We start from the raw sequence: 119,864 nt of genomic DNA on the forward strand, positions 1-119,864 counted from the left end.
CATGGCTTTATGTTATGATGTTGCGCCATAGTGCTCACTGTACTCCACTATTAACCCCTCCTCCCCCTCTCTCATTCCAGGAACTCCAATAAAACCTAAAACGTGTTCAAAGTGACACCTGGAAACAATTTCATTAGCCTTAACCGTGAATCTGAGAGTAGATACTGTAAATGGAAAGATCCACGGTGTAATGCTCCTCAAACTATACTGCGTCAGGCAAAAAGAGAGTGATCCATTTGTTTGCATAGGAAGTCCGGTCTGAGAGAACGAGAGCAGCAAAGGCTGCTAGGGCTCAGGTCAATAAAAAAAAAGAAACTGATATTTGTTAAGCTTTTAACTGGCTTTTAGTCTTTATCTTCCGATGCGCATCACTTATGGACTCATCAGTGACCCTTCCACTAGTTATGGAACTTTTTAACCCATGTTACTGCATCCTTACTCATCAAGACAGCTATATAAGTATGCCTCTCTCTCTCTCTCTCTCTCTCTCAATAAAGAGCTTTTTCAGTGTGAAAAACAAAAGCTTTTTTTTTGTTGCTTTTTCTTGTAAAATTGCTTGTTTGTCTGTCTGTTGACATGTTGTAAAAGTTAACGTATTCCCTATCTATTTTTGTAGCCTCGTATACAAAGTTCATGAGATGGAGTAAGTCCTACGCAGAGAAACTGGTCGAATCCGCCGATAACCAGAAGCATAAATTCACAAGCTGGGACCTCTGACATCATGATCATAATTGTGAGTCATGTAAAAATCCGATGTGATGACAACGTCATAAAACCCTTGAGAATAAAATAGAGGGGGCTTTGTTGTTGACCTTGAAGTAAAGGCATTATTACATCACCACAGAAATTGGAATTAAGCTTTGAGAATCATTCCACCACCTTTGGTTGAGTTACAGCTTACTGTGACAATTCAATTAATCTAAAGACAAATGTTAATAAGAAAGCAACCAATAAAAAAGTCACTAAATTACACTTAATATCCACTCATTTGGTTCTCACATATACTGTATCTGAATGTAGGCCGGTATTTGTTTTCACAAGTCTGTTGAGATCCCACGCGGCTTAAAGAGAGGAACCTGACCTGAACCCCAAGTAGGAAGTTCATTAATGAAGTCTGTAAAATATAATTTATAGCCATGAGTAGTGTAGAGTAGTGATAATCTTTGACCCAACGTGCAGGGAGATGCTAGAGCGTTAGATGTCGCCCAACTGTGACGTCAGTGTCATCCAATGCAGCCCTGAATTAGGCTACATTGTTTTTATACCATTAGCAGTGAGACATGAAACGTCAGTTTATTGTCGATATTCACTCAAGAGTCATATGTGACTACCCTGCCCTCACAAGGGCATATGCCTTACAAAATGCCCAAACAATTCCCTTCAAAAAAGGGAGATAAAACATTTATGCCTAATTCAGATTGAATGGAATTATAAAATAATTAAATACTGTAAATTCAGTGTCTGGATTTCCACGTAAAAAAATTGGATGCCTATTGAATTTGCGTGTTGAAGGCTATTCTTGTTCTACAACGGTTCGACCACAAAGTGGATGGTTTCATTGTGTATGAAAGTTGTGTATGGATGCAATCCGACAATAGATTAGTCAGTAAGTAAGCAAAAACTTCTCCACAAAAAACAGGCGCTGGGGAAAATAATAGACACGTTCAAACTTCACGAGCTTTACCTTGGACTTCGGAATTTTATTGCCCCAGCTTTATAACAAACGTTGAGATAATATTTAACAGAAATTATCTTGCGCAGAACTTTATTTTGCAGCATTTACACTTCAACAGTTTAGTGGGTAACGTGTTTACTGTCAATGTGATTTTGAATATAAACGGATTCACCACCTTCAAATCGGCAGGATGGTAAACTTAACTCAATGACAATCATTTGATTATAATACAACATAACATTTCGTTGATGAATAAGTGTCGCAAATCTAGATACCTCAAAAAAAACGATTTATTTCATAACTTTCTTCCCGTCATTCTATTCACCTTTGCCAGAATTCCATAGGTAAGGTGGTGTTGGGACTTTTGGGGCTTGCTGTCGTCATCATCTTGATAGCAGTGCCCACAGCAATATATCTGAACGGTGAGTGGTTCCACTTTCAGTTGCTTTCAGTGACCCATTAAATTGTAGCCTACCATAACTGTAAAAAAAAACTGTTCAGAATAAGTATTTTATTACTACAATAGAACATTGCATACACTGGATAATAATAGTGTATTATTGTAACAGAACACTGCATAAATTAAACACTTTTAAATAATCCACGTGCCATACAAACATGTAGACCTAGTGCTTTATTGCTTTAGAAATGCAGGACCTTGTTGCAATATCACATCTTCTATGCAGGTACCACATTTGTGTAGCCTACTAGCACATTTACCTCAGTTATAGCAGCTCTACAAACCCAGTCAAATGTATATTGATCTTACATTGTTATCTGTTACAATCTTATAGTCCTCCTCCCATGATGGGAGGAGGACTATAAGTGAAATAAGTGAATGCTAACTTTGAGCCCCATGTTTCAGAGGAAAAAGTGAAGGCTCAGAGGACATTCACTCTCAGTGATGTCTTCAATAGTTCCATCAGGGCCAGATCCTACAACATGCGCTGGATCTCAGGTAAAACACCCTGGAAGCCTAATCAATCAACTGTATGTAAATGTGTGGATGGCTGTTACGTTTAATCCAGTCAGTAATTGTGTGCCTGGAATGTATTACACAACACTCTTGTCACGGTCGTGATAATGGACGGACCAAGGCGCAGCGTGTGTTGAGTTCCACATCTTTATTTGCAGTGAAAACTTAAACAATAAACATACAACGAACGTGAACTACGTGGTGCTGAATGCACTCACACAAAACAATATCCCATAAAGCAGGTGGGAACAAATGACAACTTAAATATGATCCCCAATTAGAGACAACGATAAACAGCTGCCTCTAATTGGGAACAATACTAAAACACCAACATAGAAATATAACGACAAGAACACCCCCGAGTCACGCTCTGACCTATACACCATAGAGAACCCAGAGGGCTCTCTATGGTTAGGGCGTGACAACTCTCTCCCTGGTAGGATGCACGTTTAGATATAAGCCAACAACACAATGTTCCCATTACAAAATTATAAGAAACAATAAAAAGCAATACTAGGCCTATGTACTGCATCTATTTAAATGGCACACTTTGGCTTTATGTTAAATCATCAGTGCTAGGCAGAGACCTGAGTAGCAACAGTGCTGATATTTCAGCTTAAACGTCAGTTAGTTCATTATTATTAAACTCCTCTCTTCTTTCCCCTCCCCATAGACCATGAGTATCTGCATCAAAAAGACGGTTCAGTCTTCCTTCACAACCTGATTACAGGAAACAACTCAGAATTCCTGAGCAGCATCACATTTGTAAGATACCCCTCGTGTGTGTGTGTGTGTGTCTGTCTGTCTGTCTGTCTGTCTGTCTGTCTGTCTGTCTGTCTGTCTGTCTGTCTGTCTGTCTGTCTGTCTGTCTGTCTGTCTGTCTGTCTGTCTGTCTGTCTGTCTGTGCATATTTGGAAGTAAGTATGGTGAAGGAAGGAGTGTTTGTGTCATGTATAACACAGCTCCTTTTTTTGTTGAAAAACAGGATCAAGTGGCTGCCTCTGATTATGTAGTGTCTGCTGATAAAATATATGTTGCTTTCAAGAGCAATTGGACTAAGGTAATGTATTGTGATATTTAATGATTTGTTGCTGTTGTGCTATCCTGCTGTGAAGCAGCTATGTATGGTATGTCATTGTGGTGTGGTTGTTGTTGCAGAATCAGACTTATGTGCCCAAAGTAATTGCCCTGCAGGGATAAATAAAGTTTAAAATCGAATTGAATGTATATAAGTAATTGATCCGTGCTACTAATCAAATTCCTAATTATAATTTGCTTCATTTATTTCAACAGATATGGAGACACTCCTTCACAGCTTCATATTCTCTCTATGATTTGGCAGACTCGTAAGTCTCTTTCAACTGTTCTTATCTGCAAATGTGTACTATACACACATCTTCAATATCCCTTTGACTTTGAGAATTACATATGCAGTGTAGAGAACATATGGAGTTTCATTTTATTCATGGGGCTAGTGCAGGAAATGGTCACCAATACTCAACAAATAGAGGAACTGATGAGGGCCATAAAATGTATTGTTTCCTGCAAGTTATTTATAGGGACGCATTTACAGTGCATTCGGAAAGTATTCAGACCCTTTCCCTTTTTCCACATTTTGTTACGTTACAGCCTTATTTTAAAATGGATTAAATAAAAAATGTTCATCAATCTACACACAATAACCCATAATGACAAAATGAAAACCGGTTTAGAAATCTTTATTCCGAATAAAAAACAGAAATACCTTATTTACGTAAGTATTCAGAGCCTTTGCTGAGACTCGAAATTGAGCTCAGGCACATACTATTTAATACATTTTAGAATAAGGCTGTAACGTTAACAAAATGTAGAAAAAGTCAAGGGGTCTGAATACTTTCCGAATGAACTGTAAATGGTGTTTTGTCAAACTCAAAGACATTAATACGGTTCGTTTTTATTTATTCTCATTTTAGGACATTTCTCAGTACACCAGACATTCCTCACCAAGTCCATTTGTTTGCATGGGCGCCAACAGGGAACAAAATGGTAGGTTAAAAGCCATTGGACTTGTTTATATACTATGCTTTTCTGGTGGCTGACCCATTACACTCTTATGGGTCAGCCACCATATGCTGTCAATTCAACACGTCCTCCAAACACTCACCATCAATAGGACTGACCCAACAATTCAACATGCACTTTTGCTTGTCTTCAGTTCAAAGCTGGAATGCTCAAAGATCGCATTTTCATCACGCTCCAAATAAATAACTTATTGACAACATGTAATAGGTTACTGTTACTCTAAACATAATATTGCAGGTTACTAGGACAACCAAAAGACATTCCACACTAGTGTGCATATTACAGTGTTATACCATGTTTAAAGAGGAACTCGAGTCATTAAGACTTATCTCCGTATCTTTGTTCCTCTCACATGCAGGCCTTTGTGTGGGAAAACGATGTCTATGTGAAGACCAGCCCTACTGCTAAGGCCGTACAGGTGACCTCCAACGGAAAACACAACAACATTTTAAATGGCATCCCAGATTGGGTGTATGAGGGTAAGCATTACATACAATAAGGCAACTGTAAATCTTACATTCCTCTTACTATAACTAGTAGATATTAGTCAGCACTGTGATGTGAATTGTGTAAAATGTGATTATACAGTCCCTAGTGAACACGTTTCTCTTTTGACAACACAGAAGTCTGTGAACAGTTTGCCTGTGTGGCTTAAACACAACATACAAAATAGATGTGCCATCCTGATGTAGGCCTAACAGTGTTTTTTGATTGTTTCGTTAGAGGAAATGTTCTCTTCTTACGAGGCAATGTGGTGGTCACCTGGAGGGAAGTATCTGGCCTATGCTGAGTTTAACGACACTCTGGTCCAAAACATAGAGTATTCCTGGTATGGGAAGGAACAGTATCCTGACACTGTCATTTTCCCCTATCCTAAGGTAAGATAACACTTTATGTATGTTTGATGTGTATCTAAAAAGTGTGCTGGAGTAGGTCATTACTGGCATGAGGTTCTGAGGCAGTTGATAAGGGAACTGGACTCTGGACCATAAGGCCTCTGGGTTAAAAACATGTTGTTTTATCACAACTCAGGGTACGTTCAGGTCTAAGCTGTCCCATAAAATTATATTGGTCCGTGATTTCCCAATTCGGAAACCTCTCTTGTCGACTGTGTATTTAATTAGAGTCATATACTCTGTATTGTCACATATTCATGAATTGATACTGTGTCTATAGTCATTATAAAACAAGACATGAAAAAAAATACATTTTAAAGATGTGCTTGCTTGTAAGTAAGAAACCTGTAAGACCCATAGTTTGTTTTTATTTCATCGTAATTGTTTTGCATAAATGCATTTTTTTTCTCCATCTTCTAGCCTGGCACTCCCAATCCAGTGGTGAAACTGTTTGTGTATGATACTGCAAACATATCAAGCATCACAGAAGTTGTTGTGCCAGCTTCAGTTGGTGCAGGGTAATGAAACTCTGTAGTACACAATACATTATACAATGCTGTCATTTTTAAGAGTAGGAGAGAAACGAAATTGCATTGGAATTTTAAAATCTATTTTAGGTGTAAGCTGTGAGACAAGTGGTGTTGTTTCCGTTTGTTTTTTACAGTGATCACTATTTGGCCACCGTCACCTGGGTAACGGATGAACGCATCGCTGTCCAGTGGCAGAAGAGGAAACAGAACGAGCTCCGCTTTCAGATCTACGACTTCAGCATAGTCGGAAACACCTGGATGGAGAATGCGTTAGAGGTACGTCATAAACCCCCCCCCATCCCACGATTTCCCGCCGCCCTCCTCTCCCCTCCCCTCCGCTCTCCCCCTGTCCTCTCATCACCTTTACCTCAGAGAACTTTGGGGTCGTAATATGTCACACAGAGCCGATCGGACTGTACGAATGACAAACAATACATTTCCTATTAATTACAATAAACCATCAAATTATATACTTTTTTGTTGTGTTTTCAGAAACTTGACGTGACAAGCAAGACAGGTTGGATTGGACGGGTATGTACTTTATACGAACACAACAATAAAAACATGTTTACACTATCCCTGGGCCATAAAAACATAATTTACAAAGTAACAAGCATTGATTATTCCTGTAAATAAATACATTATGTTTTTTCATTAATACACTTTGTTTTTTCTAGTTCTCACCTTCTAATCCTACATTATCGGCGGACAAAAACAGTTTTTACATTGTGATGAGTGACAATAACGGCTATAAACATATTCATCAAGTAGCAGGTGTAAGTACTAAGTAGTACACTTCTCTTCATACACCTTCTCAGTAACCCAGACATGGTTATGATACACACTTGATTAAGTAATATTTGTATGTGATCCTTGCAGGGCACAGCAACAGCTGTCACCTCAGGGACTTGGGAGGTCATTGACATTTTAAAAGTGACGAGCAACAACATATACTATTCAAGCAACCAATATGGTGACAAGCCAGGAGGGAGAAACGTTTACAAGTAAGAATATCACTCTTTCATTTTCATGCCTTGGTTCTGTCATGCTCATGCAGTCATTTCCAACATGCATAACCTATGACTTACTATCACTCTATATTTGTAGCCAATAGAATCATGTCAGTGGTTTGTGTGTGTGTGTGTGTGTGTGTGTGTCAGGATCACTCTTGGAGCCACTCCCCCCGCCACCCAATGCCTGACCTGTACCCTGAATGAGGACAGGTGTCAATACAACTCAGCTTACTTCAGCCATGATGCCTCTTTCTTCCGCATGGACTGCTCAGGTCCGTCAGCCACACAACATACAAGCACACACACACACTACACAACCCACTATCCAAACAGTGTTTGTGCAGTCAAGTCATCACAATACTGTAGCTGTGACATCCCTAAACAAAATCCCAGCCAGTATATTTACTTTAAAATTATATTTTCTGTAGTAGTAGTGCTTCTAGATCATTTGTTTGGACATACACTATATTAAATATGTGTTTGTCTCCACAGGTCCTGGACTACCTCTGTATACTCTCAGGGACAACAGGGATGCTAGTTCAGGTAGGCCAGTTACATTTACTAGTGTGTGATGGAAATAAATGACATAAGCCAAGCAACGTCACAGTGCATCTTCTCATCGCCCTGTTTAGAGATGCAGGTTCTTGAGGACAACACGGCTTTGGAAGGCCTTCTGTCTGAGATCCACATGCCCACCATGCAACGCGGCTTTATCAAGCAAGGGGAATTCAGTAAGGCTTTCGACTATTAAAGACTTCAATTTAATCTTTCAACTGATATTAAAACCATGGGACATCCCTCGCTTGATATCCATTGATGGATGTTTCTGTTTTTCCCGACAGATCTTTGGTACCAGATGACCTTGCCTCCTGGATTTGATGAATCCAAGAAATACCCCTTACTTATTGATGTGTACGAATGTTAATGAATTAACCTCTGTGAATACTACTTTATCTGATGATGAATTCCTGTAGTAATAACGTGGGCTTGGAGTTAATCCTGACAACATGACTTGAGCAGGAAATACTTCTTGACCTAGTTCAATTCAGAAGTCTGCAGTGTTTTCTGGTGAGCTCAAGTGGTCAGGGAAAACTCTGGGCGCTAACAATAACGTTTGTCTTCCTCTTTTGTGTTCCAGGTATGCAGGGCCTTGCAGTCAGAAAGCAGACTACCGCTACAGGTTAGGCTGGGCCGCATACCTGGCGAGCACGGAGAAGGTCATCGTTGCCAGCTTCGATGGAAGGGGAAGTGGTTACCAAGGCGACAAGCTAATGCACTCCATCTACCGACGTCTGGGAACCTATGAAGTGGAAGATCAGATAACGGCCGCAAGGTAAGGTTGAACTGTGGTTGAACAGACTCAAACAGCTTGCTTTGTATTATACTGTGTCACACTGCAAAAGTGACATTTTGATAGCATGATTCAACACAATATATTTCTACATGGATATTTAGAGATTCCAAGGCTTTTATGGTTTGAGCTTTATGAGCAAATTAGCCTGGTGGACAGATCTTTATGTGCTTTATCCAGCTCCTCTTCATCTCCACTTTCATGCTAAATGTTTCCTGTCTGGCAGGACAACGGATGTGACAGAGGTGTTGGTTAAAGCACATACAGATCTGACCACCAGGCTAATGATGTGACTGATCAGACGTCACACGTGGTCAGCTGGAATGCAACATTACTTACCTCTCCCTTGTTTCCCGTCAGAGAGACGGTGATGACTCACTGACTGAGGACAGTAGAGATTAGAGTTAGACCATGGACCATCAGTGGGCATGATCCATTAGAACCCCTTTTAATTGACCATCACGTTTAAATGAATTTGTGTTTGTACTGGTGGTTCCCAGTCACAGCAAGTCACTTTTCTCTTTCAGAGAATTCACCAATATGGGCTTTGTCGACAAAGGCAGAATAGCAATTTGGGGTTGGGTAAGTTAAAGCATAAGGTTTAAATATACGATCAGTTGGAACCATCAAGTGCAACGTAATGAAATGCAGCATGTGTGCAATCATCTTGTGTGTGTGCCTTAAGTAATCTAATCGTATCTGAATTCATGGCCAAAATGATCAGCTGTCATTGTGTTTTATAGTCCTATGGAGGTTATGTCACGTCAATGGTTCTAGGAGCTGGGAGTGGAGTTTTCAAATGTGGAATGGCAGTTGCCCCAGTTTCCAAGTGGGAGTATTATGGTATGCCATTCTGTTATTGATATGTTATTAATATATTTACAATAATATACATGTTAGCTAAATATCTAATTGTAAATCATTGCAAATGATCCATAAAATGTCCCTACGTTCAATATTTCAGATACAATCTACACAGAACGTTACATGAATCAACCTTCAGAAAATCTTGAATTCTACAAAGTAAGTTTACCAAAGCCAACATTTTAAATGGCTATTTATACACATGATTTTATACTATGGCCTGTATTATCCAAACTGGTGTTACTCTCCACGGAAACAACTAAATGTAAATGTGTTTTACAGAACTCCACAGTGACAGCCAGAGCTAAGAACTTCAAATCAGTGCAATACCTTCTGGTCCATGGGACAGCAGATGGTGAAGCCTCCTCTAGTATTTCTGGAATGTTCTTTAAAAACACACCACCTGTGTAATTAAACAACCATGCAATGTTTAGAGTCTAGACTATTCATTTGACTTTGTAAACACATTCGTTTAGGAAGCTAAAAGTGTTAACTAATCAGTGTGCATACTTTTCCTGAGGCTTTACCATATCATATGAGAATAGGAAAACACTGCACATCGGATACTGTTAAATTGTTATTTATATCTCTCTATTTGTTTCAGACAATGTCCATTTTCAGCAAGCTGCTCAGATCTCTGAAGCTCTGGTTGAGGAACAAGTGGACTTTGAGGCTATGGTAAATATTTAGATTTTAGATAGATGAGTTATCGCCATCATCAGTGGTTGTACAGCGTTATACCTCCATGAACCTGCTCCATGAAAACACTTCTCCAATAAACACACGATCTGCGCTTATTCCTTCTTTCTATCACTTTACTACAGTGGTACACGGACAAGGACCATGGTCTTGATGGTTCAGCCAATCAGCATGTCTATACCCACATGAGTCACTTCCTCCAGAGGTGCTTCGCCTGATGCCATTCGAACGAATGATGCCCAACCTGCCCTGATGCTTGCCGAACGATAACCAAACTGCCCCAAATTCATTTGTAATAATTTGGACAGCAGGTAGCCTAGCGGTTAAGACTGTTTGGCCAGTTACCAAAAAGTTGCTGGTTTGAATCCCCGAGCCGGCTAGGTGAAAAATATGCCGATGTGCCCTTGAGCAAGGCACTTAACCCTAATTGCTCGTGTAAGTAGCTCTGCATAAGAACATCTACTAAATTATGTCAATCTAATTGAAAGTTGTCCTATTTTTTGATCAATTGAGCTGTTTGAGCCAGTACCCAAACATATACTCCAAAAGACTCTCCTCTATCTATACAGTTATAAAACAATGACATCAGCAGGATTGATCTATCATTGTTTGTTCTGAGCCTCACCGCAAGTTATGAGGTTACATTTGAAATGAAGGACGTGATTATATTGAAATACCAAAGAGCTTTGTGAGAACTGATCAGCCAGTGACTAAGCATGTCTGACTTGTATCCATTAAAGGGCCTTGATTGCACTGTTTTATTTATGAGGTATCAACATTAATGTCCATACATTATATTGCTTTGTATTTTACATTGTACAAACATACTGTATGTTTTTATAAAGGGAATATTGGAAGACCTTTGTACCTACATTGTCTGTGTATACTGTTTCAATAAAATTGTTTAAATCTAGATTGTGGATTCTTACTGTAGGGGATTGACAGTACATACAGTACATATTATTTTTTTTTTGACTATTTTCTACATTGTAGAATAATAGTGAAGACATCAAAACTATGAATTAACACCTTTGGAATCAGGTAGTAACCAAAACAGTGTTAAACAAATCAAAATATATTTTAGATTATTCAAAGTAGCCACCCTTTGCCTTGATGACAGCTTTGCACACTCTTGGCATTCTCTTAACCAGCTTCATGAGGAATGCTTTTCCAACAGTCTTAAAGGAGTTCCCACATATGCTGAGCACTTGTTGGCTGCTTTTCCTTCACTCTGTGGTACAACTCATCCTAAACCATCTCAATTGGGTTGAGGTTGGGTGATTGTGGAGGCCAGGTCATCTGATGCAGCACTCCATCACTCTCCTTCTTGATCAAATAGCCCTTACACAGCCTGGAGATGTGTTTTGGGTCATTGTCCTGTTGAAAAACAAATGATAGCCTACTAAGTGCAAACCAGATGGGATGGCATATCTCTGCAGAATGTTATGGTAGCCATGCTGGTTAAGTGTGCCTTGAATTCTAAATAAATCACAGACAGTGTCACCAGCAAAGCACCCCCACACCATCACACCTCCTCCATGCTTCACGGTGGGAACCACACATGCAGAGATCATCCGTTCACCTACTCTGCGTCTCACAAAGACACGGTGGTTGGAACAAACAATCTAAAATTTGGACTCATCAGACCAAAGGACAGATTTCCACCGGTCTAATGTCCATTGCTCATGTTTCTTGGCCCAAGCAAGTCTCTTCTTATTATTGGTATCCTTTAGTAGTGGTTTCTTTGCAGCAATTCGACCATGAAGGCCTGATTCACGCAGTCTCCTCTGAACAGTTGATGTTGAAATGTGTCTGTTATTTGAATTCTGTGAAGCATTTATTTCTGTGGCTGGTAACTCTAATGAACTTATCCTCTGCAGCAGAGGTAACTCTGTGTCTTCCTTTCCTGTGGCGGTCCTCATGAGAGCCAGTTTCATCATAGCGCTTGATGGTTTTTGTGACTGCACTTGAAGAAACGTTCAAAGTTCTTGACATTTTCCAGATTGACTGACCTTCATGTCTTAAAGTGATGGACTGTTGTTTAAATTTGCTTATTTGCGCTGTCCTTGCCATAATATGGACTTGGTCTTTTACCAAATAGGGTTATCTTCTGTCTACCACCCCTACCTTGTCACAACACAACTGATTGGCTCAAACACATTAAGAAGGAAAGAAATTCCACAAATTAACTTTTAACAAGGCAACCTGTTAATTGAAATGTATTCCAGGTGACTACCTCATCAAGCTGGTTGAGAGAATGCCAAGAGTGTGCAAAGCTGTCATCAAGGCAAAGGGTGGCTACTTTGAAGAATTTTAAATATTGTCACGTATGTCGTATGAAAGAGACCAAGGCGCAGCGTGCGTATCTTTCCACGTCTTTATTTCTGTGAAACTATGCAAGACAGACAATAAACTATAAACAAACACAACAAACCGTGACAAAGAGGTGCTACATGCATAAACTCAAAATAATCTCCCACAAACACTAGTGGGAAAAACAACAACTTAAATATGATCCCGAATTAGAGACAACGATGACCAGCTACCTCTAATTGGGAATCATACGAAAACCCCAACCTAGAAAAAAGAACCTAGAACACAACATAGAAAATGTAAACTAGACAAAAAACCCAACCTAGAAAAAAGAACCTAGAACACAACATAGAAAATGTAAACTAGACAAAAAAAACATAGAAAAAAGAAACTAGTACCAAACATAGAAATAAATAAACTAGACACAACCCCCCAGTCACGCCCTGACCTACTCTACCATAGAAAAATATGAGCTCTCTATGGTCAGGACGTGACAAATATAAAATATGTTTTGATTTGTTTAACACTTTTAGTTGGTTACTACATGATTCCACATGTGTTATTTCATAGTTTGGGTGTCTTCACTATTATTCTACAATGTAGAAAATTGTAAAAATAAAGAAAAACCCTTGAATGAGAAGGTGTGTCCAAACTTTTGACTGGTACTGTATAAACACCCAAAAAATATTTTCCACCTCTGATTCTATCATAGTTAATAAAATCCACAAACACTGACTCAGCTTCCCATTTACAGTAAACACACACACACACACACACACACACACACTACACACACACACACACACACACACACACACACACACACACACACACACACACACACACACACACACACACACACACACACACACACACACACACACACTATTTGACAGGATGTTATCTTGTTTGATTTCTACACCTAAGTGACAGCTGTTTTCTCGCATGGATAATGCCACATCTTCCATTTTAAACAGACCTTTCATTGCGAGTTAATCCAATGCAACCAAACGGGCCCTATGTGTAATGGATTGAGAGTAACAAATGGGTGTAACAGAGTGGGAGAGTGGGAGGATTGGGCCACCGGAGCAGACCTGGCCTCATGGCCATGCTATATAAGACCCCCACAGCTAGTCAGGTCACCAAGATACGACCACAAGGAACCAGGACTGAAGCAGAGGACTCCCTCTCAGACACACATTTCATCTCATCTACCCGCACATTAACAGGAACAGGTGAGTTTCTTACAGCCAGGACACGTCCTGATTGATTTAGGAAAATCTGTTTCAAAACTGGATGAGTTTTTCCATTGTGAACAAAACTTTTGATTTTGTCAATGGATGTATGATTGATATGGAGCCTTTGGCTTGTCAATGTAAAATGGACATGAATGTCTTCGGCTAAGTTACTCAATTGTGGTTCTGTCTGCAGGTCACAATGTTTGGCATCCACTCCCTGGCTGGTGTTCTCCTCCTGGTCATCGTACAGAGCAGTTGGCAAGTCCCTCTGCAAGAGGCTGAGGACAACTCAAGGTTCTGCTCAAAAATGTTATATTTTCCATGGGGGGTGATCCCAATTTTCCATGGGATATTTTAACATATAGTTTCAGAACATATCATAGAGAAAAGAAAGCACACAACGTACAGTATCAACGTAGAGCGCAGACGGAATGACTAGTGTTTCACACATAATGAACATGTATCCAACAGCAACTGTCAATCAAAATTAGACTATAATGAGGCATCTATCAGCATAATTTCAGCATTAAAGATTCTTCTTCTCCTGTAGCTTAGCGACTGCAGACTCACTATTGGAGGATTTGAGGGGCGTGTCTAACGTGAAGAGACATTCCGAGGGAACCTTCTCTAACCACTACAGTAAATACCAGGAAGAAAGGATGGCTCGGGACTTTGTTCAATGGCTTATGAACACCAGGAGGAGTGGGTGAGTGTTTCATCAGAGTAATATTATATATTTTTAGGCTCATGACTGATATTATACTGTGGGGTCGAGAAATAATAAAATATTTTTCTTAATGAGAACAAGAACAGTTCCATTTTTTTTTTTTTACTTTTACTGTGATGAATACTGTATATCTTGAGTAGAACAATCAAAGATTTGGACGGAGAAATTACAGATGTAAACTTCATCCAAAAAACGTCTGTCTAAAGGACCATGTATATTATGGCATTGTTTGTACATACAGAGAAAGGATAGTAATGTACTGAGCAACATATTCATATACACAGTTAACACTACTCATCACTTTAAAACTAATACCACCCATCCATTTTCATTATCAACGTATCCTCAACTTGTGTATCAATACATACACTTAAAATACATTATTTGAATGTTTTACTATCAAAGTTAGTGAAAAACAGTTATAAGAACTCCGAGGCCATTTTTAGCTGCGCCAAAATGATTTCACAGTACTATCATTGGTTGAGTGGAGTTTTGTATCCATCACACCATTTCCTTTCTACCTCCATCTAGTGCTCCATCCAAACGTCATGCAGATGGGACCTACACCAGCGACGTGAGCACCTATCTACAGGACCAGGCGGCCAAGGACTTTGTTTCCTGGCTCAAATCAGGACCGGCCAGACGAGAGTAGGCTTTCCTTCACCCTACAGTACCAACATCTTGTGTGTCATGTCTAACACCAGAAGAAGAGAGAGAGAAAAGATAATCAACTACTTAGCGAATTGATCCATTGCCACACCGTTGCTTTCTGCTTTCTTAAGGCCTGTTTCATGTGGTCGTGCCCAATAAATCCCATGAAACTATGCTCTGTATTTATTGATACATTTATTGATATTTGCCCCTCGGATGACTGTATTGACTGGGTTGGAAGAGAGCGTATTACACAGTTACTGTGTGCATAAACAGCTGTTCAGGGAACCAAGGTGTAATCTAATGCACAATGAATGACTACAGTTACAGATCACTACTTCAGAAATCACCCAATAGGCATAAGGCGCAACTAGAAAAGGGTACATTTCCTGAAGAAAATGTGTTCGGCCGACTAAAAGTTGAACCCAACCTGGTTGGTAATTATGTACAGAAGTATTGCGTGTGGAAGTATTTTGTGTGCAAGTACTGTGTGTGGTAGTATTGTGTGTGGAAGTATTGTGTGTGGAAGTATTGTGTGTGGAAGTATTGTGTTTGGAACCACTGACACGTGTGTGTTATCTTGTGTGCTGTACCTAGATCTGCAGAGGAGAGCATGAATGGTCCAATGAGCAGAAGACATGTAGATGGGAGCTTCACCAGCGACGTGAACAACGTCCTAGACAGCTTGGCTGCCAAAGAGTATTTACTCTGGGTCATGACCTCCAAACCCTCAGGGAAAAGGTAAACATCAAAACACAACCAGAAGCTGTATGAAATGGGACCCTATTGCCTATATAGTGCACTAAGGCTCTGATTAAAACGAGTGAATTTGGTGCCATTTTGATCAATAATTTATTGTTTTCACAATCTTTTTCTCTGTATCTCACTCTCACACACTAAACTGTGTTGATGTATGGTGTCACAGTTTGATCATTTTGTTTATTGTTTATTTCAGTAACAAACGTCAAGAAGATCATTGAAAGAAGACAAACGCTTCCTTGTTCAAGAGAAACTTGGATAATGTGCTACAAATGATAAGCCTTGACAAAAACTAAAAGCCATACTAAAAAGCCATACTGCTTAGCATTGTTGTAACGTTGATACAATGTTGGAAATACTTAGAATGTTTACTCTACATTATGTGATAAAAAAAACAGATAATGTATTCTTCCTTAACTTTGTGGTGCATTTATGCATCAGGTCAGTTGTCAAATTATACAAATATTTTTCTATAAATTAACATTATTTTCTATATTTGTAATGTTGAAAAAAAGGGAACATGGTAAAAACTCAGATATAATGTGCAAATTTATCTGGTAACATTTGTGTGAATTTGGTTTTTATCCCATATGTATCAAAACCTGCTCTGCAAAATTAAACTCTTTCATTGTGTTTGCTGTACTGTTTTTGACTAGCCATGCATCCATACCAATGGAATCCCAAACTATTTCAGTTCATGGTGCTGAAGAAAACTGTTGTGCCAATCAATGATCGCAGTTTATGTACAAGCCTAGAGTGGAGAAACTGGTTTTGCGTCTCAAAGAAGCTCTGTCCGTGGTTCTGAAACCAAAATGCATGGCATTCAAGTAACGTTTAGTTATATATATATACAAAAATTATAATAGCTACTTCTTTTTGAATTGGTGAACCAGTTTGTAGTGAAATCTGAATTCTAGAACGTTCACGGAAAAAACGACCGTTCAGATTCGCTCAACGGAAAAACATGATGCCCCTAAACTACAGCTAAAATGGGTTGGATAAAAGGAGATGGTGAGATAGAGGACTCGTACAAAATAAGCAAAATAGCTGCCCATGTACCCGACCTTGTTGTCTACAGCACCCTCACCAACGATATCCCCTACGCAGAGAACTTTCATGGAGTCCTTCTCTTCGCCGATGTATCAGGCAAGCCATGTCAAATCTCCTTAGCTACAGTAGCTAGCCACGTTAGCTACCTCGCTAGCCAACATGAGCTGGAATTCCCTGTCGATCTACGTGTAGAAGCTAGCTAGCTAACGTTTGCTAACCCACTAGCTGGAAGTCAACTAATCCATTTTGTATGTTTTGTTAGGCTTCACTAATCTGACCGAGAAATTCAGTTTGAGTAGCAAGAAAGGCTATGGAGCAGACGAGTTGACACGCACACTCAACAGCTACATTGGGGAAATAGTCAGTCGTAAGTTAGCTATGTTTTTTTATTAAAGCAATACAATATCAATCTAACGTGATGTACCGTTAGTTAACTTAACTTAGATTAAGTTAGTCAAAAAAAAAAATTACCAAGCAATGCTTTGTTGCCTGTATTTCAGATATCCTTGATGCCGGAGGAGATATTCTGAATTATGCAGGTAACAATAGGCTTCCCTCTCAGCTTTGAGACACAGATTCACCATGATCACAATTCCTAGCTACAGTGCTTTTCTACTCTTCATGGCCAAACAACTTTTAATCACAGGCGATGCCATTTTGGCTCTATGGACGGTGGAGAGAGTCCAGCTCAGTGAAGTAATCTCCCTGGTAGTCAAATGCAGCCTCAACATCCAGGACCAGTGTGGAGTCCGGGAGACTGAAGTGGGCTGCCAGCTGAAAGTTAAAATAGGTGCTTGTCTGAGTCTCATACAGGCCGAGAGACATGTTTGTGCTATAACACCGGGGCCTGTTTTCACAAAGAGTGCAGATCTAGGATCAGTTTTTCCTTTTAAATCATAAGGAACACAAGCATTTCGCTGCACCTGCAATAACATCTGCTAAATATAACATTTGATTTTGATTTGAATAAGGGGGACCTGATCCTAGATCAGTACTCTACTCTTTGTGAATTTGTGCCCTTATTATCCGGCTACACTTGACTTTATAGGCAACTAGAACCTCAAATATGATACCCTTTCTCCTCTGCTGTCCTAAGGTATATCTGCTGGGAAGCTCTCCAAGGTGATCGTAGGAGACGAGATCAGTCAGTACTTTGTGGTGATTGGCCGGGCGGTAGACGAGGTGCGGCTGGCAGAGGGTTTGGCGGTGGCCAGCACAATCATCTTGTCACCTAACGCCTGGGAACTATGTGAGAGGGACAACATCGCCATTGACCCCATAGAGAACGAGAGAGCCGTGAAGGTGTGTGTGTGTTTGTGGATGGATGGATGGATACAGTTATGATGAATGCAGTTTCAAGTAGGCAGGTGGTGCTAGATGATTATATGTAAATGGTTGTCATTCAATGCAGGTGCGATACATCAAGCGAGAGCCCAGTTTCTCTGTTGAGAAGTACCAGGATTCAATAGGAACGTCTGTAGAGCATGAAAAAGTAGCAAGAGGTGCAGTAAAGAGAGTAGCTAGATATCAGCCTGTGATATTTCTACTTGCATGGTTGTGTTGTAACATCCTAACCAGTCCTTTTTTTGGTCTACAGATTGTGTGAGGAGAGCATCTCGACTGATGCCAAACGCCGAGCTTGAGAAAACGTTACGCATGTACATCATGAAAACGGTTTTGCAGAAGGTAAGAACCTACCTACTACCGTCCTCTTTCTTTACAATAGCAAAAGTTGTCCCTTTTTTTCAAAATCAGAATCACTATTTGTGAATGTATAAATGTAGGCTCTGTTTTAATGTCCACACTACTACTTAGCTAGAATTAAGAAACGTATTGAGTAAACATTCTATTAAGTATGCTAGAACGGTCACTGGAACGTAGCCATGGTTTTGTATTCTGACCTCTCCTCCCTCATTAGATAGACGACGACCAGCCTCTGGAGTATCTTTCTGAGATGCGTCCGGCCACCATAGTGTTTGTCAACATGCAGTTCAAGGGAGGAGAGAGTGACCAGGAGCAGTGTATGACCATCCACCAGGCTGCCATTGGCATCGGTCAGCAGATAGTCAAGCACCACGGGAGGGTCAACAAAGTGTTCATGTTCGACAAGGTCCGTTAGTGGTTTGTTCAAGGTGGAATCCTGGGGGTTTATTCAGTAGGAACCAAATGAACGCAAACAGGCTGAAACGGGGAGGGACTAACCCTGAACTTGTCCAATAAGAAATGCAAAATGTTTTGGTACGGTGTGAACTAATGAATACACCCCAGCAGTTCTCTGTTCCCGGTGGCAATGAGAAAAACTCCAAACACAATTAAACAGAAACAACGGGTGCACTCACCAAGACTTTCTTCTTCAGTCAAACCCGCTGTATGTTTTTAAATAACAAGGAGTTTGTTGCAGGGCTGTACTTTCCTCTGTCTGTTTGGGCTCCCTGGGGACAAGCGGGAGGATGAGAGTGCCCACGCCTTACAGGCTGCCTATGGAGTACATGACCTTTGCCAGAAAGAGATCCGCAGCCTCAAGTAAGGCCCATTTGATCCTAGTATTCTAGGACCACATGCCTTTCATTTTTATCAAGCTACAGATGTAGGATTCTAATTTTATCACCCTGTTGCAGGATCATTTTCCTGCAATGCAGAACATTTTAAACTTGTAGTGTATTTGAGGTTTAAAAAGGCTTCTGAAGTTTGTAATTTCAACTTGATTTTCACTTACGAAAAATGTATAAACTCCTACAAAAATGACCATGAATTATAATCCACAGAATAATTCACATTTCCTTTTGCTACAGGACTATTTTCCTGCTCTAGAAAACTGACTCAAATTAAGATCCTACACCTGTATTACACTTGAGTGCAATATGTTGTATAGTTAGTTAACAAAAAGTCCAATGTTGTCCAACAGGACTGTCTCTGTTGGAGTAACCACAGGCCCAGTGTTCTGTGGTGTAGTAGGACATCCAGTGAGGCATGAATACACAGGTACCCTTGACATCCTCTTGAACTCTCAGGTGGAACTGTGCTTTGCCACTGCCACCTTACTATAACTTGTTGTAGACTCTTTTATATTATTTTAACTCGCATACTAATATGTTCAGAGTTTGACCTATGAACTTTGAACTCTATCTCTGTGTCCTTTGCCGTTAGTGATTGGTCGTAAGGTGAACCTGGCGGCACGGCTGATGATGCACTACCCCGGGGTGGTGTCATGTGACAGCGAGACTTGTTACTACTCAAAGCTGCCCCCGTTTTATTTTAACGAGCTGCCCAAGAAAGCCATGAAGGGAGTCAAGAACCCTGGAGTCCTATATCAGTTCATGGCCAATAAACAGCCGATGTACGACCATCTGATGTGACCAACATAATTTATAGTCCATTAACTCTTGACTGGTACTCACTTTCATATTGAGCACTGTACTATTGTCATATTAGATAATTAAGTGTATTGTGGCTTTCTTGTATTGAAAAGCTACATAATGAGACATATTGCAATTGTAATAAGGAATTATAAAGGTTCATACATGCTTATAAAACAAAATCTAATCTCCAGAACTGTTGGTAAAGCACCTATGTCTGTTGAGAGAGAGGAGGGATATCCTCTTTTGGGTGAGTTTTCTCAAGTATTGACGATTATGAATGACATGCATTCATCGTGGAAGATCACATTGATTTGAATGATCTGTTGCGCTCAAATGCTCCCTAGGCCGAGAGAAAGAAATCGAGGTGTACTCCAGCATGCTGAAGAGCTTCTTGGAGGCCAGGGCTGCCGGTCACAAGAACTACAACAATGTTTTGATCTACGAGGGACCTACCGGCTATGGCAAGAGCCGCCTGCTGGCTGAGGTGGTATACAGAACAGCCAAGGAGGGAGTCAGGTCAGTGCCAGCTGTTAGTTTAGCCTGGTCCCAGATCAGCCTGGTTAGTTAGCCTGGTCCCACTTCAGGTCTTAGCAACTACGATGGTCATTGTCATGCCAAATGCACAAACAGATCTGACACCAGGCTAGTTGATAATACGACAAATATGTGCTATATCCCAAGCTGTGGTCATTTAATTTCATTGTAAGTCAACCCCAGTAGTGACAAAGAAAAATAGACATCAACAATGGGGGATTGGAAAGCATTTCTTCTGTCTCCTTTCTTTCAGAGTGATCTCTTTTGAGCTGGCCAAGACGGACATCAAGCAGTCCAACTACGCTCTCCAGACCCTACTGGCCATCGTCATGTCAGTTCAGAACTGTAAGAGCTACGCCGAGCGAGAGAGAGTCCTCCTCTCCAAGATCCTAGACCCAAAGATGAGGCAGAACCTCTGCCTTCTCAATGATATCCTGTTAGTCAAGGTAGGTGTGGATCTCTGAACGTTGCTTTTCTAAAAGTTATTACTCTGTATCGTAGTAGCTAACGAGGGTAGATAGGTCTTTTCTGTAAGATCTGTTGTGTGCTTTTAGTTTCCTGTGTCTAAGGATGTGTCACTCATGGACAGCCAAACGAAGAACAAGAAGATGAGGAACTACTTTCTGGAGTTGTTTTGCAAGGTACTGTAGAAGAAAATAACGTGGATGGTGTAAAAACGTGACTTAGGTGGCAATTGATTGTTTGATGACTTAGAATTCAATTGATTCGTGATAGCTACGCGTGTGTGGTCTGTCCAGTTCGCCAAGGACGAGGCGTGCGTGTACGTGCTGGACCAGGCTCACTTTGTGGATCGAGCGTCATTGGCCTTCCTGCTCGAAGCATGTGAAAAATCCTCGGTTCTGGTGTGTATGGCCCTTCTCCCCCACACCAGTCAGAGCGGGCCCTTCCTGGAGCTTAGCCACATCATCAAGGATCCCCGGACCCTCTACATTAACCTGCCTGGGCTGGAGCCCCCCGTCATCGCCCAGCTAGCCTGCCAGATCCTGGGGGTGGTCCGCATCCCTAGCGAGGTGGAGCTGTACGTGTACACAAACACACACACTGTGTGAATATACGTACGTTACACATATCGACTCACCAAGGGTGTCTCAGGGGGAGTTGGGAGTTTCACACCTCACACACGTTCAGGTTACCCACTTGTACATGCGGTGAAACTGTGAAACAGGACAAATATAAGCACCCCAATTTGACCTTTGACTCCTCCAAGACAACTGAAGCATCGAATTCCAGAGGAAGTAAAAAAGTCATTTATTTGAATGTACACTTTTGAATTGGCTTGTCGACTGTATAGCTATTTTTTTAAGACTCATTCTAAGGCTGTCATTGTCTCAGTGCAGGAATATCTCACAGAAGAAGCTGGAGTTACCTTATGAAGACATGACATGTATCAATTAAAAGTGTAATCTGTTTTATAGGTTCCTGGTGGAGAGAAGCCATGGAGTTCCATACTACTGTGAGGAGCTCTTGAAGAGTCTGTATCTGGGAAATCTGATCGTGATCGAGGAGGTGGAGGGGGAGAATGAGGCTAAAGACGTAGACATCCTGTTCCCTGAGCCCACCCTGGTGGTACACAGCTCCAAACCCAGCCAGGTGTGGCAAGAGGAGGACGCCAGGGCCGGAGCGCTGGGTAGGAAGATGGATCTGTTGGCTGAAAATGTCTTGAGTGGGAGGTCTCCCGGCCTATTAACACCCTTGTCTGTGAAACGGACAGACCTATTGGCTGAGAATATATGAGTGGCAGGTTTCCAAGCCAATCAACACCCTTGTTTGTGAAACACTGTAATGTTGCAGGGCCACCCAAGGCATCCATGTTGAAATCCCGCAAGATCACAGACCTGGACCATTTTGTTGACCGGGCTTTGGTCTGTTTTGTCGGAGAAGCTGCCAAATTCCACGAAGTTCCCATCCCTCTGACATTGAAAGGTGTAGTACAGGGTTCCTGCATTCTGCCCCCAAACACAATGCAACCTCATCTCATTAGTCCTATTTGATAGAAATGACTCATAAATAAAACACTAAAATCATTGAAGATGTTTTCTGTTCAGGCATGTCTATAGGCCTAATAATAAATGCCATTTAGCGGATACTTTTATCCAAAGCGACTTAGTCATGCATGCATACATTTTACATATAGGTGGTCCCGGGAATCGAACCCGCTATTCTGGCATTGTAAGAGCCATTCTCTACCAACTGATCTACTAATAAAAGGGAATTCTATTCAGGCATGGCCCTGGCCCACCTAGACCACCTGCAGCCGGCCGACCAGATGGTGGTGAAGTGTGCTGCCATCATCGGCCAAACCATCACCACGCAGATGCTCATCAACATCCTGCCAGAGTCAGAAAACCCCGACAAGCTCAACCTGTCGCTCACCTCCCTGTTCAAGTCAGGCACGTTTGAGTGCGGCTCCAAGCCCAAGCAGTTCACCCAGCAGCTCACCAAGGAGTCAGAGTGCTGGGGTGCGCTCAACTGCTACTGTGTCCAGGACAGCCAAGAAGACATCCGTGAAGGTCAGTAGTGGAGCTGAGGCTAGCGCAGACAAGGACAAGTTTCACCTCTCTCTGTCTCCCCTCTGACTCTCTCTACCTTCTTCCCCCCAAATCTCTCTCCCACTCTCATGTATATTTCTCTCTCCCTTCCTCCTTCGCCCCCCCTCTCAGAAGTGTCAGGCAAGGCGTGTGTGGACGGCGTGTGGCGCTGCAGGGTGATGCGTTTCTGCACGGCCCTGGTCAAGGAGACGGCCTACGAGCTGTGGCTGAAGGAGCAGAAGAGAGAGATCCACCAGAAGTGTGCCAGTTACCTCCTTAAGCAGGCCCACCGCTGCAGGGACTGCGGCATCGCCGAGTTCATCTTCGGGCACAAGGCGGCTATAGGGAACAACCTCATCGAGATCCACCCGAGTTTGCTAAACATACAAGAGTCTGGGGAGGCCCTGTTCCTGGGCCAAAGTACACTGGGGCTCCCCAAGGGTGAGTGATGGACCCACTGACCTCTCCGCTAGAGAAGCACACGCAAGCTGAGAAACGCACACAAACACTCCCTGAGAGACAGACGCAAACACTCATGTTCGCCCAAACACACACACACACACACACACACACACACACACACACACACACACACACACACACACACAAACACTTCACACACACGCTCATTCAGATTGACAATAGTGACGCTGTAACCAACTGATCTAAGGAACCATAGAGGGTTGATTTGACGTGTGCTGTTGGTGTTGTTCTCCTCTCCACCTCTCAGAGACTATACAACTGAACCAGGTCAGCCCTTTGCATCCCAACAGGTAAGGTTTTATACTCTACCCCCGGTCCCAGATCAGATGGCCAGAAATACAAGTGGGCTGATTCCATAACAAATGTATTTGTGTGTTTGCGTGTGTCAGTAAGGAGGACGAGTTCCTGTTGAAACTAGATTCTATGGTGAATGAGTACAACACAGTGGACAGAACCAGGAAGTGTAGGTGTGCTCAGGTTACGGAGTGTGTGCTGTGCCCCATGGTGCGCCACTGCACGGGCGTGGGCGACGTACCCAAAACCTTTTATTACCTGCTAGAGGCCGCCGCAGCCTCGGCCTACCTCTCCAACAACCTCAAGGTGTGTGTGTGTGTGTGTGTGTGTGTGTGTCCTTTAAACTTTTTTTCTGATCTGTTCACGCGCATACAGAAATACTCTAACTCTCTCTCACAGGCCCTGTCCTATTTAAACGAAGCCAAGATCATACTGGATAATCTGAAAGCGGGCAAGCCAGCCTTTGAGACTGCTGACCCGAAAGTCAAAGTGAAAATCAACAACTTTGAGAGAGCCTGTATTTTCCGTCTCAGAGGGGAGGTAAGAGTTCACTGAAATGTTATTTATGCTCTCAAAGGATAATAATGATTTTCATTTATACACAAATAGTGCTTTTTTTCAAACTAAAGTGTACAGTTTGTTGTACATTTAGGTGTTGTACAACACAGGCCAAATCGAGGAGGCTGAGAGCATGTTTTCCAGCGCCCTACGGCTCCTGAACAGACGTCTCCCTACGAATCGCGTGGCCATGTCCCTGAAGTACGTCTGTGAGAAGATGAAGAGTCTGTGCTACAGATCCAAGAACGCTGACAACCCTGGGTGTGTTCTGTGTTCAACAAGGCCCTATAAAGATTAAACAAATTAATATATAGATATTTTATATACAGCAAGCACTATAATAACAACTATTTTCCATTTATTGACGACAAAATACTACAACATACCGCAACCTACAGTTTCATCATTTATCTGCATTCAACTCAAACAGTAAAAAGTTTTATAAAAATAAATTCTAGCACAGTGGTGATGTAGGCGCTCCACCATCAATTGAGGGGGTCTTACAATCGTGTGCACGCGCCACTTTTTAAAGGTTTTGTTGTTTAGATGTTATTGTTGTCTTGGTGTCCAAAGAGAGAAGAAGCTGGCGTTCCTCCACGAGCAGATCTGCTGTCTGTCGTACATGTGGCAGATCGGCTGCATGAGGAGAGCTCCCAAGAACATGCTCAATGCATCGCTGGCCATCACTATGGAGATGAACTCAGCCCAGAAGAGTGCAGAGGAGAACAAGGTGGTTTGTTTACTCTGCTTCTCTGTTTTTTACAGGAAAACGGGGGGAAATGGGTTTGTTCGGTCAGTGGGAATCTCAAACACAACACGGCTCAGTGTGTTGAGAGGGAGAGGGGGGAGAAAGAGAGACACTGTTCAGAGATTGATTCATCAGGAAATACAGATTATCTGTCATCATTCTCTAAGTCTTCCATCCTTAAGAGAGTATATAGCAGGGATCATCAACTAGATTCAGCCACGGGACAATTATTTTCTTGTAATTACTGATCATTTGTAGACTGCACATTGACCACAAGAATCCCAAACAGATACACTATAATGTTTGACTAAAACATAATCATTTCAAACCTTGCTTACATTTGTATACGATCACCTTTCTCTCTATAACGAGTGGGAATACTTGGGAACAGATTTCTTAAATTAAAATCACTTGCAGCTGATTTCCTGGTGTTTTTAGTCCGTCCAACAATAAAATGTTTTTTTGCTCAGAAAACTTGGGGGGGGGGGCAAATAAAACCACCCGCGGGCCGCCAGTTGTGGAACCCTGGTATACAGTCACCCCTACACTCTTCTTTTACTCGCAGACACACCTCCTCTGTCTCTAGATCATCTTCTCGTGCATCGACTACCTCCAGTACTGTCAGCTGAGTGGTCTGGACGAGCGGTGTCAGATCTATGAGAGGATGCTGTGTGGAACCTGTGTTGAGCTGCCTGACTGCATGGAGGGCCTGATCCTCACCAGCTACTTCATACGCTCCCTCTCCATCGTCAAGCTCTGCTCCGGAGCCCTGCACGACTCCATCCAGTATGGTGAGGAGAGGACTGGATGTGTGTGTTCGCTTTAAACAAATAAGTGTGTAAGCAAGCGAGACAGACAGACAGACACAGACAGAGAAGAAATAAATAGCAAAAAAGTTTCAGTATTGAAAGTAGTTCCACTTCTCAGGTCTCCGAGCAGAGCAGATCAGCAAGCTGACGAACCACCGGGGCCTGGACATGTTGGTGATCGCTGTCCTTCACACACCCCTCCTCCTCACACAGAGGTGAAGCACTACTTCTACTTGTCTCTTTTACTGGGATGTGTACCTTATTCACTAGCTTTAAGCACCAGCTGTCAGAGCAGCTCACAGATCACTGCACCTGTACATAGCCCATCTATAATTTAGCCCAAACAACTACCTCTTCCCCAACTGTATTTATTTATTTTGCTCCTTTGCACCCCATTATTTCTATTTCTACTTTGCACTTTCTTCCACTACAAATCTACCATTCCAGTGTTTTACTTGCTATATTGTATTTACTTCGCCACCATGGCCTTTTTTGCCTTTACCTCCCTTATCTCACCTCATTGGCTCACTTTGTATATAGACTTATTTTTCTACTGTATTATTGACTGTATGTTTGTTTTACTCCATGTGTAACTCTGTGTTGTTGTATGTGTCGAACTGCTTTGCTTTATCTTGGCCAGGTCGCAGTTGTAAATGAGAACTTGTTCTCAACTTGCCTACCTGGTTAAATAAAGGTGAAATAAAAAGAAATCAAGTCTGCTGTTGAATACTATGATACCCAGGTATGAGGAGTGTGTCCAGCTGATGCAGAGTCTGGAGTACCTGGGAAACAGGACCCGCATCAGCACGGCTAAAGGCTGGTTCTATGCAGGCTGCTTTGACTTCCTGCTCTACTCAGGCAAGTTGGATATTCCATCACTGTGGGACACCATCTCCACGTGACATATCTTAGTTAATGAACTAATGGATAATAATTATAAATGCCATTTAGTTTTTATCCGAAGTGACTTAGTCATGCGCGCATACATTTTACGTACGGTTGGTCCTGGGAATCGAACCGCCATTGCAAGCTCCATGCTCTACTAACTGAGCTACAGAGGACCACTAGCATAGGTTGGGTCTCATGGTGTGTGTTCCAGGCTTTGCCTTCCGTCCGTTTGAGGAGTGCTACACCTTTGTGGAGGAGTCCCAGTCAGACCCTAACCTGGTGGCTGACAAGAGTCTGATGATGAACCTCTACTCTGCTCTGGCTCTGTGGTGAGTGGACTGATAGAAGTGTTATAAATAGAGCGCACATGATTCTTTTCTCTACATGCCAGAGAGGCATTTCTGTTCTACATAACATATTTCTAGCTGAACGTTCTACAATGTTGTGCCTTTCGAAATGCAGCCCGAAGCTATACTCTAGTCCACCCGACTATCTTTGCTGTGTGTGTGTGTGTGTGTGTGTGTGTGTGTGTGTGTGTGTGTGTGTGTGTCCCGTTCGGCCTAGGTATGCCCGTCTGTGTGAGTGGGAGAAGGCCTGTTTCTTCTACACCAAGGCCTGTGGAGTGACCCGACAGGCTCCCTCATCCATCCACTCCATCAACGGCATGGTCATATTCCTGGAGTGTCATGTGCTGCTGTTCAGAAAGGCCCTGGTGGAGCACAACCAACACATCAAAGCCATCTACCAGAGCACACAGAAGGTAGCCTAGCGACGGGTAGCCTAGCGACGGGTAGCCTAGCGACGGGTAGGTTGCTGGTTCGAATCCCTGAGTCGACTAGTTGAAAAATCTGCCGTCGTGCCCTTGATCAAGTCACTTAATCATAATTGCTCTGGATAAGAGCATCTGCTAAATGACTAAAATATATACATGAACAGGTTTATACACACGCTCACACACATTTGGACTCTCTCTCTCTCATATATATATATATATATATATATATATATATATATATATGCCTTCACATGCCCACACACACACAGTTGTATATAATGTACCTTTAGAAAACTCGGACACCCATATTATAAATGTTTTCCCTGGAACAGTCCTAACAGCCATAGTATTTCTTATGCAGCACTTCACAGAGTTCAACCGGAAGTACTCGACCAACAAGATGTACGCGCCCCGGGTGCTGCACCTCAGAGCTTACATGTACGTGCTGGCGGGCCACGAGGCCCTGGCTAACGCCATCCTCAACAAGGCTATAATGCTGTGTCAGCAGCACGGCAACAAGCTGGAGGAGAGCTGGATCACACAGAACCAGGTACAGTACTGGAGGAAGGGTCTGAGATGACAAAGGCACATACACAATCAGGCTGAAGGATGTACTGGATGCATGGCATGGGATAATGCATGCGGGCAAGAGAGTGTACAGTCTCACGCACATACCGTATAATGAGTATTCACAGGAGGCTGGTGAGGGGTGGACAGCTCATAATAAGGGCTGGAATGGAGCAAATGGAATGGCATCAAACACATGGAAACCATGTGTTTGATGTATTTGATACCATTCCACTTATACTGCTCTGGCTATTACCACAAGCCCGTCCTCCCCAATTAAGGTGCCACCAACCTCCTGTGATGTGTATGCAGTCATCACACACAGAACAGAAATCTCAACCACATGCATTTAAAAAAGACTGCAGTTACACGTCGTACACCATGTAGTACAAGTCAGTGGAGGCTGGTGAGGGTAGGACAGCTCTTAATAATGCCTGGAATTTTAGTGATTGGAATGGTATCGAACACATGGTTTTCATATGTTTGATTGCATTCCACTGACTCCGTTCCAGCCATTATTATGAGCCGTCCTCCCCTCACCAGCCTCCACTGTGGTAGATGTATTTTATCCTTGATAACCTACACAAGTAGAGTATGGTGCGTATTAGCATGTATTATTTATTTCATTAAGGACATTTCTAATATGTTGTGAATATTCTCTGTCTACCTCTTCAGATTTCGTGGTTCGGCGTGTTCAGGCAGAGTACCAGCAACTGGTTCACTTCCACTTTGACCATGCCCAGCTGGGAGGAGGCTAGGGGGAAGGACCCAGAGGAGCTGGCCCACACCCGCTACACCCTAGTGGGTGTGGGGGGCGAGATCCGGGCTGACAACTCCAGCCTGCACCTCGCCCCAAAGGCAGAGGACACCCAGCTCCTCAAAGGCCAAGGATAGAGACCCAGTTCCTTTATTGAGAGTGTGGAGAACACTGTGTATATGGGGAAAGCTATTGGAGCAGATTGAAAGGAAGTAAGATCATTGCCAATTTGGTTTTGAACTGTGTGTTTGGGGTTAATGAGTGTCGGTATCATTTAATCTCGATCAGAAATGGATGGCCAAGATATGAACGTTCACCAAATGAAAGGATGTTTCAGTCACTTTATTGTTTCCTACATTTCTCTCTCTTTCTCTCGTATAACAAATCACATTTATAATAGAACAACAAATATCTGAACTGATCATTTTCCACAGATGAGTCCATAAACTCTTAAACATAAACTTGTCTTCAGCTATCAATACTAAATTTTAAGGCAGATTTCCACAAGTAAAGTGGCCAAAATTTAATATTGATCCATTCTTATTTCTCTAATAAGTAAAATCCATCAACAACACAGTACAATGGGATAGACGTCGACAACATAAAAACCACAAGTTTTCACTTACCCCAATTCAAAGTTTTTAGTAACATATTAGTAACATTTTACACATGAATAAAATATACTATGTATTGTACATCGTTAAGAGTTTTCACTTTATTACATTTTGCCCTTTCTCACAAAGCTATTATTGCATTTCTATCAATTAACAACAACATCCTGTAGAAAGACACTGCTAAGTTTGATTCACCTTTGTGCAGGCGTTTAAATACAGTTACTGGTAGTTCAGAATCAGCACACAACATCACTTTGTAGGTGTCAGACAAACTGGAATGCAGGAGAAGATATCACACAACGTACCGACAGGGTGACTGGAACAATATGCCGGTAAAACACATTTGTATGCCCGTGGAACTCACATGCACAGTGCCTTGAAAGTATTCACACCCCTTGACCTTTTCCACATTTTGTGTTACAAAGTGGGATTAAAATGAATTGAATTATAAAATTCAAATCTGTAAAAAAATAAAAATACAGTAATATCTTGATTTAGATAAGTATTCAACTCCCTGAGTCAATACGTTTTAGCTTTTCATTTGGAATTAATTTGTTAATTTCAAAAAACAATTCCACTTTGACATTATGGGGTATTGTGTGTAGGCCAGTGACCAAAAAATCTCAATTTAATTACATTTTAAAATCCGGCTGTAACAACAAAATGTGGAAAAAGTCAAGGGGTGTGAATACTTTCTGAAGCCACTGTATCTCTACACGGTCATCTAAAGACTTCAAAGACAATTTGATCGTTAAGACCAGAGATCCTATAAATTACTACATGATGTTCATTGTCAGTCTATGGTTAAAACCCTATAGGAATCACATTCCCAATAGGTACAGAATGGCAGGGCTATGCTGCTACGCTAACTGGAATGTAATGGTCCCCAATGCCTGAAATATAACACTGGCCTGCCTCCCCACTGTAATGGAGAAAGAATACTATCAACAAATCTTCTGGAAAATGGCAGTGAAATTTTACAAATGAAATTTCAAGAAAAAAAAGTGTACATTTAACACTTTAATTTGATACATAGACAGTATACTGTTTTCATATCGTTAAGTGCAGAGACCCGACAGTGATGTCAAATTACAAAACAAAACACATCGATTATTCCATGAACAAGATTTTCGTTGTATAATGTAATTGATTTTTTTAAAGGATTACTATGTTGAAAAAATAGAAAAAACATACAAAATACAAACGATTCCATTAAAAAGTAAGGTTGCTTTAAAAACTATTTGGTTGATACAGATGTAGGATCTTAATTTGATCACCCTGTTGCAGAAACACTTGTAAAACTTGTAGTGTATTTACGGTTTAAAAAGTCGTCTGAAGTTTTGTAATTTCCACATAAAAATGTCAGACTTAATTTTACCTTATGAAAATATGTTCAGCCCTTACAAAAATGTCCATTAATTATAATCCACACATTTCATGTTACTTCAGGATTCTTTTCCTGCTGTAGCAAACGTGCTCAAATTAAGATCCTACATCTGTAATAAATTGGCCCACGGGTAGATAGACATAATAATATGAATTCCTTGCTTCCTCTGTTGCTGGTATCACCATACATTGACATACATAGAAAATAATCACAGTTAATGTTTGTTGGTTCCTCCATAGGGTAACACTGTTTCTAAAATATTTACACGAGTTCCACACACACACAGTCTTACATGACGAGAAAGCATGGTGCAGCACAGTTCAGAGGTGGTCAAGTGTGGCACGTTAGGAGTTATTTTCCGCAGAACGGTGACGAAGCCGGTATGGATCACAAACTCGTCTCTCTGTCCAACTTTGAGTCCTTCCTCTTATGTCTTCTCTCACAACCACTGGAAAACAAAAGGCTATGTGTCACAAACAGCATTAGAGGAGACACGACATACAGTATCCCACTGAACTGACCAGCTGGATGGCATTGTGTATTGGAGCCCTGCATGGCAGAAGTGTCACGCACTCCATTGGCTTGGGGTAATATTACCATCATGCATAACCACCCTAGACATGCAGTTGTCCCCAACCACCACAGAGGCAAACCACACCAGAGCATGCTGTGTGTGTGTGTGTGTCTGTCCACCATACGCATGCATTCACATTCCCCAAACCAGTGAGCATGAAACATTCAAAACAAAGAGAGACGCCTTGGGACACTTGTTTAGACCTGAGTGCCAACTTTGAGTTGGTTTCTACTGTGGATCTTTATGGGTCAAGAGATAACAGGTTGCTCCAGGGTACTTAAGACTGAAGTCCCACACTCAAACTACAGGCACACTTGCGACAAAAGACCATCACGTTCATATTGTCACCTCCGCATCATACAATGATAAACTGCATATTGGTTCTAGAAAACTGCAATGGAGGGACAAGATATGTAACACCATGCCATTGAGAATTGGGATTCACTTACCTTTGGGATAATGAGCTTCTGAGAGGTTAGGAAGGGGAGCTTATGATGGGAATGGAATGAGAAAGGATAGGAGTCAAGATAGAAGTTAATGAGCATCTATATCTCTGCAACGGAAGGGCAGGACAAAATCCACCTTTTGATATCCACATTAAATATGTTTTACAGTATTCACCCCATGAACAATAGAAAACAGGACAGTAGTTGAGATTGGACAAGTAAATGGCCTGTGGCTAATATACAGGTCCAATAAATAGATGAAATAGCATTTTTGGTGAAAGGTTTGTATTAATTGATTGATTGGTGGACATTCCAAACCTTTTGGAGCTTGGATCCTTCTTGGAGTTGTCACTGGGACTAATACTATTCCAAACGTTCCCAAAGGAGCCTTTGGACATCTCATCGGAAATGTTCACTGTGGCGGGATCGCTCCTACAAAACACAAAACCAAGGATGCTCGGTCAGTCACTGCATGTTCTCATGGTCAAGACATCCTCTGAAATGTGTTGATGATTAGGCCCCGATCTTGAATTCGCTGAAATCGTGTTTTCTATGGCTGCCACTAAAAAAGTGTGCTTGTGCCTCGGTATTGACACAACACATTCGCAACATGGCCCTCTTAATAGATAGTCACCAAAACCTGTACCGGGTTTTTTTTAAACAAACTTTTTAGTGCCCACAGTCTCTGGATGTTTCGTTAGTTGGACTTACTTGTAATTTCCTTCCAGTGGCAAAGTAACTATCCCTTCCTCCTCCTCCACTATAATACTGGGCTCCTCCTGGAGAGAGAGAAATGAAGAAAGTGACTGTTAAATCACACACCAATGCACCACAAGCCCAGACGACTGATAGACTCATAATGTGCTGACATATCTGTATGACTTCAATATGTTTAAGAGCACCAAGTACTGTATACCTCTTCTTCTCCTTCCTCTAGTTTCTTCTTCTTCCACTCGGGCATCAGGTCGTCCAGCCAGCTCAGCTCCTTCTTGGTGAACATGAAGTCCAGAAGCTTACGGATGAACACCAGAGCCAACACCTAGAGGAGAGAAGCAACTCTCCTTACATTCTCCTCCTGTCAACGAAGTGTGGCGAATGACATCGACACATGCTGTACCTGCTGTACGTAAAGATTAAGGTGAATACCGAATTAAATATCAAAGCTAAATAAATGCCAACATACTCAGACATAACATCTCTTTCTCAATCTCTCGTGCACGCACGCACACACACCTACACGCCCACCCTACCCACCCAAACACAACCCCACCGTCCACACACACACACACGTTACCATCATGGGGAAGACGATGGCATAATTTGAGGTCTTGATGACCCACAGCAAGACCAGGCAGCTGAGCTGGATGATGGTGAAGAGGTGGACCTTCCTCAGGGGGACGTGTCTCAGGTAGATGAAGTCTGGCTGGTGCTTGGCCGGCATGCCAAACAGCTTGAGACGGTCAAAGAACTGGATACCTCTCAGCGAGGACGCTCCCATGTACAAGAACACTCCATACAGTACAGGCATGGGGATAAACTGGAAACAGACAGACAGCGCTCCATTTAGTCTTCAACAGTTACTGTATGTATGCTCATGCACGTGCGCATGACTGTGCTAAAGTGTGTTGTAACTGATCTCATGTATAGCTGAGGTCTGCCCTTTGACCTCGCACCTCCCTCACCTTGAGGACAGAGGTCATGAAGACGGAGCAGCCCATGAGTAGGAAGATCATGAGGCCGGTGAAGCGCTGCTCTCTGATCCCCAGGAACTTGGGCTGTTCCCCGGGGGCCGAGCACTCTGACTCCAGCTTCAGGCTGTTGACGTGGGAGATGGAGAGCACGGTGGCTGCCACGAACCAGGGCAGGCCCATCACAGAACACACCCCCAGCATCACCCCCACCACAAACAGGTCCAGGTGGTAGCCACAGCCCTTCTGTTGATGGGAACCAGAGATGTGGGGTTATAGAATCCATATTGCAGATATACAGGCAGTATACATAGTCTATAATACATCAACAATAAGGAGATATACTGTTCAGATCTTTAGTTATGGAGAAATGAGGAACAGTATGCAAGGCTTTAGTTGAAATGGCAGCCATAGCCAAATGGGACAGAAATTAAATAGTCCCCCAAAATAGAATAAGCCTTTAAATCAAATCAAATGTATTTATATAGCCCTTCTTACATCAGCTGATATCTCAAAGTGCTGTACAGAAACCCAGCCTAAAACCCCAAACAGCAAGTAATGCAGGTGTAGAAGCACGGTGGCTGGGAAAAGGGCTTAGGGCTTTGACTGTTCATTATATTGTCATAATGACCTGTTACATTTTCAATTTCACATTTTAGCTGTGATCATTTTTTACCATCGTATAGCAGTGAAAGCTGACAGTAGAATGACTTGAATTGGCAGCCATTACCTTCAGTTTGTGCTCCTTCCTGTTGATGATAACAGCTGTGATCTGTTGGTCCATGAAGATGAGGATGGTGCAGAGCAGCGCAGGGAGGACCGCGATTATAGTGGTCCACCACGGGTTGCGTCCTATTGGGTTCACTATCCAACCACGGTCGTCTCTGGTTGGCTGTGGGAGGGAGTGAACATGATCATAATTTGTGTGTGTGTGTGTGTGTGTGTGTGTGTGTGTGTGTGTGTGTGTGTGTGTGTGTGTGTGTGTGTGTGTGTGTGTGTGTGTGTGTGTGTGTGTGTGTGTGTGTGTGTGTGTGTGTGTGTGTGTGTGTGTACTCACCTTGAACTTGTTGGGGACCTGCAGTTTGGGTGAGGGGATTCCCAGGGCATAGTCCACTAGGACCATGGTGAGGATGGTGATGAAGACTGCAAAGTCACTGATCTGGGCTCTCACCTGAAGAGCAAGAGATACTCACAGTGAAACTAGGAACTGAGCTTATGGCCAATCTCCTATTGCTCAGTGTCATTTGAATCCAAGTGAATTGTCTGCTTTGTCCGTAACGTCTTCACTTGTCTGCACGGTTGTTCACATCTATCTTGTTCAGGTCGTCGTTGTAAAAGACAATGTGTTCTCAATGACTTACCTGGTTAAATAAAGGCAAATAATCATAATCATTATGATAATAAAGTGCAAGTAAGTGTAGGATCTCTTAGATGCCACAAGGAGGCATCAATATACTGGAAAATCTATTCTTCCTCATGCGGCACACAGCACTCATTGACACATCATTGAAATAGAATGGGTAGATTCTCATATTATGACACACCAGTAGGCGGTTGAACACTGATACATTCACCAAAGTCTGAGAGATTAAGGGACAAGCATCAATCAATCAAATATCATTGAAATCCCTGCAAATGTGGCTACCGGTCCACATTCCTTGAACTCAGGAAGCATGCGGTGTAGTTGGACGTGCCTTGGTGGGGAAGTAGCGGCTGGTCTTGAACTCCTTGAGGAAAGCGGACATGAAGACAGTAGAGAAGAAGAGGACCACGGACCAGAAGAGGACGTCAGGAATGTAGGGTCCGTGGGGGCCACAGGCGCTGCCCTCAAACTCCCCCCGGAACACAAAGCACTCCTACAGCAGAGACAGAGAGATATGTGAGTGGAACTCCATACCCCATATATTTCCTATGAAGTTAACAGGATAGACTGGCCGTCTTGCCTACTACAACTACATACTGTGTACTAACAGTACTACATACAAATATCAACACACTACTCATCCATACTGAGAAGTCATCCTCTAATGCACAATCGCGCTTGTTCCCCACTATTTGTTTATGTTTGTAGAGCGCATCCCCTATTCTGATTATCAGCTGTTGTCAAACACACGTGGATGTGAAAAGACAGTTCTCTTCCTCAATAGTGTGCAGCAAATTCAACTTGATGAAAAGCCAAACTGAGTCTGACATCCTGCCATTTAAAGCGTACACATTTTTTTAAATGTCACATACAATAAAACTTTATATTTTCGCATACCCAAAAAGTCTACTATTTAGAACGCAAGTATGGGTATTTGGACACGGCCACTGTAAGGTATGAGTTACCTAGATAGGAAAGATAATAAGACCCAGTCGAAGTTAGCCTCTGGTCCCAGATCTGTTTGCAGATAGCCAACTCTTACTGTACGGTTGCCACAACCATAGGCTTTACACACTTAACAGATCTGGAACCAGGCTAACTGGAAATGCATTGGCACACTCAATGTTAGGTCAAATGTTTGTACATGCTGCACAGTGGTTATATTCTGTAGTACTCCACCACTGACATGTCATAGGAATGGCTCCACTATAAATATATTTCATGTCCTCTGTGCACTGATTCCGACAGAACCAAAGTGCAAAAGTGACTGGCCAATGCTGAACCATGTCTGTGTGAACCCAGTCATTCATGCACGCACGCATGCACTTTGGATTGCAATCACATAGTGTGTGTGTGTGTGTGTGTGTGCATGCGTGTGTGTGTGTGCAGATGTGCATAAAGAATGCTCTACGGTGACTGTTTCTCTATGGTGACTGTACATGGTTAAATCCTGTTGAAATCCTGCCTACATGTCTTTAATCCTGTCACGCTGTTCTGTTCCCTCTGGGGAAACACATTGTACTATCCCTATAGCCTCACGCCCCCCCTCCAGGGGATAGCTATTTCACCATCACAAATACACTTTATTTATACAATATAATATGTGTAGCAATTTGCTGATGAGTGATGTTTTAGAAGTAATTGAGTAAGGAGTGTTAGCTACATTTTACACATTTAACTAGGCAAGTCAGTTAAGAACAAATTCTTATTTATAATGACGGCCTACCAAAAGGCAAAAGGCCTCCTGCGGGGATGGGGGCTGGGATTAAAAATAAAATACAAATACTACAACACGACAAGAGAGACACCGCAACACTACATAGAGAGAGACAACACAACACTACATAAAGAGAGACACCGCAACACTACATAAAGAGAGACCTAAGACAACAACATAGCAAGGCAGCAACACATGACAACACAGCATGGTAGCAACACAACTGGACAACAACATGGTAGCAACACAACATCACAGCAGCACAACATGGTAGCAGCACAAAACACGGCACAAACATTATTGGGCACAGACAACAGCACAAAGGGCAAGAAAGTAGAGACAACAATCATGTATCAATATTACTTCAGGGGGTGGTTATTGGTCAATAGTCCCACATGGTGCCTGACCCTGCACTGCACTGTAATACTACTGACCTCTAGAAGTTCATGTGATGATTGCACAGTGCAGCTGGTGCTCCGCTACAGAACGAGGTAGTCAGTGACCTTAGAAAGCATGGCTTCATCCCCCTGAACCCAAGAGCTTTTAGGCTTCAAACCCCTCTTTACCTTGACCTCCATGCTGGTCCAGTTGACCTCTGATGCGGTGATGTTCCTGTCCTCCCAGTACCTCAGAGTGGAGTTGCTGGGATCCTTTGGCTCCACACACGCACACCTGCCAGAGCACAACACACATATGCATGGGTACACACACACACACACACACACACACACACACAGTAAACACACACACACACACTACCTAAAGTAGCAAAGAAAATGTTGTGATCCATTTAATAAACACAAGAGACAAGCAAAATGGATAAAAAGGTGTGGTGGCAGTAGCAGGAAAAGCGCCACCTAGTGGGCAAGACTTGGTACGTTCACACTAATTTATGGTATAGAATGCAAGTGACTTCAATGACTCATTTCTCTGAACAGTGTGGAAAAGACATCACCAGATTCACAGGGAATACATTACAAAGGATGAAGAAGCAATACTCCAAGCAGCAGCTCCATACTACGTGCCAGACATAGAGAACTGATAGTGTATACTGGTTGTTGGGGTGAGTTTAGTGTGGGATGTGGGGGTTCCGTGGATGGCTTTCATTGGATTCCTCATGTCTTACTCATTGTTAGGAAGAATTATGGTCCAAATCGGATGTTAGGTACTATATTTTTTTAAGATTATATGAATCCTATAAATTATAACAGCCAATTTGGGTGCAATCAATTAGCTTAATTTCTCAGAGATCAAATTATATTTTGACAAAATAATGGTTCAGGAATGTTAATATTATCTGTTTCTAATTACAGAAACAATTTCAGAACATTCTGAGATGGTGGGTGACATGGCTTGCTGAAATGACATGGAATGACCCATAAGGATTCATCTCTATGACTTCACCAATGTACGGAAAACATTAACTTGACCGTACATTACATCGACTTGGAACAATTACATCATGTATTAATGTATGTCCCTGGGTTTACACATGGGATTATTCAGCCTACTGCAATAATCTTGTAGCATTACCGAAAAACTGGATAAACTGCCCATATTGCCCATCTGTGCTTGGATGATGTAGCTAGCTAACACTAAAACTGTGTACAGGACTCTGGTTTACTGTCTGTGTTTTGGCCCCCAAAAAACTGGACTGTTTTCCACCTGCAGTATTGTAGGTGGAGCACTACTTACACTTACGAATGCTACTTAAACAAAGAAGTACAATTTACTCCTACCACTACTAGTTCCACTTAAGATTAGCGGTAGTTAGTGGGGAACTGGTTCCATTAATGAGTACACTCTTAGAAAAAGGGTTCCAAAAGGGTTCTTTGGCTGTCCCCATAGGAGAACCCTTTTTGGTAGGACCATTTTGGGTTCCATGTAGAATCGCTCTGTGGAAAGGGTTCTACATGGTACCCAAAAGAGTTCTACCTGGAAACAACAGGGTTCAACCTGGAACCAAAAAGGGTTCTTCAAAGTGTTCTCCCGTGGGGACACCCAAAGAACCCTTTTAGATTCTGGATAGCACCTTTTTTATAATATTATACTACAGGTTAAGAGTACTAGTTTAATTTATTGGCAGTTAAAGGAGTACTACTTCCCCCTATGAGTACTACAGTTAAGTTTACTAGTTGCACTTACAAGTACTGGTAGTTAGAGGAATACTAGTTCCACCTATGACTATTTGATCCACTTACGAGTATTAGGTCCACTAACTAATACTATTTCCATGACTTACGAGTACTGGGTGAGTTTCTGCAGGTTGTTGTTCATGTTGATGGGGTAGTGTTCCCCCAGGTGGATGAGTTTCTCCAGGGCCTCGTAGATGAAGATGATGCAGATGAGCGAGGCGAAGGCCTCCTCTGTGAAGCGGGTGATGTAACAGACCAGGGAGCTAGCGTCTGTGGCCACCAAGACCAGGCAGAGGAACGCCGTCCACAGGCCGATACAGGCCCTCAGGGAGAGGTAGGACAGGTCATAGTCTCTGTGGACAAACACACACGTGTAACTTGGTGGGACGCGAGTCATGCCCGGTCATGCCTACATACATGGACACACGCACACACACACACACAATATGTGACTGCAATCCAAAGTGCGAGCGTGCATGAATGACTGGGTTCACAGAGACATGATTCAGCATGAGCCAGTCACTCATGAATGACTGGGTTCACAGAGACATGATTCAGCATGAGCCAGTCACTCATGCACGCACTTTGACTCTGTCCAAATCTTTACAGAGAGGAAATGGAGTCACTGACATGAAATATATTTATAGTGGAGCCGTCCATATGAAATGTCACTGGTACAGTGCTACAGACATTGTATCTAACACTGGCTGCCAATATATTTCCAATTAGCCTGCTTCCAGATCTGTTCGCATATATAGTCATAGTCATAGTACCTGTTGACAAACACACACACGTGTAACTGGTGGGACGCGAACCCCCATCTCCCACTCGGAAGACCAACGTCTTAACTATTAGCCCAAAAGGACATTTCTTCTTGGGCTGAGGTTGTCACCGATTTTCACATGAGCGACACACACACGGGGACACACACACACACACACACAACCTTAGAACAACCCATACATTTAAAGTCTTCCTACATGCCAGGAACAATGTACTGCAGACACGTCACAGTGATGAGAGCACCTAAGACAACGTATCTGAAATGGGGGAAAACTCACTTGCAGAATTTGAAGAGAATCTTCTCAAACACTAGAACAGGGCCCGTGCTGCCTAGGATGGTGAGAGGCTGCCCAGCGAACAGGGAGTAGGCTATCCCCGTCATGGAGGCTCCGAACAGCGACTCAATTGCACTCTGGCCAAAAGGGGAAGTGACAGTAATGGGTTAATGGACCGCAGGTTACATAGCACTTTCATTACAACCACACTTGTGAGTCTATGCAGTCTTTAATTGTTGAAGTTGGTTATCTACTAGGGGATACAGCTCTCCGTTTAGTTCAGCGTCATCAGGATACCATCGTGCTTACCTAACGTGTGAATATAAAAGTGCTTTATTGTTGTGCAGAACTCCATCAGAAATCCAAAACCAACAAACACATGAAGTAGGCCTTCAGATAGTCTGTCCTTCTGCCATTCGGGATAACATGTTGTTAACGCCGCAAAGCCGCTGCGTGTCATGTGGTATGAGCGGTGTGCCTTACTATGCGTCCCTCGGTGGCTTCCCCCAGCAGTCCTCCGAAGGTGATGACAGGAGACATGCAGGCACAGTAGAGGAAAAGGAAGGAGGCCAGACACTGCAGGCTCAAAGCGTCCGTGTAGTCAGACAGGTAGTGGGGCGCCTTGCGCTTGATGTCCATGAAGAACCCTCCAAAGAACCTGGACATGACACACACACACCACCTTAGTGAACCAGCATCAAATACCATATGAAGTAAAAGGAGTCAAATCTGTGTTCCCTTTCATTTTTCAGTTTCAATGGAAAAATGTATGCACCATAGTGTTTTTAAATGTTTCTTTTTTTTTAACATGTTCCCACAGGCCACACACTAGGAGGAGGGATGGAGAGGGGAAACATTCAGATGTTAGAGGAAGCACGTGGCGACCTAGCCAGAGGCGGTTGCCGGGGTAACGGTGGGCATGACTGAGTGGTAATTCAGCCGAGCGGGGATGGATGCTACGCTACGGCCCTCCGGGAGATCATGGCTCACAGCAGAACTGGGCTGCGGGCCAATCTACTGTACACATCAGGATGAGTTCCTCAGAGACCTACTGTAGCAGGGAGCATCCCTTACAACTACATCACTTAAAAACCCACGACATACAGTATGCACTTACTACAACTACACATAGCCTACTGCCTCCCTCTAAATATACTGTATTACACTACTACAGCTTTCTCCTCACGCTATATACACTCTACTACACTACTGTAGATACCCAAAACACATGACACCTACAATAAAGTATTGTTACTAAAGTTGTAACACTGTATTGTGAGTGTCCGTAAGTACTCATAAGCTACTGCTAATAAGATACTAATACTTCATGATTTCATCCATTATTTTGCACTGTTAAGTATTTATTAGGCATTTTCAGAGGTTAGGCAACACTTTATTTACAGGATCAAATTGCTTATGAGCGAATGCTGTAGGCTATTAACTATTAAACTAATTATAGCCTATAAAACAGATTCAGGTCAGCACACGTTGTGCTCGTATTATAAGTGGACATGATTGCATGATGAACTAATAACAGCTTAATAATAAAAGATTCAAAATCGGCCCTTAGTTAATGCACACAGTTAGTGCATTATATGTGGACATCAAATTGTACAATGAAGTGTTATCAAAATAGCTAAAGGGTTTTCGCCAGGGTTGTCGAGGCACATTTTAATAAGTGATGCTGGTCTTATGTAGGAAAGTATGCATGGATGATTCCAAATCCATGTATCACACTGAATCAATCACAGCTCTTTTTGTGAACGCAGAGCTTGAGGAACGAGAGAGACCCATAAGGATGTGTGTTTTTTTTAAAGGGTGGCCTGATGTACTGCTGGGGACAGGGAGAGCCGGGGGGGAGACAAACAGAGGACTGAAAGACAAAGACAGAGAGGACCTTAGATGGTCCACAGTGCTGTAGATCACACTCACTGTGCTGTAGATCACACTCACAGTGCTGTAGATCACACTCACAGTGCTGTAGATCACACTCACAGTGCTGTAGATCACACTCACAGTGCTGTAGATCACACTCACAGTGCTTGCCGGCCTAATCTCAGCCCAAACACACACACCAACCTTCAACTCACAACCACCACACACACACACACTCAAACCTACCTTCCTGTGCGCTGTAGCTCTGGGCCTCCATGGCCACCAGGTTCCTCTGCTTCTCCTAGATCTCCGTTCGGTAGAGGAGGGACCTTGCGCTTTTCCTGTGTGGTAAAGAGTTCAGAGGTCGGATGGAAAATAAATATTTATTTGCCAAAAATAGCAATATAATTTATTTCCAATGCATCTCCACTAGTAGGAATTGGCCTAAATTAGCCTGTCAGGCAAAACATTCCTTCCAACAACACGGGACTGCTTTTTTAAGGACAAGCCGTGAGGCACGTACCAAAAACAGCTGATTATAGAAAAACAAAACAAATGGATTCAGAAGGGATTTAGAACATGTCCTTGGGGTACACCAGCCGTTAAATCCGAGCACAATTCAGATTGGGTTTAGCCAGTGATGCAGTTAGAAGCAAACTAACAGATGATGGCACAGGTACATGGCACATTTATCACACCAGTGTTTAATTGCTATATTGTAATTATTTAGCCACTATGGCCTATTTATTGCCTTATCTCCCTTATCTTACCTCATTTGCACACACTGTGTATATAGACTTTTTCTATTGTATTATTGACTGTATGTTTGTTATTCCATGTGTAACTCTGTGTTGTTGTTTGTGTCGCACTGCTTTGCTTTATCTTGGCCAGGTCACAGTTGTAAATGAGAACTTGTTCTCAACCAGCCTACCTGGTTAAATAAAGGTGAAATACATTTTTTTTTAAACAGGGTCAGAGCATCTCAAAATAAGTCTTTGGTTAGGGGTGATGTCATAGACACCACCAGGAAGAGGCTCACCTGAGAGGGCACGTTTTTTGGCGGCTCTATCCTGATGGAGGGGTCCCACTCCCCGGGTGGCAACACAGTCACCTGGTCCAGGAACTCATCGATGCCGGCCACCAGGTCGTTTCTGTCCTTGGCTTTATACGCCACGTCATGGAACACCTTGGAGGGGCAGAGAGGGAATGGAGTTAACCTGTAGGTGTCGTCATGAGCTGTTATTAAACTTGGCTAACATAACCAAAGACCACGCATGGAAAAGTACACACAGGACTACTGCAACGTGGCTACTTACCTCGTCTGTCATCAGAGTTGCGATGGATCGGCCAATCTCATGGTACTGTGGTCCTTTTCCCAGAGGCCCCAGCAGAATGAACAGGAACCTGAGGGAGAACACAGAAGGTTTTAACCATGGTTTTACCTAAATAGAGTGCATCCACTCAGGAACTTACCCAATGCAAAAACACCAATCCCAATTTAGTTACGAACAAATAAAATTCATAGTATTAACTGCAATCATCATTAAACAATAATGAAATGAGAGCGTGTGTGTCTGACCTGGTGGTGATGGGGACCTCAGCCAGGCCATTGAGCAGCACGGCGGGACACAGACGGACAAAGGCCACCACGGGCTGCTCCAGGAACTCTAGCTCCCCCACCAGGATGTTGGATGCCTCTGCACCGGGCGGAATCTTCTTCATGAAGTGGAGGTCAATCTACAGACATGATAATCCTATTTAGCTAATAGGAGATAGGAAATTATGCTAAATAGGGTGGACTGAAATGAAAGCCAGGGGATCATGGATAGGCCCACTGAGAAATCTGTCATATATAGGCTACAGCAGATGTTTGGCTAGATACTGGGTTGTGACTAGAATCAGTGGGTTTATTATTCATTGAGCTACAGAGAAATGGCTAAACGCTTTGAGTGGGTCACACAGCATAGTAAATGCACTGGTCTAACACATACTAACTGGTGGTTAGCATAGTCACAGTAATGTAGCTACTTGCTAATGTACTGTATGTCGATGAAAAGTAGCATTGTGCTTAGTGGAAACTTTTGGGTGACCTGGTAGCCTGGAAGCCAACCTAGGTATTACAACAACCATAGGAGTTGGCTATACAGAACATACAAATAATGGTGCGACCAGGCTCGGTGAGTGGGGCCTTAACTTGCTGAAGTCCACATGGCTGTTCTCCCGGCTGACATGTTCCTTGCCCTCTGTGGTGGCTGGCTGGGACTGGGGAGAGACAGTCTGACCTGGGAGACATCAGGACAGGAAAGAGCCAGCCTGTTAGTCACTCTCACTGGACAACATCCTGCACAGTATTCAGATTAAGGCTTTCAGTGTAACACTATAATCTAGATGGAATTCATCAATTGATTAATCCTACCTAGATTAATGAAGGAATGAGGCCTTGACGATAGTCTTTGTGATCAAAACGATGCACTTTGTAAGTTGAATTTGCAAGTAGTACTATTTTACTTTTGAAGGTTTGGTACTGCCCAAGAGGTTAGAGAAAACACATGGAGATTATTAATGGATGTACAGGAGGTAATGAAGTGGATTATGATTGGTTTTGTATTTGCAACATCTAAATGAGTTCCATTTGAGAAAGGCCCAGTCTCAGACTAGACTATAGGCGTCCTATCTCGTTGCCTGTATAGATCTCCTGGTCTGGGTCCATTGTTGGGATAAGGCAGTAACCCTGGACAACAACCTGGTGGAAGCTGAAGCAAACTGTGCTCTGCAGGAGCCTTCAGACAGGAGAAGGCCTGTCTGAAGGTTCTGTCTGCGTGTGTTTGTATCAGTCTTGGGGGGTGTCTTCGTCTTAAAGGTGCAAAAGAGGAGGGAGCTGTTGACTGGATGTGCAAACGAACACACAGACACAAGCAGACATATATATACACACATATATACATGCAAACAAGCATGCACAGATGCACAAACATGCACAGACACACACACACATAGACACACACACATAAAGACACACACACACAAAGACACAGACACACTCACAGACACAGATACACTCACAGACACACACACACACACAGACACACACACACAGACACACTCACAGACGCACACACACTCACACAGACACACACACACAGACACACTCACAGACGCACACACACTCACAGACACACACACACTCACAGACACACACACACACACACACTCACAGACACACTCACAGACACACACACACAGACACACTCACAGACGCACACACACTCACACAGACACACACACACAGACACACTCACAGACGCACACACACTCACAGACACACACACACTCACAGACACACACACACACACACTCACAGACACACTCACAGACACACACACACACACTCACATACACACACTCACAAAAGGAGAGAATGTAGATAGTAGTTGAGATATTAATCAGACAACACAGCAAGTCACACAGAGACAATACAGCACAACAATCAGAAAAGCCACAATACTGTGGTTGGTGTGTGATTGGTTGGTTGGTTGGTGTGTGATTGGTTGGTTGGTTGGTGTGTGACCTGGTTAGTTGGTTAGCTCACCGTTCTTGTCCATGGAGTGGGGCTCGGAATGCTTCTTGCCGATGTCGGCGAAGGAGCGTACAATGGGGATGCGGTTGGCCAGCTTCTTGTGGTTCTGGTGGTGGTGCTGCTTCAGGAGCGCCTCACGGATCCTCCTCCTCACATCCTCCCCCACCGCGCCCGACACCTCATGCTGGTCCAGGACCATATCTGAGAGAAAACATACATCGATTGGTTAGGGGTTGAGTGCCTTGCTCAAGGGCACAACGGCAGTAGTTGGCCCCTGATATTCTAACTCCAGTAACTCTCCAGTTGCAGACTCACTCCCGCCAGATTTTCCCCGTCAACCTTCGGATTTGAATCGGCAACCTTCTGGCCACCCTCCACTCCAGCACCACTCTACGTACCGGCGATCTCCTCCAGTGAGTTGGCCCTCATGTCCAGCAGCACGGTGCCGTTGAGGATGCAGCTCCTCAGCTCAAACAGGCTGTGAAGAGACAGGGTGGCTACGTAGGGCTTGCTCCAACGCTCGCCTCCATCCTCCACGTCCTCCTCAAACTTCAGCCACCTACACACACACACACACACAGATACGCATAAGGCGAAAACGGACACCTGATTGGCTGCGGAGCTGGAGCGGGTCGTGCGATTGGTTACCTGGCGGTCTCCTTCCACTCTGCGTCCTCGCCCTCTCTCAGGCAGATCTCATCCAGCTCAGTGAAGAGGGCGTGAGATATGTGCTCCTCATCACCATCCTCTGTCCCCAGCAGGAACTGCACCCTCTGGGCAGGAGTGTCTGCTGTAGAGGGGTAGTGGAGGAGGAGGAGAGAGTTGGGGGTGTGGAGAGAGGGCAAGAAAGGGAGAGGGTGGAAAATGAGAAAGAGAGAAAGAGGGTGGAGAGAGAAAGAGAGAAAGAATGAGAGAGAAAGAGAAAGAAAAAGAGAGAGAGCGAGAGAGAAAAAGAGAGAGAGAACGAAAGGGATAAAAAAGAGAGAGAAAGAGAGAGCAAGAGAGAGAAAGAGAGAGCGAGAGAGAGGAGTGCAGAGAAGTGGTGTGAAGAGACGCCAATCAATGTAGCCTGGGTGCCAGTCTGTTCTGCACTCTTGCCAACGGTCTGGCCTCGCGGCAATCTCAACGTTCATTATGCAGACAGATTTTGTGCGGGGTCACCGATTTAGTTTAAGAAATTTGACATGAGCTAGCAACTATTTGTCAGGACAGACAAATGGCAGTTGCTTAGTAACTTGAGAAGAAATAGAATTCCAATATTTGCATAACCATTGCGTTATTGAATCAGGATCGCATCTTCTGTTCTCTTTTGGCTCATTAATGATAGTTGGCAAGAGAGATCTGGGACCTGGCTAGTGTCAATGATGGAGAAACAAGAACAAATGACAAGTCACACATTTTCACAGGGAACATTTTGTCAGTACACTGCCCCCATAGAATTCTTTTTTTGGGGGGGGGGGGGGGGGGGGGGGCTTGTTGGTTCCAGGTAAAACCCTTGTTGGTTCCAGGTAAAACCCTTTTGGTTCCAAATAGAACCGGTTTGGGTTTCATGTGGAAACCCTTTCCACAGAGGGTTCCGCAAGGAAACCAAAATGGTTCTACACGGAACCAAAAAGGGTTTTACATGGAACCAAAAAGGGTTTTCCTATGAGGACAGCTGAAGAAGCCTTTTGGAACCCTTTTTTCAAAGAGTGTGGTTTGGTCACATTTTCTCAGGGAACCTTCTTTGCAGCACACTCCCCCCATAGACTTACTGTGGGAGGGTGATTCTCTGCCATCGCCGTCCACCCCAGATTCCCTCTCTTTGGATCTCTTCCTGCTGTTTTTGTTGTGGCCGCCATGGTGACGGTGACGTCGGTGGGACTTCCTCCCCAGGGGAACGTGGACCCCGATGTAAAGGGTCCGGTGGCCTGGGGACACGATGAAAGCGTGGCATCAAACTACAATCACTATAACCCCAGAAATATAGGGCCTACAACCACAGGGCCAACAATAAGTGCATTTACTAAAATGTACTTTTAAAATGTGATGCATTCGTTAAAACGCAGGGGCCTGATGGAGAAAAAAAATCACTTGGGCCAGATTCATACAAAATAAATGACAATTGTGGCCTCCCTGGTGGTGCAGTGGTCTAAGGCACTGCATCGCAGTGCTAGCTGTGCCGCCAGAGACTCTGGGTTCGAGCCCAGGCTCTGTCGCAGCCGGCCGCGACCGGGAGGCCCATGGGGCGGCGCATAATTAGGGAGGGTTAGGGATTAGGGAGGGTCTGGCCGGCAGGGATATCCTTGTCTCATTGCGCACTAGCGACTCCTGTGGTGGGCCGGGCGCAGTGCACGCTGACCAGGTCGCCAGGTGTACGGTGTTTCCTCTGACACATTGGTGCGGCTGGCTTCCGGGTTGGATGTGAAATGTGTCAAGAAGAAGTGTGGCTTGGTTGGGTTGTGTTTCGGAGGACGCATGGCTCTCTCCCGAGTCCGTGCGGGAGTTGTAGCGATGAGACAAGACAGTAACTATTAACAATTGGATACCACAAAATTGGGGAGAAAAAGGGGGTAAAAAAATGTATAAATAAATTACAATTTAGTGTCAGCTGGAAATGAAATACTGAAGCACTGCAATGATAACACACCCTTTCTCGTTCTCACTCCCCCCTCCATCTTTCTCTCTCCCTCGTTATATGCCACACTCTCTTCCCTGTTCCTTACTCTCTCTCGCTCTCTGCCAGGGTGAGCATAATCTATGCTGACTCCAAAATGGCCTGCCCTATAGGTCTCAAACCAGCTCTGGGAGAGCTAGGGTGCACATGGTGACATGGACAAGACCCTGGCCACTCATCTCTCTGTCATATCTCTGTCCCTAGCTTCAGGCCTGCTCTAACAGCACTACTACTGTTTAACAAAAACAACCATGCTGAAAAACTAAGGCAGTAAGTCAAGGACAGGATGATTCTCGCAATATGTCTCCCTGAAACGTCATGTGTGACAGCCTTAGCGTGTGGCCTGTTACAGTCACAACAACAACAACATGAATCTCTGAGTCAGCCGGCAACACACTGACATCAACAAAACAACTAACATGGTATATCACAGTGCAATAGAGTATATCTCCCTTTGAATGTGTCGTAGAGACTATTATGAAAGACAATAGGGCAGCCTAGGACATGCCTGGTTGAAACACTGAGGACCCCGGAGGACCCTGGCTGGAGCTTACAGTCTGTGAGCCAAGATGGGAGGTTCTCTCTAAAAATAGCACAACATCCCTCACGCCTGTGAACTTCCGGGTGTGATGGAACGTCTGTTCTCTCCCATCCTGCTCTCTGTGGCATGAAAGTGGCACACGTATTAAACATTATTGCGTTCGTGTGTGTGTGTGTATTCCCTGTTTTCACTACAGTGTCCTCTCTCACAAATCCATAGGTTCTCCTTATGGGGCATCAGGGAATACTACACCAGAGTAAATACAGTGACACAGCTTCCACTGCAGGCAGAACAAATAATCATGGCAACCGTGAGTGTTTGAGAAAGGTCACAGGGTGCATCCCAGTTTTCTTAACCTGCTCCCGGTCCTTGTCTACTTGTGTCTTCTCCTTCCACCCATAAGTGATATGAAGTCACAGACTATGTAAAAGCAGAATAGGGTTAGGTAGAGGTGGAGACAAGGGGAGAAAGCCGGTTTAGACTGATTGAGATGCATCCCTTAAGCTATTAATGTTGACTCACCTTCCAGCTCCTCCTTCTCAAAGTTGGTGTTGAGCATGGAGCGAGTGCCCCCTCTGTCCAGGACCGCCTCCTCATCAGTCCTCTATAGAAGACAGAGACAGAGAGAGACAGAGACAGAGACAGAGACAGAGAGAGAGAGAGAGAGAGAGAGAGAGAGAGAGAGAGAGAGAGAGAGAGAGAGAGAGAGAGAAAGAGAAAGAGAAAGAGAAAGAGAGAGAACGATGAGAGAAAGAGAAAGAGAGATAAAGATAGAGGGAGAGAGAAAGAGAGAGAGAAAGAGAGAGCGAGATAAAGATAAAGAGAGAGGGGAGAGAGAGAGAGGGGAGAGAAGAGAGAGAGAGAAAGCGAGAGAGAGAGAGAGAGAGAGAGAGAGAGAGAAAGATGAAGTCGGGCCGATAAGGCCCTCATTAACATCGACGGGGCTGTAATGGAGCGGGTCGAGAGTTTCAATTCCTTGGTGTCCACATCACCAACAAACTATCATGGTCCAAACGACTTAATATGCACATGTATTTACAGTATGTACAGTATAAAGAGAACCATTCCTTTGCACATCAAGAGATTTTCACAGAAAAAGCTCAGAGTGCTGTTTTTTTAACGGGCCTAACACACGAGTGGTGAATTTGTCCCAGTGACCATTCCAGCATGTCAAAACGACCATTCCCTACATAGAGCCACATTTGAATTTTAAAAAAGCCACAACTCTTATATAACAGGCCTCTGGCGTCCTGCCTTCCTCCTGCTGCAAGAGGATGAGTCTTTAAATAAACACACAGCAGCTTCATGAGGCTAACTTCATCAGTCACCATGGCAACTAATGTGGCCAATCACAATTTTTATGAATTCACGTTCCCTGACTACCCAGATAGCTTTATTGTTTTAGTCCCGTTTTTCTTTTTTTACAAGGATGCTTCCCCTCATGCGTGTGGTCAGAAAAAGACTGACTCTCACACAGCTGCCGAGAGGAACACTGTTGTTGACCCAACAGACTGTCCTGATAATGGCTAGGATTGTTGTAGGAGAAATACTGGTTGTGGGGTCGAGGGTCTCAGAGGGTTGATGGTGTGTGTGTGTGTGTGTGTGTGTGTGTGTGTGTGTGTGTGTGTGTGTGTGTGTGTGTGTGTGTGTGTGTGTGTGTGTGTATATACTCTCTGAGACCCTCGACCCCACGCACACGCACATACAGTTGAAGTCGGAAGTTTACATACACTTAGGGTGGGATCTTTAAAACTCGTTTCTCAACCACTCCACAAATTTCTTGTTAAACTTCTTATGGATGGTGGCAGTATTGAGTAGCTTGGATGACTGACGTGCCCAGAGTAAACTGCCTGCTACTCACTCCCAGGAACTAAGATATGCATATTATTAGTAGATTTGGATAGAAAACACTCTGAAGTTTCTAAAACTGTTTGAATGATGTCTGTGAGTATAACAGAACTCATATGGCATGCAAAAACCTGAGAAAAAATGTGGTCTGTAGGACTTCAATTAATTCCCTATCCAAACTACAGTGTCTGTGGGGTCATTTTGCACTTCCCAAGGCTTCCACTAGATGTCAACAGTCTTTAGAACCTTGTTTGAGGCTTCTACTGTAAAGTGATGATGAATAAGAGCTACTGGAGTCAGAACACTGCCAGCAGGGCATGAGCCTCAGGCATGCGCGCTCACGTGAGAGGAACCTCAGTTCCATAGCATTTTTTGAAGACAACGGATTTCTCCGGTTGAAACTTTATTGCGGATTTACGATAAAAACATCCTAAAGATTGATTCTATACATCGTTTGACATGTTTCTACGAACTGTAATGGAAATGTTTGAGTTTTCGTCTCACCTGGATTTGTGAACTGAAGGCGCGAAGAAAAAGGAGGTATTTGGACATAAAGGATGGACTTTATCAAACAAAACAAACATTTATTGTGGACCTGGGATTCCTGGGAGTGCATTTTGATGAAGATCATCAAAGGTAAGTGAATATTTATGATACTATTTCTGACTATTGTTGACTCCAACATGGCGGATATATTGCTTGGCATGTTTTTGTGTCTGAGTGCCGTACTCAGATTATTGCTTTTTCGGTAAAGCTTTTTTGAAATCTGACACAGCGGTTGCATTAAGGAGAAGTTTATCTAAAGTTCCATGTATAACACTTGTATTTTCATGAACATTTATGATGAGTATTTCTGTAAATCACCGGATATTTAAATATTTAAATCACCGGAGATTTTATTTAAATCACTGGAGATTTTTGTATATAAATATGAACTTTATCAAACAAAACATACATGTATTGTGTAACATGAAGTCGTATGAGTGTCATCTAATGAAGATCATCAAAGGTTAGTGATTCATTTTCTCTCTATTTCTGCTTTTTGTGACTCCTCTCTTTGGCTGGAAAATGGCTGTGTTTTTGTGTGTGTAGGCGCTGACCTAACATAATCATATGTTTTGCTTTCGCCGTAAAGCCTTTTTGAAATCAGACACTGTGGCTGGATTAACAAGATGTAAAGCTTTAAAATTGTGTATAATACTTGTATGTTTGAGGAATTTTAATAATTATGAGATTTTTGTTATTTTGAATTTGCCGCCCTGCACTTTCACTGGCTGTCATCATATCGATACCGCTAACGGGATTCAAGCCATGAGAAGTTTTAACAAACTATAGTTTTGTCAAGTCGGTTAGGACATCTACTTTGTGCATAACACAAGTAACTTTTCCAACAATTGTTTACAGACAGATTATATCACTTATAATTCACTGTATCACAATTCCAGTGGGTCAGAAGATTACATACACTAAGTTGACTGTGCCTTTAAACAGTTTGGAAAATTCCAGAAAATGCTGTCATGGCTTTAGAAGCTTCTGATCATTTGAGTCAATTGGAGGTGTACCTGTGGATGTATTTCAAGGCCTATCTTCAAACTCAGTGCCTCTTTGCTTGACATCATGGAAAAATCAAAAGAAATCAGGCAAAACCTCAGAAAGAAAATTGTAGACCTCCACAAGTCTGGTCCATCCTTGAGAGCAATTTCCAAACGCCTGAAGATACCACGTTCATCTATAGAAACAATAGTATGCAAGTACAAACACCATGGGACCACACAGCCGTCATACCGCTCAGGAAGGAGACGCGTTCTGTCTCCTAGAGATAAACATACTTTGGTGCGAAAAGTGCAAATCAATCTCAGAACAACAGCAAAGGACCTTGTGAAGATGCTGGAGGAAACAGGTACAAAAGTATCTATATCAGAGTAAAACGAGTCCTATATCGACATAACCTGAAAGGCCGCTCAGTAAGGAGGAAACCACTGCTCCAAAACCGCCATAAAAAAGCCAGATTACGGTTTGCAACTGCACATGGGGACAAAGATTGTACTTTTTTGGAGAAATGTCCTCTGGTCTGATGAAACAAAAATAGAACTGTTTGGCCATAATGACCATGGTTATGTTTGGAGGAAAAAGGGGGAGGCTTGCAAGCCGAAGAACACCATCCCAACCGTGAAGCACGGGGGTGGCAGCATCATGTTGTGGAGTTGCTTTGCTGCAGGAGGGACTGGTGCACTTCACAAAATAGATGGCATCATGAGGAAGGGAAATTATGTGGATATATTGAAGCAACATCTCAAGACATCAGTCAGGAAGTAAACGCTTGGCCGCAAATGGGTCTTCCCGCATATGTGTGTGTGTGTGTGCGTGCATTTATACTGTGTCTATGTACTATTCGCTTAGTGAGTGTTCCCAAAATAACATGTTTCTGTCCAGGGGGTTGTAGGCTTAATCGTTTTGCCAAATAACATGAGGTGACATAGGAGGTGCTGGGTGCCAGTGGTAAGCTGGTAAAACATGAGAGTCAGGGCTATCGCCACAGATGCCGAGTAATGCTAGTTAATTCCCTTTGGTAATCAGCCACACTTCATTCACAATCATCTCTGAGCACAAGTCAATGCTACACTCAAAATCATTTCTGGACACTGCTGAGCTTTTCCATATTGCATCATTTGACAAACTAATCAGACTAGAATGTAATCAGCACTTAACGTGATTGGAAAACAGTGAATCTGCAGCACTTCGGTTAGACGGTGTAGAACCATACAACAACAGTGTATTAGTAATACATCAGACATGGAAATGAGCTACAGATAACAGTGGCTGTATTATTCCTATTATGACGCTTAATTCTAGAACTCTTTGATGTTTTCAGGCCTGCAGCTGGTGGAAGCACCTCAGAACCTCCCCCTGGACACTGGCTCTACCCCACCGCTTCCAAAGGTAAGATACCAGAGCCTATTAACATAACAAAATGATACCACAGAAGTCAAATGTGAAGCAGTTTAGGTGCATTATAATTGGATAAAAATGAGCGGTGTCACAAATGAAAGGTTTAGTTTGGCTATATGTGTTGTTGTCCTGCTATTACACTGCTCTGTCTGTTTACAGCCTGCTGAGCTCCAGGCAGAGGTTGTTAAGGTGGAAGCCCCCCTGGCCTTGACCCTGGCCCTGACCCTGGCTTTACCCCACAACTGGAGCAACCATGGCCTTGGCCCTGGCCCCTGGCCCTGTCCCTGGCCCCTGGCTCTACACCACAGTTCCCACAGGTAAGAAACCAGAGCCTATTAACAGAACAAAATGATACCACAGAAGTCAAATATGAAGCATCTTTGCAGTTCAGATCAATCTGGACAGTATTACAAATGATTGTGTATTTTCTGCATTTCATTTAGAATGCTGGTCAAAAGCAGTGCACTATACAGGGAATAAAATTCCATTACATACACATCCCGTGACTGGATGACTGTGGCTACAGACCAATCAAAGACGTCCTACACTGCCAGTCCTGGATGCTGAAGAAGATTAGGCTAGCCCAGGCCAGGTTGCTAGAGGGAGGAGGCACCCACACATGGACGCCCATGTGACTGAGCCTAGAGGATCATGGGAATGGTCTGGACAGATGGTGGTGGGGATGGGTGGGTTGTGGCCGGGTGGGCGTAGACATCACATTACACAGTCTCAGTCTCAGGAGGGTGATTTCTCCTAGACAGATGGAGATCAAGGAATTATCAATAGAAAGTATACAAATGTTTTCAGGGCTGGTTTGTTTGTGAATGTGATATTGGATGTCTTGCTTCAAGGAATGGGCCACTGACCCATCATGTGGGCAGTGTCAGTGTGCTCAATGATTTTCTGAGAAGTCGGACACAAGCAAAGCTGTTTCCACATACACAGCTGAAACAATCTGACTGAGATCTCTAATATAGAGGCTGTGGAAAGAAGCATTAAAAGAGGAATGAATGAAAGAATGAAAGAAAGAAAGAAAGAGACATCCTAACCAGAGTTCCTTTGGTGTGGGGCACGGAATTTAAAAAGTCATAAATACATATTTTTGTTTATTCAGTGGTGTAGGGCGAAACTGTCATATATACCCATTCGATTTATCAGGCAGTATGGTTGTCATAGCAGAGTGTGAAGCGCGAGAGACCACCCTTGGAGAAATGTGAAGGGTGACCGGGGGCAGACCCTTCTGCTGCTATCCACAGGAGGACCCATGGCCCCCTGGGAAATCCCCTCATTCTCAGTGACATCATAATGAAATCCCCCCACCTCCTGCTCCCTGGATGCTTGCCCGTGAGAAAAATGTTTGGTCTGATATAACAACAATGAAATAACTGATATAACAACAATGAAAGGACTCCACCACTGACCCCACAACACCATCTTAACAGAGACTTGCTCATGAATTCATGTTGAAGTCTCGTTAGATCAACATGATGAGAAAAGCGGTCAATAAATCCTTCTAGAACGCCAACTGTCTTTCTCTGTGCCGGGACCACTGTAGGAGGACAGAGTGGTGTTCCGTGTCTTCTGTTCAGTTTGAGAAATGAGACAGCATCTCCGGCCTGCAGCAGGTTTCTGTCTCTATCTATTAATAGCCTGGTGTGGGGACAGGATCTCCTGCAGGCTGCAGAGCTGCAGAACACTGATGTAAGAGAGGCAGAGAGAGCTTCCCCGCCACAGATTTCATCTCCCCACAAATGCTAACCTTTTGCCATAGATGTGTAAATCCCAGGATCTAACCCTGGAAAGATATATACTCAGCACTGACTAAATCAGCTCCTATCATGCTCTCTGCCTGGTGACGACATCAGAGCAGCCAGCACGAGGTGGGAGTTGCACTCCATGCCCGCACGCACACACACACACGCATAAATGCACAGAGAAATGAGCACACACCATGCATACGCTAACAAACGCATATCCAGGCCTAGTTCTGCAGGCAGTTAGTCAGCTTGATAGGAATGAGCGGAGCAACACATGTAGGGGGGAAGCTGCTGTAGCCCTAGACTGAAAACCAAAGGAGGACCAGGAGGTTGACATCATGTAGGGGGAAGGGGAAGCTGCTGTAGCCCTGGACTGAAAACCAAAGGAGGACGAGGAGCTTGACATCATGTAGGGGGAAGGTTTAGCTGCTGTAGCCCTGGACTGAAAACCAAAGGAGGACGAGGAGCTTGACATCATGTAGGGGGAAGGTTTAGCTGCTGTAGCCCTGGACTGAAAACCAAAGGAGGACGAGGAGCTTGACATCATGTAGGGGGAAGGTTTAGCTGCTGTAGCCCTGGACTGAAAACCAAAGGAGGACGAGGAGGTTGACATCATGTAGGGGAAAGGGGAAGCTGCTGTAGCCCTGGACTGAAAACCAAAGGAGGACGAGGAGGTTGACATCATGTAGGGGAAAGGGGAAGCTGCTGTAGCCCTGGACTGAAAACCAAAGGAGGACGAGGAGCTTGACATCTAATTTCCACATTTGGCGAGTTCAAGGTTGACCTTGGAAAGACGCCTGCCATTGGCTTCTCTCCCTCCTCCTCTCTGTTTACTAAACACCAAGGCCATTCCCAGGCTTATTCTCCTGTTCTCTATGCACTCCACAGAGATGCATTAGAAATGGCATGTAGCTGCATTTTCTGCATTTCCCATCAGCAATTATCCATTATTTATTATGTGTCATTTGACTATTTACTGAAAGCGTAGTCTTATTCTTATCCTAAAGCGTCTCTCTGTGAGACAGAAAGAGACAGAGGAGGAGAAACGCATACAGTTGTTTGGTATTCAGTTCAGGGCTACAGCAGCCTCCCCCATGTCCCTACACGTGTTGCTCACTGATGCACTCTGCTCCTTCCTATCATGCTGACTAACTGTATGTATCATCTGTGCAGTGTAGGTCCACAGGGCCATTTGGGACATAGCCCTGAAAATAGATCCCTGAACAGAGCCCCGAACAGAACAGGAACAAGGAAGAGCTTTATCCTACTATTTCCTTGAAGTTTACAACAATCCCCTTTTAATCTGGACTGCGTCCAATACGCTTATATTTACATAGATATGCAGATTTGGCGGTAGAGGTGGGATGGGAGGGGAATCGGTGGTCTATTTAGTAAGTAAGCTTTGTCCGAGCCAGAGCGGCCAATTAGGCAGGAGTCTATCTCCTGTTTCTGTAGCGTGAGGCAGATTGATGTACAAGTACTCCCCCTGGACAGGGCGCTAGTCTATCGCAGGACCGATCCGGCGTATGTGACAATAAAACATGTCCTCTAAAAAACCCTGTAAACAGGTTTCCTGCCATGAATCCAGAACATCAAGGACACCCGTTCTTTATAAAGTGAAAAGGTACAAAAGTGAATATTAACACAATTGTTTTATTTACTCCAGTAACTTGATTACCGGTTTTGTCTGTCAAATCGTACTTTTTCTAGATTTTTTTCTGTGACAGTGACAAAGCAACAAAAAACAAGAATCAGGCCAAAAGCCTCCAAAACCAAAATCCCTTTATGGATTACAAACAGCAGGTGGCACGGAATAGAATTACAGCTTCACAGGTGGCGCTTTCATTCCCCCAGCCAGCTAGCCTATCAATACAATACACCACTGACCCAAATCATTCCCCAACCCTGGGACCCAACAACTGACCCAGGATAACCTAGTAGTCTGTATCCCCACCAGCCACCACTCATTCTAATGAGTTCTGAAATCTGACATCAATGGACTATTATGGAGTGAGTGTGACTGTGACCTTAGGAATCAACAAAGTCAGTCTGTGTTTCCTGAGATCTGAGAGGGGTCGGACCACCAGGAAGCTAACTGACCTAGATAAGGGAGTATAGCTACCACCAGAAGTTACTTTTCGTAGCAGGTTAGGAGAGCATTTTAGCTAACCCTAACCCTTTTCCTAACCTAATTCGGTCCAGATTTTCTATCTGTAGAGCATCATACTATCAACAAACTGTTGATAAGCAACTGCTTGCTTAGGTTATGGTTAGGTTGAGAATAAGGGTTAGAGTAATGGTTAGGGTAAAGGTTAAGTTTATGGTTAGGATAAGGGTTAAGGTTAGGGTAATTCTCCTAACCTGCTGCATAAGTGCTCCTAACCTGCTACGAAAAAGTCACTTTGTAGCTACAGCATATACCATCTAATCAAAACTCTAGATAAGCTGTACTAACTGCTATTGGTTAAAAGGAAGACCCATGAAGGAGCACTGGAGGCTTGGAGGTGATGACAAATGAGGTAATATACACTGGTCCTATGTTTCATGAGCAGATATAAAAACAATCCCAGAAATCGTCCATACGCACGAATAGCTTATTTCTCTCAAATTTTGTGCACAGATTTGTTTACATCCCTGTTAGTGAACATTTATCATTTGCCAAGATAATACATCTACCTGACAGGTGTGGCATATCAAGAAGTTGATTAAACAGCATGATCATTACACAGGTGCACCTTGTGCTGGGGACAATAAAAGGTCACTCTAAAATGTGCAGTTTTGTCACAACACCACAGATGTCTCAAGTTTTGAGGGAGCGGAGCATGCAATTGGCATGCTGACTGCAGGAATGTCCACCAGAACTGTTGCCTGATAATTGAATTTCTCTACCGTCAGCTGACTTCAATGTCGTTTTAGAGAATTTGGCAGTACGTCCAACCGGCCTCACAACCGCAGACCACATGTAACCAGGCCAGCCCAGGACCTCCACATCCAGCTTCTTCACCTGCAGGATCTTCTGAGGAGGCCATTTTGTTGGGAAAAACAAATTCTGATTGGCTAGGCCTATGCCCTCCCAGGCCCACTCATGGCTGCACCCCTGCCCAGTCATGTGAAATCTATAGATTAGTGCCTAATGAATATATTTCAATTGACTGATTTCCTAAGGGCTCCCGAGTGGCACAGCGGTCTAAGGCACTGCATCTCAGTGCAAGAGGCGTCACTACAGTCCCTGGCTTGCCTAGTTAAATAAAGGTTAAAAATATATATATATATATATAAAAATATATATATATATATATATAATATGAACTGTATTCCAGTAAAATCTTTGAAATTGTTGCATTTATATTTTTGTTTATATTTTTGTTCAGAACCGGAGTGAGCACAAACACACACGCATGCAAACAGGCACAGTTGCAACAACACACACACACACACACACACACACACACACACACACACACACACACACACACACCAGCTGGTCCCTGTGTGAGTAGTGATAGTACCTGCATTCCCCTCATGTTAGGTCAGGTCCTACACCTTGGACAGTACGAACCGTAGTAATCTCTTCATGTCCAATTTTGTGATAACGACATGTTCTCATCAAACCGACAGATGGTCAGATGGCTTCCAACAAAGAGCACGGCGTGTAGAGGTCTCTCAACTAGCGACTGATGTGTTCTGAAATAAACTGCATTCAACACTTCCAGTTCCCCTAAAATGACTGGCAGCTTAAAATGACTTCCTTTCTCATCTTTACCTCCCACACACGCTGTTGGACGTCATTCCTTTCTTCGAGAACCATTCTAGAACCTCGCTTGAGATTTCCTTTTCCTTGAGCCTTTATTTTCGAATTACCGTATTCAAGGAGATGGTGATTTTCAGCACAGGAAATACATTGTTTTTCTTGAGTTCGAACAAGAACTAGTTTGATAATGCACTAACTGTAACCAGTTGAATCAGAAGTGTTAAATGCAGGGCTGGAACAAAGGCCTGCTAACACACAGTCTGGAACCCTAGGGCCAGGATTGCACATCCGAGTTGTGAACAAAGTCTTTGTTTAAAATGTAAACCACCTACAAATCAAAATGACATCCTGGGACTTCAGGTCGACCTCTGGCAGAGTGAACATTATGATAGACTGCTTCACTAGAGGAGGTGGTCTGCTGATGTTATCTTTCAGGGGGAACTATTATGGAACTCATTAAGAAACAATAAACACAGAGGATGTCTCCTAATGTTGACCGAAAGGTGTGCCTGGGTTATGTACCCATATCTTTGCCAGTAAAAATCACAGACCTATCTGTTCACACGGGTGTAGGGTGAAGTTGCCCCTCGACGCTGACCTGGGGTCAGCTATGCTTTTCCCCCGCTAATGGTTAAGGTTAGGATCGGGGGAGGGGACGCTGATCCTAAATCTGTACCTAGGGGAAACTTCAACCCGGAGCTTTCACACGAGCCGTTTCCAGGAAGCCGTTTCGGTTACAATACAGCCTTCCAGGACACACAGCCTTGTGACCCAATTTCCACATTCCTCATATGTCTCTCAGGGAGTTCTGTGACGCACGGAACCTGCAGAGATGATCAACGTTTACCTTCATAGGATATCTAGGCCATGAGGTATACATTAAAGAACATCTCTACTTATTATTTGGACCAACAACACCTATACGGATCAGAATCATATAGCATGTGACTTTTCACAAAGCCTCATCTACGGGATAGAGGATTACTGACTGTAGATCAGTCTAATGTGGATGAAAGTACTGCACATGTATTTCAAGCCGGGGGGATTCTATATAGCTACAGCTAGTGGATTAGCATGGGCGGAGCCCCTTACACCAGAGCCATGGGATTGGATAAGGGCAGACGTCGTCACGCATCTGATCCCTACAGATGGCCGTGGTTACCGTGGCAATGGCAGTATGCTCAGCATCAGCATCCCAGCAGAGCTTCTCGAAGCCATACCTCTCTATCACAGGCTTCCTATTCACTTTGTGACATCAACACAGTTTAATCCAAAGCCTAAAAGACATCAACAAACAGCAGTTCTTCTGAAGTAGCCGTAAACGGACAAAGACAAAGACAGAGACAAACAGTTCAGGTCATTTGGTTTCCTCTGGCTTCTCTCAAAGATCAATCGGGTTCATGACAGTGGGCATAATCTCTAGCTTGATCTCCCCCCCACTCGCAAAATGAGAGTGCTCGAGTCCCATCTGTCAGTAGCTCCTCAGAACCTTTTCCTATGCAGGGAGATCAGCAGCACAGCTAGCCTCTACTGCAGAACAACAGCAGTGATCAGGCATCGCATTAACCAACACTATAATACTGAACTGGAGGCCATTCACTCTGCCCTGTAGTGACTTCAATGTTCATCCGCCAAAGTGTTCAGGAAAGCGTCAAATGGCCTGTTTGCTATCCATCAATAATGTTGTATAGTGTTTCTGTCCAATGTCACTGTTGAGAAATTATGACGTGAATGTGTGTCTGATAAGTCTGCAGTGGTATATTTTCATAAACCCAAATACGAGCTAAAACTCCAATCAGGATATATTCATACATGAACACAAACAATGTTGTGATGCAACAACCAATAGTTTAGGCCACCTGAACATCACCAGCATTTCCATCCCATTCTTTATGTCACCCCCTATGTGCCAACCTCCCTCAGGTGGCACAGGCTAAACCCAGAGGCGTACCTGGCAGTTAAATCCATTGGAGTTGGGGTCCAAGCTCCCCGATAACATGGCGCGTCAGTGTGGGCAAGGATGCCTGAGATTTCCCCTTGGATTTACAGTGGTCGAGAGACCGCAGATGGGAGCTCAGAATTCAAGCCCCGGACAGAATCTGTGTTTGTCGGCTGGAGGTATTGGCAGTAAGGTCGAGCCAGGCTCTTCTCACCGGTTCCTCTTCCCCATGCCAGCCAGCCTCCCCCTGACAGCAGCTTCGCAACACAAACAAGCGCTCAGACTGCCCAGCTCTGATCCAGACGGGCTCCGATGTTTTCTGACAAGCATCCGTCCACCAATCCCCTGTGAGATTAGCGAGCTGCTGACATCACCGATGATGGGCTGTGTGGTGTTGTGGCCCTCTTATCTAAGAGAAGCTTGTAGCTAAGTCACGGTAAGCAAAACACACACACACACACACACACACACACAGACCCTTCTTCTGTGGGGTTTGAAGAGAAAAGCCCTAGGACTCCTCACCGCTGCACCTGCCACATCTGATCCATCCCAACTCCACAGGGACATGCTATGAGGCGGTTCTACTCTGCAGTCATCCTCTGTGCGTGTGTGTGTGTGTGTGTGTGTGTGTGTGTGTGTGTGTGTGTCCTGCCTATGACACTACTGTACTCTGTCTGTGCTGCATCGTCAGCGGAACACTGTGGCAGAAACATGATGTACTGGAAACGGATCCGGCGTTTCAAACGATTCTTCTGCTACACTACCTAATGACACACGTTCTGAGTGGTAGTAGTACTGGATCAATAACAATTTAGGCATGGATGATAAATAGGATTTTTGGGGAAACTATCAGAAATGTGAAGGAAAGGCACTAGCATCTCTCTTAGCTGTGTCTTCTCTCCCCCTCCCCCTCTCTCTCTCTCTTCCTCCCCCTCTCTCTCTTCCTCCCCCCCTCTCTCTGCTATAATTAAACATCCAAAAGGCACACAGTCGGTCTAGGCACTTAGCTCGCTACAGCGGGGCTGGCTCTGCACAGTCGGATCACCCAGTCAGACAGAGATGTCCCACTGATCCAAGAACATTATGTCCAAGAGAACAGGCCTAGCTCTGCCTGCTATACCCACTCTGCTCTACAGGCCTCCCCCGTCTGTCCACACTAGATCCACTCCAGTCAGAAGACCACTGTGCCCAGGTTTAGGACTCAACATTCAGACCCATCTTTAGTACATCACACACTCTCCATCTCCTGTCTCCAGCCCTAACTCCCAACACCCTCTCTCTACCCAATACATGACAGCATAGATATTTCTGATGCGGAATCTGTGCGCTCGACTCAGGTTTTTGCTGAAGTCTCCCATTGACATCAATGAATGATTTCTGTGAAAGTCTTGGTTGGGAGCTCTTATCTCAAGTCTGACTCGGGTCTTTGAAAGCTTGCCAGATGGATGTTCAGTGATATTCATATTCATGGATACCTACACATTTGCTGCATGAAGGGGCTTTATCTGTAGTTGAAATCAAAAGGACTCATGTATCACTGAGTAAAAGTAGTAGGACTTATCCTGCATGCTTGGCTTGGTATGAAAGCAGAAGTACTCACCACATTCGTGTCTCCTTGAGGTACCTGAGGGCTCTGGGGGCTCTGGGGGCCTGGTTCCTGTAAATAACAAGGTCAGTATAACATCAATCCACTGGACATTGTTTACATGCATAATCCAGTCTTGTTTAGCTACGCATCTTCACACTGGAAGTCATTGAGTGCTATGCAATCACTGCCGGTCCCCTGGTTTCTAATACAAGTTACATGCCATTTTTGTTTGTCATACACTGAGGATTTCCACAGAATACTCACTCCTACTATCACCTCACATACCCACACACAACCTTTAGCAACGCATTGGGATTCAGGACACACACTGCAGCTAGGCAGCCAATAGTTATGATGACACGGCACTGCACTCTGCATTGTGAGTCAGCGACCAAAAGCATCCCATGTTATATTCAACCTGTGGTCAATCCACAGCACTGGTTAACTAGGCTCGCACAGACGACCTGTTTTATCAATGTCATTTTTCAATGTCATGTTTCTTTTTCTTTTTATAATGACCTATGCATAAAGGGAAACAATGTTTTCAACAGCGTTTGAACAAAAGCCATATTTCTCCTCTCCCTGGCTTTGAGGCGAGAATCCGGCACAGCGGCCATTTCTCAACATGCCATCACCGGAATGCTAAACAGGACCTGACCGCTGAAACAGACACAGTCTTTGGACACCACTGAGTGTGGTCTCTATTCAACATGTATAGATTACGGTTCATCCAGCTTGTCTAAACCCGTGGATTGACCATAGAAAGAGTATGTCCTATAGGGTGAGAGAGAGAGAGAAAAAAACTCTGGTTCTCATTGATGAGTGGTGTCTGTCTGTGGCTTTCCTTAATAATCCACCTATAGATCCTAATGGGTCCAATCAGATATCAGATGAGCCGATATCTACTGTCTAGTAGTAAACTACTGTAGGACCTGGCTCTGTCCCAATGCTCTTAAATGGCTTCTTTTCCTTATTTCCTTCACATCATAATCACTGATTGGCAGACAGACTGAGTAGGACTTCACCATAGTGCCTCTATGAAGTATTTGGTGATCAGTTGGGATGTGTCTGAGTCCGGATGAACGTTCACAAGATGACAGTCATTCTAATCAGCTACACCGTAAAGTAATCCAGCAGGGGACCAATTCAACTGGGAGAGCAGTAGGCACAGGAGGTTGGTGGAACTTTAATTGGGGAGGACGGGCTCGTGGTAATGGCTGGAGATGAATAAGTGGAATGGTATCAAATACATCAAACACACGGTTTGACGCCATTCCATTTGCTCCGTTCCAGCCATTAGTATGAGCCGTCCTCCCCTCACCAGCCTCCACTGTCAGTAGGTGCATACCACAGACACATCAATTGCATACTCAACAAGACGTGGGCCTACGTCATCCTTTATCAATAACAAAATGTGTCAGCTATGGCATTAGAGGAGAAATTAGTGATATAAAGAAAATGAGGCATTAGTAATTGGTAAATAAATACGACCATGTCTTTCTAAATCCGGTTAATTACAGTATTCTATAGGTACTTGATGTAGTACACTATGCAATAGAAACATCAACACTGTGGAGTTTTATCAGCCCACTGTGATGACAATATTACTGTAGGTCTATTGGTCCAGCACACAAATGATCCAGGATGGTCCAGAATGAAGAAATCATCACAAAAATGACAATGTCTCGATATTTTCGATAAAACAGTAGTCTTGGCAAACCGGTCTATAAAACTAGGTTATAACCTACTTACCTATATTAGGCCTACTACAGTTGTGTCATTTTCTAATGCTATAAAATAACCGATGTAATAACATACATGGACTATCTATGATTTATTTCAAATGTATTGCACACACAGGCTGATCTACGCTGGTGTGTTCAATACCCACATCAAGACATCAACGATATGAAATCCATGTTCAGTGAGAACACAATGGTTGCCTATTGTAGGTTGCCTATGGGACATCCTTACCAAGGGTAGTAGCGGCTCCATTTGTGCTCCTTGGTCCGTTATGTCCATATTTTCCTTGCCTCGCTTTCTCTGTAGACTTGATACGCTCCTACTGTATTCTTCTATCTAGTGTTGCCGGGCAATATCAGGGTGAATGAACCCTTATATAAACTGGGCCGATTTTCTCAAATTAAGGTAAGCATCCTCCTCGTCCAGTCCTACATAATTTAGGCATGGGGTAGCGATTTCCCATTCACGCGCTCAAGCTTGGAGAGTGCAATTTGCGCTCCATGAAGAGGTGGAGTACACGTGAGGCAATGAAGCGCAGCAGGATATAGATCTCGTCTACAGTGGCGCGCGTTGCCCCAAGATTGCGCACATGTCGACCTATTCTTAAAAATGATCCACAGAATATTGTTTCAGGACATGTTGCACTCAATAGAACAGGATGTGAGCGCACAACACCGGAGAAGCTCAGGATAAAACAGAGGTAGGCTCTAGTAGCTATGTTGACAGATATTTCTATTAATTTGGGACAATATTGAATTAGGTAGGCTATTATACGCTACCATGGTCCTATTGTAATCCAAATTAACCACACAAAAAAACACGTAGGCTACCATATTTTAATGTTGCCTATTTTGGTTCTGTCCGTATTATGTGGTTACGGAAGGATCCTTGGATTGATGCCTGACCCATGAAATTAGCCTATACAGTAATTCATTTGCTCTATTGCAATCGACGAGGGAAAATTGGGACCGTAATCAAATGGCGTACTTCACAATATTGTAAAATACATGCAGATAACCATGAACCATTTCTATCATGGCCCATACAGCACATTGATTCATTCACCCATTTGTGAAGTCGTTGACTGAAATCCATTGAAAAACGTTACATTGGTGCCACCTAGTGTTCAATTGGATGATGCGTCAAATCAAACTGAGCAATTTGATTATTAAATTGGCGTAATTTTCAGTAGCCCGCTCATGTTCTTCAAAATTCAATGATCAACATTAATCAAGCAGGAATATATTACAAATATAAAGCAACTATCAACAGAAAAAACAAACATATCTCCAATCACATCGAGATATTAGATTTAAATGAATACCTGTTTCAAGTCAATTATATTTCTATGGTACAACTCAAGATAAAGTTGTTGATCGATTGATTGATATAATGTATTAGATAATCAAAGGCAGTAGGCTGCTCCAGCAGGAGGCAACATTACATACACCAAAAATAACTGAGGATAAAAACACAATAAAACCCGATGGCTTATTTCCAATGTGTTCCTCATTTTTCAGCAAGATGACAAGTGGGAAAGATCAACACTTCACATGCACTCAATGCAATTAAAAACAACAAAAGCCATTTACAGCAATCCATTTACAACAGCGACATCTACAGCACAGAGGAGCCCGTTTCCGAGTCACCTCGTGGGAGAATACCCCTAATCAAACCGCCATGGTGTTTCTCAAACATTTTTGGTTTGTTTGTGACACCTTAAAGCTGTTCTCTGATGAGTTTTTAGGCAGCTTGGTAAACTGTTCCACTGAACTGCAGCAGAATACACACATTCGTTTTCCCTCGTGGAGTGCTTAAATCTGCAGGGATCAAAGTTAGCAGCGCTCCTTCTGGTGAAGTACTGATGTGTCATTTATACGGCTGGCATAATTACAGATTCAGACAACTTTAATGTCTTCAAGAGGCAATTCCATTTCGCAGCAGTCATAGTTCACATGACAAGATCACATATTAAAATGTGAAACATATCAACGGGAAAAAGCTACGGATATTTACAAAAAAAGTCAGCAGGATAGTGCAAAGGTCTTAAAATGTCTGAGTAAGGATGGGCCTGTATTTGCACGTCAAAGTGCTTAAAGTGCATATTAGTCCAACCCTAGATATTTGGAGACAGAGTTATGGGCAATTTTGTGGGTAAACCCCAACTTAATCGGAGTGACTCCTGTTTCCACCTTGAGCCATTAACCAAATGTTGCAATTGAGATTTGACTTGCGAATTAGAGCAAAACTGTTGGAATCATGGAAATATAATGACTATTCTAATTCTATAGTTAGAATATAATAGTGGGCACTTTGAATACAGTGTTGTTTGAGATGACAATGAATTAAAATGCCAGAGAGGAATTATTGTGACAGGGTAGGAATTAAAGTGTTGATAAGTGTTTCCTAGGGGACCCTATACATTTTGGCTACATTGCATGTTTTCTTAGCTACTTCATGTAGCTAACATATTCTTTCTTTGCATATTCCTCTTTGATTTAGAAGATACTGTTGCACAAACAACATACTGATTTATATTATCAGGCTGTATTAGCAGGCTACGTTTGCTCTTACTCAGGACATTTATTAGCTAGCTAGCTATTAGCATCTCAAGATTTAGGGCAACTTGCTAAGAAAAGACAAACTAGCTGTTTGCTGATGTAAGAAACACAAACTAATAGTGTCATTATAGAACACTAGTGGATTTATATTAAGAAGCAAAGTGAAAAAAGCATTGTTGTCATCAACATTGTTGCATGTGCTGCATTCACCATGCAGACTGAACGCAAGTGTCTCGTGGTTGAGGAACATCATTGTGGTTGAGGAACATCAAATACGCTCCTTGAGTGACAGGGGGCGGGGCTAGGGCTGTGTGGAAAGTGGCACAGAGAGAAAGAGCGGAGAGAGATGACTCAAGTAGCGAAGTTAAACTATAAAAATGTACATTACACATGGCATATCACATTTAACAAACCAAACATTCAAATACCGGTATAGAAAGTAAAGTTAAAACCCAAACCGGTCCCTGAATCAATACCGGTATATCTTAAAATACTGTATAACGCCCAGCCCTAATTTGAAGATGTCTAAACAACTGAAGCCATGACCTGGTAAGAAACCCAAAGTTAGGATATGCAATTAAAGATGATTACCAAAAAAGGTTTGTTCTTTGTACAGGCAATTAAACAGTATAAGTGTAGCCTAAACCAGTCAAATTTTGATTCTCACCTGACATCTTCACCACAGGCTGAGCAGTGGATGGTAGATTGATGTTTCCAATGGGCCTCTCCAGTGGCCTTCCTTTAGGAAGTCAGTCAGACGGCTGGTCTTGGGAAAGGACTGCTCTAGAAGCAATGGGCCTTAGGAGAATACATAGCAAATCTTTATAGAGCCCCTTTAGCTTTTTTGGAGCCTTGTTTGACAGCATACCATTACATTTTTGGATACTCACCCCTCAGATTCCGAATGTGTTTCTGTTGCTCATTAAAAAAAACTGTTTCAGTCTTGGCGATGTGGCTCGATGTGGCAGTTAGTGATGTTTGTCCCCCATGGGTCACCATAGGAACAAAGTCAATACTTCCTCAAAATAGTGAGAATATTCTTTTTTAAATCTATGATTAATTTGGACGTTTTTGCAGGTTTTAGTCGGTCAATTTTACATCTAGCTAATGTGTTTGGTGCAGTTTGTTATTTTTTTTTTTATTAACAACAAATCAATACAGGAAACACATGTGGGAACACAAGAATATATGAATAATATGCAATGGACAATTGGGCTAGGGGGTACAATATCACATTACACAGGAACCTTAAGGGACATACATACACTTATATTTGTAACAGATTTTTTGTTAGTAGAATATTTAATTGTCTTAAAATACAGTTCAATTTATTTTTGTAAGGTAAGAAAATGTGGGTTTTTTGTTTGTAAATTTACACTTGTGAATATGAAATTTGGCCAAAAGAATAATGAAATTAATTACATAGAAATGTTTCAGCTTATTTCTATCATAGGTAAAGAATCCAAGCAGTATATCTCTCCACAATAGTGTAAGATCTTCATAAATGTGTTCACTTATAAATCTGCTGATGTCTTGCCACAGTTTTCTTACATGAACACAATGCCAAAAAAGATGCAACACTGTTTCTGGGTGGTCAATACAAAAGGGACAATTTGGGTTGATGTTTTCCTTAAACTTCTTCATATAGTGGTTGGCAGGATAAAATGTATGAATAATGTTAAAGGAAACTTCCTTCATTTTGTTAACAAGTAGGTATGTGTGTGGCAACATCCAAACTTTTTTCCAACAGATATTATCAATAAATCCATTCCAATAAGGCAAGACATAAGGTATAGATACAACATCCTGCTGAAACAAGGTTCGTATATCGCTCTGTTGTTGAATGGACCAAAAGAGAAACAAATCTTTCCTACTGATGAGTCAACAGGGTTAATGGAAGGTAGGTTCTGAGGGTCAGGTCTTGACATGTTCCTGAATAATAAAGCAACACCTGAGGGAATGGCATTTAAAACAATTGCAAAATCTTTAGGAGTTACAGGGACCTTGTAAAGTGATAAGAATTCCTTAGAACTGAGTAAAAGACCCTCTGCATTTACCAGTTGGCTCACCAATAGGATATTATTTACCAGTTGGCTCACCAATAGGATATTATTTCGGAACCAATATTCTAAGAACAAGTATTTTTATACAACATATCCCGATTATTCCATATATAATATCTGTGTGGAGAAAAAGTATGCTTATAAATTAAGGACCATGACAAGAAAACCTGCCGATGAAAAGCAGAAAGTTTCACTGGAACTTTGTCAATATTATAATTGCAAACCAACATGAAGTTAAGGCCACCAAAAGCAGAGGAATAATGATGAGGAATAAAATTCCACATAGAAGTGGGTCTTCTTAGGAATTGTTTTATCCAATTGATCTTAAAAGTATTATTTAAGGTAGTAAAGTCCAGAAAATTCAGCCCACCAAGTGTTCATTACAACAGTTTTCCTAATGTAATGGGTACGTTTTCTCCAAAGAAAGTTGAAAAGCATCTGGTCTATCTCATTGCTTATTTTACTGTCAAGATATAAAGATAGAGCGCCATATGTTAGTCTAGAGTTACCTTCGGCCTTGGTTATTAGGACTCTTCCTTTTAAAGATAAGTCCCTCTGTAGCCATTGATTTAGCTTCTTCTGGGGTTTTTTTAATAAGAGGGTTAAAATCTAGTAAGCCTCTAGACTTCTGATCCTTTGTAATGGTTATGCCTAAATATGTAAGTTCTTCTTTTACTAGAATACCATAATGTGAAGGTGTCACACAATCTTTGACAGCCATGAGATCCCATTTATTAATGTTAAGATATAGACCAGACGCTTTGGAAACGGATTGTATCACATTGATCGATATTGGAATTTGGTTAGCATCTTTCAGAAAAAGTGTAGTATCGTTAGCCAGCTGGCTTATAATAATTTCTTTACCAGCTATGGATATACCTTGTACAGGACTTTTATTTAAAGAATTTGTAAGAAGTTGGGTGATTAATAAAAACAGGTACGGAGAGATAGGACAACCTTGCCTAATTCCTCTCTTTAACTCAAATCTAGGTGAGGTGCCATATTTCAATTTGATAGAACTGTTACCATTTGTATAGAGAGTCTACAGAAAAAATCCCCAAAGCCAAGTCTCTCAAGGGAGTGGAAGAGGAACTGATGCTCTACTGTGTCAAATGCTTTATAAAAATCTAAAAAGAATATGAAGCAATCCTCGGTTATTAGGTCTGAGTAGTCAAGTATGTCTAATACTAGTCTGACATTGTTAGAAATATGTCTGTTCCTCATAAAGCCAGACTGTATTTCATCATTGACTGCATCCAGGACTTTTTTAATTATTTTTGCAAGTAGTAAGGCTAATATCTTATAGTCATTATTAAGAAGACAAATTGGACGGCAGTTATCGATGAGCAGCACTTCTTTTTTAGGCTTAGGTATCAGTGTTATTAACCCCCGACTCATTGTAGGAGGGAGAACATTGTTTTTAATACTCTCTATTAAAATAGGAAGGCAGCTACTTGTTCAGAAAATAATTTGTAAAATTCTGATGTAATTCCATCAACACCTGGTGATTTATTGTTCTTTAGATGTTTGATAGACTCTATTATTTCTTCAACTTTGATGGGTTCATCACACTGTTTATATTCTATATCACTGATAGTGAACATTATTCTGTGAGTCAAAAAACATATCTGTGGATTCCTGACAGTACGTAGAGCTATACAATTTTCTGTAAAAATTGCTACAGTATTTAGCGATTCATTTTTGGTCATCTGTAATAACACCATCAATGTTTAACTTATGGATAGTGTTATTTTTAGAGTGAAATTTCTCAAGTCAAAAGAAATAGGATGAAGTCTGTTCTCCCTCCTCAATCCATTTTCTCCTAGATCTAGTAAAGGCTCCTTCTGCTTTTAATGTATATAAATGATCCAGTTTATTTTGTAACTCCATTAGTTCCATCTTCTCCTCCTCCGAGAGGCCGTCTGGGGACCTCTGAGAAAGGGAAGTTATCTTAATGATCATCTTTTCCTCCTCAGCTCTTCTGGTCTTAGCAAGATTACTACCATATTTTCTAAGGTATTTGGACACCTCAAATTTAAAGAGCTCCCAGTTCTTGCAATACGATTTTTCTTCACAAGCCCTTTCCCAAAAGTGTGAAAGCAGATCTTTAACCTCAAACTTAACTATATTATTATTTAATAATGAACTATTTAGCTTCCAGTAGGATGCTCTACCAAGGTTAGTATCAGGGGTATATATTTTGATATCAATGTAAATGGCCCTATGGTCTGTTAGGGGAGTAGTACAAATATTTGTAGTAACACACTCACTATCAATACATTTGGATATAAGCCAAAAATCTATTCTGGATTTTCTGGAATCTGTTTTGTTACTCCAAGTGAATGATCTGTCGGCCGGAAACCTCTCTCTCCATATATCAGTAAGACCAAACTTTTCCATAAAAAGTATTAAACTCAAATTCTGATTGGTTGGCCTTCCTGGGGGCCATCTATTAGTTGAATTATCTATAGTACTGTTAAAGTCCCCTCCTGTCAATAATAACGAATTAGGAAATTTAGATAACCAATGAAGTATATGTTTCTCTATAGACTCAAGCAACTCATCATTCTCATGTTTGGTGTTGTACCCGTAGAAGTTTACAGTAATGAGCGTAATGTCATTGTAACTGATCACAAGACAAATGAAGTGACCAAAGGGATCACATTCCGAGTGTAGAATATTACCACCAAAGGTATTTTTCATTGTAGTGACACCAGCGGAGCGTTCAGATCCATGGGAAAGCCAAATATCGTTGCCCCACTGTGACCTCCGGAAGTTGGCATCAGCCGAAATTAAACAAATATCTGTTTGAAATTGTTTAGCAAATAAAAATAAGGCTTTGCGCTTCACATTGTTTTGTAACCCCCTAGTATTAAGAGAAACTATAGACAAAGACAAAACAATAAAGATTATATAAAAGTATAAACTGTAGTAGGATGAGTCAAAAACGTAGGAGCAGTGAACGTAAGCGATAAGGAACCGAGATCTGCACCATTTAAGTCAACTTAAAGTGAAAATAGCTTATTCCATAAACTTTGAGCTAAATGTTATCCGGCTTTTGAAATTCAACTCAACTGAAAATGATGTTCAAGACCAAACCAAGGGTTCTTGTAGTAAGAGAGACTAAAAACTCTCTTTAGTGTAATCAGGAACTATTCTGAGAAATAAAATGCAAAATAATAATTTAAATGAAAGGGTACCAACTATTTTAAGTGCATATGAAAGATGATCATTTAAAAAAAATTGACAAAAAAATGTTTTACATATACATGTTCCTAAGACCTTTTTCACTTGGAAATAAGTATTAATAACTAAATTTAACAATAACCGTGTAAAGTCAGAGCATGTATGCCCTTTAAAACAGTATCTTAGTTACTGTATACATAAAAAAAAAAAATACAGCTTTCAGTCTTCTTCGTAAGTTTGTAAACAAAATAGGCCTTCTGGTCATACAAGAACAAACTAATAAATTGAAGTACCTGAGTATTCCGAAAAATAGTCACCTGATGCTTGTTAGGTAAAGTTAAATCTGTTTCTGTTTCTTCTGGTGAGATTTTAGGGAGGAATATGGATTTCTGAACCGTTAATGAAGCCTCGTCCTCCGACGAAGTAAGCAGCATTTCCCTCATTTCGTGCTTTCTTGGTCGTTGGCCACAACTTGTTCCTTCTTTCTATGTCCTCCGGGCTGAGATGCTCGGCGAAACGAAGACCATGGCTCTGAAGGAAGGCGTTCTTCCTAGCAGCTTTCCAGACAGCATCCCTGTAGAATCTGGCAGTGAAGAGGATGATGATACCCCTTGGTCTTGAATCGTTTTGCTGTTGTTTCTTGCCGAGGCGATGCACAACGTCGATGGTATCACCAACTTTGTCCTTCTCTGCAGGCATAAAACTTCTTCAGGATCGGTGTCCCGTTCGCGGGATGGTTGAGAAACGTAGGCTAGTGTGATTAGCATGATGTTGTAAGAAACAAAAAAAATCCCAGGACATAGGCATATCTGATATGGACAGAAAGCTTAAATTCTTGTTAATCTAACTGCACTGTCCAATTTACAGTAGCTATTAGAGTGAAATAATACCATGCTATTGTTTGAGGAGAGTGCACAATTATGAACTTGAAAATATATTGTAACGACCCTGGGTTTATAAGCGCGGAAATCGACTCTGCCAGACGAGCATGCTTTTGCGGCACAGTCGATAGCGCGCCGGACTTTGGGCTTGAAGGTCGAGGGTTCGAAACCTGCTCCTTGCTGTTTCATTACATTAAAAAAATCCCACTTCTGACACCAATGTAATGAAACAGCAAGGAGCAGGTTTCGAACCCTCGACCTTCAAGCCCGAAGTCCGGCGCGCTATCGACTGTGCCGCAAAAGCATGCTCGTCCGGCAGAGTCGATTTCCGCGCTTATAAACCCAGGGTCGTTACAGTATGAATAAACCAATTAGGCACATTTGGGTAGTCTTGATACAACCTTTTGAATTGATATGTAAGATTTCACTGGATCACTCAAAACTTTCCACGTACAGTGCTGTCATCTAGTGGCCAAAGTCTAAATTGCGCCTGGGCTAGAATAATTCATTATGCTTTTTCTCTTGCTTTTCAAAGATGACGGTACAAACAAAAAAAAAATCGTTTTTTTTTTTCTTTGTATTATCTTTTACCAGATCTATTGTGTTATATTCTACTACATTCCTTTCACATTTCCATAAAGTTCAAAGTATTTCCTTTCAAATGGTATCAATAATAATCATATCCTTGGTTCAGGGTCTGAGCTACAGGCAGTTAGATTTGGCTATGTCATTTTAGGCGAAGATCGAAATAAAGGGGCGGATCCTTAAAATGTTTTTAAACCTATACCTAACTATTTTCCTAACCTCAACCTCATTTTCCTAGTCTGTTACGTTAATTCCAACCTGCCACGTTAATTATCCTAACCTGTCAGATTAGTTATCCAAACCTGCTATGTAAACAGTCCCTGGTTTGAGATTGGGCCACGACTACTTTCTGTTAATCTCTCATAGAAAGACTACTGGAAAGAGAACTCGGAAACTTCCAATTTGGCCGAGTTTCCACACTTGGAAAGTATCATAAACAACCAATAGGAAGCTCTTTGCAAATAATTTACGTTATATGTAAACACAGCTTAGCAAATTGCGCAATATGTTTGTTCTGGTTTAACCGTGATTCTTTTTCTGTAAATACATCAATGAAGGTTAAAGTAATTGTCCAGTGAAAATATCACTTAAAAGTTCATTGTTTGTTAGCTCATACTCAAATAATGTTGTTGACTCGTCCTATACTCGTATTTGACGCCAACGCATACATTTGAGAAAAAACCCATCTCAAAAATGCTTACTATTTCCACATATAATGTGAAGTCATGTTGGCTCATTGGCTGTGTTGGCCAATCAGCGGTTGACTTGTGATTAATATTTTTAATGACATGTATACACCACCAGCATCATTGTTATTGGGGTACGCCCATATCATTCAAACAACGAGTTTATTTTCAACATATTTAATTATCATCTTTTGGTAGGAAAAATATTTGACTCATATTGTAAATTATAGGTCATATTTCATAGAAATCTGGAAACACTGGGCAGTTACTTTAACACAAAAATATTTTATTTTTAAAGAAAACGTCAATAGTCGCCGAATAAATGAAAGTTATTTGACAAATGTAAAATACAGATGTTGAATCGGCTATGTGAGTACAACAATACACACATTAAACATTATCAAGGATTTAAAAACATGTTCAGATTACTTATGTCCATTGCGGTCCTCTTATGAATATATTTCATCTTCAGTTCGCTCCATTGTTCACGCATCTGCAAGCATAGCGGCTTCAGCACTGATAAACCATCATATCAGGTATAAACACGTTTAAAGAGAAAAGGAATTGCAACTTCTCAATCTGCTTTTAATCGAATTTATATTTTTACTTCATTTTTAGATAATTAATTAGTATACATCCTTTCAAAGACTACAACAAATTCAGTCTTCACCTTTTTTTTGCGTTGGGCGTTGATTTATTAATATGTCCATTGTGTTTTGAAGCATTGGGCTACTTACCTTTAGTACAGTTGTTATAACTCAGAACCTTGTTTTTTGCGCTAGTAAAGACATCGTGGATCATATATAGCCTACTAAAGCCAGCAGAACAAATCATAATGCCAAGGAAACTCAACGCAGGCTAAGACATGAACATTTTCCAGAAATGTATTCAACAAATCAAAATCAATCGATCAAATCAGTCAAATTAGAAAACAGGATTCAATTAAAACATCTAGAGTAAGACTACAGCTAATGTTAAATAGATATATTATTATAGCTTAAATAGATTATTTTGTCGTTAACATTTTAATACTTCAGTCATATGCATAACCCACTGTAGGCTAATCCAAAAATGCAGTCTAATGAAAAAACGAATGAACGATGTCCAGATGACTATTTAGACTGGTGCCAATAACCTAGGATGGGATATCTCTTCAATTCAGTTTATGATGTCTCTATCCAACTAGACTCCGAGATATCTTGTGGTTTTGCGTCTTCACCGACACCCGTTGGCAAACTCTCCTTTGAAATTGAGAGGACCTCGTCAAAGTCCACAGTACCAATAGCGTGTCCATTAGTCCAGCAGGACAGAGCCGGGCTAGACGCACCGCAATACTGGGGTGAGGTACGCGCAAAATCCGTTGGTCCTGCGTAATAAGTAAGGGCTCTACCCGAACTGTCCGTTGCGGACAGCTGTAGTGCCTTTCCAGCTGTTGCATATGACAGCAAAGTTGCCGTGTTTCCAGTCGCGTCATTTGTGCGGGAGGCATAGTCCAGTCTGTTGTTGGTCGGTGTCACAAACCATCTCGGGGATGCCGCCATCGTGTCCTCCTCGCTGGTTTGCGGTGACAGCATGCTGTTAGTTAAGGGGACGTTATAGTCTAGCCCAGACGTAGCTCCTGCGCTAGGGCGGAAACAGGACTTGGCATAAGTGCTGACGAATTGGTGCTGAAGGAAAGAATTAGCAAGTGCATATCTGGCACCGGGCACAAACTGGGCGTAGGTCGAGTCACTCGGTGATGGCGTCAACCGGTCACTATCGTAGCCTGTGTAGATTCTAGAGACATCCAAAACGATCAATTAGGAAATTGGAAAATAATACAAATGAGAAAGACCTAAAATAAAACTCTTCCACAAGGGTGAAGTAACAATGGCATGCAATTATTGAAAAAAAATTAACGGACGTCTTACACCATTAAGCCTAATTCATCTCCAATTGTTTCTTGCATTAGATTTAAAACACTAAATATTTGAAGAGAATATTGGCCAAAAAATTGAACTTGTCTGTCCACAGGAATTCTGACACAAACGCATACATTTCCAATGGAACAAAAATATGCGCGTATTCAAATCCGTAATGCATTTCAAGCTTGTTTACATCATAATGTCGTCCTTACCTTTAAAGCTGGTATTGAAGAAATAATTTAAAAAAACATATGGTTGTTTTAGGAGTGACAGCAACGTCACCAATAAATGGGGAAAAGTCGTGCGTAAAGTCTAATTAGTCTAATTTCGGAACAAACCACATTAAATGTGTTCATATTTTAGTCACAATTTTTGATTCGAATAATTTCAATAGAATAATATTTAAATATGTAAGGATATTAAAAAACAAAACAATGGCTAGGCTAATATATTTTTACTTACTTGTCATAATTGTCCCGAAAACCTTTTGCGAAAGGATTGTGGTCTATTTTCAGCTGTGTTATCTGAAAGAAGAAAATAAAAACGTTAAAAAGGCCTAGCCTAGTCTACTGTATATTTGTGAACCACTTTTACCCCAACAGGAAAATGTTTGTCTACCCCCCAATTTAAAAAAGTAATCAGTATTTGAAAGAACGAATTTCCTTACGTCTGTGTTCTGGTATGCTGTGACTGCAACGAATTGCGTCTCGGGGAACGTAAATGATTGTCTGGGTTGACTGGCGTTCTCGGCCCCATCCTCGTGCACCTCGACCACATTAAGACGGGGTTGGTACCTATGGAGGGACTGAACGACAACCATCTGAACAGAGGACATGAAAAACAGGTGTTAATTGGGGCATCTGTGATCATCTCTAGAGACAAAGCACAATTTGAAGATTTTTTTTTTTTACACTAAAGACAAATAAATTCGGATTTATTTCATACAATATGGTTGATAAATGCATAAAAACTCATTTTGTATAGAAAATCTCTCAATGAAACGTCTCTAGACTTGAATATAGCATATTTTCAAGACCTCTTTTACCGTATATATATTTGAGACTGTACGAAATTAGTACCATATTAAACGTACCTGGCCTGCAGTTTCCAATGCCCCTTTATTATTTGCCAACTTCAGTTTTCCAAAAGAAATTTCTTGACGCATCCAGTGCGCGCCGGTGTTGGGAGAGTCTGGATGCATGTAGGCCTTGTTCCCTATAAATTAATTATTGAAGACATTACTCACTTTTTTTGTCAGAAAACCTCACTTGGAGAGAATAGAAGGGGGACAAGAAAAGTCAAATCACTTGCCTGTCCCATTTGACTCAGCTTTGCCGCAGGGTACCCACTGTCCTCCTTGGAACCGCCAGTGATTAGGGTCCGCGAGACTGACGTCCACAAAAATATTGTAATTTGCCGTCGGATCAAGTCCAGATATATTAAAGCTCAGGAATGGAAACATTCGTCTGGAAGAATAAAAAAAATATAGTTTTATTTCCTTTACAAATTCCTAAAGCCCGCTAAAACTTTACTTAAGACAACGAAATTGATCCTAATTTGGACTATTGCTGTGGCCATATTTTGTTAATAAACCCCACGCGTTTTCAATAAACACGTCAATCTTACTTCGTCCAAATAAGTACGGCAGTTTGCCCACTATGTTGACATTAGCTAACATTATGCAAGGCAAGCGAGAAAGTGAACGGGTCATTACTCACCGCCCCTGTTTAGTGATGATCATCTCTGTTTGGTGCCTGTGAAACGTGAGCCACAAAGCCCTATTGCAGAGATAAACTTGCGCTTTACCAAAAACCATCCCGGTTTGCATTGCTGAGGTCTTGTGGAAAGCACCTCCTTGGTGGCCATGCCCGTATGGCTGGGCGTAAAAATATCCGGGCGCTTGGAAGCCTTGAGGTGACGTAGTGGTCAAGAGGCTATTATATGAGCCTTGCGTGACCACAGGATGGTGTGCCATGTAGTGACCCGAACTGGTGATGGCGAGGGCCGGGTAGGTGGCTCCGTGCAGTGTCCGGTGTGGGAACATGGTACCAGGCGAGGTAGCAGACGCGGACTGAGGTTGGCTGGGGCTGGGCTGAGACGAGGGATACGGTCCCTCTGTAGATCCATGGAAGTTATGACGATTGTCACAGACGGTCTCTTGAACAGAATGCCTACTGCTTCCCTTGTCGCCGTCACCAAATGAGTCCTCCGAGTCGATAAAGTCGTCTGCGTCTGATGGATTTGTCATCCCTGTGGTTTCTTTATTAGAACGTGTTAGGTTCCTCTTTTCAGTTCAGCCCTTCACTTGAGAGCATAGGGTGGCACTGGGTAGCGAGTTCAGACCTGTGGTAGTCGCTATCCATATTATTGGGCGTTGGATGTTGAGATGCGAAGATATTGGAGCTGCGCAAGTAGAATTACGCGCAACACAAAAACCAATTTGGTTAAGGTTACGCGTATCACATGTAGGGAATATGAACTCAAACTATTCTTGGAACGAAACTAATGAAACGTCTACAATTGTTACTCTTTACATTACAGTATAGGGATACGGTTTATAAGTATATCCTATATAAACAGTTATACTTCTAACGCTTATAGAAATGTCTCTGATCATGTTCGTTTTGCTGGACTGGAACAAAATACTGCTGATTTTATACCTCTAGTACCATGTGGCAGGTAGATTATATACTTAAACATGTTTATAGTTAATGACAACATTCATATTTCATTATTATTCTTTTAAAATCAGGAAATATGACTAAATCTTGAAAGTGGGCATCACCTCGCATCAAACGGGGAGGGCCATTTTAATGTTATTGGAAAACAAGGCTTCAAGGAGTGTCAGAAGTGCCATCAACTATGGCATAACTAATTGAAAAATGACAGCTAGTGACAGCTGGCAGCTAGGCAAGATTCATAGTGTGTCGGAAATGGCACCCTATTAACTATATACAGTTGAAGTCGGAAGTTTACATACACCTTAGCCAAATACATTTAAACTCCGTTTTTCACAATTCCTGACATTTAATCCTAGTAAAAATTCCATGACTTAGGTCAGTTAGGATCACCACTTTATTTTAATGTGAAATGTCAGAATAATAGCAGAGAGAATGATTTATTTAATCTTTTATTTCTTTCATCACATTCCCAGTGGGTCAGAAGTTTACATACACTCAATTAGTATTTGGTAGTATTGCCTTTAAATTGTTTAACTTGGGTCAAACTTTTCAGGTAGCCTTCCACAAGCTTGCCACAATAAGTTGGGTGAATTGTGCCCCATTCCCCCTGACAGAGCTGGTGTAACTGAGTCAGGTTTCTAGGCCTCCTTGCTCGCACACGCTTTTTCAGTTCTGCCCAAAAATGTTCTATGGGATTGAGGTCAGGGCTTTGTGATGGCCACTTCAATACCTTGACTTTGTTGTCCTTAAGCCATTTTGCCACAACTTTGGAAGTATGCTTGGGGTCATTGTCCATTTGGAAGACCCATTTGCGACCAAGCTTTAACTTCCTGAAGGATGTCTTGAGATGTTGCTTCAATATATCCACATCATTTTCCTGCCTCATGATGCCATCTATTTTGTGAAGTGCACCAGTCCCTCCTGCAGCAAAGCACCCACACTCTTCACGGTTGGGATGGTGTTCTTCGGCTTGCAAGCCTCCCCCTTTTTCCTCCAAACATAACGAGGGTCATTATGGCCAAACAGTTCTATTTTTGTTTCATCAGACCAGAGGACATTTCTCCAAAAAGTACAATCTTTGTCCCCATGTGCAGTTGCAAACAGTAAGTCTGGCTTTTTTATGGTGGTTTTGGAGAAGTGGCTTCTTCCTTGCTGAGCGGCCTTTCAGGTTATGTCGATATAGGACTCGTTTTATTGTGGATATAGATACTTTTGTACCCGTTTCCTCCAGCATCTTCACAAGGTCCTTTCCTGTTGTTCTGGGATTGATTTGCACTTTTCGCACCAAAGTACGTTCATCTCTCGGAGACAGAACGCGTCTCCTTCCTGAGCGGTATGACGGCTGCGTGGTCCCATGGTGTTTATACTCGCATACTATTGTTTGTACAGATGAACGTGGTACCTTCAGGCTTTTGGAAATTGCTCCCAAGGATGAACCAGACTTGTGGAGGTCTACAATCTTTTTTTGAGGTCTTGGCTGATTTCTTTGATTTTCCCATGATGTCAAGCAAAGAGGCACTGAGTTTGAAGGTACGCCTTGAAATTCATCCACAGGTACACCTCCAATTGACTCAAATGTCAATTAGCCTATCAGAAGCTTCTAAAGCCATAACATAATTTTCTGGAATTTTCCAAGCTTTTTAAAGGCACAGTCAATTTAATGTATGTAAACTTCTGACCCACTGGAATTGTGATACAGTGAAATAATCTGTCTGTAAACAATTGTTGGAAAAATTACTTGTGTCATGCACAAAGTAGATGTCCTAACCGACTTGCCTAAACTATAGTTTGTTTACAAGAAATTTGTGGAGTGGTTGAAAAACGAGTTTTGACTCCAACCTAAGTGTATGTAAACTTCCGACTTCAACTGCACTCCATTTGACCAGGACCCAGGGAACTACATAAGGATTAGTGTGCCATTTCAGATGCAGCCACTCTGTATATACGGACCAAAACGCTCTCTCAGACCCATCCGAGACCAGCCGAACCTCAACACGTCACCCATGCTGCTGTTCTGTATATTATAGGTAAGTCCACGGTCTACCTTTCATACACATTTATTTTTTATAAAACAAAACAAAGAGTTAGAATATGAACAGTGAAATGCTGGGGAGGGGAGGCTTCACTGAAAAACCACAGTATCCAACATGGCGGCAAGGCACTGAACAATGTTGGACGTCATCAGGACGTCGACGTGCTCCTCCAGGTGCCTCTTGGGATCCTGCGAGAAGAACGCAGTTAACAGGTCAAGGAAGGTCATTGCAAAGATTATACATGGGCATTTATGATGATTGCATAACAGATGTTGTATTCAGGTTACAGCGAGGACGGATACCTGCTTTCCGACGTTCTTGATGGCCAGCTGCTCAGGGGTCATCTTATCCTCTTCTTCGACAGCCTGGGGTAGAACACAGGGACATTGATTCTCACTCAGACATTAATATTTAAAGCTGGGTCTTGTTCATTATGGCATGTAAAGGAAAAAACATTTTGCAACAACACAAAAAGTGTGTTTATTTGATTTGACCTTTTTAGAAACACAAAACATACACACATCCGTTGCATCACACACAGACACATGGCCTGAAACTCAAACATTTTGTTCTTCTCCCTAGCCCGCTCACTTTCAATTTTCCATTGCGTTAATGATGGCGCATTGATTGAGTTCCACGTTTTTAGTTTACGTTTTTTCAAGACGAGAGATGAGAATAGAATCGTCCAACCCATCAGGTATCTCACTACACCCCCATACGCCATGCCTATATCTTGAAAATGAGTGTTTCTGATTGGACAAGTCCAGGTAGTTCCTCCCTGTTTCAGTCCATTGTATTCTATTTGAATACTAATGAACACCACCCGGGATAACTCATGCAGTTTGCCCACGTAGACCCCTGGTCTCAAAATACTTCCAGGCCCTCCCACTTTCCCCTTCTGACCCCTGCTTGCTCACCTTATTGTAGTTCTTGGCCAGCTCCAGCATCTCCTTGACGATGTTCTCGTTGAGCTTGCAGTGCTCGCTGTAGTCCTGCAGGGTCAGGCCTTCCATCCAGCTCTTCTTGTGCAGGTTCAACAGCATCTGGGAGGTCAAGGATCAAAAGTCACTCAAGGATCATATGTTAATGTGGCACATGCAACCAAGAGAGGATAGAGGCACCGTGTACATATGTTTAACGGTCGCACAGAAGATGACATCACCTGTCATTCAGGCAGGAGTACATACGGTAGGCATCTTATGAAATGTCACTCTCAGTGGTGTAATTATAACTAACTCATTCAACTACGACAGTCAACAGTCCTCATCCTTTTCTGATATTCTATACTCCCCTTACAAAAAGATGTCATTTTGACATGTATAGTAGATTTTCAGAAACGTTTCACACCTTTTGCTCGAGTTCATTTTTCCTGTAGTTGATGGTGATGGAGTAGTAATGCCTGTTCAGTCCATGGATCAGAGCCTTGGAGGACAACAGATGATTGAAATAAGAACAGAAACTCTACATTCACTTGCATGTTAAAAAACACAGAGCTGGTCAGAAACGTGCTGTCAGAGGCGTGCTGGTCAGAGGCGTGCTGGTCAACGGCTCCATGGTCTTACCTGGATGGAGGGCTTGTTCAGATGGCCCAGGTTGGAGGTGGTTTGCCTGGGCTCGTGTCCCAGAACCATCATGTTGGCATTGATCAACCGGAACGCATCGATAACAACCTGCCCGAAATAACAAAAAAGGAACCACGTGTTACCTCACAGAGAGCAGAGGAACGGTGTCCGTGTTGATTCCATTTCAATTCCTGAGCAGACAAACAACAAAAAAATAAACAAAAAAATTGAAAGACTGCCAAGTACGTACAACACTGTGCTTTGGATCTAAGCCATGAGGGTAACGTTAGTGTGTGAGAATACTGTGAAAGGGAGAGTAGATGACTGGGGAGGGAGGGAGATGCTACCGTCCCTGATCTGATGTTCACTAACTGCTGTAGCCAGGCTGTCACTACAGATGTGTGTAAACGATACCGAAACCACGGCCCTGCCTGAGTGCAGTACATGTCCCTAGTCACATCCTATTACTAGGCCCTAAGTTGCATCTTTTCAGGTGAGTAGACATTGCATAGTCACAGCAAGGCAAAGATATGCCACCATGCTATGAGGCGCTCTGCCAACTGAGGTTGTGTGTGAAAGCATGACAGATGAGTAGCTTACGGTTACATTCATGTTAAAACATTGATGAGGATGATGGGTTTATGGCGGTCGTGACTTTTTCATGCCTTGTTTACTAGATGTCACCCTGAGACGTGCGTCCATAAATCACGGTGAAATCGTTTTACTACAAAGCATAGGACATTAGTGTATCAAAACACATTTAGCTCTTTTCTTTCACTGGTCTTGGCTGCGTTAGCTAAAGATTAAGTACTCGACGTTTAATACCCGTGTCGCTCCAAATTAACTCTAGGTTATCATGTCTTGAGAGGAAATGGGTCACACGAAGGAAAGGTGCCGAGCACCGTGAAACAACTGGCATTATTGTTAAGTTCCCTCTATGTGGTTATATTGGCTGCTCGTTGAATGGACCGTAATGTATTGTGTACAACGCTATTCCGAGTGGCAGACAGAGTGACGGTGAACATGACAGGGAAGCAGGACACTGCCATGTTCTGAGCACATCAAGAGTAGGCTACATCTTTCACCAGCAAGACTTGGCCGGGAGACACACTTTCCTCTAAGGCAGAGGGGTGAAACCTGTTAAAAACACAAATATTTCTAAATGAGGATTAGCAAAATGTGCCCTGGTATTTGTAGGTTTTGTAAAAATGTAACGTATATATTTTTATATTCTCTCTCTCTCACACTTGGGTGGCAAAATATCACTAAGACTAATAAGGTTTTAAACCATCCCCTCGGTCATCAACACACTACTTTAATAGCAATCAAATGAAATATCTTTATGAGATCGCCTGTGCTTCAGAACCATTTCTAACGTAAAACATTGGAGAGCTAACTTTCATTTCTAGTGGTGCACTCTCCTCCGAGCGGAGATCACACATTGAGATGGAATTGGCTCTCACATTCACAGACAGCTCCGCGGAGGTGATAATAGACAGCTCCCCGCAGCACAGAGGCAGGAGGAGATGGAGGATTGTGCCATATGGGGCCCGCGAGGGTGGAAGAAAGAGAAAGAAACATAACAAGGAGGGTGGTGGGGATGGGGGGTGTATGATCAGTTCTAGATGAAGACATCTCAATCCCAGGAGATGTAAGAGTAAACAACCTTAGATGGCTACACGGGCAGAACGCTGTTAGCTAAAATCTCTAACGATTTGAGTTTCCACCCAATCAATCACTTGATTTTATTATTGGATTGATTGAAGTTTGCAGCCACGAGAAAGTTGACCTGTCACACAATTTGCATACAAATTAAATTAGAACATTGCTGAATAAAAAGATAATCAAATCACCAGTCCATTCACGGCATTGGTATGTACTATCACAATCATGGTGGTTCAGGGATGCAAACTGATGAGGGCCCAAAAAGGTGAGAAATCTTTTTCGCGCAGAAACAATCTGTGTAAACGCCTGTTCCCATTTTATATACGTGTGCTGCAGAAAAATCTGATCGTCACACCTCTACTCAACACAACACATTGAATTTAGCTTCACACTTTTTTACTGTATAATAGAAAAGGCTGCTGCAGAAAATAGCTGATTTGCACATATACAAAGGCCTACCTGTGATCGGGCAGGAGGAATGTAGTAAGGAATACAACTGCATAATGATCTGCATTTTCATTGTGGGAGTAAGGGGAAAACACTCTAGGCCTATATGATCAGATTTTAATAAGACTTCATGTTGCTAAAACGCCGTCAGTTCCAATTTAAGGAACACCAGAAAAAGAGCGATTTTTGATTCAGATTTTAATTACATTGATTAGGCACAGGAATCCTACCGTTGAAGCATCTCTTTGAGTAGGCCATCTATCCCTTTTTCCAGTGCCATCCAAATGTGCATAGCCAAGGTACCATGCTAGCTAGCCAGGTAACATCACTAAACAAGGTTTAGTTTTTGGTTCGTTATCAAACCAAAAACTAGGGCCCGTGAGTAGTTTAAAACCGCCCGCGTCATGGCTAATTAAAGAAATTGTAGGTGGTTGCTAGCCAAGCCGGCTGGCCGTTCATTCCATCAGTTGTTGCAAACCAAATGGTAGAAATAACATCTAGATGCCTTTTACAGTCAAGGTAATGAATTGGCTTATTTAAATGATTTCCCTTTGCTTGTAGCCTAACATTTAGTTTGCAACAACGGGGGTTTGTACAAATGTTGCAGTCTGCCTCTCGATATTTGCAACAGCGTTTTTTGTATGTATTTTTACCCCCTCTTTTCGATCTTGACTCATCGGTGCAACTTCCCAACGGGCTTGGGAGGCGAAAGGTCGAGTCATGCGTCCTCAGAAACATGACCCGCCAAACCGAGCTTCTTATCACCCGCCCGCTCAACCCGGAAGCCAGCCACACCAATGTGTCAGAGGAAACACCGTCCAACTGAGGACAAGGTCACCCTGCAGGCGCCGGCCCGCCTCAAGGTCGCCAAAGTGCGAGGAGCCAAGTAAATCCCCCTGGCCAAAACCCCCCCTAACTATGCTGGGCCAATTGTGCACCACCCTATGGGACTCCCGATCACAGCCGGTTGTGATACACCCCAGGATCGAACCTGGGTCTGTAGTGACGCCTCTAGCACTGCGATGCAGTGCCTTAGACCGCGATGCAGTGCCTTAGACCGCTGCGCCACATTATTTCAATATTGAAATTTGATCTCCACTGTCTTATTGAGAATTTAACTTTTGTCAGACTTTCCCGTGATAAACCGTTTTTTAGTATTGCTTAGAAAGCGGCCCAACCAATCACAATGCTTGTTTTGATCAACCCCTTGTAGACGAAATTATATAAAATATGTGCCAATTCATGGTGGAAAGGGGAGAAAGTAGCTCTGGGCAATATGGGGCATAACTTTCGAGCGGTTTGGCCTAGAATCTCACGGTTTTCAGTGATGTAAAGGCGCAAGTAGGACGGTCACTGTGCTCTTTTTTCCCTCTATGGCAGTGGCACTCAGAGGCTGCGTGACAGCGAAGCCTAGTCAGACTGGCCTGCTTGCTCTTACAGGTGAAATTAAAAGATACTATCCACTTTGTGAGCCACTCCAATAACTAAGCAAATGTAACAGAAACCCCATCACTATCAGCACACACCAGCTCTCCATCTCGTCTAAATTACATTTTAAAACTGATGGAGATGCACAGAGAGAAGCAGCTGAGTAGGCTGGTTAGGAATGCAGCTGGCTGCTCACAACAGTCACAAGTGATACTGGATGAAGCACTCATTCTGATATGACATCTGACATCACGCTCTGAACTCTGATATTCTATTTGTAGCACGCGTAGGGATGTGCTCAGATATTCATTTCGATATGCGAAACATACACCATTATTCACTGTTAAGAGTATTGGGACATCACGCCTCCAATATACACTGTTGTGCAGCTACCTGCCTGTGCTACCATGCTGGGTTTAGTAATAAAGCATCCAAGCTAATCCCTCGCTTCCTCCAACGCTGTGTCTCCAGCCCGCCTAGCTACTCACTGGACCCTATGATCACTCAGCTACACATGCCTCACCCTAATGTTAATATGCATTGTCCATTGCGGTTTTGGTTAGTGATTATTGTCTTATTTCACTGTAGAGCCTCCAGCCCTGCTAAATATTCCTTAGCTAGCCCTCTTGTTCCACCTCCCACACATGCAGTGAGCTCACCTGGTTTAAATGGTGTCTCCAGAGACAAAACCTCTCTCATTGTCACTCAATGCCTAGGTTTACATCCACATCTTACCATACCCTTGCCTGTACATTATGCCTTGAATCTATTCTTCCGTGCCCAGAAATCTGCTCCTTTTACTCTCTGTTCTGAACGTACTAGACAACCAGTTCTTATAGCCTTTAGCCGTACCCTTATCCTACTCTGGTGATGTAGAGGTTAACCCAGGCCCTGCAGCACTAGGTCCATTCCCATTCCCCAGGCGCTTTCATTTGTTTACTTTTGTAACCATAAAAGCCTTGGTTTCATGCATGTTAACATTAGAAGCCTCCTCCCTACGTTTGTTTTATTCACTGCTTTAGCACACTGCCAACCCGGATGTCCTAGCCGTGTCTGAATCCTGGCTTAGGAAGGCCACCAAAAATCCTGAAATCTCCATACCTAACTATAACATTTTCTGACAAGATAGAACTGCCAAAGGGGGCAGAGTTGCAATCTACCGCAGAGATAGCCTGCAGAGTTGTCATACTATCCAAGTTTGTGCCCAAACAATTCGAGCTTCTACTTTTAAAAATCCACCTTTCCTGAAACAAGTATCTCACCGTTGCCACTTGTTATAGACCACCTTCAGCCCCCAACTGTGCCCTGGACACCCCCCCATTTATCTTCAGAGCTCGTACGGTTAGGTGACCTAAACTGGGATATGCTTAACACCCCGGCCATCCTACAATCTTAGCTAGATGCCCTCAATCCTCACACAAATTATCAAGGTACAGGTACAACCCCAAATCCGTAAACATGGGCACCCTCATAGATATCATCCTGACCAACCTGCCCTCTAAATACACCTCTGCTGTCTTCAACCAGGATCTCAGCGATCACTGCCGGCGTCCGTAATGGGTCTGCGGTCAAACGACCACCCCTCATCACTGTCAAACGCTCCTTAAAACACTTCAGCGAGCAGACCTTTCTAATCGACCTGGCCCGGGTATCCTGGAAGGAAATTGACCTAATTTTGTCAGTAGAAGATGCCTGGTTATTCTTTAAAAAAGTGCTTTCCTCACCATCGTAAATGAGCATGCCCCATTCAATTTTTTTTTTAACCAGGAACAGATATAGCCCTTGGTTCACTCCAGACCTGACTGCCCTTGACCAGCACAAAAACATCCTGTGGCGGACTGCATTAGCATCGAATAGCCCCCGCGATATGCAACTTTTCAGGAAGTTAGGAACCAATAAACACAGGCAGTTTGAAAAAGCTAACCTTCGCTTTCCTAACAGAAATGTACATCCTGTAGCACAAACTCAAAAAAGTTCTGCCACATTGTAAAGTCCATGCAGAATAAGAGCACCTCTTCCCAGCTGCCCACTGCACTGAGACTAGGAAACACTGTCACCACTGATAAATCCACAATAATTGAGAATTTCAATTAGCATTTTTCTACAGCTGGCCATGCTTTCCACCTGGCTACCCCTACCCCGGTGAACAGCTCTGCACCCCCCACAGCAACTTGCCCAAGCCTCCCCCATTTCTCCTTCACCCAAATCCAGATAGCTGATGTTCTGTGAGAGCTGCAAAATCTGGACCCCTACAAATCAGCTGGGCTAAACAATCTGGACCCTCTCTAAAATTATCCGCCGCAATTGTTGCAACCCCTATTACTAACCTGTTCAACCTCTCGAGTCGTCTGAGATCCCCAAAGATTGGAAAGCTGCTGCGGTCATCTCCCTCTTCAAAGGGGGAGACACTCTAGACCCAAACTGTTACAGACCTATATCTATCCTACCCTGCCTTTCTAAGGTCTTCGAAAGCCAAGTAAACAAACAGATCACTGACCATTTCGAATGCCACCATACCTTTGCCGCTATGCAATCCGGTTTTCGAGCTGGCCATGGGTGCACCTCAGCCACGCTCAAGGTCCTAAACGATAAGAGACATTACTGTGCAGCTGTATTCATCGACCTGGCCAAGGCTTTCGACTCTGTCAATCACCACATTCTTATCGGCAGACTCAATAGCCTTGGTTTCTCAAATGACTGCCTCGCCTGGTTCACCAACTACTTCTCAGACAGAGTTCAGTGTGTCAAATCGGAGGGCCTTTTGTCCGGACCTCTGGCAGTCTCTGGGGGTGCCACAGGGTTCAATTCTCAGGCCGACTCTTTTCTCTGTATACGTCAATGATGTCGCTCTTCCCACTGGTGATTCTCTGATCCACCTCTACGCAGACAACACCATTCTGTATACTTCTGGCCCCTCTTTGGACACTGTGTTAACTAACCTCCAGACGAGCTTCAATGCCATACAACTCTCCTTCCGTGGCCTCCAACTGCTCTTAAATGCAAGTAAAACTAAATGCATGCTCTTCAACCGATCACTGCCCACACCTGCCTGCTCACCCACCCAGCATCACTACTCTGGACGGTTCTGACTTAGAGTATGTGGACAACTACAAATACCTAGGGGTCTGGTTAGACTGGGGGAAAAAAACTCTCCTTCCAGACTCACATTAAGCATCTCTAATCCAAAATTAAATAGAGAATCGGCTTCCTATTTCGCAACAAAGCATCCTTCACTCATGCTTCCAAACATACCCTAGTAAAACTGACTATCCCACTGATCCTTGACTTCAGCTATGTCATTTACAAAATAGCCTCCAACACTCTACTCAGCAAATTGGATGCAGTCCATCACAGTGCCATCCGTTTTGTCACCAAAGCCCCATATACAACCCACCACTGCGACCTGTACATACTACCCACCACCAAAGCCCTATATACTACCCACAACTGCGACCTGGCCCTCGCTTCATATTCGTCACCAAACCCACTGGCTCCAGGTTATCTACAAGTCTCTGCTAGGTAAAGCCCCGCCTTATCGCAGCTCACTGGTCACCAAAGCAGCACCCACCCGTAGCACTTGCTCCAGCAGGTATATTTCACTGGTTACCCCCGAAGCCAATTTCTCTTTTGGCTGCCTTTCCTTCCAGTTCTCTGCTGCCAATGACTGGAACGAATTGCAAAAAAAAATAATAATAAAATCACCGAAGCTGGAGACTCATATGTGCCTCACTAACTTCAAGCATCAGCTGTCAGAGCAGCTCACAGATCATTGGACCTGTACATAGCCCATCTGTAAATAGCCCATCTGTAAATAGCCCATCCAACTGCCTCATCCCCATATTGTTATTTTTTTTGCACCCCAGTATCTCTACTTGCACATTCATCACTCCAGTGTTTAATTGCTAAATTGTAATTATTTCGCCACTACGGCCTATTTATTGCCTTACCTCCCTAATCTTACCTCATTTGCCCACACTGCATATAGACTTTTCTATTGTATTATTGACTGTATGTTTGTTATTCCATATGTAACTCTGTTGTTGTTTGTGTCGCACTGCTTTGCTTTATCTTGGCCAGGTCGCAGTTGTAAATGAGAACTTGTTCTCAACTGGCCGACCTGGTTAAATAAAAAAATATACGTGTTCCAGTAGGTTGTTTCACAGACAGTAAAGTAAGCCGAGCAACACGAAGTTAGCCGAAGCAAGCGGGTGGTAATGTTAGCTTGCCAACTTAGATGCTAATGTAGCTAGCTAACATTAACAACTGTGTGTAATAATTTGCACTATTGAAACATACATGCTTCTTATCAACTATAATCACAGCATTATTTTGCAGCCAGGTTGCATCCCAAATTTCCCAGTCCGCGGCCCCCCCCCTCACCCCAAAACGTAGAATATCATTGAAATGTAACGAGTTTGCATGCCTGTGGTTGTTGGACGTACCTTTCCTTTGACGCTCTGGATGGGGTCCACCACCACGGCCACGGCTCTCTCCGACAGGGCCTCGAAACTCTGCTGGGTGTTGATGTCAACGCCTGACAGCCAGCAGCCAAATCCGGGGTGACTGTGGTACCAGCCCACCACCATCTCTGGTCTAGTTGGAGGAGCCACAGCACAACCACCTCATTTATTTTAGTTCAACACTATTACTGCACAGATGCCTTTCTTTGCGTCTATTTTACACATTTCTTTGTTACAAATGACATTTTTCTGTTTTTAGTGTATCCTGCATGTGTGTGACTTTGTCCGGGAGATGCTATGCCAAATCGATAGAGGCGTACTAACTAATATTTCTTATATTAGTAAGTTGTCCATATGCATTTACCTGCCAGTCTGCTTAAGCATATCCAACATTTTGGCTTGGAAGACGGGGTCCACGGCCTCCACACTGACACCCTGTCGGAGAGAGAAGTGCTATTACGCAAACACCGGTGGAGAAAACGTCACATGCATAACTATAGAGTTACATCAACATTGTCCTGCGAGGTCTGTTAGGGGAAATGGCTGGGAAAACGTACAGTTCCTGACTGCGGCATGGCGAACACGTCTATCACTCGCACAGTGTAGTCGTCCACAAACTCGCCCAGCATCAAACCCATGACCTCCATGGGCACACCGGCACGGCCGTGCTTCAGCATCTGAAAGAGATGGAAATGCATGGTGAGACATAGACGACTGCCATGGACACACATGTAACGAGTTGGTATAAATTATAAATGGCAACTACTGTTTATTTCCTTCTTACCTTGAGCAGTGCCAGTGAGGAGATGTACACCTGCTCTGCAGTGTCTACGGCGGGGGCGTCTGTAGGTGGGCCCTGAGGGGAAAACAACAGCTATTAGGCTCTAGTTTACTATCACACAGAGATGGTTAGGATGACAAAATACAGCTTATAATATATTAGTATTATATTATTGACAAACTGATGATCATTGTTTAACCTCTCTTGGGTAGGGGGCAGTATTTTCACATCCGGATAAAAAACGTACCCGATTTAACCTGGTTATTACTCCTGCCCAGAAACTAGAATATGCATATAATTGTTTGATTTGGATAGAAAACACCCTAAAGTTTCTAAAACTGTTTGAATGGTGTCTGTGAGTATAACAGAACTCATATGGCAGGCCAAAACCTGAGAAGATTCTATACAGGAAGTGCCCTCTCTGACCATTTCTTTGCCTTCTATAGCCTCTTTATCGAAAAGAGGATCTCTGCTGTAACGTGACATTTTCTAAGGCTCCCATAGGCTCTCAGAAGGCGCCAGAACGGGGAATGATGACTCTGCAGTCCCTGGCTGAAAAACAGTAGCGCATTTGGAAAGTGGTCGATCTGAGAACAATGACACGGGCCCGCGCGTGCACGTGAAGACACCATTTTCTTCTTTCAGTCTTTGAACGAAAACAACGTCTCCCGGTCGGAATATTATCGCTATTTTACGAGAAAAATCGCATAAAAATTTATTTTAAACAGCGTTTGACATGCTTCAAAGTACGGTAATGGAATATTTTGAATTTTTTTCACCATTCGGATAGGGACCTGAACGCACGGACAAAACAGAGGATATTTGAACATAACTATGGATTATTTTGAACCAAAACAACATTTGTGGTTGAAGTAGAAGTCCTGGGAGTGCATTCTGACGAAGAACAGCAAAGGTAATCCAATTTTTCTTATAGTAATTCTGAGTTTAGTGAACGCCAAACTTGGTGGGTGTCAAATTAGCTAGCCCGTGATGGCGAGCTATCTACTCAGAATATTGCAAAATGTGCTTTTGCCGAAAAGCTATTTTAAAATCTGACACCGCGATTGCATAAAGGAGGTCTGTATCTATAATTCTTAAAATAATTGTTATGTTTTTTGTGAACGTTTATCGTGAGTAATTTAGTAAATTCACCGGAAGTTTTCGGTATGTTTGCTAGTTCTGAACGTCACATGCTAATGTAAAAAGCTGGTTTTTGATATAAATATTAACTTGATTGAACAAAACATGCATGTATTGTATAACATAATGTCCTAGGAGTGTCATCTGATGAAGATCATCAAAGGTTAGTGCTGCATTTAGCTGTGGTTTTGGTTTTTGTGACATATGCTAGCTTGAAAAATGGGTGTGTGATTATTTCTGGCTGGGTACTCTCCTGACATAATTTAATGTTTTGCTTTCGTTGTAAAGCCTTTTTGAAATCGGACAATGTGGTTAGATTAACGAGAGTCTTGTCTTTAAAATGTTGTAAAATAGTCATATGTTTGAGAAATTGAAGTTATAGCATTTAAGGTTTTGAATATCGCGCCACTCGATTCCACTGGCTGTTGACTAGGTGGGACGATTTCGTCCCACATACCCGAGAGAGGTTAAAGGTAGACTCAGCAAAATGACGTTGCCATGAGCGGCACCGCAGATATTGACGAGCGAGATGCAAGACTTCGCTTTCACAGTGTCTGCACATGTCCATGGGGAAGTTGAGCCTCGTGCTTCAACGCTCTTAGTTATTGCGGAAATTGACCAACTATGCTGTTTACTTCATGCTTCTACGTCATATCGTTGAGTCTACCTTTAACATATTTTGTTGACAATAAACACCACCTTCAATTTGATGTTAGCCTAGCCACTAGCCAGTGAAAAACCCAGCAGCATTGCAGATCTTGACACTCAAACCAGTGTATATGGCACCTACTACCATACCCCATTCAAAAGCACTTAAATCTTCTTTGCCCATTCACCCTCAATGGCACACATTCACATTCCATGTCTCAATTATCTCAAGGCTTAAAAATCCGTCTTTAACCTGTCTCATCCCCTTCATCTACACTGATTGAAGTAGATTTAGCAAGTCACATCAATTAGGGATCATAGCTTTCACCCGGAAATGGAAAGAGCAGGTGTTCCTAATGTTTTGCACTCTCAGTGCACGTTCAATATCCTGAAAGTAATATTGTAATTTAAATGTTGATCTGAAACCCTGCATGTCAGAAAGGAAGAGGTTAAAGACACCCCCCTATTTTTAACACCTCTGTAGGGTGCCAAGGCAGCCACTTACTAGAGGTGTTAATTGGCAAATTCAACCCAGTCGGGAGCAAGCTCCTCATTGGCCTCACCTTGCAAGGCTTGGCCGCTATGAACACAACAAAGTGGGCTCTTTTCATTTCTCTCACCAAAGAGCGCCCCGGGCCCTTTTGACTAGACAGGGCTACACTACTTTAAAAACATGTTCCAACAAAGCATGCTCGATAATAGCGCAAGGGAGACACTGCAGTGGTTAGTCAGCCTACACCATAATTCTTTACTTTCGATTAGGCTACTTAGAATTTGTTAATACCTATTGAACAGAATACCTTGACAATATATTCTCACTATCCATTTCACATGAAAAAGAATGTGTAGAGCGAATACGCTATAGCTAGGAAAACTATTCAACTTTGCAGAGGTTATTGAGTGAGGAAATTGGCTTCCGAGTGGCGCAGCGTCCTAAGGCTCTGCATCTCAGTGCAAGAGGCGTCACTACAGCCCCTGGTTCGAATCCAGGCTGTATCACATCCAGTCGTGATTGGGAGTAAAATAGGGCGGCGCACAATTGGCCCAGCGTCACCTGGGTTTGGCCTGGGTAAGCAGTCATTGTAAATAAGAATTTGTTCTCAACTGACTTGCCTAGTTAAATAAAGGTTACATTTTAAAAAATTAAAGTAGGACATTTTTATAACACTAACTCTAAACCTGATTTTGTGGGCTATAGACTACAACACAGACTAATATTTACAATATTTAAGACAGCTGAGCTGTGCCAGGTCCTTTTCGGTCTGTGGATAAGAGCAACAAGGTCTACCCTGGCTACAGCCTCTCACTTTCATTTGTAGTCACTTCTGCCTATTCCACCCATCTCAAGTCAGAATCACTCCCTGTTTGGTGATCAGGAATAAGATCGGTGTTGTAGATATATAGATAGGATAGTTATAGCCCAATATCAGAGCTGATTCATTATTGAATTAATGAGACAAGGTCTAAAAGGCATTCCATAGCGACAGTATGCTAGACAAGTCATGGCTAAAAACCCACCTGACCCAGTCCGGGCATTCCTCCTCCAAGCCTCAGCAGCCTATCCATTTCTGTTGAGGGAAAAAAACAGCAATGAATGTCAACCCTATTTATCATCTTCAATCCTATTACTTTCTAAACAATATGCATTGTTGTTAGATAGTAAACTACAAAACAGTTGCTAATCCATTTAACCAAAAGGCAGTCAAAAGAGCAGGATGGAATGACATGGCATAGTTTGCCAGCTAACGTTAGCTCTTAGACAATATGATTTTGTGACAACCCCATCTGTTTCACAGGTAACTAGCTAGCTGATTTTCCTGATTAATCTGGGACGTCTGTTTTCAGACAGTACCATCTTGCTATAATTCGTGCCTATTATATTACTAGATACATTAAATGGTCTAATCACAAATTATTGATAATGACAGTCAAGTGACTACGCTAACTAACGACGTTGACAGTTAACGTTAGCTACATATTAAAGGTAGTTGGCTAATCATCTAGCTGTCTAAGTTAATGTTATCCACCAGAATAAATAAAATAAAATGTTAAAATGCGGTATAACATCAAATTGTTAATAAAGAGTAGTCCCTGTCAACTAACCAACATGTTTGACTAAGTTTGCTAACGTTAACCAGATAAACTGCCTTAGCTCGCTTGCTAGCGGTAACGTTAGCATAGCGACAGTTAGCTAGCTAACATTAGCTCTTTCATTGCACGAGACAGTCAAAAACCCGAACTAACTAGATAGCAACTTCTTCGGCGTGGATTATTTTATGCTAGGGTAGTGACATAAACATTTGTGGGAGTGCGATCTTACCTGTTCAATCTGTAAAAATGTTGGAAATAATAGTCGCGTGTGATAACTATTGAAGTCTAGCTTGCTACAATGAATCAGCCAGAATTCCTCATTCAAAACAAATTCGCCGGAACATTGGGTACTTCCGGCGCCTTGATGACCACTTCCACTCTCTGCTACGTTCGGCTGTAGGTCGCTTTCTAGAAGCAAGGGGGAGCTGAGTGCAGCTGACTCAGTGTCCCTTAAGCTGCACCAGCTAGTAAAGCAGTTTGTGCATTTAGTACAGAACCAAATTGATGCTCAAAGCACCAAATATTAGTGTGAAACAAACTAGGCTAACAAACCTGTTCCAACCTTTGGGAGAATGTATTATTGCCACTGTCCCTAGCTACCAATGTGGGCATCCTAGTGCAGCCTGCTATAATTGTCACATCATACTATGATATTCCCCTGAGATCTGTAGCTTGTTTGTCGTGCAATGACTAAAAGCTGTTTTTGTTCTGCTTCCGGTCTCACACAATATATAACTGTTGGTCCCCCCATTTCCATCCCTGGGGTTTTGACACATTGTAATTAGCTTCTTACTACACCCCCACAATGGCTCACATACTCTTCTCTTTATGGATTTCTAGTATAACCAACATTTGGGTGGCAGGCAGACATAGCCTACATAGAATGAGGACACATCACAAAACAGTTGTGGAACATGTTCTTTGGTTTCAAGCCAAGACCGACCAATACCTGATATTACAGCTCATTAGTCTCCAAAGTGTCTAATAGAAGTATAAGAAATTGGTTTAAGCTACAGAACCATTGTCAGCAATGACAAATAGAAGATGGGGGCAATACGATCACCACTTAAGAAGCACACATACTTTATCTAATGTGCCAGTTGCTGTAGATCTCTACATCTGTTCTTGGAAGGCAGTACCTCAGCATCAAAGGGGGAGTTAAATAGTGAATCACACTCAATTAGTATAATAACAGTCAAGATAATTACACAAGCAAACTACTAGTGAGAGAAAAAAACACCTAGTGATCACATCTGTCACACGGAATGCGTGTCAGCCATTAAATCATAAATTTGTCTGAGGTGTATCACCAAGCCGCCATGTCCCCAGCTAATCAGCGGAGGTGTTGGCAGGAGAATGTTTGTTTCTCTCTCCATCTACACCTCCCTCCAGAACGCCTGTCACATCAGCGGAGGTGAAAGGTCACCCCGGCACCATCTGCTCAAGGCGGGGGTCCTCCGCCAAAAGATGCCAACCACACACTGTGCAGTAGAGTAGACCAATTAAAACCAACGTTGCCTACTTCGTTCAGAAAATGTATACGTGTCACTCCCAATCCCTTGAAGTGAGTTGGATGTGGACTGCATAGTGACAGACAGGTGGTTTATAAAACAACAACCCGTTGATTACTTCCGTAAATATCTCAGAATGTGCTTCAGAGGACAATTATTTTCCATTGGTGTCAATGGGAGAGAGGTGAGTGAGTGTTATCTTTTAATGAAATCAATAAATGTGTTTATTTCATAGAGTGTATGTAGGTATTTGGCTGGTTCTGCTTCTTCAGCTGAATCGAGGGAAAATGCTACAGGACTGTTACAATGTAACAACTAATGTAAATTACACTGTAAAAACCCCAAGATGACATGTTGGCTATAAAATTATATTCATGGTCTTCCATTCATATAAACCCATAGTAAATAGTTCAAGTTAGACATAATTCAGAAGATAGGTTAAAAAGGTCCAAATGAGCTGTTTTTATCTCAATATCAAATCATTTTCTTGGTAACAATTAAGTACCTTACTGTGATTTTAACTGAAAACATTGTCAAAATGAAACAAAAATAAATTTTTAGCAAAGTGCAATTTCTCAAGCAATAATTTAGCTAGGACTGTCTGGGTGTGGTCTGAGTGGGTAGGGGAAAACTGAAAACTAGCTGTTATTGGCAGAGAGATTTGGAACGCTCTTTCTTATTGGTCTATTAAATAATTTACCGCCTGGTGATGTCACCAGGCAGGCTAAAACTCCATACCATCAAACGGTCATGGCGAGAAGGGCTCCAGCTTTTGTCAAATTAATGAAAAATGTTTCCAACCTTAACCTAATTCTCTTAACCTGCTACGAAAAGTAAAGTCTGACGTTAATTTGACAAAAGCTAGATCCCTTCTAGCCATCACCCACTCAAACAGCTCTTACACTAAAAGGGCATTATCATTACTTTCATAATTTCACAGTATTATTCCAACCTGATAGTGTGGAAATATAATTATATTCAGTGTCCAAAGGCCATAGAGTGAATTGCGAGTAGTTCCTCATATTTCTGCTCCAATCATAAATCCACTTTCATCCTGACTCCACTGTAAATGGTCTTCTTCCTCCACTGTAGGAAAGTTTCAAAATGGCCACTCCCCAGTGTACTGTATGTAGAGGGCGGAGAAACCCAAGGCCGTCAGTGCAGTCACCAGTACAGGTCAAGAGCTTCTGCCACCACAGACAGCGGTCCATCTTCTGTTCCAGCCTGGAGCTGCTGGTCAATCAACTGAAAGAGCTGGGGGAGGAACAGAGGGCACCAATAGCAACCAGGGCATATTCATTAGGCACCAAATGGAAGAAAACAGACCTAAACATGGTGGGACTACCTGCCCTTGACTTCAGCTGCAAAACATTTAAAGACGTTTTCCCTTCCATATGGAACACGACCCAGGTGAAGTATCGGACCTTTTTCAGACCACAGACTGACTTCAGATGGACTTGATAGACTGAAAAGTGTTTCAGCAGGCAAAGATAATAGTAAATATGTAATTGTCTTACTGACACATTTGCATAATAAGGGTGTGTGTGTGTGTGTCAGTGTCTGTCGCCTGAGGTCACAACTCACCGTGGTGTGCTTCTCTTGGTAGCCATTGGTCTCCATTTTGTGAGACCTGTCAGTCACAGGGCTGAGTACCGACTTGATGCCCTCCAGCATGCGACACCGCAGTCTGAAGGTAAAGAAAGTAGAAGACCATTGGTTAACAGTCCCTACATGTGTCCTCGAAGCCTTGTTGCCTTTGGTGACAGTCAACAAACCAGTACTCATAAAAACTGGTTTGAGTTGTGTTCTGTGTGTGTACAATGGATGATGCTACCTGTGCTCCATTATTTTAGCCTTTGGGACGCCCTTCCAGAACTGGGCAAGGTCTGTGCTCCCCCCACCGCTACTTGGCTCCATCTCAGCAGCCATGATTAAGAAGTGATCATGAGGAGAGCACAGGGACCCTGAGAGCCAATCAGAGAGGAGGGAATTCGACCACAAGCAATTAGAGGACAGCAACAATTCCACATGGGCTAGTCCTTGACCTTCTCAAAACCTGAATGATGGGTTTGTATTACATAACGACAGAGGAGATGGAAGAATTAGGGCTACGGTATGTAGTACCTCCATGCAGGGACACAGTGATTTCCATACTCTCGCCCGCCCCACAGCTGCTACTGCTTGGCATCACCCTGTACTTCTCTGGGGCTGTGGTCCGCACCTGCGGCAAAACACAAACCAGGGTGCTCTCATACGAGTACATTGTAATGATGCAATCACACATTTAAAAAGAGCAACATGAGAACTGACCTTGAAGGCCACTTGGTTTTTGGTGACATTATTAAGCACAACCAGACATCTCTTCTCACCCTCTCTGTGGCCAAAGCACAACTCATCATCAGGACTGGAAAGAAGAGAGCGAGAGTGTGGGAGCCACATATCATCTCCGTCTAGCAGCCTCAGTGTAAACAGTGGCCTCATAACCTTAAAAGGTAGTGTGATGTCTGTGGTTGGAAACTGTGTGACTCAATACGTTTTGGAAGTGCTTACACTATACTGTGTGTATCAGGGGAATTACACAGAATCCAAAGCTAACCTGATATAGGGTAAAGTGCCTTTGAAAGTGACGGTTGGCCTACGGGATCCTTTCCATCTGATGGAGCCATCATTGTCCCCATCCTGTGCCAAGTATACCTACCTCAGACAAATAGAAATAAAGGACACTAATGTTACTGTTGTTGATATCATTCAACGCACTTATGAGTTTCGAAAGTGTAACAAAGCTCATTATTAAAACCAAGGGGCGTCGTAAGGGGAACGAAGGACAACATTTCAGGTTCTGAGTGTAGGAGAGCTCGGCTCCAGGGTGTCCTTGGCCTCCAGGTCATCATCCTTTGACTCAGTGTCATCCTCTTGTCCAGTCTCTGATATGGGGTTCTGGAAGACGTCATCAGGCAACGGTGGGTAACTGAATTTGAATGGGTCCTGGGAGAAAATGAGAAAAGTACTCCATAGTAAATGCAATGCATTTGTATTACATCAATTATTTATCAATGTAGTATAACGTACTGATGATGAATTCTGGCAAGGTGTGTGTATACAAAATAGTATTGGTTTATGTACTGTATGCATGATACCAGCAGATGGAGTTGTTTGTATGCATGCAAGTACGTGTGTGTGCACATACACAGTAGCTTTACATGAGAACATGGATGTATGACTCTTGTATGTCAGTCATGTGTCTGTCTTGTGCATCATATGCACTGTACTGAAAGTAACGTGCACGCATGTTGTCATGGTAGCCAATGGGCATACACAGATGTTTTAACATCTGCATGTGCTCATGTCCTCAGTAGATATTTGGATGTATGGGGGTCATTGTGGCCATAGAGTGGTAAGTTACACACAGTTCCTCCCATGTAAGACGTGAGGTGCTCCCCATCAACATAGATCTGGATGTCACTGGGGGGGGGGGGGGGGGGAGCTGTAGCAGTAGCTGTAGCAGTGCCATTGAGTGGAAGCACAGCATTTTCTTCTGTAAGTGACTCACCATTCATGATCCATGGCATCTCGTACATGAGCATTTTGGCTGAAATGTAATAGAACACATTAATCATAACACAATTCATTTTACATTCTCTGTAGGCAATAAAGGCATGCAATTGGGTTCACTGAGTCCTTTTACACTATGGGACCAAATGCACCAGATGGAAGCCACAGGCGGCTGGTGGCAGCTTAATTGGGGAGGACGAGCTCATAGTAATGGCTGGAAGGGAATAGATGGAATGGGATCGAACCCATGGTTTCCATGTGTTTGGTACAATTCCATTTACTCCATTCCAGCCATTACTATGAGCTGTCCTCCCCTCAGCAGTCTCCTGTGTTGGCAGCACACCAGAAGAAAGGGATACTTACAGAGCAATCTAGGGTAATACACTTGGAAGCAATTGATTATAAATTTGATCAAATCCATGTCCTACAAGAGAAAAGAGAAGAGAGAATTCCTATCGTTCAAATAAATATTTTCAACAAATAAACCAATAAATCTTTCAACCCGGCATGTGAGGAGAAACTTATTTTGAAAGCACACAGCTGTACTGTATGTCTCCGGACATATTTTGAGCCCCAAGCTAAGACATGACCCAGATTGGGCAACAGAGAATACTTTGTCTCAACGTACTCCAGACAATGCTACTGTTTATACCATCGTATGCTCCTAAGAAACCACTTTAGAGAGAAAAATGGTATAATACATTTAATAGTCAGCATCTAGTACTTCAGAGCTTGCCATCTACTACACGTTTGTGCTTGTCATGCACAGTGCACTGTACATAATATGGAAAGGAAATAACAGAACATGCATGAGTATAGAATAGGTGAGGAAAGTTCAGGTTTACCTTAGTGCGTCTTCACAAAGGTAGTTTAAAAGAAAACCAAAGACAAGCATTAGAGTGTAAAGATCCACTCAGTGACTTGTTAACACAAAATGTTTGGACATTGATACCAAGTTCAACAAAACAAATCAGCTAGAGGGGAATGAGAGGAGAGCAGACATCTTACAACACAGCTTAAACCCGCTTCGGACATGTCAAAGATCACGGTGAGGGGAATCCCTGGTTCCCGCCGGGCGTAGCTCTCCAACCAGAAGGCCACGTGCCTTTTCTTCTCCGTCAACATCTTCACATCCTTCATGTGCAACTTAACCCTGAACCAGACTGAGCAGACAACATACGTGTAAACCTCAGTGGCCTTCAAGGCAGATACCCAAATAGCTCAAAAAGACAAACTGTAATCCACCATACAAAAATTCAAGATTGCCAATCCTAACTTGAATTATGTGTGCACCTAAATCAGGAAACTACAATCTGAATAGTGAGATGCATAGAAAATTGATCACAGCACCCCAAAGAGGATGAGGCTTTTACAAGAGATAAAATGATGAGGGTGGCCATAAATTAGGTCTCAGAAACAACATTTTCACAACAGAACCTTCTTGATTGTCAGTGTTTAATTATTATTATTATTATTTTTTTAAATACATACAGTTTGTTGCCTTCTTTATCGTAGCCGTGGAGATAATGCATGCCAGACTCAAATAGAGACTTTTGAACAGAGCTTTCATGATGTCTGGAAGACAAAGGGATATTAAAAAATGAATCAAACCGGACTATCAATGCCGTCTATAATAATAATACATTATTCTTACATATTGTACTTATATAGCACTATCCATTACATAAAGACATTTCAAAGCGGGAAACATCTTATCAACACCATCATGTCCAACCAGTGGAAGTTTGTCAGCTATTTGCAGAATGCACAATAACAGGGTATGTGTCCTAGCCAAGCTATTCTACTGTTCTTTGTTGGAGCTATACATTCATTAATACAGCTATACATTATGGGACAAGGCCACTGGTTGACATCAAGTCCCTTTAAAAGCAAAGGTCAATCCACCATTCAGTTTGGATTATTTTCTCCACTGAAGACTCTCATCGATCACCTTCAAGGTGTCCTCCACCACAAAATGGCGCCATTCCAGATAACCGTCAACCAAAACATCATCCTTCCATAACCTGTCCACATCCCTGGAGTCATACTTGTCTGGTGAGTCTGTGGGAAAATGGATGACACTCAGTATTATTACTCTGTGTGGTACATTGAATTCAGTGGAGCTGCAGTGCATTGCTTCTGTCTTTAAAAAAATGTGTGATAGTTTCAGGTTAAAATACTCGACTTATGATTGGTACGGACAACTATGCAGCATCAAAACAGTGGCATATACTGCACCACACACACACACACCTGGGTTGATATGCACTTCAAAAGGTGTAAATGCACATTGCTTGCTGTTGTTGCGCAATCCTACTTTAGCCTACTCGATACACACACAGCTGTTCCAGGACTACAAGTAGACACCAGAGCGCTCACCTTGTACATATTCGATACGAAATCGTTTTCTTGTTTCTTCTATGTTCTTTTGAATGTCCTGTTTGAGAGGAAATGTTTCAAAATATCGCTAATTCTACAACTTTTACTGTTATTATTAGGCTTACCTGCTATGATATTGCGTCTGTCGTGCTCAAAAGACAAGAAACCAAAACCAATTGGCTAGGATGTGTACCTGGCGCGCTGTCTGGGAGGAAGTAGACCATGATGTTTCAATATGTCAGCTGTTACAGACAACTAACAGACAAATTGACACTCCAAATGCTGAAAAGCCACAACTCCATTTCGACAGTCTGACCCTGCCACTTTGATTGGTAAAGGCAAAATGGATGCAATGATTGTACAGTATGAGGTTGGATAGTTTACAACATATTTTGTAGTCAACATTATAATGACAACAAAAACAAAAGATTTAATTTGGACTACAGCTGTAGCAGAGCACATGCATGACGCACAAATTGCATATAGAAAATATTCGGCACCTGTGTGTGCCACTGCCAATTGACAGGTGAACTTCTCTAGAACAGAGTTTTACCAAACTTGGTTCTGGGGCCCCCCATTACTGCACGTTTTGGGTTATGCCCTAGCGATATGCTCAAATAACCAACTTGTTCTATATGTATTCGTTTGAACTACTATCCACTAGGTGGCACCATGTTGTCGTGAACTAAATATCTATATTTTTTCAAAGGCTTCTGGGAGATTTCTTTCTCCTGGTTCTTGGTTGCTGTATGCAGCGCGTGCGTTTGTCATCGCTTATATGAAGGTAGCGAACTATATAAGTTATGGATCGTGCATTTATTCACAATGAGATACCGTCTATAATAATGTTATAGCTATTGACGTTTGAGGATTAATCTATTTTATTTCTGGCGTGTGTCTAACAGCCAGCTGCCTCCATCTTTGTGTTGATGTCGTTGCTAGCTGCTGATAACTTGCTATGGCTTCCCTGGAGCTCCTATGCTAGCCAGCTAACGTTAGCTAGTACTTGTTTTGAAATGAAGTGTATTATGACCACAATGCATTTCCCTTTACAGACAGTAGCTGCGATCTAAACCACGCTGCAGGAGAAGCACCACTATGGTAAGGTGCCTTTCTAGAGTCAAGATACCGCATTGGACCTTTTGGGTTAGCCTAGTTCTGCACTTTTTGGTTAGTTTTGCACGTGAACGTTGATGAAACAATGTATGTTTGTTGGTTGGTTTGATGTTATCAATGAATCATGGTGATAAGTGTCATCCATCCTCTGTTGTCCTGGACAGGAGGACCATGGTAGCATCTACTCCTGGTTTGCCCACCCTGTGTATGGCCACTACTGGCAGCATTACCAGCAGGCTATGAACTGGCACCAGAGACACAGGCAGGCCTACAGAAAGGCCTGGGAGGCTGCCTACGGGCCAGGTTACCCCCAACAGTACCCCACTGCCCCCCAACGCTATGCAGACTGGCATGGGGGAGAGAGTGGGGGGAGAAGGGCAGAGGAGACGGTCGCTGCTAAGGACCATGTGGAAGAGGATTTGGAGGGGGGCACAGATGACGAGGAGGGGGACGGGGAAAGTGGCTCGGACAGCGAGATCGAATGTGATGTCAGCAACATGGAGATCACAGAGGAGCTGCGCCAGTATTTTGCCCAGACTGAGCGGCACAAGGAGGAGCTCAGTGAGTGTGTCTGTCAGTCAGTCAGTCTCTACATCTAAAAGTTCCACAATGAGTGTTAATAACTTTGTAACCCCCTGACACCACAGTCATGTTTTTATTTTATTTTATTGCTGTATAAGTAGACAACTTAAAGCACCATTAAAAGTACATTTAATGAATTATGAAGTATTCTGAGGCTGACTTTAAAAGCCTTGTCTTGTGTTCCTCCCCACAGAGAAGCAGCAGCAGCTGGATGCGGAGCAGCAGGATAATTACGTGTTGGCCGACCAAGACATGCACAGAATACCCTGGCACAGCAGGTCGCTGCCCCCCTCTGAGCGGCCGGGCGAGCGCCGAGGCGCTGAGATGAAGAAGCTGTACGGGGAAGACGCGGCAAAGATCCAGGGCATGGAGACGGCCATGCAGCTCACCTTCGACAGAAACTGTGACAAGAAACAGCCCAAATACTGGCCCGTCATCCCTCTGAAACTGTAGGTCCACTACGGACATCTGTCTTCTTCCAATGGAGCTCACCCACACACTGCTCCAGTCTAGACAACCCCCTGAAACATAGAGCTGAGGAACTGGGTCATGTTCAGCAGGGAGGAAACTGATTGAAACGGAGAGGTACTACCTGCAACCTGATCACAAGTGCCTAAACATTCCCCTCCTCTCACCATAACATCTTACGTCAACCAACATTTTGGGGGGGAATTTTGTTTCTGTCATTCTTAGTCAGTTATTTGTGTTCTTCTGGTTTCACAATGAAATGACAAAGTCATAAGATGCAGGCAGAAGAAGAGGACAAGTATACACAATTTGCATAAATGTTAAAGCTCCCCCAGCAAATTGAGTTTACAGACTCAAAAGTGAATCTCTTTTTCAGGCCCCCTGTTCTGTCAACGAGCATTGTTTCATGTCCAGGTAGCCTTCGATCTATGACCCTCATTGTTGTTGAGGTCTTGTTTTTTTGGGGGGGGTTTGCAGGATTTCTTTCCTAGTTAATTCAACCCTAAATGAAGAAAGAGATCGTTTTGATTTGATCGTCTTCAGACACTGCTTAATAGCCTCCGACTCAATGTTTGTCTGCTTCTTTCTCAACATTCAGATGGGTTTTGTCTACCCCAGCATGCTCAGGTACAACAATGTGTTTGTTTCTTCCTGTGTGTTTGTTTCATATCAAAATCGTAAGCTTGTTGATATAGTTTTGAATAAAGAATGTGATGAATTGAAACTCTAAATACGTTATCAGATTTGAAATGTCAAATTCTGTGTCAGTGAGGCTAGTGATCATTTATGGCCCTGTAAATTGAATTACATTTACATTTACGTCATTTAGCAGACGCTCTTATCCAGAGTGACTTAGAAATTGGTGCATTCACCTTATGATATCCAGTGGAACAACCACTTTACAATAGTACATCTATATCTTTTTGGGGCGGTGGGGTGGGTAGAAGGATTACTTTATCCTATCCCAGGTATTCCTTAAAGAGGTGGGGTTTCAGGTGTCTCCGGAAGGTGGTGATTGACTCTGCTGTCCTGGCGTCGAGGGAGCTTGTTCCACCATTGGGGTGCCAGAGCAGCGAACAGTTTTGACTGGGCTGAGCGGGAACTGCTTCCGCAGGGGTAGGGAGGCGAGCAGGCCAGAGGTGGATGAACGCAGTGCCCTTCTTTGGGTGTAGGGACTGATCAGAGCCTGAAGGTACGGAGGTGCCGTTCCCCTCACAGCTCCGTAGGCAAGCACCGTGGTCTTGTAGCAGACGCGAGCTTCAACTGGAAGCCAGTGGAGTGTGCGGAGGAGCGGGGTGACGTGAGAGAACTTGGGAAGGTTGAACACCAGACGGGCGAACACCAGACGGGCTGCGGCGTTCTGGATGAGTTGGAAGGGTTTAATGGCACAGGCAGGGAGCCCCACCAGCAGCGAGTTGCAGTAATCCAGACGGGAGATGACAAGTGCCTGGATTAGGACCTGCGCCGCTTCCTGTGTAAGGCAGGGTCGTACTCTGCTAATGTTGTAGAGCATGAACCTACAGGATCGGGTCACCGCCTTGATGTTAGCTGAGAACGACAGGGTGTTGTCCAGGGTCACGCCAAGGCTCTTAGCACTCTGGGAGGAGGACACAATGGCGTTGTCAACCGTGATGGCGAGATCATGGAACGGGCAGTCCTTCCCCGGGAGGAAGAGCAGCTCCGTCTTGCCGAGGTTCAGCTTGAGGTGGTGATCCGTCATCCACACTGATATGTCTGCCAGACATGCAGAGATGCGATTCGCCACCTGGTTATCAGAAGGGGGAAAGGAGAAGATTAATTGTGTGTTGTCTGCGTAGCAATGATAGGAGAGACCATGTGAGGATATGACAGAGCCAAGTCACTTGGTGTATAGCGAGAATAGGAGAGGGCCTAGAACTGAGCCCTGGGGGACACCAGTGGTGAGAGCACGTGGTGTGGAGACGGATTCTCGCCACGCCGCCTGGTAGGAGCGACCTGTCAGGTAGGATGCAATCCAAGAGTGAGCCGCGCCGGAGATGCCCAACTCGGAGAGGGTGGAGAGGAGGATCTGATGGTTCACAGTATCAAAGGCAGCAGATAGGTCTAGAAGGATGAGAGCAGAGGAGAGAGAGTTAGCTTTAGCAGTGCGGAGAGCCTCTGTGACACAGAGAAGAGCGGTCTCAGTTGAATGGCCAGTCTTGAAACCTGACTGATTTGGATCAAGAAGGTCATTCTGAGAGAGATAGCAAGAGAGCTAGCCAAGGATGGCACGCTCAAGAGTTTTGGAGAGAAAAGAAAGAAGGGATACTGGTCTGTAGTTGTTGACATCGGAGGGATCGAGTGTAGGTTTTTTGAGAAGGGGGGCAACTCTCGCTCTCTTGAAGACGGAAGGGATGTAGCCGGCGGTCAAGGATGAGTTGATGAGCGAGGTGAGGTAGGGGAGAAGGTCTCCGGAAATGGTCTGGAGAAGAGAGGAGGGGATAGGGTCAAGTGGGCAGGTTGTTGGGCGGCCGACCATCACAAGTCACAAGATTTCATCTGGAGAGAGAGGGGAGAAAGAGGTCAAAGCATAGGGTAGGGCAACGTGAGCAGGACCAGCGGTGTCGTTTGAATTAACAAACAAGGCTCGAATGTCGTCAACCTTCTTTTCAAAATGGTTGACGAAGTCATCCGCAGAGAGGGAGGAGGGGGGGGAAGGAGGATTCAGGAGGGAGGAGAAGGTGGCAAAGAGCTTCCTAGGGTTAGAGGCAGATGCTTGGAATTTAGAGTGGTAGAAAGTGGCTTTAGCAGCATAAACAGAGGAAGAAAATGTAGAGAGGAGGGAGTGAATCTTGCTACATTGATTTAATTGGGTCTGTGTTCTGTTTATATATGAGAATCAAGCCACTAAGTGGATTCTGGCATAGTTCTAGTGAAGGTTTTGGCCCGATTCTTTTTTTTTAAAGCAACTTCACCTAACCTTAGTCTTACTGTCACAGGAAACTAGGTGGTCCAACTGCTAGAAAATAGGCCAGCACACAGAACCAGAGTTAGGTCTACACATGCTTGACATTTACGTTGAGGTCATGGTGCAACAAACCGTTGGTGGCGTTCTGTGTCAGGGTAGGAGTTGCAGAGGTCTTCCGTCACCTGGCATTTCACTCTTAGCCCACTGGCCATGGAGGCCAAGCCAATAGGTCAAACTTGATATTTTATAGATAATTTCCTCCCCAACCATAAACACTGAATTTACTTCTCTTGTTCCCTTCAAGTTTTTTATATTTTACAAAAACAACCCCCCCCCCCCACACAAAAAAAACCCATTACTATCCAGGTGGTATCACATCCCCAGCGTCGTCCGGGTTTTGGCGGGGTAGGTCGTTATTGTAAATAAGAATTTGTTCTTAACTGACTTGCCTAGTTATATAAAGGTTAAATAAATAAAAAAATACATCAAACATGTCATAATAGAGATCAAAATATGTTGAATGCAATTTTGTTGCAGACATTAGTAAGCTTTTCTATTGACTAAAAAGGGCCCAAGGCCCAGCAGCGACGTCACTCCCCCTTCCCCAGTCCCTACCGGATGGGGTGCATTGATTTCGGGGAGAGCGTTCGTGCACTGGTGCTCCAGCGCGCGCCCTGCTGCCCTGCACGAAACAGCTCCCCGCTTGCAGAACTTTTTGACACATCGCATCGGTCAAGCACTGAAGTTCTACGAAAGTAACACAATGGGTAGGTGCAATTATTAATACCCAAATACTTTCCTTTTCGTTTCTTCAACTGGAACAGACATACCTACACAAGTTGTCTTTTTTAAAAACTTCTTCATGCTTGGGTACGTTTTTAATGTCATAGCAATAGTGTTCAACAGGTTAGAGTGCTCGATTTAGTTGGCACATAGACGTAGCCTACAAGCACGATCAATTGACAAGATTAAGTCGATGTTAAATGGATTTTGTTTATGGTGGCAGGTATAAATTCTATAATCTGAATTGCGCGCTCATAGTTCCTTTACCTAATCTAGTCTACAGGCTAATGCATGAATGCTGAGCATTTTCTGTGATTTTGGCTGATTTTACGCAACGACAATAAAAATAATAATCCAACAAACTAATAGGTTTAAAGAATGTAGTGGCCTACAGTTACTAAATCGTTTTTTATTGTTTTGTATTCTGTATTATATTTTATATTATATCAGCTTTTTCTGTTTACACGAATAAATTAAGTGACAGATCGTGTCTGTGTGAATCTGGGTGCACGTCCTTGTGTGTGTGTCCTGGCCCCTGTTGTAGCCCAAGTGGATGGGAAAGAATTCAAGTGATCTGTCCCAGCCTTGGAATAATCAATTTAACACTGGACATTCTCCATGGAGTCTGATGGCAGACTACTCTCTGCCCCAACATAGACTGGGGATATTCTCTTTGGGAAATTGTTTCTGCTTGCCGTGTGAGCGCTGAGTTATAAATGCAATGTATGAGTTTGACTTGTGACACTGACTGACTGATCAAAAGGGAACCATCGTGCTCTACACTGACTGACTACCCATGAGGACCTCACTTATTTGACCGTGACAGATTTGCATGACACTGGCTGTGCTCTCTAGCAACAGCAGCCTTTAGCACTCTGACCCAGGGAGGCAGTGACGTCAGCCAACCTCTCCAACAAGACGCCATCTCTCTCTCCTCTCTCTTTGCTCTCCTCTCTGGTTGGTTAGGAAGCTGTTGACTTACTGCTTCATGAAGCGCTTCACAGACAGAGATGGCTCCAATTGGCTCATTTCTCTCCCCTGAAACTATTCCACAGGTACTGTAAATGAGAATGTTCTTAGTCAATTTACCTGGTAAAATAAGGGTTAAATAAATGGTCATTGTTTATTTAACTAGGCAAGTCAGTTAAGAACAAATTCTTATTTACAATGACAACCCACTGTTCCTAGGCTAACTGCCTTGTTCAGGGGCAGAACGACAGATTTTTACCTTGTCAGCTCAGGGAATCGATCTAGCAACCTTTCAGTTACTGGCCCAATGCTCTAACCACTAGGCTACCTGCTGTTGATTGTGAGTTGAGCAGCGAAGAGCCTCTTAAGCACACACTTGACGAACACAAGCACAGACACACACACACACACTTGGTGAACTAACACAGGATATTTGGGTAAACAGAGGACCGGAGCGGAGGTCTTGCTCCACTTCTCACAGTAAAGAAATCTCCATGGCCGCCATTGGCTGTCTGGCTACTGTAGCCATGCCCGTGGTAGGAGCCATTTCTGAGACTTTCATGCAACCATTGGTTTCTCTGGTCTCTGAGACGGAAGATGGAGGGATCGTTGAGGTGACTTGTTGCCATAGCGACACCTATGTATGCTGGGAGTTTAAAGGCACCATCTCAATCCTGTTACGTGTGATTTGGGGACACTCATGTGCGCGAACATACACACACACACAGGCCGAGCATGCCCATTTGTAGCCCTGTCAATCTTTCTTTCCATCTACATTGGAACCATAATGATGACGATACTAACCTCCCAGGCCTGTACATTCTCTCTCCTGCAACATTACTTATTATTGGCCTCTGAATGATCACTGTAAAGGATTCCATTGGAGCGACAGGCTAGGCGCAGGTGCAACATTTTAACATTTTCCTGGGTGGTGGGGGGGGCGGGTTGTTTTGAAGCAGAGGCCCTGGTCATGTGACCCTGGCTTCCTGGGGGATATATGAAATGGGGTGGGGTGGGGGGGGGGGGTACCTGCTGTGGGGATGTGATGTGACATCATGTTGAGCTGCCTGCAGTATCTGGGCCAGAGGGATTACGGGGCTAGTCAGATAAAACAGAGGGGGGGGGGGGGGGGGGGGGGGGGGGGGGGGGCTGGGTTAAGCATGTCAGCAAAGACAGTGGTGAGATATTGTGAGTTAAGGGAGACCCCCCACTCCCGCCTCGATTTCCATCCTCAGCTCCTTGGCTTTTGAGCTCTCTGACTAGAAGATGTTGCACGAGATAGACGGGAAAGCAAAATGCATTAATGATCTGTTTTATCAAACGGTGGTTGCTTCTCGAGAGGAAAGTTGTGACCTGTCCCCTGAGTTATTCAGACACTTTGATCCCAATGTGTCTCCATTCCTGGGATCTCAGTGTTTGTCTTGGAGTCCCTTGAACCCTCAAACTCCCCTCCCCATATGTCTAGGGATGGATGCTGGCTCAGCAAATTGTCGGCCCACACCGTATAGTTTAGCCAGAGTTAAGGTGAGGAAACTAGAGTTGCAGGTGTTTTCATTTAGGCAGCGTCTGAGAGCCAAGTCAGACGCGACCAGCGGAGTTTGCATGGATGTACATGTGTGAGTGAATCTGTATGTGCTCTAGTTAAACTGTGTGGGGAGTGAGTATGAGCAGGTAAGGTCGTCAGCAGGATTGGGAAAGGTGCCGCCAGAACCTACAACTCCCCCCCCCCCCCCCCCCCCCCCGCTGATGTTTGGTTACTAAGGATTAACTCTCTCCAGCATCCACGTTCAGAGTCCCCGATGAGAGGGAGCTAGGTGTCTCCTTAGCGACCGCCAGCGTAGGGGCGGGGCGGAGAGCGTGCAGAGAATGGCCTGGTGGGAAAGTGGGTCATCCTGCCAGATTACGTCCCGCGTGCCCGACTCTGTCCTCTCTGCTCCGTCTAACCAGGGGAGCAGAATAGGAGTCGCTGCTGTGTCACAGCCCTCCATGTCCTCTAGTCCCAGCTGTGGTTGACTTAATCAGAACATCCATTGGTTTTCTCCCAGCCAACGTTTCCCTTTTACAGGGAGCAAAGTCAATTAAAATGGCCAGGATTAGACTAAAGCTTCAGCAGGAGGCTCCTAATGCCCACTCCCAGATAATGTGTATTGTGTGTGTGTGTGTGTGTGTGTGTGTGTGTGTGTGTGTGGTGTGAGTGTGTGTATTAGTTAGCTTTTTGGTTGCTGGTGTTTGTGATCAGTCGTCTGTGTGTCGATGAAACTCCATCCCCACCCGATAGGCAGTCGACACACATACCATCACTGGACAGGTTGCTGCTATCCCAGGTTAGTAGGATACTAGACTCAGGCGGCGGTTCAGAGAGGGTCAGGGGTCAGACAAGGGCAGCCCGTTGGTGGAAACGCAGTAGGCTGGAGTACGGTGACCTAATGGGGTCATGAGAACCATGGGAACTTGTTCTAGAACATGGGTGTGTCTCAAATTGCACCCTATTCCCTATATACAGTAGTTCACTACTTTTAGAGCACCATTAAATAGGGAATAGGGTGCCATTTGGGATGACGCAGATGCATGCAGAATGCCTCTAGGGGTGGTGTGCTTGGTGTTCTTGGTGCATTGAGAAAATCCTGTTGTTTTCCTCTCTCCTTCTTTTCTCTAATGGATGGAGAGTCCCGCAAGCGGTGGAGGGGAGCAGGTCTTCGGGGGCTTTAAATAACTCTGAGAGGGAGGGAGACAGAGACCGCTTGAGGCGTAAACAAAAAAACATGACCGTTTGTTCTAAAGCCTCTGTCTGGGTGGCCATCCACTAGCTCTGGGGAGATGGCATGTAGACGATGCCATAAGTTGAACTGCTGATGGCCTAGACAGAACATCCACCCACAGGGTTGATAATATCTGCTGCTGTTTCTTTTCCAAACTTGGCTAGACGCTCTTTACAGCCATCCATATTTAGCTGTCGGAGAGAACACTGAAGACGTGTCCTAGGAACCGATAGCATCATTAGATTCATAGATTTCAATCAGCTATGACTGTTGCCATGTTTGAGATGTCACCACAGCAACAGCGATTAACATCCCCTTGGTGCTGACATAATCTCTCTGTTGAGTCGATATTTGAATCGACTCACATGTTGACTTGTAAAAGATCGGACCGATCCATTTTGCCAGGTCAGACACGCATGCATATCCTTTAAACGGAATTGGTTAAGTTTTGTAAACCGTTTTCCCAAAATGGAGGTGCTTTGGGAGTGGGGACAGAATTAGAGGACATAACTGCGGTGTTGTTTCCAGGGACATCAAAGGGAGGCCAGACTGTTCCTTTCTCACCATTAACTCCACATCGGAGGGCATAATGGAGCCGTAATGGCCTCATTACTGGGAGAGTGACGACCCCATTGTGGCTCCAGCGGCTCTAGTTCCTCTCTGTTTCACAGTAATGAGGAAGGAGAGGCATCCCGGTCCCGCTCCTTAATTCATATTCAGAGTTTTTTTTAAATTATTATTTTGTGGTCATAAGAAAGTAAGTAGTCATTTCCTCTGAGGAATTAAAGGCAGTGTTCCATTGTTGAGCTCTTTATGAAGGGAAGCCATGTGGCTGACATCTTTGGTTCAGTGCATTTTCTGGGACATAGAATGAGTCAGCAAAGACTAGTGATCAGGGTGGCCTGATCTAAAGAGAGAGCGACAGAGAGAGAGTTAGGTATTGGCCTGTCTAGACCGCATTTGTTAGTCCTTAGTGGATAATATAGTCAGTATACAGGATGCAGTCATATGGCTACAGAGGATTAATATACAGGGATATTAAATCCCTCCATTCCCCAATGTCCCTCCCAAAGACAGACTAACCATAGAAATATAATAACTAGAACAGCTGTTTTGGTATGACACTATGGTCAAGGATTCTATGATTGGGGCTGATAGCTACTCTACTTGACCAACGCCCAATGTCTAATTCTGCAGGAGATTTCCAGAGAGGATATACAGTATTGGCTTGACCTGTTATATCTCCTAAATTGGAACAGATTGGATCCGAACCTCAAAGTGTGTGTAGTATGTGTGTATTATGTATGTGTGTTTCTGTGTGTGTGTGTGTGTATTATGTGTGTGCAGGAGGAGAGAGTGCCAGGGCCCACTGTATCTCATCTTTTGGACAAGTGCTTAATCTGTGACCCAGCATAAGGGATTATTGGATGTGGGGGGGAAATGGACCCTGAGGTTCACCCAGGAGGTTGCTGTTTGCTCCCCCTCTATGACCATTGGATGGTGTGTGTGTGTGTGTGTGTGTGTGTGTGTGTGTGTTGTGTGTGTGTGTGTGTGGGGGGGGGGGGGGGGGGGTTGGATGTCTATGTGTGTGTAACGATATTCAACCTTCAGGAGCTGTAGTGTTAAACTGCACTGTCCAGTGCTCAGCTCAGATAGCCAGCCTGAGCCTCCGTGTGAAGATGTTTCCACCACATATTGGACCCTCAGAGTCTGACTCCTGATGACATTCTGTAAAACACCTGTGTTTGCCCTGAAAGCCCCTTTCCTGGACAGTTGTGTGGCTCTGCTACAACAGACAGAGCACTAGGCTTTGTCCAGCTAGACAGCAAGCGTTTGAGCTGCATTAGGCCACGTGCATCAGAATTAATACCTTATTTAAGAGGATTTGGGGCAGATGGCGTCCCTTTGTTTTGAGGATGTGTGTGTATTAGAAAACGAGCTGAACAATAGTACACAGAGCAAATAAATTCAAATTAAATATGAATATGTTTGTTTTTTTCTTTGTCATTTTTTTTTGTCCAGCATGAATTATCTTATATTTTGTTAGGATGGGAAAGTCTGGTAACCATCCCCCATCCCCCAAACTGTAGGGCCTATACACCAGAACTACACATCAAATAAAGCCTCGACTATTCTGTATTATTTTCTCTCTCTCTCAGTATCTCCCTCTATCCTCTTCTCCCGCATCTCCATCTTCTCCCTCTTCTCCCCATCTCTGCATCTCCTGCATCTCCTCTCTTCTCCATCTTCTCCCCTCTCCTCTTCTCCACATCTCCTGCATCTCCCTCTCTCCCTCTTCTCCCTCTTCTCCCCCTCTCCTCTTCTCCCCATCTCCTGCATCTCCCTCTTCTCCATCTTCTCCCTCTTCTCCCACATCTCCTGCATCTCCCTCTTCTCCATCTTCCCCTCCTTTCTCCCACATCTCCTGCATCTCCCTCTTCTCCATCTTCTCCCTCTTCTCCCCTCTCCTCTTCTCCCACATCTCCTGCATCTCCTCTCTTCTCCCATCTTCTCTCCTCTTCTCCCTCTCTCTCTCTTTTTCCCGCATCTCTCCTCTCTCTCTTTTCCCGCATCTCCTCTCTCCTCTTCTCCCTCCCTACTCTCTCCTCTTTTCCTCTCTCCTCCTCATCTCTCCCACCTCCCTCTCTCCTATTCTCAACTCTCTGTAGATCACACCATCTCTCTCTTTCTAGCCTCTAGTCACCAGATGGAGAGTGGGCGGTGTGTGTGCTGGTGTTTTTGTGTGATAGCTTCTGTGCGTTAGTGCAATTGCGAATATGTGAGCGTTGACGTGTGTGTATTTGTGTGTGTCAGTACTGTGAGTTTGCACATTGGTGCATGTGTGTGCTAACAGATACGCCTGCGTTGCAGTGACCTATAACCCTGATTTAAGGGGGGTGACCACCTCACTATCTGTATCTCTCCTTTTTTTCTCTCTCTTTCTCTTGTTTTCTTTCTCTCACCTGTGTGATATAGCTGTACACTCTTAGAAACAAAGGTGCTATATAGAACCTTATATAGAACCTTGAAGGGTTCTTCGGCTGTCCGGAGAACCCTTTGAATAACCCTTTTTGGTTGCAGGTAGAACCCTTTTGGATTCCATTTACAGAGGGCTCTACATGGAACCCAGAAGGTTTATACCTGGAACCAAGAGGGTTCTACCTGGAATAAAAAATGATTTATCATATGGGGACAGCTAAAGAACCCTGTTGGAACCGTTTTTTCCACAAGCGTAGGGATGCTATGTGCCTGGAGGCAGGGATGGGTCATGTGATTGAGTTCATTCTATGCTATGAAATAGGGTGGGCGCTCAAAAATCTGCCATGATCAACGTTTTTTATCCATCGCCAAATTGTGATTGCAAGTGACATACAGCCAAAGCGTTAGCTGGCATCGTTTAGGGACCACTAATCTGTGCAAAATCGGACAAGACCTTTGAATCTTGAAATGGGATTGTAGCCTAGTATATACAGAGGAGCTAAGCTTGCAAGGGAGAGAGGGTGAGGGAGGGAGAGAGAGAGAGAGCAAAGTCAGAATCCAAAGCCAGGGAGGAAAAAGTATTCAAAGGAAAACATTCCAAATGGATGGGACGAAGCCAGTCATGGAGTCTACCACAGAGGAAAACCAAGAGGAGAGAGAAGAAAGCAAAGGTACGGAATGGTCGTAGTTGTGATACGTAGCATTTTTGCGCGTTTCAACCGCACTGTTAGACTACTGCGCGATTTAACCTACTTGCAATGGCTTCACGTGACACAAAAGCGCTGTTTTCTCCTCCTGCACGGTGGCTCGCTCGGGCATCTGTTTTGTTAAGAGCCTTTTGCAAATGACAAAAAATATTCAATAACATTCATGTTTTTTGTGTCCCATCGACGTTGGTTTTTATTTGGACACATTTTGCGCGACCAAGATAGAGGGGAGGGCGGAAGGCGCGCTCTCGGTTTTATGGAGCATAGTTAATGCCAATTTGCTTTGCTTTGCTGCAGCCATGTATAATCACCATTACCTGTTTTTCAATAATGTGAAAATTATAAATGAGTCGTGTGGCCCATCAAAGGCGGGGTTGTCTCCTTTGAATTGTCTCCTTTGTATATATATTTTTTTTGTCTCAGGTGCGCGTATTGGTGTGGGCTAATGGTCAGGTGCATGGACTACTGCTGTCGAGATTGGATCTCATAATTGCGAAATAACCGTTTCACAAAGGGATTTTGCCATAGACGTGGTCGTCAATGTGACTGTCATTGTTATCTTTGGTTTATGGAATAGCGTAATTAGGATTTGGGTCTTTTGTTCAGGTATAAGAGGATGGATGCAGCGCAGGGCGCCCGTGTGTTGACGACCGTGTGTGATGTAGATAAAAAAAATTAAAATAAAACATCCCTCTGTGAATAAGGGATCAGCCACACAAAACTGGGTCCCGATCCACTTGACACATACCAAGCTTGGTCCTCTCGTTTCACACGATAACACTCGTAAAAACAGCAGCTTTTGATCATCATTGTTCATGGAATGACAAATTATAAATAGTAGCCTTTAGTCAGACATAATATTTTTTCCGATATATGATGGGTTGTCGTTGCCTTTGTCCATTTACAAAGCAGGGGGTAGGGCCGACTCAATTGCCCAATGTATAGGAATGTATATAGGGATTACATTTGTTTTTGATATAGGCTACTGGGGCAAAATAACACCCTTGTCCAGTCATTACCTCTCGGGAATCAGATAACAGGCTGCATTGTCCATCACCTCAATTAGGCTACACTATTTTACAATCACTATTTCAATCAATATGTTTTATACAGGCTATCCCTTGGTGCTACAAGCCTACTAAATCTGATAGCAGCTGGTTATATTACCTCCCTGTGGCTGAGGTCAGGAGTTGAATGCACAAATCTGATCCTAATCAGTTCTTAGGGGGAAGTGGTTATGTAGTAGCTAAAGCTGTGTCCGCAGGGCTGCTCCTTTACCCTGCCACCCATCCATCCTCCTGTTTCTAGCCATTTAACACTACACTCTTTGGAAAAAAAAAGTGTTCCGTTTTTGGTTCCAGGTAGAAATGGACTTATTTGGAACCAATTAACCAAAAGGGTTATACCTGGAACCAACAAGGGTTCTTCAAAGGGTTCTCTTATGGGGACAGCCGAAGAACACTTTTAGGTTCTAGATGGCACCTTTTTTTTTCTAAGAGTGTACAACATACGCCAAGGCTTTCTCTCCATCCCCCATCCATTCAATGCGTTGTTCAGATGTGGTTACATTTGAATATGTTTTACATAGAGATTTACATTCAGTAGGCACACATGCTACATAGATATGTCATAGGGCGTTCCATAGCCGACAAATAGCCTACACTGACCTAACCATAATTACTAACACTAACAACATCAGTGTTTGGGGAGTAGTTGAACTATACATATAGATTTTGCAGCAGCTTGGTGGTAGCTGAACTAAATTCAAATCTTGATAGTGTTTTCAGTAGTTAAAATATTGTTTTGGCCATGTATATAGCATGTAGCTAACTACTGGAACTACAACACACTACTTGGTTTTTGCAAAATGAAAATATGGGTGAAGTAGGGCAACAGCATCCTTTCTTTTCAGCATCAGACATGCCTAATTCTCACTTAAAACAGTTTTTGTGTTTAATATAGGCCACATCACACAGGATGTTAACATCTGACTCCACAGCGATCTGTTTTTGCAACTTATAGTCTATGACATTTCAGATATTATAATTGATCAAAAAGTAGTTTGGAGGTAGTGAACTACAATTTCAAGGTAACTTTAGTGAAGTCAACTATGTTTTTTTCAAGGGTAGCTTTAGTGTAGTTTAACTTCAGTGCGAAGTAATCGGTAGCTTGGTAAACTATATTTTCAGAGTAGCTTCTACAGGATATGTAGCTTATCTCTACAAAAGTAACGTAACGTGATATCCTATGGTTTGGTCAGGGGTATGGCTGTGGATGGCATTCACGGTGAGGGAAGGGGCCCGTGTGGCTGGCAATGTTTTCACGATCTACAACTGGAGTATATTCTACAGCTGTCGACATTCCACCATAATCCTCAGCATCTCTAAAATGGAAGAGATTTATAGTGACTAGGGCAAGCAGTTGAAGCTCTGCCATGTCATGTAAGAAGCTTTGTGTCTTGTATGTGCCAAGTGCCTCGCCTCCATTGGGGATCCAACAACATCAGTTGCACAGTAACAGCTGGAGATTCAGGAAACCAGGGAGCCTTGAGGTATCTAACCGAAGCGTTCTCGTAGGCCTAACACCTCAGTTGAGGAATCCTTCACAATTCATTATGTAATCTGATCAAAGATGTGACCTGACACCCCAGCGACTTGCAATGTAGCCTATAAAACGTCTCTGCTGACATCTGTCACGCCCACCTTTCAGGCTGAAGGCAAACTCAACCACACACATTGGCTGTGATTTCGAACACCCAATTGGCATCCCTCCATGTATTTCTGCCAAACCCCTTGAGGAGGCTAGGTGGAGTTTCAGTTGGGCTACATTGTACTCCAATATAGTAGAGGCTGTGTGATGAGCGAGAGTTCAAATGATTATAGTCTATATCCCTACTATCTGGACCTGTGGCGCCTCAGTACAGGGACTCCTCTCTGACCCTTTTGTATAATATAGGATAGTTAGTTATTCTCTCTCTCCTTTGGCCTTTCCTATTCCCTCCTCTTCCGCTCACTCTCTGCCACCATTTGCCGCTCGGTCAGTTCACCTCCGTCTCTCCCTCCCTCTCTTCTTCTCTTTCTCTCTATGATGTCAGACTGACTTAGCCAGGCATAAACCTCCTATTCTCCCTGTATCACCCAGGATAGGAGGGAGGGGGCGGGGGTAGTATGTTCTCTCTTACGTAACTCTCCGCTGCGTTGCCGTCCACATCTTCAGATCACAACCGTGAGGGATTACATCATCATCACCACGGCGATGGGGCGTAACAGTGGAGCGCTGATGGGTTCTGTTTAATATATGAGTCGTAGGACATTTTCTCACTACCGTTCAAGCTTAACGCAGGCAGAGCACACGCAGCGCTATGCTCCTTTGTGCTAATCCCTCTACTGTACTGAACCTCTGTGTAAAGATTCTCAATGCAACGTATCCAACAGCAGGATAAGTGGATGCTATCAAATCAAATTATATTGGTCACATACACATGGTTAGCAGATGTTAATGCGAGTGTACGAAATGCCATTGGAATGTAGCACGTAGGGGGTGTGTGTGAAATTCCCTGGTTACATTGAGTGCTGTTACAGGCACACAATAATGCAATTATTGTGGAAAGTCAGATTAATATAATAGTTTGATTAAAAGGTTTACATGCTTTGGAAGAAGAACGATTTCCCTAATAATCCTGTTTACATGGATACATCTGAAACCAGACTACCTGATGGGACTTTGATAAATGCAGAACATCGCCAATCAAAATAAACGTTCTACCACTGCCCAGAAATGTTCCACATGCACAAATTTGTTTGCATCCCTATTAGTGAGCATTTCTCCTTTACCAAGATAATCAATCTCCCTGACAGGTGTGGCATATCAAGAAGCTGATTAAACAGCATGATCGTTACACAGGTGTACCTTGTGCTGGGGACAATAAAGGCCACTAAAATGTGCAGTTTTGTCACACAACACAATGCACACGATGTCTCATGTTTTGAGGTAGCGTGCAA

The 119,864-nt window shown here is 43.1% G+C and overlaps 8 protein-coding genes and 1 pseudogene across 12 annotated transcripts in view; 5 read left to right on the top strand and 4 right to left on the bottom strand.

Moving 5' to 3' along the window:
* The first annotated feature begins 1,695 nt into the window (after nt 1-1,695).
* LOC115179826 (dipeptidyl peptidase 4) lies at nt 1,696-10,631 on the top strand. The gene is made up of 25 exons (XM_029741644.1): nt 1,696-1,868; nt 2,010-2,097; nt 2,541-2,633; nt 3,325-3,416; nt 3,637-3,711; nt 3,945-3,997; nt 4,604-4,676; nt 5,071-5,191; nt 5,436-5,590; nt 6,029-6,126; nt 6,273-6,414; nt 6,631-6,669; nt 6,816-6,914; nt 7,018-7,142; nt 7,299-7,423; nt 7,644-7,694; nt 7,784-7,882; nt 7,994-8,063; nt 8,290-8,484; nt 9,030-9,084; nt 9,246-9,345; nt 9,467-9,525; nt 9,649-9,721; nt 9,971-10,044; nt 10,191-10,631. The coding sequence occupies exons 1-25, from the start codon at nt 1,866-1,868 to the stop codon at nt 10,281-10,283; spliced, it is 2,250 nt and encodes a 749-aa protein (XP_029597504.1). The 5' UTR covers nt 1,696-1,865; the 3' UTR covers nt 10,284-10,631.
* A 2,897-nt stretch (nt 10,632-13,528) lies between these two features.
* Nucleotides 13,529-16,148, top strand: LOC115179827 (glucagon-2). The gene is made up of 6 exons (XM_029741645.1): nt 13,529-13,613; nt 13,810-13,910; nt 14,167-14,322; nt 14,875-14,991; nt 15,592-15,735; nt 15,950-16,148. Exons 2-6 carry the CDS (start codon nt 13,816-13,818, stop codon nt 15,972-15,974), a joined length of 537 nt encoding a protein of 178 aa, XP_029597505.1. The 5' UTR covers nt 13,529-13,613; nt 13,810-13,815; the 3' UTR covers nt 15,975-16,148.
* Nucleotides 16,149-16,611: 463 nt separating this feature from the next.
* Nucleotides 16,612-29,452, top strand: LOC115179824 (adenylate cyclase type 10). 2 transcript variants are annotated; one of them, XM_029741638.1, is made up of 32 exons: nt 16,612-16,899; nt 17,066-17,170; nt 17,304-17,342; nt 17,450-17,593; nt 17,900-18,105; nt 18,215-18,305; nt 18,401-18,489; nt 18,722-18,913; nt 19,205-19,326; nt 19,709-19,785; nt 19,951-20,140; nt 20,354-20,409; nt 20,507-20,678; nt 20,950-21,142; nt 21,251-21,337; nt 21,455-21,735; nt 22,133-22,344; nt 22,509-22,640; nt 22,940-23,227; nt 23,378-23,686; nt 23,976-24,018; nt 24,118-24,328; nt 24,422-24,562; nt 24,675-24,841; nt 25,154-25,310; nt 25,915-26,119; nt 26,256-26,352; nt 26,880-26,995; nt 27,237-27,354; nt 27,590-27,785; nt 28,162-28,350; nt 29,043-29,452. In XM_029741638.1, exons 1-32 carry the CDS (start codon nt 16,743-16,745, stop codon nt 29,259-29,261), a joined length of 5,001 nt encoding a protein of 1,666 aa, XP_029597498.1. In that variant the 5' UTR covers nt 16,612-16,742; the 3' UTR covers nt 29,262-29,452. The 2 variants fall into 2 exon arrangements, with proteins under 2 accessions (XP_029597498.1, XP_029597499.1); XM_029741639.1 differs by lacking the exons at nt 16,612-16,899; nt 17,066-17,170; nt 17,304-17,342; nt 17,450-17,593; nt 18,215-18,305 and having other exon boundaries at nt 18,022-18,105.
* Nucleotides 29,450-64,910, bottom strand: LOC115179825 (sodium-driven chloride bicarbonate exchanger). 4 transcript variants are annotated; one of them, XM_029741641.1, is made up of 26 exons: nt 64,562-64,910; nt 62,600-62,656; nt 49,278-49,359; nt 47,313-47,468; nt 46,207-46,348; nt 45,957-46,117; nt 45,571-45,759; nt 44,175-44,263; nt 43,561-43,718; nt 43,298-43,385; nt 43,021-43,167; nt 42,228-42,322; nt 40,590-40,764; nt 40,110-40,243; nt 39,156-39,401; nt 37,480-37,585; nt 35,528-35,689; nt 34,891-35,004; nt 34,564-34,725; nt 33,828-34,079; nt 33,440-33,682; nt 33,062-33,184; nt 32,857-32,924; nt 32,464-32,577; nt 32,149-32,187; nt 29,450-31,573 (listed from the first exon to the last, which is right to left on the bottom strand). In XM_029741641.1, the coding sequence occupies exons 1-25, from the start codon at nt 64,607-64,609 to the stop codon at nt 32,175-32,177; spliced, it is 3,324 nt and encodes a 1,107-aa protein (XP_029597501.1). In that variant the 5' UTR covers nt 64,610-64,910; the 3' UTR covers nt 29,450-31,573; nt 32,149-32,174. The 4 variants fall into 4 exon arrangements, with proteins under 4 accessions (XP_029597501.1, XP_029597500.1, XP_029597502.1 ...); XM_029741640.1 differs by lacking the exon at nt 32,149-32,187; XM_029741642.1 differs by lacking the exons at nt 32,149-32,187; nt 62,600-62,656; nt 64,562-64,910 and adding an exon at nt 61,012-61,273.
* A 9,946-nt stretch (nt 64,911-74,856) lies between these two features.
* Nucleotides 74,857-79,435, bottom strand: LOC115179626 (T-box brain protein 1-like). Its single transcript, XM_029741262.1, has 6 exons — nt 77,915-79,435; nt 77,508-77,662; nt 77,290-77,411; nt 76,864-77,016; nt 76,659-76,720; nt 74,857-76,068 (listed from the first exon to the last, which is right to left on the bottom strand). Exons 1-6 carry the CDS (start codon nt 78,442-78,444, stop codon nt 75,456-75,458), a joined length of 1,635 nt encoding a protein of 544 aa, XP_029597122.1. The 5' UTR covers nt 78,445-79,435; the 3' UTR covers nt 74,857-75,455.
* A 1,483-nt stretch (nt 79,436-80,918) lies between these two features.
* On the bottom strand, nt 80,919-95,486 carry LOC115179358 (26S proteasome non-ATPase regulatory subunit 14). Its single transcript, XM_029740793.1, has 11 exons — nt 95,362-95,486; nt 94,560-94,609; nt 91,257-91,328; nt 91,030-91,149; nt 90,837-90,907; nt 90,455-90,605; nt 82,473-82,580; nt 82,258-82,332; nt 81,828-81,953; nt 81,213-81,275; nt 80,919-81,098 (listed from the first exon to the last, which is right to left on the bottom strand). Exons 2-11 carry the CDS (start codon nt 94,605-94,607, stop codon nt 81,000-81,002), a joined length of 933 nt encoding a protein of 310 aa, XP_029596653.1. The 5' UTR covers nt 94,608-94,609; nt 95,362-95,486; the 3' UTR covers nt 80,919-80,999.
* A 1,826-nt stretch (nt 95,487-97,312) lies between these two features.
* On the bottom strand, nt 97,313-103,011 carry LOC115179175 (motile sperm domain-containing protein 2-like; annotated as a pseudogene).
* A 272-nt stretch (nt 103,012-103,283) lies between these two features.
* LOC115179174 (gem-associated protein 8) lies at nt 103,284-105,471 on the top strand. The gene is made up of 4 exons (XM_029740533.1): nt 103,284-103,358; nt 103,630-103,675; nt 103,855-104,251; nt 104,466-105,471. Exons 2-4 carry the CDS (start codon nt 103,673-103,675, stop codon nt 104,723-104,725), a joined length of 660 nt encoding a protein of 219 aa, XP_029596393.1. The 5' UTR covers nt 103,284-103,358; nt 103,630-103,672; the 3' UTR covers nt 104,726-105,471.
* A 2,837-nt stretch (nt 105,472-108,308) lies between these two features.
* The window catches only part of LOC115179209 (neuronal membrane glycoprotein M6-b), a 47,315-nt gene continuing 35,759 nt past the window's right edge, over nt 108,309-119,864 (top strand). The window contains exon 1 of the mRNA XM_029740603.1: nt 108,309-108,433. Within this exon, the coding sequence (XP_029596463.1) occupies nt 108,430-108,433 (4 nt within the window). The 5' untranslated portion in view covers nt 108,309-108,429. The remainder of the gene's footprint in view (nt 108,434-119,864) is intronic.

Source organism: Salmo trutta, chromosome 39 (assembly GCF_901001165.1).
Source record: "Salmo trutta chromosome 39, fSalTru1.1, whole genome shotgun sequence".
Classification (NCBI taxonomy): Eukaryota; Metazoa; Chordata; class Actinopteri; order Salmoniformes; family Salmonidae; genus Salmo; species Salmo trutta.

What these genes read in the sequence shown, in the direction of transcription:
- LOC115179826 (XM_029741644.1), top strand. An exon ending in GGATGGAGAATGCGTTAGAG is followed by an intron (nt 6,415 to 6,630) that starts GTACGTCATAAA and finishes TTGTGTTTTCAG; the next exon opens with AAACTTGACGTGACAAGCAA. An exon ending in GGAGGGAGAAACGTTTACAA is followed by an intron (nt 7,143 to 7,298) that starts GTAAGAATATCA and finishes TGTGTGTGTCAG; the next exon opens with GATCACTCTTGGAGCCACTC.
- LOC115179827 (XM_029741645.1), top strand. Translation starts at nt 13,816, where the DNA reads ATGTTTGGCATCCACTCCCTGGCTGGTGTTCTCCTCCTGGTCATCGTA. An exon ending in GAGGCTGAGGACAACTCAAG is followed by an intron (nt 13,911 to 14,166) that starts GTTCTGCTCAAA and finishes CTTCTCCTGTAG; the next exon opens with CTTAGCGACTGCAGACTCAC. An exon ending in TCCAAACCCTCAGGGAAAAG is followed by an intron (nt 15,736 to 15,949) that starts GTAAACATCAAA and finishes TGTTTATTTCAG; the next exon opens with TAACAAACGTCAAGAAGATC.
- LOC115179824 (XM_029741638.1), top strand. Translation starts at nt 16,743, where the DNA reads ATGGGTTGGATAAAAGGAGATGGTGAGATAGAGGACTCGTACAAAATA. An exon ending in AAGAACGCTGACAACCCTGG is followed by an intron (nt 24,842 to 25,153) that starts GTGTGTTCTGTG and finishes TGGTGTCCAAAG; the next exon opens with AGAGAAGAAGCTGGCGTTCC. An exon ending in TACTCTGCTCTGGCTCTGTG is followed by an intron (nt 27,355 to 27,589) that starts GTGAGTGGACTG and finishes CGTTCGGCCTAG; the next exon opens with GTATGCCCGTCTGTGTGAGT.
- LOC115179825 (XM_029741640.1), bottom strand. Translation starts at nt 64,609, where the DNA reads ATGGACATAACGGACCAAGGAGCACAAATGGAGCCGCTACTACCCTTG. An exon ending in CAACTCTGATGACAGACGAG is followed by an intron (nt 43,168 to 43,297) that starts GTAAGTAGCCAC and finishes TGCCCCTCCAAG; the next exon opens with GTGTTCCATGACGTGGCGTA. An exon ending in AGGTCCCCAACAAGTTCAAG is followed by an intron (nt 34,726 to 34,890) that starts GTGAGTACACAC and finishes TCCCTCCCACAG; the next exon opens with CCAACCAGAGACGACCGTGG.
- LOC115179626 (XM_029741262.1), bottom strand. Translation starts at nt 78,444, where the DNA reads ATGACAAATCCATCAGACGCAGACGACTTTATCGACTCGGAGGACTCA. An exon ending in CAGCATACCAGAACACAGAC is followed by an intron (nt 76,721 to 76,863) that starts GTAAGGAAATTC and finishes TTCTTCTTTCAG; the next exon opens with ATAACACAGCTGAAAATAGA. An exon ending in TTTCGGGACAATTATGACAA is followed by an intron (nt 76,069 to 76,658) that starts GTAAGTAAAAAT and finishes GGATGTCTCTAG; the next exon opens with AATCTACACAGGCTACGATA.
- LOC115179358 (XM_029740793.1), bottom strand. Translation starts at nt 94,607, where the DNA reads ATGGATAGGCTGCTGAGGCTTGGAGGAGGAATGCCCGGACTGGGTCAG. An exon ending in TGAACAAGCCCTCCATCCAG is followed by an intron (nt 82,333 to 82,472) that starts GTAAGACCATGG and finishes TTGTCCTCCAAG; the next exon opens with GCTCTGATCCATGGACTGAA. An exon ending in TCAAGAACGTCGGAAAGCAG is followed by an intron (nt 81,099 to 81,212) that starts GTATCCGTCCTC and finishes TTCTTCTCGCAG; the next exon opens with GATCCCAAGAGGCACCTGGA.
- LOC115179174 (XM_029740533.1), top strand. An exon ending in GCGGCACAAGGAGGAGCTCA is followed by an intron (nt 104,252 to 104,465) that starts GTGAGTGTGTCT and finishes TCCTCCCCACAG; the next exon opens with AGAAGCAGCAGCAGCTGGAT.